General features: G+C 37.7%; 2 protein-coding genes and 1 long non-coding RNA gene across 3 annotated transcripts; 1 reads left to right on the plus strand and 2 right to left on the minus strand.

Annotated features, from left to right (window-relative positions):
• Positions 1-22,108: 22,108 nt before the first annotated feature.
• On the minus strand, positions 22,109-81,262 carry LOC131682633 (uncharacterized). The gene is made up of 3 exons (XR_009304112.1): positions 80,912-81,262; positions 73,054-74,221; positions 22,109-22,396 (listed from the first exon to the last, which is right to left on the minus strand). It is a non-coding gene; the product is annotated as an uncharacterized LOC131682633 (long non-coding RNA).
• A 2,018-nt stretch (positions 81,263-83,280) lies between these two features.
• On the minus strand, positions 83,281-90,541 carry LOC131679978 (putative gustatory receptor 39b). The gene is made up of 4 exons (XM_058960720.1): positions 89,647-90,541; positions 89,510-89,586; positions 83,437-83,592; positions 83,281-83,376 (listed from the first exon to the last, which is right to left on the minus strand). Exons 1-4 carry the CDS (start codon positions 90,539-90,541, stop codon positions 83,281-83,283), a joined length of 1,224 nt encoding a protein of 407 aa, XP_058816703.1.
• Positions 90,542-108,166: 17,625 nt separating this feature from the next.
• Positions 108,167-109,092, plus strand: LOC131679980 (uncharacterized). The gene is made up of 2 exons (XM_058960721.1): positions 108,167-108,794; positions 108,853-109,092. Exons 1-2 carry the CDS (start codon positions 108,167-108,169, stop codon positions 109,026-109,028), a joined length of 804 nt encoding a protein of 267 aa, XP_058816704.1. The 3' UTR covers positions 109,029-109,092.
• Positions 109,093-144,179: the final 35,087 nt, after the last annotated feature.

A 144,179-nucleotide genomic window follows, 5' to 3' on the forward strand; every position in this document is an offset into this window, starting at 1 on the left:
TCGGATGAGGATTATTGATTGAATTGAGTTGCTTCAACTGGCGGTTAGATGCAAGCGTTCGTACCAGGTTATAAATAAATCGATAGAAGTTTTACAGTGGTGTTGTCAAAGAGGGTATTTTGGTTAAAGCTTCAACACCCAAACAACATTTTATTTTTAAGAAACACTTTAACATTGCGATAAAACAAGTAAAATAGATATTAAAATACTTATTATCTTCCATTTACGTAGTTTTTGGGTTTCTAAATTTGAAATAAAATATATCAGTTAAATTTAATGATTTAATTAAATTTAATTAATTTTAATTAAATATAATTAAATAATTATTTAATTATATAATTTATCATACACCAATGCAAAACATGTAATACTTCGGTTCGATCAATTTTTGTTAAAGCGGTTCGCCTCTTTTTTGGATTAGAAAAATCTCTTTAGAAAATTTCTAACCCTATATGCGCGGTAGGGAATCGAACCCAGGTGAGCTGCGTACAAGACAATCGGTTTACCAACTACGCTATGCCCGACCCCAGTTCGATCATATTATGAAATAGAATCGTACATTTTGTACAACATTGTTAACGCATTATGACAACACAGCTTTATTCACGGTAAAATTTTTTAAACCAATATAGTGCAATCTGCACACTTGTGAAAGCAATAGTAGATTATACCTCATCGATGTTTATATTTTGTTATGAATGTTTTTCTGGCAGTTTAACTACAGCAAGATCCTATACAGAAATTCTATCGCTACAAAACACTGATTTGATGGCACCTGAACTTAAACAATACTGATAATTTGAGGAATATTAAACGTCTCCTTTCTGTTAACTTGTTAGTCCATCGTTTCCATGAATGTATTAAATCGCTGCTGTTGATAATGTGCTTATCAGTCTAAGCTCCAGAAAAAAATGCTTCATAGCGATTCTTCTAATTCGATTGCACAAATTAAATAACCTGTTCATGGTTCATGGTTATTTAATACAATGTAATCAGTAAAAGTATTACTTGATTTTACTTTAGGAGACCCAGAAAGGTGTATTTTATGAATTAATAGATCATTGGTGAGAAGGACACCAGTCATCACAGCAACGTTCTTTTTCATCTGCAAATAGCGCAACTCCATTGTACACATTGTACCAGTTCTTGAGAGTGTGTGAAATACACGATTATTTTCACAAATCGAATATTTTGGGCCCAGTGCATTAGTTTAATACTACGGTTTATTTATTGATTAAAACTCGCTCTGGACCACTTGTACTGGTACGTTTTTCAAAGGGCCTAACTCATGCTAAACGCCAGATATTATATAAATAAATGAAAAATGATAAATAATGAAAAGTAGGTAAAAAATATTTTGAATATATTTATATTCTGAAAACGTAGCGGTAAATGGGGTAAAGTGGGAACATAATTGGAGTAATTTATTATTAGCTAAGAGGAACAATTTTACAGCCAACTTAGAACTAGGAATGACTAGACTGAATGAATTTTATGAAGAATAGCGGAGATTAATTGGAGCTCTCATTATGAGAAATATTACAAGGAAGGCAAATATTTTTTGGGATGATATTTCGAGGGGGGGAGTGGCGTCGGTGTGAATTCCTACATTTGGGTATGAGAGCCAGGGGAGAGAGTGGATAAAATGGCAGGAAAGAGAAAAATATTAACATTCAGTTTCAGGCATCGGGAGATCAACGGTATGGATTACAGACTCGGACGACCTTCATCAGGAAGAATCATATACTGGGACGCCGGTTGGGTCATACTCGATTCTGTGGGGCTTCCTCCAGACGATTTCGTAGTATTTCAGCAACACACCGAATTGCGCGTGTGATGTTTGTGTTGGAGGTCCCGTGTTGGTTGACTCATTCGACAGAGATGTTTCGTGTCACTTTGAAGTCGCATCGAACCATCGCTGGTGTACTGTACAGGCGGAAGAAAACATTACTGACAATAATAAGAAACACGAGAGACATATAGAGGAGGTCGCGGCTTGCCAGTACATCTCATACCGAATTGGGATTGGATGATCTTCCTCGGACCCGAATGGAATGAAAAAGTTGAGATCTGACAGAACAATATTCGGCGCATGCCCAGACAATACGTTCGACATCGTGATAACTGTCGCCACAAGGGCAGATACCGCTTTTCGCGAGCTCAATACGTTGGAGATGAGCGTCTAACTTGTAGTGATTGAACATCACACGAATGAAATCCTGACCCATATTCAATCCTCTGAATAAAGGCTTCCTCGATACCTTCGGGATAAAAGAATGAAGCAACAGCCCTTACTCTCCATTGCTCCGAGATGTGTGTCAACATTCTAGCGTTCCCTGACGAGAGATATTGAAAAATTCATAGAAGCAGATTGGTCTTACGTAGATATCACCTTCTAAATTGCTCGTCTTAGCTAATGAGTCCGCTTCTTCATTACCTGGGATGGAGCAAAGCAGGGAACTCAAACTACGATCTTACAGACGTAGCACACAGGAGCTACCCAGAAAATATGGAAGGTGCTTTCCAGGTTTCATCTAACGGAGAGCCTCTATTGAGCTGAGGCTGTCCGAAATAATAAACTAATAATCGGTGGACAAGGTATCAGTATTCACAAGGCTGCGAGTTCTACGACGTAAACTGAAGCAGGATTATTGAGTTAGAATGAAGCGATGAGATTTTTATTGAAAATACCGAAGCGAATGGAGCCGTCGAGAATTGATCCGTTGGTGTAAAACAGCTTGTTACAGTTGATTTATTGAAACTTACCATGAAAGATGCTTGGGATCACTTGCGGACGTATGTGAACCGGGATTCCATGAATCTCATTTTCCATGGATGTGTCGAAGAATACAGTTGAATCAGAAACGTGAGATTGACAAGGTTGGGATAATATGAAGACGAATTGATATTTTGTGCCATGTAATCGAGGTACAAGGACATAAACCGGGTTTGAGAATTGAGCTCGACAGGCCTCACGAGATTTGCAATTACTAACGGGTTTGAGATATCACTTCGGATAAGCAATCGATATAAGAGGTCTCAAAAACGATTTTTCAGCGGAAGTACGCCCGTCAGTACTTCTAGACTCATCGTATAAGTCGAGTGCATGTAACCCAAAGCAATACGAAAACAACAATATTGGGTTCGCTCTAGTTTCATGAAATGTATGTTCGCAGTGGAGCGAACTCTCGTACTCCATCACCACTGCGGGGTGACTTGACCAAGGAGTCGGGAGACTTGACCAAGAGAGTTTTGAAAAATCATAACAAAAAATAATTACATAAAACATTCTGTAATTATTTTTTTTTCATATTGTCGAGATCCTTGGGTAGCAGCAGAAAATATAAAAGGGTAGCATTTGATAAATTTCGATTTTTTTTAATGCATTTCTTTTGAAGTATTAGCTGTACTGCTTGCATTGCATGTTTACACGTCACGAAATCAGTCATACTATTGCTAACTTAGTTTACTAATACTAAAATATAAAGACTTATGTTTGAGGTTGGATTTTTGTATGGCGTGATTAACATTAACAGTAGATACCAAAGTATAATAAATATCAGGAATTTCGTATCTTTCTTCAGCTAATTGCCACTTGGTCAAGTCTCCCCATAAAATCTTGGTCAAGTCTCCCCAACATTAGTTATTGCGTTCAATGTCATGCAAATTCTAGTAATAACTACTCCAATGTTCCAATTTATGTAAAAGCATTTGACTGCTTCACAAGGATTAAGTTGGTATATTAGTAAATTAATAGTAATTAGTAGTCGAGTAGATAGCCCATACAAAGTTTGATAAAAAATTACATCATTTAATGCAAATTTATTAATCACGTAATATTTTCTGTAAGGACAAGATTTTTTATTCCAAACCTTTAAAATTACCTTAAGAGATCGAAACAAGTATAAAAATATTTTTTAAAAAAATTTAAGAATGGAATAGAAGACGCCATTGTTAAAAAATAGAATTTTGCGCTTGATCAAGTCTCCCCATGTTCCCCTATGTATCTGATAATACGCCACCGAAAGGATTTGGTGAAAATCATATTCCTTGGCATGTTTCTGGTAACCCAAAGGTACCCATCTCCAGCCGTTTCTGAGATGCTAAGCGCACCACGATGGCGGTTGTCTATGGAAAAATAATTTTTTAAAGAATTCACCGGTCCATTCTTGACGGTTTATGCATATGTAAGCGTCTGTGAATGGTTTTTTGTTTTTTTGGGGACGAGATTATCGTACGGAAGAAAGATTGCGTCGGACATGTTGAGAAGCATGTGGGAACGAGATCACGAAAACTGAAGAAAGAAAACAAAAGTATCGGTGAGAAAGGAAAGGGAAAGTTGTCGTACAAATCAATCGGCGAGCTAACAAAATTTTATGGGCTGGCGATTCGGAGAAACTCCAATTCCGTAGAACATATGCGAAATGCAATCTGGGCTTCCCCTGAACACTGCTCGCCATGGAACGAAAATCCCCAACACTTAAAGTGTTCACCCGGCGAGGACAGTTGGTGCAAGTGTCGTTAGTGAACATATCATTTAGAATTTTAGAAACTTTCGAACATGTCAGGATCTACGAAAGTCTATCATACAATAATGTATTAGAAAGATGCTTAGGAGCTCACACCCAAATCATCAATGAGTCTCTGAATAGTGAAATCTGTTCCTTAGCGCCAAAACACGTGCACAAATTCTGGCAGGTAGGTGGTCAATGTTGCGACTTATTTGGCAGTCAGTATCTTCAACCAAGGATTCGCATCGATCTTACAAACTATGGAGGTGATGGAAATTATCTTGGGGACTGAAGCGGAAAGATGTGCTACTCGACTCGACAGTGAACGTATAACTCGTTCTGAACGCAAAGTGGGTGTCGCAGCAAATCAGGCCCGAATTCAATAGAGAGAGCAAAATCTGCAAAGCTAAGAACATTTTCGTGATGAGGAAGGTGAGCTCTGCGGGCCTGGTATAGTAGACAATATAGTAAGTTGCTACTATCGTGCTATACACCGTACTTTATCTTTAAACGCGTTTCCCCGAAAGTAGTGTCTTTTAAGCGGTCAAGTAAGACTTTTCATAGAAGTACTGGTCCGAATACAATATTTTTTTACCAATTGTTCAGAAAACATACCGCTACGTTTGGTCGACAGGGATTTGCAAAATGTCAATTTGTTCCATTTTTATGGTCCCTAATTGGCCAAAAAATAACGGAAACATTGGAAATTTTCACAAATCGTTACATAACTTTTACAAATTATAAAATAAGAGAAACCCCTCTCGTCTAAACATAGCTAACGTGACTATGATTATAAAAATATGAGTTTTCTGATTACAGATTACCCAATTGGCCACAACTTTACTTAAGCGGGACTCATGCAGTTTCAACATCAATGTCTTCAATGAAGTTTCAAGCTCGCGAGATTTTTTTTTCGTCTTCGAAAGTAAAATTGAAAAGTCAAAACATGTATCTTCAAAATAAAAAAAAAGTTTCTAAATACATTGAGTAGATGCTTTACAATTTATTCCCAAAAAAGTGCTCAATATTATGCCGCGCGAGTATAAGACCCTCTTAACAGACATAACTAATTATTTTTTCCACAGAAACTAACCGAAAACATTTATTTGTCAAGAAATTACTGAGCTCCGACTAATAATGTTTAAAATTGAAAGTCGTGGAGCTCAAGCGGGAAACCCAGCGTATCTCCGGAACCGCAATCCGGATCGAGGTGAAATTAAATGGCATAGGGATTTAACACCTTTCATTTGAGACTAAAGTTAGACAAATCGATTCAGCCATCTTCTGGCATTAATACGGAACTCGAATACTTCCGCCGGGGCTTCCGGACCCGTCGATAATGGCGATAGCTAGTAAGTGAAATGAAATGGCATGAACTATCTAATTGACAACATTTAGGTGCAAAATGACGCCTCATTAGCGATTTTGGACGTTTCTCATTTCCCCCTTAAAGAAAGTTTGCCATTTTATCTCGACGCCACGCTTTGCAAAAATGTATGCGTCATTTTTCTCAATATATAAATGACACAAAAGTTGTTTGCATTATTGAAATTAAAATTACATATAAAGAATGCTTATTATACTATTTATAAACGGTTAATTTCGAAAAGCAGTAAACATGACAACTGTACTTTGGTACTTTACACGTTTTCCACTTTATTCCACTTCACACCTCAACCCATTTACTGCTCATATTTCGCGAATTTCAGAACACCTCAAAAAGTTAAGATAACAAGCTTATAGCCCTAAGTTCACTTTAAAACTCATCCTATACAGTCTATCCCTAAAAAGGTTGTTGCTAAGAACTAGAAGGTGTCTAAAATTGTCATTTTTTAAGGTGAAATGTAAACAATTTTCAATGCATTCATTACGAATAAATAAAAATATATTCTATTTTCAACCTCTTCCAAAAACCTTTCTGAAAAGTTAGAGAGATTTTACAACATATGGTTCATCGAACCCAGAGACCGTCAATACGACTTCCTGAATAATGGAATCTTTTAAGGTTTTTAAATGTATTTAATAGCCAATTAAATACATTTAAACAGACTTAAAAGATTATTCATAATAAGCAAATAAAAAAAACAATTGAGTGTTTTCTGTGTTTGAAAGATACTAACAACTTATTTGTTCTATCCCCTTGCTATCATTCCCTGTCGGAGTGCAGATTTATTATTGACATTTCACAACAGAAGAGCGCATTTATTTCTGCAGCCGTTCGTTTCGAGGCGCGCCGCCATAATCTGCCAATCGTGAAACAATCTCCAACCGTTGATTCGTTCCCTGTTCATTCTTAGCTGAGCCCAGTTTTACATCAGCACAGAGGAGTAAATGCCAACCCAGAGGAAGCGGATGGAGAAACGAGCGCCGCGTCGTAATGATGCTGGAGAGTGATCTCATCGATCGGCAAAATTGTACCCTCAACTGACTCGGCGAACTGTTTGGACTGCTGCCCTCATTCGTTGGTTGTATTGTTTTGAAGCGAATAGATTGGTTGGTGGGTTTTGTTTCGCATTCATCGTTGACCAGCTACCAACATGCTTCATTAGAAACTCGGCGGCAGTACATTGACCAAATGACGTCATTTTTGGGGGTGGTTTGAACTGCGCAATTCGCAAAGAAAAAGCTTTTGAATGCTCCAATAGCTGTGTGAACGTGCCGGTCTGAAGTCGAACTCACTCAATGCAATCCATAAATAAATGCTTATCAGCTTTTGTTATGAACCAGTAGTTTATCTATTCATTAAAGCAGTGCAATTAATGCCCATCTAATTCATACACCTCTTGCCTTGTGATTCGTACCGCGAAAGTAAACAAATATTTTAAATAAACACCTTCCAATTATTTGATTTCACACGTGAACTTTATTACTCTGCGTAGTCATTGGCCTCTTCCTGCTGCCTAGTGTCGGTAACCAGCGAAGTGTGGTTATAAACGACATATGTACGATAGTAGACGCTGCTACTAATAAAAATACCGCTGCTCCTCAATCTGCGGCAAGCGCTTAAGCTACATGGTAGTAAAAGACATTTTAATTTCCGTAAATATTTGTCACCGATGTGTTTTGACGATAACGGAAGCTGTTCCAGACAAGCTTATGGGCTGTACAGACACGAACCGGCGACTCATCGTAGGATAAATTATTTGGGTGGATGCTTTTGATGGTGTGCTAACATTTGCATAGTTAAATTTTTTCGAACAACAACTCATTGGGAAGAGAAAAGTGAGCTTCTGATTGGGGTATGAATTCAGCCAGTATGCTCACTGCTCACACTTTATGCGCGGAAAAAAATTATTTCGATGGAAGCATTTCTAACCATTTTACGTAGTTTGAATATTCCATTCGACATTACAAACAAGCTGTTTTAGTAACAAATAACTTCCAAAATTAGTTCAATTCGATAAGCATTCGTCACATAAAAGATGCAGTTGACAAAAAAACATAGGATACTAAAGTCTTAGAAAAAATGAAAATTACATTTGACGTAAACAACGCAGCGACGTATTTTTCTGTCCGATAATAGGATTCTACATGCTATGAAAAGTAAAATTGAATATTGTGACTCTTTAGATGTAAAACTCAGGTTGAATGACCTAGAAAAAGTCGAACAACTCACATTTTTACATGTAATAAAATGTAAATTTATGTGAATTGGGACGCTCCTTCTAAGTGCATCTGGCAAGACGTAAAGTTAGATGATTTTTTTTGCTGTGTACCGAAAGGAAAGCTTTCTCTTAAAGGTGTGGTAAGCTTTACAAGAGCCAAACAATTTTTTATTACCTTAACTGGAACTAAAATAATTTTAAAATGTTCCACAAAATTTTAATATTTAAAGAATTCTTGAGGATAGAAATGCCACCGCATGAGCGAGCGTAGTCTTAGGGAACACCACCTACTCCCACAGTCGATTCTTTTCATTTTGCCTTTCTCATATAGAAAGGTTATGCAATCACTCTGAACATGGCCAACGTAATCCCGGCCCTGGGGGCCGTGTGTCACAAGTTATTCGACTCAGTTCGTCGAGATCGGAAAATGTCTGTGTGTATGTATGTGTGTTTTTTACTTGGTGGTATAGATTTTACGCCGACCCAGCACACGTTCAGTAGTTAGACCATACTACCGATTTCGTTCATCGTGTGCCAGATAAGTTAACTCTGAACCCTACTCCTCTAAACTCCACCAAGGAGTCCGACGTTTGCCTGACCCGGATTCCATTTGAAATGACTACTTCGAAGGGAGGCGTGCTAATGCACTTCGCTTGATTTCAGGTCCTAGCTGATCCTACTAGGTCGCTGGTCTCGTAACCGCCAAATCAGTCCTGCACGATATGATATTCGATGCTGCTCGGCGTAGTCCCCGACGGTGGAGCTAGCCTACCTCGGCGGAGAGTTCCCCGACGAAAGAATGTCTCCCGCAACTATTACTTCGATGCAGTCCGGCAGAATGCCGAGGTCAGTCCAGCGTTCTCGGGTGGAGGATTGCGTCCGGTTTACTGGTACCCCGACGATTCAAGCTGGCGATTCGCTACGGGCTACTCGGAATTGTCCCCGACGGTGGATCTTTCCTGCTCCGACGAAAAGTTGATCGGCACTGGAAGATCTTTCGAAACCGATGCTACCTTGGTAGACGCCGAGATAGGTCCTGCGATTGTGGGTGCCGATGCTACTTCCCGACCTACTCGAACTAGTCCCCAGCGGTGGGCCTAGTCTACTCCGACGTAGAATTTTCTCTCGAAACCGTTATCTCAGTGCTGGTCGGTTGGGTGCCGAGATCAGTTCTGCGGTTTCGGGGGGAGGATGACTTCGTGCGCTCAGTCTAGTCTCCGACGGTCGATCTAGGCTACTCCTGTCGCACCCGGTGGTCTACTTTATCTGTCTGCATTATACTGACATGTCAAGTACCATGGTCAGTCCGGCGATTCCAGTTAGAGTGTACCATCCGGTTCATCGCTGCCTCGACTACCCGAGACCGTGTACTGCTACGTTGCTGGTCGTTGCTCCTCTCGCCAGCTTCGTTGCAACGTTGACATGATCTGAACGACAACTCTGTTCACCGCGTCCCATTTTTCTTTGTCCGCGCACATTCTTTGGACAATATTGGTCATGTTAACGTTCTCACCGACAATGGTTCTCATTTCGTTTTGCTCGTGCTCGAATCGCGGGAATTCGATGACCACGTGCACAGGCGTTTCCTCTACATCACCGCACACGATGCAGAAAGGCGAACTCGCGTGGCCGAACCTGTTCAGATACTTTTTGAAATAGTCATGACTAGACAAGAACTGCGTCATGTGGAAGTTCGCCCACACCGATAAGCATGGAATTAGTCGATGAGTCCATCTACGTTTACCCACTGATGCTGCCACTTGATTAAGGTGTCAGCTCGGCCTCGTTTACGAACTCCTTTCGACGAGAGTGTGTGTATGTATGTGTGTATGTGGAAAAAAATGCCACCTCTGTTTCTTAGAGATGGCTGGACTTAGTCTAAAATAAAGGATGCAACCTTTCCATTGGCTGCTATTGTTTTTTTTTTGTTGATTGGACTTCTGGTTCCGGAGTTACGGGTTGAAGAATGTGGTCACGCTAAATTCGCATATAAACTGGTACCACCATATCAAAATAATGCAAAACTTAATAAAATGGGTCTAAAACTACTTTGATTTGCCAGTCTAGATCAATAATGACTAACCAAAGTCGCTTTGACCACATTGCCCACATACGACGGTTCTTGATTCCATATCAGCAGGAACTGAAAAATGCTCAAAGGGGAGAAAAGGAAAATTTCAAAGTCAAATTTTTGATGCCAAATATCTTTAAAATGCATGAAACGTAGGGATTTGATGGTTTTTCATCCCCTACACACTCATGATAAAATAAGTTGGTCAAAAGACAATATTGAGTTAATGCCGATTAAGCTGATTAAATATTATATATTTTTGTTTCAAGCTGGGGCGGATCCAGAATAAAATTTCCTAGTGGATCTGAAATTTCGACTTTGAAATGAATACTTTACGTAATATGCAATAACCGCATTTAGTAAAAACCAGAGAAAGGTATGGTTTGAAATGATTTTGAGTATGAAACTACTTTGAAGTTGAAAGTAGTTGAAAATTTCTTAACAAGTTGAAAATTTTCGGCGGGGTTCGGACCCCACGGACACTCATCCTGGATTCGTCGCTGGTTTCAATTGTTTCAGCGTCGACACATAGCATCTCAAGTTCGTGGCGATCGATCCATTTCATGTATGTGCAAATTGTACTGAATATATAATATACCTTTCCACCATTATATTGAACATACCAGCCTTGGAATCGTAGTTTGGACAGATGTGAGTGGCACAATTGCACCACTAGGAGGATTCAAAAAGGTTTTTCTTCAGGTTTTGCCTTAAACATTCTTTCAAATTGACGTGAAAGATAACAAAGTATGGACATTTAATTAGCAAGGGACTGGACGACATGAGTATTTTTCAATATTAAGAGCCATAGTACTCAAGGAAGGCCAAGGATGTGAAGGAAGATAGTTTAGAAAAGCGTGGAATAGGGTCATATGGGCAAGTTTCACGGCGTCTAAACCTTTTATCGCAGGAGTAGGCAATGCTTACTAAGCATGTTTTGGCATTTTATCGTTTGCGCATCAGTCTGAGGCATGCCCGGACAAGCGTAAAATGACTTAGCATTTTACGCTTGTCAGGGCATGCCGTAGACTCAGGGCACCCGAGTTGTTCGAAATTGGATCAGAAAACACGCATCCAACTTCAACTACAAGTCAGCGATTTCTCAAATACGATTCGAACCATCGAATCAGATCAATAGACACTCCTAATAACATCAACCTTTCCACGAGTATTGCGTGGTGAGCTCTGTCAAAAGTAAGTCAGTATAATATACCATATTCGATATGAGCACCAGCCTCCATATTATCTAAGCAGAATGAAACGAACTGGACGAAATTCGTGGAGGTTAATCTTTTTGGGGTGAATCCATGCTGATCAGGGGAAATGTAGCTTTGGCAGGTTGCGAAGAGCACATCGTTCATTATGACTTCAAAAACTTTGGAGCAATTACAAAACGTTATAATTTCTGTGTAATTTTTTAACATTTCGTCGATCGTTTTTTCTCAACACAATAAAAATAATTGACCTTTTGCAGCTGTAGAGATACAGACACTACCTGAAGGAATTATTGAAAAGAGTTGTCTATTGTCAATTCAACATATTCATGAGCAAGAGTAGAAATCTGGCAATTGGAAGTGTTCGAATGCAGTTAAATAAACCCAAGCAAATTGGTTAGCATCATTTACATCCACTGATTGGATAGATCTTTTTGTGGGTGAATGGTCATCAAGGTTAAAACCCATAATAAACTAAGGGACCATTCATAAATTACGTAACGCTTTTAGGGGGGGGAGGGGGTACAACAAGTTGTGACATGTTGTGACATAGGGGGGAGGGGGAGTTAGCTAGATCGTTACGTAACATGTTTTCACCGAAGAAAAAAAATTTTTTTCTAGGAATTTGTTACGTAACAGGGGAGGGGGGGATGAAGAAATTTGTGACAATTTGTTACATGGGGGGAGGGGGGAGTCAATTTTGGGCAATTTTTGCGTTACGTAATTTATGAATGGTCCCTAATTAGAAATTACAATCTTTCTGTATCGCGTGTGCCTTTCAGCACTAAAATGTATACCAAAAACAGTCACTAACGTCACTTTTTTTATTTTGCTAAACTTTCCCTCCGGCTATATTTTAACTGATAGCTTAAAAAGATTTGAAATGCTCCTGAATAATCATGACGTACTAGAGACAAACGGAAAATGCATTTTCCTTTATTTCTCCCCTGCTATTCATAAAACAATGTGTGGTCCCAGCACAATCAAATTTTTATTGTTTATCGAACAGTGTCAAACCAATGTCCGGCTATTAAACATTCTAGGCAATCAGCCAAAATAACAAACCGTGACATTAACCAAATACCAAAATTAGTTCCGTTTTAGATAGAGTACATGCATGATCGCCCGGAAGACACGTTTGGTAGACAGACAGAGAAGCTACAGTTTCATTGATTGGCATTCACGTGAATCCTACGATTGCTGTCCGTCCAGTGGTCAGTCAAAGTTGATTGCTTCGAACAATAAGCACACCAATCAGATGCGATTTCTAAACTAGCCGAGAAATTGCTGCTGGTTCGAGCGAAACTAAGTAGGTATGTACATTGTTGCATTGTTTTATCGTTATCGTCGTTCGTATCGGTGCGCTCGTTATTCGCTTTACTGCACAAACAAGGGACTGCACGATTCACCAAGCGCCGACAGGTTGGCCAGCTTTCACGCCCTGATTTGGAGTTGGCCATAGGAAGGCGGTAAGAGTTGAATCGCTGCTAAGCTTACACAAGAGCAACATTAACATTATACGCACCGGGAATATATCTTCTACAGCAACGTCATAATTCACGTACCCACGGCAATAATTTTCCGATGGTACTCTGAAAGCAAATATACAAAATAGTCCGGTACTGAGGTAAAAGCAAGAGCAAAAGCAAGTTTTTACTTCACTTACTATGAACGTTGTAATAAGAATTTAAGTGGTAATTTATTTATTATGATGAGTGATAAACGTTTTTTTTACCCAACTGGGGATTCTGACCACCTGAAAAATTCAGGGGAAAGAATAAAATGTAAAACGACGGCGATTTCGCTTACTTGGAATTTATAGCCACACGGAGATCGAACATTCAGCTCAGAAATAAATATCTTAATGGATTTGTTGTGTTTTATTAGTCATCATTTGGGACAACTAAGAGAATTCTAACATTTGTTAATTTTGGCCAAACCGCATTCTCTATCTTCTCAACCATAGTTTTTGTCACATTAATTTATTCTGTAGATTTCAACCACTTAAACATCTGTTTTGAGCGTTTTATAATACGCTAATCATCATACGTTAGTATTAATAATATTATAATACTTATTGTAATTATAATACAATTATTATTAGTTGATATTGAATAATTTAGAACTCGTTTTTGCTTATGTATATTGATCCCGGTTTCAGCAATAATATATACGACAACCCATATCTTAAAGAGGGTTAAATATTTGGCATATTTGGTTACACGATCAATGGCACCAATTGTTATTCTCTGTAAAATAGAAGAGGTTTAATAAACCAAGAGTCATAGTGATTCGCATTTTTATTATTTTCTGGGCTAATATTTATTTGTACCGTTAATGATAACGTTATTAGGTATTTAACCATTTCCAGCCCAATATATTTTCTAGTGCATGTAAGGTTCCAAAACTATGTTTCTTTAAAACTGTTGGGGTTAGTAACAGAAAAAACTCATTTTGGTCAAAATATCTGGACAAATCGTTTTGAAATTTTGCACAGTATTTATCCAGGCTTACTTGCTAATGTAAAAATAATATCAATAATAATAATTTTGAAAATAGCTGTTGTAGTTACTTGGGAAATTAAATGAAACAGGACGATAACGACTGGTGCAATAGATTTTGACTTCTCATGCACATCGCATTATCGAGGTGCGTCCGAAGATATCACTCATCCTTTTTTCAACATTTCGCAATGAAAATTTAGAAAAATATTGTTTAAATGTTGATTTATGGAATTGCAATGGCCAACCAATAACTAATGCGATTTGTGCCTTGATACCATTGTCTACCAACACTGAAGTACAACAACGATTGCGTCTAGTGCATCCAAAATAACGATCATCACCATCAGCAAAGTAGCAAACGACGAAGAAAACACGTAACAAAAAGAAATAGATAAGTGCACCCGATTATGAACAGTTAGATTGCAATAGCGATGACGACATGCATGTGAGCGAAAATGTGAGAGAAACCAGACTGACTGATCCGTAAGTTACAACGGATGTCGTTGAAAATAGTTTACTCCAGATATAAGCGATCCCGGCACACAGCACAGCGGATCCTGATCAAAAGTCAAAAATCTCAATATAAGTCATTATTACTATGTACTGTTTTACTGTGTCGTGTGTCGCATTCTTTTGACAGATTGCTTGCTTCTGAATGTTGTATTTGTCATAATTACAAGAGGTACGACTATACCAATTTTAGCTACTTTTTGCGTTGAATTTCAATATCATATGGTCGGTGTTAAGTCAGACCGGACTAAGTCGCAAAACATCAAAAAATGAGTTAATAATAGCACTGGATGAAGAATTTCTTCATCTACATTCCACTTTTACCAGATTTGAAATATGAAACAATAATCAAGAATTATTGAATTTATTGCAAGAATTATTTTCCAATTATAATGTAAAGGATGCTGCGATTCAAACTTTAAACGCGTTTTTCTCGAAATCAATGCACTGTCACTTAGTTCGGTCTGACCTAACACCGACCATATATGAAGAAACTTAATTTGGTTCAGGATGGTCTGAAACGATTTTTATTCAAAACAGCCATTGAAGTTATAAAATAAATTACCTTAAAATTTACCGTGCATCATAGGAACATCTGCATTTAATATGAAAACTGAAATTTTCCAAGTTCATCTAAAATTAGATAAGTATTTTTTCGGTAATTTCCGGCTGTTTCTTTTTATAATAGTGAAAGACCCTGCGGTGTCTTTCCGATTTCGCATTTTAAACCACTTTGAAAATATTAAGCTATTATTAAGCTTAAGCTATAATCAATTTGAATATTTTTCAGAATAGGTCGAAACTGCAACAAGGAAGCTTCTTGGTGATTTAATGGAATGTTCTGGAAGGTCTGTTAAGAGTAAATTATAAACAGGGACACTTAAGGGTATTGTCCTGTAGACCAGTAAGCGTTATTGAAACAAGAGCTGATGCCAAATCTAAAATAATAACGTGTTAAATCGGTGTACTTTCTTTTATAGATAAAGATGAAATATGTTTGCTGTCAAAGAGCAAAACTGCGCGGTAAAGTTTCCAATTCCAGTTTCGTTCGAGTTTTCAACTACACGAAGCAAACGCAATCATGGTATAATACAGTTGTTTTCAACCGGGGGCGAATTCACCCCCAGATGTGCATAGTAGGGGGTGAAGTATATAAGGTAAGTTTGACTTTGATCCCAACATTCCCGTCGGATATTTGTCTTTATATGTTGTTGCTTACTGACAGTGTTGAGGAACAATTTTTTATTTGGAAAACTATGATTTTCATCCAATTGAAAATATTTTTTTCAGGGTAATGCTGGTGAGCGATTTTCAGAAAGAGGTTCATTATGGGGATCACTATTCGAAAAGGGGTACGTGGAACGAAAAAGGTGGAAAACCACTGGTCTAATAGCACACATAACTGAACAAACAGTTCTTTGAATTATAAGAACTATCTTCGTAAAACCCGCTTTAAATATATTAGAATGTAAAAATCGGAAATACATTTCAAAAGTATAATGATTCTGAGTCATTAGGCCGAAGATCATTCGACCGAAAGACATTAGGTCGAATGGCCAATAGGCCGAAGGACACATCTGGGATGATACCCGCTAGATTGCGGATTATGGACGATACCACTATAATGGGCCGAAAACGACCCAAAAAAAAATAGATTGTGGATTGCACCAGAGAAGAGAAGGGCCACTCGAAATCAAAACTTCTCACAATTCTTTTTAAAATCACTAGCGGCACGTAGTGTCGAAGCCCTGCAAAATACACTGTTAATCAACACATTAGTTAAAAATTATACGAGGTTACTGGTATAAAATGTCTAGCAAATTCATCCCCGATAATCCGACAAGTGGTCAGAATATGTTCTTCCAAATAAAAATTGTCATGCAATAATTAACGCATCTTTCAAACATTGACTGCGTTTTTTGGTTACAAACGGATATTTTACTTTAAATATTAACCTACCCTTTTCCATCGAAAAACGATAGTTTTAATGTAGAAGTATGTAAGCATACATTTACGTTTAAATATCGAAACTTTTGACTGCACAGTTGATTCTTAATGCACTGAACAAGAAAAATTTTCAATGGATATCTTCCCAATGGTTATTGTATGTCCTTTCTTTTGAGAACCACCACGCAAGGATATTAAATTTATACTCAAACAGCATTTTGTTAGCCAATCATTTTCCTTTTCCATATAAGTTTTTTGGTCCTCATAAAAGTGGAGGAAATTAGTTTTAAATTATTTTCAATCTTTAATATTAAAGGCTGCTTTGTATAAATTCTCATGAGTACCTTTTCAAGGATTTAACGTCGCATTTCAATTTTTACGAAATGTCACCAAGGTTTGTAAACCAAAACCTGTCAAAATTCGCCAAAAACCAGTCAAAATTCCGGAGTGTTTGACTGGGTAATGTCAAAATCAGCTCCAGTTCAAATTCTCGTTGTCATTTTGTTTTCAACCTAAGCTGAGCTGCGGCCAGGGCCACATTGGAAGCTGTGTTTCAGTCTACAATTTTTTTAGCCATCTGTTTTGCTTTAAACAGAAGGAAAATCTGTGTAAAATTTCCGAAAAATCATTGAAAAATTGAAATATTTCCAAAATACTGTAAGAATCGGTGAAATTTTCATGAAAATGTTAAAAATCTGTCTTCTGAAAAAAGAAGCTGTGACCAAAAATTTAGCTATCTGTGAGACGTTTGTTTGACAACTCAGTGGTTGGTTTTGTCAACAAGTTTGTTTTGCTTTACTCCTGCGAACAGAAAAACCCTTCAGACAAACATCTTTCATTAGTTCCGATTCATTTGATGTTGGATAGAATCAACGGTTTTGTCAGACGTTGCGCCCAGCAGTGCGGAGTAACGTCAGAAGAAACAATCAAGAAATAATCAGCAACACGTCTCATGGATTGCCTAATTGTTAAATAAATCTGTGACATAAAAGAAAAATTTGTGAATGTGGCAACTCTGGCTGTGGTTTGTACTGACATTTGGATGCGAGATGTGACAAACCTGGACTCAGCAAATCAAATGAAGCCTATAGAGTTCTATGCACATCATCATCACACACACGAATTGGAGGTTTGTTTTCCTCCAACTGTCATATATAAAACTGTCAGTCAATTTAAACATTTGAAGTAGCTCGCCAAAAGTATTTTTAATGGTGTTGTAATGATCTTTGCCGCCGTAAAACTTATTCCGGATACGTACATTACTGATTAGTTAGGATCCATCATGAAAATATTCCGACCGAAAATCTATTTACACTTTGTTTTTCTTCAGTTATGACAGGTGGAGTAAAGACGCTGAATTGCTGAATAAAGACTCGTCATCTTATCCCAACTAAATAAAATCGTTTGGCAACATTATTTTCCGCAAACTAGCACCACTGTCACAGCGTTAACTTCAGTTCACTCGTATACTACAGTTATCGCAGAGTTGCAACGTCGATAATTTCTTCATCATGAAGTGAGTACAAAGTGTGAAGTTTTGTACCAATAAAATTACCGCCGGTTTTGAAAAATATTGGTTTTTTCGCTTCTTGGTGAACTACGACCTTCGTACGAAATGGGTCCGAATGGGTGGTTTACCAGAAAATAACATTACGGATAGCTGCAATGGTTGATGCCACTTTTAGAAGGCACTGTAATGATAAAAGTTGTGTTTTACATTGCCTTAGAGATTCGATACAGAAATTTATTCAAAATATTTTAACTCACTATCACAATACTTTCCAAAATTCATTCATCAGATTGCAACATTTGACAAGTCTTCTGTTCGATTGGAATGACATTGACAGGTCTCGTGTTCGATTGGAATGACACTGGCAGATAAATGGTAAACAAACGATTGACGTGTGAAGTCTTTATCCAGAAGGACTCAGCGTCGTTAAGGTGGAGGAAAACAAATCGTTGAACACACTAATACAGTTGCAGATTGTCAAGTACTCTATGGGTGCTTACAGAGTGGCGGCGAGAAGCTAAGCTGGGGCTAGAGCTGACATTATAATGCGAGAAAACTGCTTGCTGCAAACCAAAGGGATGATGTCAGAGTGAGAGCCGAGCGGATCTGCACCTGTTACCTGTTTTCACTCTGACAGGTTCCATTTGATACGCTGCAAGTAGGTACCCCGCATCTCGCATCCTACTGTCATTACCAGCCCCTACACAGTTTCTCACCGCCACTCTGTAAACGGCCTATCACAATAATCGCAAGCAATCCGCGCAGATCCGCTCGGCTTTCATTAGGTTTGTTTCAATACACGCTTCTTGTTCCTAGCTGCTACGTAGCAAACAGGAACAAAAAACTTGCTATTTTTGAATTCGGTTTGCTACTAGAAGTATAAAATGAGAAGAAGTACTTCCAGTTTCTCCTGGTACTGTAACAGATCTATTTTGACATCAATCGTTTGATTTGCTGCAAGCAAGTTTCCCGAATCCCGCATCCTAATGTCAGTGCTAGCTCCAGCTCAGTTTCTCGCCATCACTTTGTCAGCGGTCTAACTCAACATTTACAACCTGTTTACTGGTATGCATCGCAGTGTTAAATTTTTTTTACATGTCATGTTAAAAAAATCTGTACCAAACTGTACTTTTTTACAAAACTATGTTACCCTTGTCGTACAGAATCTGTACCAAAAATACTCGAAAAATCTGTACCTTTCTAGATAAATCTGTACTTACGCTGCTACACACTTTTCAGATCTGCGTACCGAGAAGCAATTATTAATCAGTTACTCAGCAGCCAAGTTAAAGAATTTTTCTAAAATAAATTTAAAAATAGTTAGACTGTTAGAGAAAACAATTCAAATGCTGTTAAGACCGACGATTGCGAGATTGTATACGTTAATTGGGTCATTAAGCCATATGCTGTTTTCGATTTGTTCTGATGCAGCTGATGTATGATCAAACTTTTATTATTTTTTTGTTCGCAAAATCACTAATATTTTTTTTACAAAATTGAATTATCACGACAAAATCTTCCATTGTATTTCCTAATATGTACTAAAAGCTCTTGTGACTTTAAGTACTCACATTAGCTTTCACTGCATTGGATTGGAATTCAAAAAAAAGTTTATTTCTTCAGCTTAATTATCACAAGTAATATTTTGACGACAAATTATGACAAATGGAAAAATCCACCACCCATGTAGAAGATCACGTTCCACTACTTAGAAAGAGGGCTCTGCAATCATCTGTTGCTTAGTAAAGGTTCCTTACAGGTTACTCTTCAATGTGTAAAATTAATAAAAGCATTTCCGTCGGGCTAGGTAAATAGAGAACACTCCGTTGAAACTGGATGATTCTCTGGACGTCCCGCAAAAATAACAGATAATGTCGTTTTTGAACACGAGCGTTCAATGATTACATACAGCAATAAGCACAATATCAATCAGAAAAGTAAAATCTATGATACGAAATGCAATAATACATTTTCTGTTATTTACCGTACGCTTTAGCGGAGCTCGACCTTACCGCCTGCAACGATTTATACGAGCCAGTCTCAAAAGTTATACTAGTTGAAACGTCATAAGGGTGCACTCTCAAATCAAAGCAAGGAAAACCAGCAACAAATCCGATTCGCTTTTGTGAGAACTTTCGTGATTCTTTTTGTTCGAAGTGGTACTTCTCTTCTCTGATTGCACTCAGGTTACGTATCTACTGACCAAAATTATATAGCACAACTATAGCACTTACACCAACTAGGTTTTTACCTGTGCTGCCATCTGGCACGTTTTAAAAAGTACAGCACATTGAAAAAATCGTGTGGGTCGAAAACGACCCATTATAGAGTTTGAAAGTTAATTCTCTTCAAGTTTTAGCTCTAGATTAGATATATGCATAAAAAAATTTGCATAGTACCGGAAATACCGTTGTTTTCTTGTTTTCATATTTTCCTGTTTTTTTGTTTTCAGTACCAGTATGCTTTTCGCTTTTGATGACCCGTCGCAGAAATTTGTACAGAAAATATCGCGATCTTTATTTTTATAATTAGACTTCCTATTAGACTATTTGTTGTTGGATGAATTAAATGAAAATAAGCAAAAATAAATTATTATCAGTTGAAATAATAACTATTGTCTCTGTTTTCTCTTTAAACTGAACTACAGTGAAGACCCGATTTTATCAGTCCCCGATTTCGTCAGCTCCCGATTCTTTCTCCTTTTTTAACTGACTATTTTAGCCTCATATGACAATTGATAGTTGTTTTTTTATTGGGCTCTAGCAGACGAACCAAGTTGAATTCGAGTAAATTCATTCTTGAGTATACTTTTCTTCTCTTAGAAATCGTAGAAATAATTTTATTTTTGTTTAATTTTTGCGCTGTCAGGCCCCCTCAAGGGAATTTTAAACTTAATAATCAGAAAGGGTTATGTGACTATATCTAGGGACTAAAGAAGAATAGTTTAAGAGCTGCGGTTTAGTTAAAGAAAGAAAAATATTTGTCCCGATTTTGTGAATGTGTCTTTTTTATCAGCCCCCAAATTCACCAAGTGGCTGATAAAAACGGGTCTTCACTGTATTCCAAAACCAGAAACAGAAATCAGCAGCAAATCTGATTTCTTTCTTTCCATTATGCTCAATTCCAAACGATTATCCAGTGCGAAATTGACCTCCCTTTTTTGCAATATTTACCTAGAAAGCTTTCCTCGCACAACTGTTCAAACATTGCAATACAAATGCACCGGATGTTTGCCTACACGAGACTTAATGATAGTACAAAGCCGCTGGTGCAAGGTCTATACGCGTAAATATACTAATTTGCCGTCATTTCAACGAACCACCACAGTTTCTGCCAAGCTTGCACAGAGAACGATGAAACCAAACCACACTCTGGTCGAGGTTTTCATTTTTGCAAATACATATTACCTAGAACGAGTGGGCGTTTTGGTGCATTTGCTCGATAAATACGGCTGCGTAGGCCTTAAAACCACAGACCGGCGATTGGTTTCAGCTTTGTTGTTAATTTAGATTTACAGACACCGAAGGAATCCAAATCCTAGAGTTGAAATAGTAATGCGCATGCATCGCAACTGTTAAAACTGTGTTACGTTCCTGGACTAAAGCTGCCCAGTGAGACCAGCCGAAAAATGAGACGGCTCTGGTTAGTATTCCGATTCCAGCGACACAACCGATTCTAATTAGAATCAGTTGTGTCATTGGAGGTTGGGGTCAGCCAGAAAAGCGGTTCATTTTCCGGCTGGACGTACTGGGTGGAGGCTATGCTTTGTGTTTTTCTTGTTTCGATCTTTGTAATCTGTTTCATTTTATGATATATCAAGATAACTGACAACTCTGGCCAGGGCGGATGCAAGAGGCCCTGGAAATTTTCATCTCGTTGAGAAATTTTAAATTTGTTCCAATTTCCAATCAGTTTCAAACTCAAAATCATCTTTCACTGATTTTCAATGAATAATTCGCCCCTAACTTTGTCCAAAATCTTGAACCGCCCCTGACTTTGTCCAAAATCTGGAGACAGTAACCTAAACCACTTTTCCGGGTGAAGATGGTACATTCTGTATTGATAGATAGAGATTCTTTTACTATAAGCTATACTTCTAGACATAGGCGCTGTATGTAACCCACATCGTGTCTCATTTGAATGTAACATACATATAAGCTAGAGCAAACTATCCTGAAAAACCTATGTAAAAATTTAAATGAAAATGCGTTGAAAATCTCCATCTCATACAGGTTCGCTTGCATGAATTATCATTGTATCCAAGTTTGCACGCAACGCCCGTATAGCGTTTGTTGGCCGATCGTAGCGCTGGCTAGCGGTAAGTTGCTACTTGCTGGTGGCATTTCAAAACGGCAGTTTTATTCCATACACACATTAAAAAAAACTACCTGTGTGTCAGTTCTCAGTGGTAAGTTTTCTTGATATATAGTTTTCGCTTTTATGTTTTTGCGCAATATAATTAACTGACAAGGCTTACCGTTCTAGAAAGTATTGAACTTGATTACGTGTGTAAAGTCAGCTTACCTGTAAATATAAAAAAAGAAAAACTTAGTCTTATTAGTATGATCGGATACAATTTACAGTTTATTTCATCTTGTTAAGCTTTCATTCATTCAATTTAAAGCTAATTGGATGTCAAACTCTCGTGGAACAATACATCGGAGGATAACCTGAAGCGCTCACCGCAATAGACGACCAGAGATCAGTCTGTTGTGGACAGCAGGGGTGGAGATGCACATGAGGTTGGCATTGTATTGCTCAAAAGATGCGACGAACGAGGTCACGTCCTCCGATTACCCATAACATCTGGCGCCAGGTGGTTAGTGTCAGTTGCGTCTCTGTTGCTTGTTGTATACTCTGAAAACATATCGGGTGCCTTCGTACAGCTGAGATATCGGCTGAGCAACCGTCCTAGGGTATATTGAAAATTTTCTCTAGATATGTTCTCGATAAGAAATGACCAACCCAAACATTTTGTTCCACTACATCTTGGGCGGTGGGGTATTTTTCGCCTTTATCCGACTCAATTTGTTGAAGGGTAATGGTACGATGCGAGCAGTTCATTTTGGTTGGGACACCTGAGAATGCGCTGAAGCGGCTGATCCTCGAAGTGGAGCGGGATGTGCCAGTATATTTTTTCGATGTCGGCTACGGTGGCGATCTAGTGCAGGTCTTCCTGGACGACAAGTCCAACGAGCTTATCGTTGGTGCAAAATCCTGACGACATCTTGCACGGGCCTTGTTGTGCTGGATTCTTTGAACACAGGATGATGCGGATGGTAGCAGTGGAGGTTCAAGTTGTCCACCGGATCAAAGAGCTTCTCCAGGTGCATTGATTTGCAGTCCTTGGTAGGTGGATCAGGCTATGGTTGTTTCCCAAAGCTCAAAAAAAATTTCCTTCGGAGTACACGGCCAAACAGTCTCTAGCTTCCAGAACTTCTGCAGCGCTTGCTCTAGGCATCGGTCAATGGTGAAGAAATGGCTGACGCGACGTATGATGTATTGATCGATGAATACCTTTCCGGAAATAGTCCATCTGAACGCTGTTCCTATCATCAACGGTAGTCCTCTCTCTTGAGGATCAGGAACTCAAACTTGGTGGACTACGAAGTCACAGTCGATTTTCGGTGTTGGTGGATTCACCGACACCAGCTACTGCGATATTCACCTTGATACGACGGAAATTAAGAGAATTTGAAAAATTTCTCGGTGATGTGTTGATGTGTTGATAAGCGCACTTGGCAGATTAGCTTCACCGAACTGGAGGGACGAGTAACGGCGGACGATGCTTGCCTCGATGATGCTCGCATGTGTACACGAAGAGGTTTGAGTCATCTGTCGGCACTTTTCCGCATTTGAATAATGATGAAATAGCCGTTGTTAAGTCAGACTGGACTAAGTGACATTTCATCGCTTTTGAGATAAACGAGTTAAAGTTTCTCATTCAAAATAATCAAAAAAATATTTTTCTTTCTTGGCGTTTTTTAAGGGATTAGTGTATACTATATTTCCAAGCAACAAATCTAATGCTTTTCGGTTTTAACTAAATTTATAAAGGATTTATTACAGTCACCACCATTTCTATCGGCTTTATAAAAGTAATAAACATTGCCAGATTATTCAGGTCTTATTAATTTCTTAAAGCTATCCTCAAACCTCCAATAAATTGTGTAATTGAGTACAATAAATAAAATCTTTACGGCCTTTTTATTTGCTTTATGTCAGCTTTAAAGTGCACAAGAAATTATATAGCACTATAAACCCCTGTGACCAGGCTGAATGTTGTTTTATTAAAATTCTCTATAAAATAAGATAGTCTACGCAAAGCGTCTTCAAAACTCTTATAATAGTGTCAAGCTTTCACCGTTGCAGCTATAAATACTCGCAGTTTTACAACGCATTCATAGTGAGCAATTTGATTTATGGCTATACTGTTGAATAATAATGGCATCCAGCGAATTACTGGATGCCATTATTATGAGTGCCACTGAGTCGCCATTTGTAAAAACTTTTTGTCATGAAATACAAATTATTGAAAATTTTCTAAATGAGAGAATATAGAATAAGTATCTACTTCTTTTTTTTATTTCGATTATAGAGGTTTTAACCTTAGGGTCATTCGCCTCTTCGGGTTAGAAAAATCTCTTATGACAAATTTCTAACCCTATGTGCGGGGTCGGGACTCGAACCCAGGTGCGCTGCGTACAAGGCAATCGATTTACCAATACGCTACGCCCACCCCTGTATCTACTTCTTACTGTTATCTAAACACCAGAAATAATTGAAGAACATCAATTGGTATACAAATTGTGATGAATTAGTAATTTTATTTAATTTACTTAGCTTTGCGTACTTTTATGCTAAAACAGCATTATAATGAAAGCGATGCGATTCACAATTTTATGGCTACATTCGCGATAAAAAATTGAAGCGCAAGTTTTTCATGACTGGTAAAGTTCCAATTCGAAAATTTAATATTAGATTTCACTAACCTGATTATTAGAAATAAACTAACCTGTTTATTAAGATTTCACTAACCTGATTATTAAACGCACACTCTGATTATTACTTTTCACGAATAGACCCGATACAAAGACGATGTTTATATTATTTGTTTACATTTAGGATGTCTTCATCAGCGGTTTTAAAAACCTTTTTCAAGAATATGTATGCTGCTTTAGAAGAGTTTTATAACAGGTTTTTGTGCATTCTTAAAAAAGCTTTAAAAACTTAATGTAGCTAACTAGGTGGAATGTGATCTTAAAGCGATGATTAGGAAACCTCAGGGAGTTCAATGTTTTAATGCTATTTTTACAAAAGAAATCTCAAAACCGCGAATAGATTTTAATAAAACTAAAATTGTTTCTTGGGTTGTGTTAAACGGGTTTTTCGATTCGCGCTTCAAAAAAGTTTCCACATGCCATTGTTCGTAGCGGCGTCCTGGCTTTCAAGGGAGTAATCGTGAATTATTAAACAACCACAGAAAAATTTTGGTCAAACTTGTTAAAGTCACATTATAGTCCGCGATATTGAAATAGCCTTTTGTATTTTTTATAGATATTAACTCACTTCGTTGAAATTTTATGATTTTTTCCATAACGAAAACCATTTACGTGTATTATAGATACTTTTGTAATGGATAAAAATGATTAAATCATACATTGTTTGGTTTACATTCATCCAGGGATGATTTTTGGAAATGGGCTGCATCCTTATTACCCTATTGAGTCATTGTGGAAGGAAATGAAAAAGCCGATATTCTTGCTAGACAAGTTTCAAGTAACAAATTCTTTCGGTGAGGTATCTATAGATGTAGTACTAATGGAAATTTATAAAATGGAGGTTAGTTATATCATACTGGTCTACATTGTACCAAGCTCTAGGGAACCCTAGTAACAATTGAGGTTTTATGGTAGTTTTATAGCCACTGATAAAACTTAGACTGCACTTGTAGCGTGCTATAAAACTTCAATTGTTACTAGGGGACCTTTAAATAGATTAAAAACAATGAAGAAATTAAATCTAGTGCTGGTATTTCAATGCTATGCCAACATGTATGCCATGTGGCATCTAGTTCGAAAAATTTCAATTGACTTATTTCAGTTCAGCTCCGTAGACCGTTTTATTGGATTTAATCTCTGGCAGATGCCATTGGTTGAACGTTCGGATAGTTCGATTCAAATTGCAATGTTCGGACAAAAACTTGTGAAATTGGTAAAGCGTCACCACTTTGCAAATAGAGTACACATAGCTACTCGGCAAATTAACACTATTTAAAGTTCATCCATCTGGCTCAATATAATGTAGTAAAAACAAACTTTACACTAAATTGAACAAAAGTTTATCGTGCGGAAAAATTGCTTCACTCGAATGATTCTAGTCGACAGCAAAAACCCGCTCTCGTGCAACCGGATTATGTGGTTGGTACCTGAATAGCAGGCCATTTTGCGATCAACAACTTTGGAAACAATTAAATCTGATAAGTTTGTCAGTTTCCAATGCAATGGCCCCGCACGATCGGATCGGATGCGCTCCATCGCCAATTGAATTAATCATGAACGGATGGCAGCGTCAATCACGGTCGTTGTACCCTGAAATGCGGATATCTCACGAATTTTTCTTCTAACTGAATGAAGCTCGATTCAGAAATTCCAGATTATTTTAATAAAAAGTTACATAAAATGTGCGGTGTGGGGTATATTGATAGTACAGAGATAAACCTAAATCCATAATTGTTTGAAGGATCATTGTGACAGCATTTCCCTGTTTTATCTTCTATTGCAGTTATCTGAAACGTCAAACAACTATTATCAATTTGACGCTAAATTTAATAAAACAATTGAGAATATTCCGTGTAACTTTTGAATCCAATTTCGAAACTTGAAAATCTTACATAACATAGCTTAATACAATTGAATTCAGGAGATGGTAGCAGGAAAAGGCGAACCATTTGAATTCTTGGATAGATGACACACATACATACATTTTTCCCCATCACCAACCTATTCCTAATATGTGCAATTTCGTCTCATTTCATTACATCAGTAATGATGTGAAGCGATTTATAAATTGCACATCAGTAAATGTTATGATGGAAATAAATCCTGGCGTGCTGTCTGCCGTCAGTAGCTATTTACCCCCAGCTCTGGTGTAGATGGATGGTGGTGCCAAAGCGTTCGCTCACTGACTGAGATTAATTTAAAAACTAATACATACCTCAATCAATACCATCATAGGAATCTGATAAAATTCAAAGCTCTTGATAATACGGAGCTCTTGGTTCGACTTTGCTGCTGCTGGAGTAGTTAGTTAGCCCAGAGTGTAGACAATTAGTTTGTTTTATAACCACCCTGGGTTTCGCCACACAGCCACCTCAATCATCCCGATCGGAAAGTAATAATAAAATTATTGCAGAGCATGTTATTTTACATGGTGACTTTTATCAATTTAACAAATTGTTTTTCTTTAAACAAATACCGTAAGGTATGACCAAAAAGCGTTTTCTCCTATGTTTGTTTTTATAAATTCAAAGATTTGTTTGTTCAAACTATTCAAAATAAACTTGCACTAGTAACTTGCATGATAAATCCATATAAAATGGCAAAGGCGTTTAGAGATCACACGCTTTGAATTTTGTGGCGCCATAAGGCGGATTCGTTTTTTTCAGATGTAGATAATACAATTATATTCATATAAAGCTATTTTGAGTATGTCAATAGGTTATTCGTTTACTTCCGCCATTTTTTTACAATGTATTAGCGATTGTTAGGAAAAATTTTCCAAATATGAAAAAATGTTTCGTTGGGCTGTGTTCGGAGAAGAATAAACGTTTCCACGTTGATTGTTTACAGGTTTCCTGGAAATTGAAATTTTGATTTTTGGTAGCTCACATATCATATTTTGCAGAGTATTGCATACCAGTTCACGAAAATATCTAATTTTGACAGCACTCTGCTCCACTTTTCTGATCGGGATGTATCCGAGTCTGTTGATTCAATTTCGCTTGGAGGGTTAAATTTTTGCACGCCGCATTCACATGCTGACAGCGTCTCCGTACTATATGCCTCGGTTGATTTTCCATCCCGCTGCTCGGTTCCCCTATCAACCAACGATGGTGTGTGTATTTGATTTAGAAAATGCTAAAGGAAAAGCTGTGTCAAAAACAAATATACACCATATTTAAAGGTGCAGTTTAGGCGTAACAATTGTGAGCTGAAAATTCCGGGTGATATACAAACTATATGAAGGATTGAAAGAATATTCAGTGCAGATAATACATTCTAAAGGGTGGACGAGAGAGTACGACGATAGTGTTTAAATTAACTCTAGAGTAATCAATTTTTGAATACGTCTTTGTTGAGTATAACGGAGACACACAAGCTAGAGTAACTATATTTCCGACAGAGAGGGATTCATTCAACTAACACGAGTGTGTATTGTATAAACATTGTTGAAATTGCGCAAACGACGCAAAAAACCAAAGCAATAACGTTTAACCTTGGCAATGTGGTTGTGCTTCTCTTCCATGATTTACGTTAAAATGGTTTTCGATCAGCTGTGGAATCTCAAACGATTTGTTTAATTCCTTTATTCGACACGGCTAAATGCGTGATGCAAACGATTAGCTCTCGTGTTTATTTTCCTGATGATAGTAAATTACAAAGTGAAAAACCCGATTCCATGCAAGTATTTCACTTTCAATTGTGCGCTAAAACAAATTTAACGTAGCGCATAGAAATGAACGCAAAAAATCGAAAGCATGTGGATCAGGAAGGAGACAAACTGTTATTTTTACTATTGTTATCGTGCACCTCCAGAGCGGCGTGAAACTTTTAATAGGGTGTACATATATACAAAAAACTACATAAAATTGAATTCTTTTGACTCAATTTTGGGGTATCATCAATAAGATTAATTTTGTATGCTCAACTTTAAGTATACTCAAATTGAAGCAGAATTTACCTATTTTTGAGTAAAGTTCCAACAACTCTTTTTAGGTTATTTTATTTTTCTGTGTGGTGAAGTATTTTTTCCGTGGACTCACTGGTTGGTTGGAATAGTGCACGCCAAGGATTTGGCTAACAATGAGGCAATCAGTTCTTGACGGCCATGTACATATAGTTGTATTCGTACAATTAAGCAGACTTTATAGGTGAGTTGAAAATTAAATCTCGTTCCTAAATTAGGCACAGCTAACTTGCGGCCTTAATTTTAGATTTTTTAATTAGTTTCTATTAGCTAGCGAGCGTGATAGGATGTTGGACCCGTTTACGTCATTTTATATAATTTATATATTTTAACCAGTTAGCAGCGCCGGCTTTTACTATTCAACACTGTGTCCTAAAGAGGAGGATTGTAGGACGAGTAACGCTAATTATGGTTGTAGTATAGGATACTTCCATTAGGGTATCAGAACTTGTTATATGTACATTATAAACTATCCTTGTATAACTTTTGCACGTGGAAATGATGATTAGTAGTAATAGCCAAAATATTTTTGAAAATATTGGTCTTTAGAAGTATGTAAATTTCTTACTATATTACCTTTGGAATTCCACGAAACCGAACTCATTATTACGAAGTTCGAAAGGACCCTAACTATAGTATGCGGGAAAAAGTTAGCTATATTCGGTTGAAATTTTTGCAACTCTTCTGTTGTACATACATATATAGGGTAAGAGGGTATAATACTATTCCTAGGACACCAGCATTATCTGAAACATAAAAATGACCGATAACCGCATCATTTCATGAAATCAACATAGTAAGTAATTTTGGCATTTTTAACCCTCAAAAAGCCAAGGGGTCTCAAAGGCCCGGCTAGTTACAGTTCTCTAGTTTCGATGAACTTGTGATTTGAAATACAAATGAGTGAGTGTTTTCGGGATTTTGATTCTCTCACTGATAAAACGACAAAAAGGAGGCTATTCATTTCATTGGCTCTTGCTTCTTGAAGTCACATTTTTAGCTTGTCTTTTTGAGTGATAATATACTGCAAACCTGATGTCCTGATCGTCTATTGCCAGAACGTTCGTGGAATGAGAACAAAAACGCAAGCTTTTTTACTTGCCCCCATTTCCTGCGACTATGAAATTATTGTACTCATCGAAACCTGGCTACATGATTAATATATTATTATATTAACCCATTCATGCCAATGTTGTCTGCGGATAACAACGTTTTTAAACAGCTATAACTTTCGATTGAGGAAAGATTTGCTTACAAAAACAAGTAAGGCTAATAAATGTGACTATTGCCTTTCATTTGAGTATTAACAGTTGCAAGGATCAGCTCTAGAACTGAAGTTATTGCAATTAGTCTGGTTGGATTCCAATGTAGCAGTGCTGCCAGGGACAGGGACCGTTTCCGTTGATGACGGAAAATGATTTTTTCATATATCTTCATTATGTTTTAATCTTATTGAAAACTGATAAAACTTATCAATTTTGACTGTCTTTGGCTACGTTTCCATGCAATTGGACAATTGTAAACTACAATATCATCATTTTGTAACCTGATATTGCTGCTATCGCATGGTACAACATTGGGCATAGTTATCTATAAAGCATGATTTTACGAATCAGTTCTGATTCATTTTTATATGAAATCTTCTGTGAATATTTGTCATACATATTTTGTCATCAATAGACACTTATGACACGTATGCGAGCGACTTTGGTTTACATTTTTAGCAAAAACTGTGAATATAGTCAACCGATCTTCGCATGAATCGAAAGATTACTACAGAAAAGATAGAAGGATCGCTTGCATTCCCGAAAAGTTCAACGAAACTGCTACAGTTTATGACTTCTATAGCACAAAATCTAGTGATAAGTTAGCAATTTGACATTTTTAATATTGACACTAACAATAGCTTTAAGTGTAATCTGTACGCTATATACCGAAGACGTAATAATAATAATAAAACCAACATTATATACAAAAGCTTCTAAATAGCCATTTCGGTGTATGTTCCCACTATTTTTCTATAAGCATTTCAACCAATTGGAAAGAGTCAGATTTGGTAGAACTATCTCGATCAACTTATTAGACTATATTAGTTCCCAACTTAGTTTTTGAAATGACTTAAAACTAAAACGTGTGCGTGTTGAGTTTTTCATGGTTTCACAACAACTCATCACCGGACGAAACCCCCAACTAGGTTCTGGATGGTATGCCCCATTATTAGCACAACTGCAAATGATCTTTAAAATCAATGATGAGCTTTAAATAACTGTAATATGTACTATTTTTCAGTAAAATGAGGTTTAGCATTATACAAATTTCAATAAATCGGTAAGGGCATATAACCCTATTGTAGTGGGGCATGCTCTCCAATTGTTATGGGGCATTCTCACCGATTGCTGTGAGGCATACCATCTTTTGTTGTGAGGCATATTACACTGTAACTGGCGCACTTTGCCCTGGATGAATGGATGTACCTGAAGTAATGTGAAACGCACTATCCAATGCGTTTTTGTTGCGAAACATTATGTTTTGTAGAAGCTGTGGGCGATATTGTGTTTTTGAGCATACTTTGTAAATTTTCTTAATTTTAAACATTTTGTGTTATTTAAGGTGGTTTTCAATCTATTCCCCGAACGATTATATTTTTCGATAGCGCGTGCAGCATCCGTATAGATATTATAACTATTCATACCCAAAAGTAATTTTTTAAATCCTTTTTTATAAAATTTGCGGTTGGGGTTAGTTGGCGGTAACGCACACGGGGCAAGTTGGCGGTACTATTTATAGTGCAAAAATAGTCATCATAAATGTTTATTTCTGGAATTCACTCCAAAGTAAGAGAAACTTTTTCTTGTGTCTCTCGTCAATGCAGGGGACAATTATTTCAGCCAATCGCCTGAAGAATTTCGAAAATTTGCTTTTGAATATGGAGTACGCGTCGAAGTCAAAATGGCGGGGTATTGAGACTGAAATATAATGAAAAGTGTCGAATACTATACAGTTTTATTGAAAAGACAATCGGCACATTTCATGTGGACCACTTATGTATTTGTATTTCCTTTGGATTGCTTATTTTCTGGCAGTCCGCCAACTAACCCCATACATACCGCCAACTTACCCCGAGGCTATGGCAAGTTGGCTGCTTTTCCGCGTCACATATTTTTGTATCTAGAAATGAAGACAACGTAAACATTTTAATAAAATTCGGAGATGTTGCCAACAATCTACCCTTCCATGCAACGTGTTCTATTTTGCAAGATCTACCAAAATCAAAGCGGTAAAAACTGAAAACACCGCCAACTAGCCCCGGCCTCCCCTAATAATATTTTTATCAGCATGTTTCCAACAAAAAATTAGGTAGGAACCAATTTCTAACTAACACTGCAATAAATTAGAGTGGTTTTTGCGGGAACCATAGTGCGCAACGTTGAAACATAGATATTTTTGCTTAAGGAGGCGTATTAGACCCGTTTACCCTATTACAACATCACGCGCTGTTCTGACATAGATGAATACGCTCCGAGTTATCACACTAATTAACTTTTCATTCTTTTCTTGCTCAAGCGCTGTAACTTTGATTCTACTATTTATCCAATGGTATAAAATTTTAATTCACAAATTTCCTTGGTTTGTAATAGCCAACAAAATAGTTTACTACCGTCTCATTTTTTATTGCCAAACAGTTTACTACCACCTCATTTTTTATAGTCTGTTTATTTGACACGGAACATAACATTTAGTGTGAAAGTGCCGATTTTCTCTATTCTTCATAACATATCATAAACATTATTTCAAGTTTGATTTATTTAAATCATTTGCAGCGGCGTGAAAATAGAAGCATCCGTATTCCATTAGTGACAGCATTCGATTCCGAGCTTACTGAAATTTCCCATCTGGTTCTAATCGCACTTTCCACAGCTCGCCTTATTGCTGCAGTGGGTGGCCCAATTGTTTGAATTAAAAGAAGGGGGGGGGGAGTCTTTTTCCGGATTTGTTTCAGAAATTTGAAGCAAATTGACCAAAACTTTTTATATAATTTCAATAACATTCTGTAATTTTTCCATTCAAAAATTGCGACAAGCGACTCGGTGACGAAGCTTTTTATAGAACATCTCTGGAAAAACACGATTTACGATGTTAACTGCCATTCAAATGCTTCCTAACCGATTTATTTCAATATTTGCATGCATATTCTATGTAAAAAATATCTCCCTTCTACGCTTAATTTTGGAGATAATTTTTCAATTAAGGGTTTTTTACTCATTTCAAATAAAAATTGCTATTTTCACGAAAAATTGCGCCATTTTATGAAGCAAAGGAAGCTTTTTAAATCTAATTGCATCGTAGTAATGAGTAAAAGTTGTTCTAACAATAGCCATAAACGTAATTTTAGAAGTGATACTAATTTGCAGTCATCACTGTAATTTTCTTATATAATATGATTCTAAGTGTCACTTCAATTCAAAATGCCTTTTAATAAAAAAAATCCAAAATGTATTTTTCGACAGATGCAGTTTTGTTTCAACAAAAACAATTAATTCGCCAAACGGTGGGATAACATAGTTCCCACAAGTTTCGTATCTCATGCCTCCACGCGAGTCTAAGTCCATTGATCAAATTTGGTCGTTAGACCGGGTACGACTGAGTGCTATCAGCCTTCTGCCGATAGTAGCAGAATAAGAGGGTGCGAATAGATTTAGTCGAGAAAAAACTACCGTAAAATAAATAGTTGTTCGGAAATCAACCCCAATAAGACCTGATTAGTATCGAGTCAACGTACTGCAAATTAGTCGCGTCTGTTCTTATGAATCTAATTTCAAGTTCTGTTATTGCTAACAAGCTCCTTTATCAGGTTAACGATCTTTTGTATTTTCCTTCAATGGTCGATATTATCGTTCGTATACCTGTATTTCATAAACAATCCGATATGGAAAATAGGAAATACTTTCTTGATTTATAACATCTCAAGCTATCATAACTCGTTGTCTGCATAATGTATTATCACTCGGTAGTTTTCAACCCAATAAATATATCGTAGAGAAGGAATATCGGAATTTGTCTAAAAACAGTCACAATAAATACCGACCGATTTTGCAGATAAGATTAGCTTTTTAGGAAATACTTCCACGGTCGGCTGTGTGGAGTTCGAATTGGTTTTATTTAGACAACAGGATACTCTCAGTAGCCGGCTACCCAGAGTTTAAAAAGAACCAAAAACTAAACAAGATTTTTTCTTTTTCGAGTGATCGTATACTCGAAAATCAACTATTATCAAGTATTTGTATCATCCAGAAGCTATCAGTAAAAAAGTTTCCTTGACAACTATTAGCATATCGTTATAATACATTCTATTTGAAGGCAAAAATACAATTTTCGTATAAAATTTGCGTTAAAATACACCCAACAAAAATTTTCCAAAATTTTGTCCTTTTCGACAGATTCAGTTTTGTTTCAACAAAAACAATTAATTCCTTGAGGTCGCAAAACGGTGGGATAACATAGCTTTTACATTTTGTTTCCAGGTGATGTTGGGAACCATTTAAAAGCTACATGTAGAATTGTTTCCTATTTAAACCTATCTATAAACTTCTGCAAAGCAGCACAGCCTATAGCAACACTGTGTTTTGATTAGATACACTGTGTGGAATACTTCAGGGGATTATTAAATAGTAAACACAACAGCGGCTGCAATGCGCATATTTGTTATCTACTCGTTGTCAGTCTGGGACCGAGGATAGGACTGCTGCGCAATATGCTTGTTAGACCTTACATGGCGCACTACACGTGAGGGATGATTCATAAACCAAATCACATCTAAATCGTTACAAAATTAAATTAACTCTCAACCAGTGCATCACTATTTCCAACAACAAATCCGCCCGGCTCTGCAAATTCGTTACGTTATTCATTGATGATAGGGTAAAGTGCCTATTTTCACCATACTAAGCAAGGTGCCTCACTAATTCATTAATTTCTTATTCTACAATCAATGGAATGCGTAAAAATTGACATCAACAGCTTTGCTTCGTTGTTTAGAACCCATAACACACACTGAAAACAGTGGAATTCTCGTGTTTGAGCGCAACAAAAACTCGAATCGAGTATCCCTATTGTTGCGCTACCATTTGACTCAATGCGTTGAATCAAGATGGCAGACACTGCTCTAATCAACGGCCTCCAATGGGTAAGGTGATAATAGAAACATGGCGAAAATGGGCTCATCACCCTATATCACCCTAGTCATATATCTGTTCAAAACACATAATAGTAGGAATATTTATAATTGATCACGATCCGGCGAAGAATAAATGAGATATCTTTCGAGTTTCAGTAAGTTCATTTGCGTCATATTCAACGTTAGACTTTATTAGATGGACACCCATGGAATCATTCTGGAACCGCAGTTTTGCTTCAACTAAACGCGGCTTTTTCTGGTAAACCGGTGCCGACTTTCAAGCTCACTCAATACTTTAGAAATATAATACCAACTTCAAATCTCCAACAAAAAAAATTCATTCAACGACATCTGAACGCTCAACAATTAGCAAATTACTCCACCCAGTTGATTCAGCCCACATTTGCGCTGGTAGCTTACGCCTCAGTGTTATAAATAGCGTAATGCAAACATGAAGCCGATACACAGTGGTCGGAAATCTGCGAAAGCCTGGGTTTTTTTCGGTTCTCTATGGCGTTCTATATTATGGTGCTGAACTAGTTTGGGCTTTTCGTTCATAGAGAAACATGTCTGCAATGCAGTTACAGTACAACTTAAATATATTATTTTTATATTTTTTTGTTTAGTGAAGTAACGGTAAAAATTCACCTTTACTGGAAACACTGAGAAAAGATATGTTCTCAAGCAGAAATCGACCCTGCGATCTCCCAGTCTCTAGTTGGGTGCGTTAACCACTCCGCAATCGAGGAACTGTGGAACGCAACCAACTAGAGACTGGGAGATCGCAGGTTCGATTTCTGCTTGAGGACATATCTTTTCTCAGTGTTTCCAATAAAGGTGAATTATCACTGTTTCTTCATTCTCACCGTTACGGCCATTCTTTCTCTGTCTGTTTTCCAGTGGATACGTTCATAAAAAATCCTTGAAGAAGGAAAAAACAAAGACTCACGTCCAAACAAGCAGTATTTTCTACTTGTGAAATGTTATCCTCTGTGGTTATTTGTTATAAATTCTACGCGACGGTAAATTTGCCGTTTTTCTTGTTTCATGCAAATGAAATTATATGATAAGCTATCATCATTCGTCATTTCGTGAATTGCATTTAGTTAAATTGCATTTAGTTAAATTGCATTGAGTTTAATAGTTTAATAACTTCAAGAAAAAAATCCTAATATATTAAGTTAAAAAGAGAAATTCCGACAAAAAACTAGCGTAATTTACGATTTAAAATCGCTGTTCTAAATAGCGTGTTGAATAGAAGAACATAAGTACCACTTTTGAAATCGCTACGATGAAATCCAGAAAAGTGATTTATTTCTACCAAGTTCTTCAGATTTCCGCCCATTGTGCGCCGCGCTTTTTTACCTTCCCGCCCGAACACATATGTGCTCTAGAATAAGCGTTTCAACGCCGAGGCGGTTTAAAGTTCAACACGTAGGGTATTTGATCACAAATTCATCTTAGTTTCTCTCTTTTAGTTTACCTCATTTCAAACACACTAATTTGAACAGTGTTAGTTGTTTCTGTTTAACATTTTAGCTTAAATGGTGCGACGGGAAAAAAGACGTTCTATCTAATATTTTCTTGTGTTAAACACGAGTATTTTGCATTCTTAAATCCTGTTTCGTTTTATACACTTTCTTAGGAATGAATATAATATATTGCCGCGATTTATGCGCAATCCATTGACTGCAGGTCGAATAATCAGTGGAACTCTTACTAATGGGATGAATAAATGATCAATTACCCCAAATTTCCATTCCGCCGAAGAAAACTCTTCAAAGGCTTCTTACAACGTTTCCTGAGGAAAAAAAACCGGCAATGTAAAAAGGCAAAACATGATGAATGGCGAAATGTAGCTCCGCACTAAAGTATCAGACACTTCGAAGGGGAGTTTTGTGCAAATCGTAGCTATTAGAGAGATGATGACACTACTTGCGCCCATAGCTGGCTGACGTTTGCTTGCCCCTTGCCGTGACGACGCGACGCGACGAAGAGATGATGCTAGTAATTAATCCGACGCTGCGCCGTGCTCACCATCCCCTGTTGCTGCTGCGCCCACCGCCACCGCGAATGTGCCCGTTTGTTTTTGTTGCATTCAACACCATTCACCCACCGTACCGAGTGCTGGCATGTATATTTGTGTATGTATGTGTGTACCTTCAGAATAAATCATTCATTAAGCTGTAATGACGACGACGGTGGTAATTAAAAGAATGAGCGGCTTTTGAGCTTGCTGCTATTTTTTAAAGTGGCTTTTCTTCAGCGACCAGCGACTTCGTCATTGGGCTCTACAGCACGGAAAGGGTCTTGGACGGAAAGTCAGCGATGTTGCTAGGCTTTATTTCTATAATGATGAAGATTCTGGCTTCCTGTCTGCAACATGTTTATGCTTGGGCACATGACACAATCCAAAATCAAAATTAGGAAGTGATCCTTAGTTCTGTGTATAGGTATAAGTAACTGCAAACTTATACGTATGCATAAAGGATTGGAACTGAATTCCGTTGAGGATATCTTTCATTGCGACAGGTTCGCAGCCGACTTTAAGTGTGTAGAGTGATTACAGAGCTAATATTATGAAAGATTATAGCAAGACATTAATTTTTCATCGAAGGTTGATATAGCTACTGGAAAGTAACGAACTTTCTTAGAGCACTATTTCCAGAAAGCATGCAATATTCTCCGTAACCCGAAACAACCCCAAAGCCAACCGCTAACTTTGAAAACTTTTGTGTCGTTCTCATAAAACAACCCGCAGTTCGATGGTAATAGCAAGAAAAGATATTTAATAAAAATCTAGAAAAGAAACCGGCCAACTTTAGATCACTTCAGAAGTAGACTTCAATTTTGCACATGTGCGAATCGGTTCGTTAAGTGCCAAGCCACAGTAATCATTGGTACGTTCCAATGATTTCAGGAGAATCGCATGATCCGGTAGGTCAATTGACACTTTGAGATCCATATACCCCATAAGCAATGTATGTATGAAAAAGTTATGATTTCAAATATTAATAAACTACAAGCGACCACCCGCCCCCATGTAGTTGACGCGTACTAGCTGTTGAAGTAGAAACATTACACTACAACACGTAATATCTTTTGATCGTAATATTATATCGTAACATTATATTACGATCGTGATAGTAATATTATACCTTATTGATCGTAATATTATACCTTTCAGAAGCCGGATTTCAAAATGACTCCAATCACGAATTTTGAGCTACTACCAATCACCCAAATTCAATTAAATCCCATATTCATACAAACTTGGAAAAACGGAGTCTTGAATCACGGCAGATTTCGAATTAACGCGTTTTTAGACGGGTTTTCCAATCCATGCAATGTTTTACGTCTTAAAAAACGTAAACGATTCGAGTCATTTTGAAATTCAAGATGGTGGCTTCTGGTTACAGTTAACACTAAAATTTACACTAATATGGGATTGAAGTTAAAAGGTGTTGATAATGAGAGGACAAAAACTGACGAGATAATTGGATCCATTAATTCAAGATGGCAACTTCCTCTTATCATAAAACGCAAGAAACGAATTTCAATATGGGGTTCATTTTAAAGGTGATACTCGGTACAAACCTATTAAATACAAGATGGTGGCTTCTGTTTACCATTATATATATATATATATATATATATATATATATATATATATATATATATATATATATATATATATATATATATATATATATATATATATATATATATATATATATATATATATATATATATATATATATATATATATATATATATATATAAATATAAAATATATAGAATATATAAAAAATGATGATGATGATGATGATGTAGTGAACCCACCATCAGTGCAAGGGCTACGCCAGTGAGCGCAGTTTCTTTTAACAGCAAAGCCAAATGTTGTTAGCAAACGACTTTCAATTTATCGCTGTATACAGGGAGCCCCATAGGACATGGGACAATTAAGCGTATAACGGCAGTGAAGGGCCAAAAAGGGTTGGATCCATAAGCGTAAGTTCTTATGCGCACTCCACAGGGACAAAGAATCTCCTTCCAACAAGAAAATCCAGACGTTTGAATAGCAACATTTACGATACTTTTTAAGGCACTACCTGATGGTTTGTGTGAGAAGAGCGCGTCAAACTTGCCATGCCATGACAGATAAGAATATCAACAATAACTACATAATTCCAAAAAATTAGGAAGTCAGTTCAGACATTACTATTTTCTGACTAGAGACAGGCGATCCACGTACCCTAATCCATGACACAGTTCGTATGATGCTCTGGTGCACCCTCCCTGCCCAAATAATGATATAAATACATATCTTAGAAAATACATATAACGAATGTAATGAATATAGTTCAATTAGAAATAATAAAATGTAATGAAATACTTTGAAGAAATAAAATGCAATTTATAAATTTAATATAAAATATGTATATAGTAAATATAATTTTTAATAGAACTAGGACCTTAACGACTGAAATCCACATACGTCAAAGCGAGTACAAGGACCGCTAACTTTGGTCATATTTTGCATGTTTATATTGTACAAGCTGAAATATTTAATAAAATGAATATAGTACATATAGTGACTATAATACATGAAATAAGATGATAACGACATAGTGCACGTGCTGCTGAAATAAAATGTTACTATAATAATACAAGATAGTATATTATGGATCAGGAAAAATACAATGAATGGAATGCACTATGGTTATGTTATGTATATAGCAAATATATTGTTTAATAAAAGAAGGACCCAGTCCGACATTCACGCCTGAAATCTATAATCCATGGATAGTAAATATAGTGGATAGAATGGATGAATGGTGGAATGAATTATAAAGTATCAGCAATACAAAATTTAATAATAGAATTCGTGTCACAATTTATATTTATTTCAAGTCGTCAATCAGATGTAGACCGGTTTCTTACAATAATTATTAAACTAACTTAACACTAGTTAAAATTTTGGTTTACTTTAAACTGCTGCTTAAGTTTTGTTTTCGACATAGTGAAGTCAATGCTTTCGCAATGTTTGTTGTAAATATTCATCATTTGGTTTAAAGGGCCAAACTTGGCATAATTGGTGCGATGGCGAATTGTACAAAAGATGCTGCGGTTACGTAGTTGTCGAGAAGGAGCATAAAAATTTAGTTTCGATAAAAGTTCGATTGAATCAATACGATGTGATACAATGTCGTTTACAAATGATACCATAGAAAATTCACGACGATCTTTCAAGGTTTGAATGTCAATTAGCATGCACCGTGCTTCATAAGATGGCAAATCTAGTCCAGTCCAACCTAGTTTACGAAGAGCGAACATCAAAAACTGCTTTTGTACTGATTCTATCCGGTTTGCATGTGTTGCTGAAAAAGGCGACCAAACTATACTACAATATTCTAGTGTTGAACGCACATAGGCTACATATAATGTTTTTATTGTGTAGGGATCTTGGAAATTATAGCAGAAGCGTTTAATAAAACCTAGTGTGCTGTTTGCTTTGTTAATTATTGTATTATAATGATCTATGAATGTTATTTTGGAATCTATAATAACTCCTAGATCTCTTATTCTGTCACACTTTTCTACTTGTTGATTTCCCAATAAGATTCTATTGTTCTGTATATTATTCTTTCTACTCAATGTTATGGAATTACATTTTTTTACATTCAGTTTCAGCAGGCTTTTATTACACCATGTATAAAATATATTTACTTCGTTTTGAAATGTCTGAAAGTCTTCACCATTTCTTATTTCTAGAAATAGTTTCATATCATCAGCATATATAAGAACTTTTACATTTTTTAGAATGAAGGAAATGTCGTTAACAAATAAAATAAAGAATAGCGGGCCCAAATGAGACCCTTGAGGGACTCCTGATGTAACTTGAATTGGGATTGATTTTATCCCTTTAAATCTAACAGCTTGTTCGCGATTTGTAAGATATGATTGTACCCATGTAAGAAGTCCTGGCTCAAATCCCATTTTTTCTAATTTAAAAAGTAGCATGGGTATGTCGATGCGATCAAATGCTTTGCTAAAATCTGTATAAAGAGCTTCAACGTGGTTTCCGTTATCCATTGCTGTTAATGTGTAGTTAATGAATTCGAGTAGATTTGTACTTGTAGAACGCCCTTTGAAAAAACCATGTTGCACATGGGTAATTCTGTTCTTGATTTGGTGGAATAAATTTTCATTAACAATCGCCTCGAAAATCTTGGGAATGCACGAGATGATAGCTATTCCACGATAGTTACGCACATCGGATTTTTTACCGTTTTTAAAAATTGGAACTAGGAAAGAGCTTTTCCATGTTTTAGGAAAACAACCTGATTCTAGAGACATGTTAAAAAGCCAAAATAAAGGAGCGGTTAGTTCTATTGACAAAGTTTTTAAAAACACCGGTGGAACGCCATCAGGTCCAGGGCTTTTAGAGCTATCCAAATTTTTCAAGGCATCCATGATTGTATGTACTTTTATCTGTTTAATGTTAATATCTCTTGAAAGTTCTGGGAGGAATGAAAAGTATTCACGCTCTCGATCCTTCTCTGAAAATGTAGTGTAAACTTCCTGGAAGAAAGTTGCAAAAAGATTGCAGATTTCCTCTGAGTTATCGCCTACCTTTCCATCAAGATGCATTTCTGTTGGGAAATAATCCGATTTTATTTTAGTTTTTACGTAATTAAAGAAGTTTTTTGGGCAAGTTTTTATATTGCGTTCTGTTCTTGCATTGTACTCTTCAAACGCGATATCAATGGCAAGGTTCAATTGATCGCATAGATTTAAATAGTTTGTTAAGTTATCTTCGCTGTTGTATTTTTTGTAGATTTTGTGTGCTTTCTGCTTACGATTTTTTAAATTTTTGATTTCTCTATTAAACCAGATGGGATGTTTTGAGTTATAGTGACGCCTTCTTCTTTTCAATGGTATATCTTCGTGAATGACTTCAAATAATATTTTGTAGAAGATGTCTACGGCAGTTTCAACATTTTCTTCATTTCTTAAAATCATTTGCCAGTTTATTGCATTAATTTTTTGCCTCAAGCTTTCATAGTTAGCGGACTCGTAATCAAATACCTCCTCAAATTCACTATTACCAGGTCTGTCGTTAACATGCAAGAATATAGAAAACTCAATGGCTGTATGATAAGCTTCATTCTTCCATAAGGGAGTAAGTGATTCCGTTACACAGAAGTCTTCGTCTATATTCGTCATTAATAAATCTAAATAGCAATGTCGCTGATTTCTTATGTGATTTATTTGATTAAGTCCTAAACTGGCAGATTTATCGCAAATGAACTGCAAAGTTTCATTTTCCCCTACAACAGGAAGTAGGATGCTCTCATTATCAGCATCTGGTATGAAATCAATACCGCGTTGATTGAAATCGCCATATATGTGAACTTTTACGTGCGGGGAAAGACTATTAATAATGCATTCAGCAGCATGATAAAACTTTTCGTAAGTCGTTTTTCGAGCAAAATTTGGAGGAAAATACACCGAAGCGAAAACGTGAGTTTCGTCTTTAACATGAACTTTCACCCACACATGCTCGAATTCTTTTGATTTTATAGTTTTGACCTGCGTTAAGCCAAAGCGAACTGAGCGCCATAATTTTTTCCTGGTATTTTTAATGAAAAAAATAATTTTTCGATTATTTACCATTATCATAGAAAGTTTAAGGGTACTTATTTGCTATCGATTACTATTTCAGTTCTCAGAAATAAATTGATGTACGTGTTTATAGTGCTACATTAGCTGCGATAGCGATTTTAATGAAGGTACCTCCAAATGGCGCTTGGTCCTCTTTGGCTTAACACAGGCCAATTATAGTACTAACATGAAACAGCATTAATCGTTCGCTACGCAGAAATTGGGCAACAATCGCTCTCCCGATTCGTAGTCGCAAGACACATGCTGCCTTTATCATCTTGCAGTGATTCTTGAAGTTCTGTGCACGTTATAGAAAGCACCGAGAATTTACAGTCGGTTTGTGTGTAGAATACAAACCCTGTCGATCAAGATATTGCGCTAAAGACTAGGTCGGTCATTGGGTCTACAGTAAAAAGTGAATGACATTTTCGCCCACTTGCTGACGGCCTTGGCAGCAGCCTGTAGCTTTCTATACAATACTACCGATTTGCAACCTCGTACGTTGAGATGAATATCGTCAGCGGCTCCATCGCGACGAGAAATAGCGTTATTGATAAAACGGAACCTTGATCGACTCCATTTTCTGGGTTAGGGATAATTTAATATCTTCTAAAGTTACTAGAATTGTACAAAGAAGGCGTAACATCATTAGTTTGGTGGAGTACGCAATGGGGATGGGGTGCAGTTCTTTATTGCAGCACTGTTTGTGAAGCTAACCATGGAATTGTGCACCAAAAACTTACAGTACCGCATTCGAATAGCTGGAACGAAATCCATAGTAAATATTCTCGTGGAGTGCCTCCTGTTGCCTCGTCTGCAAACAGCTTAAAACCGAACCAGCTGTAATTTGTATCCAACTACAAATACCTACCACATCCGACACCAAATTGTGTTTTGGGTACGGGTCGTAAAACGATGAGATAACATAAGATCAGAAGCCCTTATCTAGTGGGACATCACCCAGGACTAGCGGTTTGCTCGGGAACACAAATCGTGTTTTCGTTTTCGGAGCTAGAGTCAATTCAGCGCTAGCTTAGTCCAGTCACTAAGTTAATGTCGGATTTTGATGGGACAAAGTCGAAACGCAAATTCCCCAACTAATTCAAAAACTAAACAAGATCTTTCCTATTTCGATTGACCTTATACGGAGACTAACTGAATAACTGGAGAACAAACTATGCTTAACATGTTAAATCGTTTGCTCGGAGCGAATCCTAGGTCTTGTACCCTTCTAAATCTGCGATTCTGCGACACCTATGGAAGAGTCTGGTGAATCGGCGTCCTACCGTTAAGTAGGTGAGGCATCAACACTTCTCGTCTTCACTATGCTTTATCATTTATCTTCACAACGATACGAAGCGCAATGAAACTACAAGTGCTTACCATATCCTATTCTGGATAATAGTCGCATAAAGTTGTACTTTCTCATTACGAATCTTCAAATTCGTGTCAATCGGTCTACAACAAAAGACTGAATTAGTTAACCCTCATTTGTGTTAATACAACACCAATGAGGGGTAACTGATTCAGTCTTTGAACCCTAACACCCAGGCAATATTCTTCACAAAAATAACGCAATGCCATGGTGGAGAGGTTGAAGCAGATGTGGCACCTGATGAATGTGCGGACACTTCCAAGAGTACTATCTTCAACCGTTCGAAACACCAAATTATTCAGCGTTCTTTAGAAGAGCTGGGGATTACAACATTGTAAGACGGTTCCTGAACCGTCGCAATTGAGCCAACGGATCCAAGCCTGCTAGGATTAAGCAGACCGATGAAAGAGATTACGCGTAGTAATGTGACTCATTTTTATAATTTCATTATTTTATTTGCACTGTCGTTATATTGTATTATATCACACTCATTTTTAATTCTCACACTAAGTGGTGGGACGACATATACTGCATCATAAAAAATAGGTGGTATCTTATGATTTCGTGAACTATTTCACGAACACGATTTGTATTATGGATCTGAATTGTATGATTGGAGTTCATTTTTACGATCATCACATTCACACATATTAAATAATTAAGAATGTTCGATATATTAATAGTGTTCTAATATCAGTTACTTAATAGCAGCTACGCGACATTATAGCAGCTAGGCGGCTAGATTCTATTTCATGGGAAGCGTTAAAAATTTACGAAAATCATGAGCCAAACCACCCAAATTACTTGAAATTGAAAATTGTTATGGATATCTTACAAATTTGTGAACCATTTACGAACACGCGAAAAATATCATGATTAACATACATCATCATCATCATCGTTGCCGAGCAATCCAAGAGTACTAGATCATTATCGAATATATTTTAGATTTCCAGGTTACTCAAGATCGATCTTGAGTCCCCATTTCCAGTCTTCTTGAAAGCCCGCCACATGTGCATTTTCTTCGATTTCGCATAGCTAGCGAGTGTAATTTGTAAACTGCAAGTATGGCGGGCGTTTGTAGGCTACGGGACTTAGCTGACTACGAAAAGTATAGAAAGTACTTTTCGCAGATGCTATCGCGCTCCATTTTAAAATCTCTCTCGCACCTTCTAACGCTATGTTGAACAATATATTTGAAAGTACATCGCCCTGCTTCAATCCATCAAATGCCACAAACGAATCGAGTGTCTCTTCGATTTGACGCTTGATTTTGACCCATCCATAACTTCATATGAACCAGTATTGTCAAAGAACTCAAGTATTATCTGCCATCTGTTGTTTCACTGAATCATACGACACCTTGAAATTCACAAACAGCTGGTGAGTCCGCAAGTTATACTCCCGAAATTTATTTAGGATTTATCACAGGGTAAAAAATTTGATCTATCGTTGATCGTCTTTTCCGGAACCTGCTTTGTTATTCGCAGACAAATGATCCAGCCACGGGGAACAGAACACGGGGGATAGTTATTACATTCGAGTTTGTGGCTGTTCTTGTATGGATATTGTAGATGGAGCCAATCAACCTAGTCAAAGCCATTTCTTTTTCCACTCAGATCATTGAAAGCATACAGTGGGTTGATTCGGACAGCTAGATTTTAGAAATTCAGCCAAGACCTCGTCCTTACCAAAAACTTTCTCTTTTATCAGCTCTCAAGTAGCCTTTAGCCAATACGTCTGTCGTGTATGAATCCATTGCTAGTTGATCTATATTTCTCATTTTGATTATACTTTATTTACATGTTTGGCTACACAATGGCAGCTCAAATTGCTCCATTCACTTGGCGGTCACTCCTTATCTCAACAGATTCTCATCCCGGTCGTCAGTAATGACCGATGCCGGCACTCTTTTCCTCCTCATACTGTAGATCGTTTTGTGCAACTTCCGTGCGTCGTTTCTGACAAAGCTTCCCTCTACCTTAGCTTGTATATTTTTGTCTCCGAATCTGGCGCTAGCGTCAATCCGACGATAGCTTAGTCCTGGACCTAAGTTATTTGTCGGATTCTGATGAGACGATAACTGATTTAGTATTCTAACAATTTATTTAGTGTAGAACACATTTGAAATGTAAATAATTCGGCAGAAACCTGGATTTAAATTGGTGATCTAAAATACGAAAGTTTCGAGTGATCGAACTTACTCCGGTTTACATTTCCAACAATGGGTTGGTCTTCAACGGTATTTCAGTATCGGTAGTTACAATACTGTAGAACTAATATTGGCTACTAAGAATTATTCTAATAAAACTCGTCAATGTAAGTGCTGTTTTTATCTGCATTATTAAAATTACAACTATAGTGGGTATTGCTGGTAGATAGAATTAATCCACAAAAAATCCTTTTAATCGAAATCTAAAGGTAAAATGTAATAAAATTTTCTTAAAATGAATACCGAAAGTAAACGTCATATTGGCTCCGGCCATGGCCTCGGTCAGGCTAAGATGGTGCATGAAATGTCCTTATTTTTAGACTGTAATCGTTGGCCAAATTGTCCATAACGTCAACACAATAACACACTTTAAAGTAATATCCCAGCGGATTAGCGTCTGTCGACGCTAATGCATGATCCTATCCCCTGTGTTCAACCGGTCCACAACACATAATTTACCTACTTAGGACGCAAATTGCAATTTTCACACTACATTTGAAGTGTGCACCGTGCAAATGGTCCATTAGTTCAAAGTACTAGTTCACCTGTACCCGGCTGAGTGCCGCAACGCGAGATCCACACAAAACGCCCGGAGTGATACGTAACGGTGGTGGTGGTGCTGGTTGTACTAGAGAAACTCGCGTGGAAAACGAGTCCAACACAGACAATTCCAATCAGGCGGAACAACATCGAAAAAAGTATGTCTATTTAATGTCATGCATAACCCGAAGGTATCACCTAGTTTTCCACAGCTGTTGATGGTGAATGCAAAAGTTGCTTATCGCCCTACTAGCGGTGGCCATAAGATGAAACTGAAGTTCGTACGCGCCTCCTCGTATCTGCTATATCTGGCAGGTAGTCTGGTTTAGCTGCAGCGACTTCAATAGCAAAAATGCTCGACTTCCCACGAGCTAAAAAATGAGAATGCGTAACTTTCCGGCACAACCAACCGCGCGAACTATTATACCATAAGAGCACCATTAAAATGCGAGAAGAGCTAGGCCGGCTAAAAGGAAAGAAATTGAAAGCAACAGGGTAAAGTGCTCATTATGATGTGGCAACCGGCGTATCGGGCATCAATGTCTTACTAATATCTTGAGCCAGTATCTTAGTGCTTGCGAATTTGGGACAATATATTAAACCCTCTTCGAGCATAGCCTTAAACTTAAACTAAAGAATATGCTAAATGTATATGGAAATAGTACGAGAATAGGACATTCTCCCTTTGTGGCTGTTATGTCATCGGTTGTGCCATTGTGGAAACAAACAAGCGAAAATTTCTGTGAACACATTAATGCACTCGAAAACATTGTTACGGTAAATACGACATTGTTAAACCCTGTGCATGGTTCTGGGGTAATTTTGGATGAGATCTGTAACAAAAGTAATGGGTTCATATAAGCATGAGTTTACGATGTAAAACAATTTTATGATTTTTGTTACTGAACTCTATTTTTGGCACTTTTAATGAGTATCCTGCCCGGTTTTAAGGTTCTGCTGCATCGTAGCCATGAAACGTTATCATCCACGTTTATCAATGTTTATATGTTTCATTTCGCTGTGCTTTTTTTTCTTTATTCGAGCTACATTGGATCATAAAATAATCAGCAAGAGAAAGATTATCACGCGAGCACGTGATTACTATTTGGACCTATGACCTCGTTGAATGTGTCCTATGCATCGGGTTGAATATATCATATTGTACAAGTTTTGTTTCGAATAAAGCATATTGTAAAAGTTTTGTTTCGAATAATTCGTCATACAGATTTTATGACGTTCCCGATTAGAATAAAATAACAAGACGAAATATCGATATTTGAAAAGTGATTTTTAAAAAAATCAGTTGTGTACTAACATTCCCAACAGTTACAATTCTATAGAATGAAAAAAACCAATTAAATCCACCTAAAAGTGAGGTTGGACATTTCTTCCATATATCACTGTTGGATCATTCATTAGTTTGAGGAACTCATGCAAAGCAGGAATCCAACTAAAGGTGAGTGGAACACAGTTTCGAGTCCTGTACGAATAAAACCTCGATAAACTGAATAAATTACATAAAACCAATAAAAATTATCAAAACTATCAAATTAAGTAATAAATAAATCATCCTTTATATTATTAAAATGTATGAATCAAATTAAAACAGCTAACTCAATACAAATATAGATAATATTGTTACTGTATCGATTTTGTTGGTTATTTTTGGCAAATTAGAGACTAAGAGAAACGAAAGCAATGAAATTGAAAGACGGATGTCCTAGTTTTCCGTTCTAAGCTTATAACAGATTCGCTCTAGAATACCTATCCGTCTTTCAATTTCATTGCTTTCGTTTGTCTTAGTCTCAAATTTGCCGAAAATAACCAACAAAATCGATACAGTAGAACCTTACGGCAATAAAAAAAATAGTAACAGATAATATTTTTAAAAATAAATAAAATGCATGAAATAAAGAGATCAGCAGGAATCCAAAGAATGAAACGAATAAAACAAATAAAATGAAGTGAAATGAACAAAACAAATTAAAAAATACTGAATGAAATAAATAATAAAAATGATGAGGATTTAAACAATTTTTTCAGAAAATTTGAAAAAATGGTATTATTTGAAGAATGGCTAATCAACTTGTTATAAGGCGGTGGCAACTATATTGCCACTTCTTCGTTTCGTTCATAACACAGGAATATGAAATGAGAAGTGTTCCAATCTTATGAAATCTTCTTATTAGGAGCTTGGCAACTCTTCTTATTACTTTTTATTGAGGTACAGTTAAAAGTGTCAGACTGGTGAGGAGTTTTTTTTTTGAATGCGGCGATATCCTTTTGGACATTAAAATTAGCTCGATTTTGAAAAAAAATACTCTAGACCCTATAAGTTGGTGATGCATTTTTGTAAAAACAACTATTTTTAATCCGAAAATTTGATTTATGAGTGGTAAAAATTGCAAAGAAAAAAATAAAATGAATAAATGAACGTCTGTAATCTGTGGTCTCATTTTTCAACTTATCTTTAGAATCCAGGGGTTATTTCCTGTTAATCAGGTAATAACCAGTAACTCCAGTAACCACCATTCTCGTTGAAAATACATCAAACATTACGAAGACTGATGTTTTCTAACGGGCGGTAGCAAGTATATTTTCAAAACAGTTTTTGTTACGAAATAAATGTAAATGTATTCTAAACTAGGTGAAAGAACCGTGTTTCTATTAATATAACATTCATTAATAGTCCCAAGCTCTGGGCCTTATAAAGGCTTAATAGATAAATGCATTTTCGAGTGTTTCCATTCATTTCTTTTTTCGCCTTTTTGTTTTCTAGAAATGATTTGTCTCATATTATTGTGTACAAAGTTTGTCTGAATGGGGTATAATGAACGACTATAACGGACTTTTTAGACATGACTGAATTAATAAGCACTCATGTTTGGGGCTTTTGCACAGAAAAGAATTTTCAGGTCCAGTGATTTAACACGTAATTGGAAATATTAAACTGAAATAAGTTTTAAGGTTCAAAGAACTTTCGGTGAGCGTCTACATGAATTGAACGCTTGAAAAAAATGCGCTGAACTTTGTCACCGGTTTATCCATATAAAGCATTTTTTAAACTCTAGAAAAAATCAGTCGATTTATTAGATTATAAGGATTCAAATCATGCAAAATAGTTGGTGGAAAAACAATTGACCGGGTGGAATGGTGCTTTTGAAAAAGTGGCGGTGATTTTTTGTCACACCACCACACTGTCCCGCAACACAACTGCGTAGTGAAAAAACCACAGCCACTTTTTCAAAAGCGCCATCCCGCCCGGTCAATTGTTTTTACAGCAACTATTTTGCATGATTTGAATCCTTATAATCTAATAAACCGACTGATTTTCTTCTTTTGGAGTTTAATGAATGCTTGAAAGGATAAATCGGTGGCAAAGCTGTACACAAATTTTCCTACGCATACTACCAAGCGTTCAATTCTAACACATGCTCAAAGAAAGTAACTTGAGCCTTAATATTCTTTCAAGCACTTTAAATAGAAAGCGGTAGAGAAGGAATGCGATTCGTGAATGAGATGGGCAGATATTTCAAAGTATTCATTTGCATTGATATAAATAGAAGGGGGTGAGCCTAGATTATATTAGCGATTATGATATCGTTGATAACACAACAGCCGTGCATTCAGTCGATTACAATGCAGTCTACTTCTAATTATCCGTACCAGCTTGCCAATTGTTTCGTTCGGAATGCTCGTTCCAGAGATATGGATTAATTAGTCCTACACAAATCAGTACCATGAAAAAGAAATGGTTCAAACAATCAAAATAATTATTTAAATTATTGGAAAACGTTATCGTTTTTGAATTTATATTTTTCAGTGATTACAATAAAAAGTTCTCCTTCTGTTTACGTTTCAGCTTACTGTTTATATTTCAGCCATCTTCAGAAATTTAACCCCATTCCACAGTGGTCGGAATTCCCACACAATCACGAATTCCCCACAATCTGATAACAATTGAAATTAGGCATGGCTTACTATGATCAAGCTAAAAATATTAACTTTTTATACTGACGAGGTAGCAAGTTGGTGTCTTCGACAAAGTTTTAGAAATGCTCATGGTGAAGAATTTTATTGAAGAACTTGAGCTTGTAGGATTGAAGGTTATCGATTTATAAGGAGTTTTCTATGGCAACTCCCTTAAATCTAGTTTTTTAATATAACTTTTTTCATTATGACTTCTCGTGCAAACTATGTTCAAGACAAATGTGTAGGTATCAAAGCTACAAAATTTTGTCGAAGACTGTGTGTAAAAATACTCATTCGTTTCAAAGTTATTGAGGATTTTTACACTTTTTTACACCAACTTCAACTACATATAAAAAAGAAAGGTGCCAACCAAAATGCACGAACAGGCACTTTTTTAACTTTCTGATCTATGCACAATAAAGCTAAGAAGGTTTGGTGCGTGGCACTCTATAATCCTATGAATAGGGTAAGCTTACTTTATCATGTTTTTTTACTTTTTGCATACATTTTCGACAACAAAACAAGGGACATCGGAACTTCGACGTCGAATTTTCGATTTCGAAATTACGACATCAGATTTCCGACATTAGTTTTTCGACGCTGGAACTCCGACGTCAGTTTTTCGACGTCTGATTTTCGACATTGTGTTCCTCTACGTCGGACGCTGGATTTCCTATGTCGGAATCCCGACATCCGATTTTCGACGTCGGATTTGCGACGTGGGAATTTCGACGTAGGATTTTCGACATCGGAATTCCGACGCCGGATTTCCGATTTTAGGAATCCGATGTCGCAAATCCGACGTCGGCTTTTCGACATCGGGATTCCTATGTCAGATTTCCGACAACGGAATTCTGTCATCGAAAATTTGACATAGGAAATTTACGTTGGGTTTTTGTCGTCGGATTTCGAATATCGAAAATCCAACAGCGAGATACCAATGTCGAACATCTGATGCTCGACTCCGATATCGGAATTCCGTAGACGTTGGAATTTATGACGTCGGAATTTCGGCATCGTAATTTTCAACATCGGAAATCGAAATTTTTGATGTCGAAAATCCGATGTCGGAATACCGACTGAAATGAGACGTAAAAAATCGTCGAAAGTCTGTGGAGCTCCGACGCTCAGACATCGGATTTTCCACATCCGAATTCCAACGTCAGATTTCCGACATTCGAGTTACGACGACGAAAATCCGCGGTCTGAGCTCCGGCGTCAGATTTTCGACATGGGATTTCCGACGTCAGATTTTCGAGAGTGGAATTGCGACGCAGAATTTTTGACATCGGAATTCCTACATCGAAAATCAGATGTCGTATTTCCAACGTCGGATTTCTGCAATCGGCATTCCGGACATCGGAATTTCGGACGTCGAATTGGTCGAATTCTGACATCGGATTTTCGATGTCAGATTTCCAACGACGGATATTCGACATCGGATTTCCGACATCGGAACTCCGACAGCGGATTTTCCACGTCTTATTTCCGATGTCGGCAATCCAATATCGGAGAGCCGATGTAGTTATTCCGATGTCGAAAATTCGACGTCTAAAATCCGATGTTGGAATACCAACGTCGGGAATTCGTCGTCGAAATTCCAGTATTGAAAATCCGTTGTCCGACGTCGAAGATGCAATATCGGAATTCCGACGTCGAAAATTCTACGTCTACGGAATTCAAATATTGGAATTCATACGTCGGATTTTCGATATCGGAATTACGACGTAGGAATTCTGACGTCGGAAATCCGACGACGGAGATCCGCCATCGGAAATTCGTCATCGAATTGAAAGAATTGGATTTCTGACGGCGGACTTCAGGTATCGAAATAGCGAGTCAGATTTTCAACAGAGGGATTCCGAGGTCGGATTTACGACATCGGAATTCTTGAGATCGGAATTTCGACGTTGGATTTACGACATCGGAATTCCGACATCAGATTTTCGGTGTACGTACTTGTATGTCGAAAACATGATTTCGGAATTCAGACGTAGTAAATACGACATCGGAATTCGAAATTGGCAATTCGTCGTCGCATTTCCGACGTCGGGATTCCTACGATGGATTTTCTAAGTCTAATTCCAACTTCTGATTTTCGACATCGGAATCCTGATGCCGGATTTTCTACAATCGTATATTTTCTTCGGAATTCCGACATCGGATTTCCGATTCCGATTATTGAACTCCGATGTCGAAAATTGCTCATCAGAAAACGGACTTAAAGATTCCGATATCAAAAATCCGATATCGAAATTACAATGTCGTAAATTCGACACCGGAATTCCGGCGTAGAAAATCCGATGTCGGATTTTAAATGTCAAAAATCCGACGTCGGAATTTCGATGTCGTTGAATGGTTAACCCATTCATGCCCATGTTGTTTGTGGACAACAACGTTTTTAAACAGCTATAACTTTTGATTAAGGCAAGATTTGCTCACAAAAACAAGTAAGGCTAATAAATGCGACTATTGGCTTTCATTTGAGTATTAACGTTTACAAAAATCAGCTCTAGAACTGAAGTTATTGCAATTAGTCTGATTTAACTCCGATGGAGCAGTGCTGCCAGGGACCGTTTACGTTGACGACGGAAAATGAATTTTTCATATAACTTCGTTATGTTGCAATATTAGTGAAAACTGATAAAACTTATCAATTTAGACTATTTTTGGCTACGTTTTCCATGCAGTTGGACTATTGTAAATATTCTAGGAGAATTGTAGTGAGCATTGGAAGGTAAAAATTGTGCAGCTTCTGGCACTGCAAGGAAAGCACCTACCTTTATGAAAAAAGGTTTTTCGAGTTTCTTGACCCCACCGTTTTAAAGGAAAAATGGTTTTGAAACCCTACATGCACTAGAAAAAAGTTGGGCATGAAAGGGTTAATGCTCCCCAAACGAGATTGGCTGACTACATATGCTCCCAGTGTCACTGATGATAGTAGGAATACGAAGTTATATAGCAGAACTGCTAAAGTTGACGCCACCGATACATCCCTGGATTCGATGCTGGTGTTCGTATACAAAAATTGCTACAAGGATATTGTATGCGTTTTTTAGGAAATGTTGGCACCAGGGTGAGAACGAAACAGAACTGCAACATTCTCGCCTTTGCTGAAAACTTCTCCTCAACTAGGTGTGACACTTCAATTTTACGTTTTCAACTGCCGACTTTCCTTATTCACCGATCAAACAGTACAATATCGTTGGGACGGCCAAAGTTTAGTTGATACGCAGCTCACCTTCGCTCAATTCGAAAACTCGTGCATATGGTTAGAATTTGAGGCGAGGTTAAAACCCCTATAATCAAAATAAAAAATATGGCATCGTTACACCTAGCTGTGTAGAAAAAAAGCATGAGCCGTAGAAGAAGAAAATGATCTTGGATTGGAAAACAAACTCGCGTTAGACTAGCGAATCGTGGTCTTCCATATACAATTTCATCGCCTTTCATTCGAGCCATCTCTTCACCGGTATTTCTAACGTTGTTCGTGTGATGAAAATGCGGCAGGTAAAGTAAATTATTCCTTGCTTGGCTACCCTAGATATACTTACTTGACACTTTTGCTTAACCTGCAAACGGTTACTTAGCCAATGGTTACGATTAATACCGCATTTTTTCAAACAATGGTCAGAAATTAGACATGATTCAAACAATTAGGGTAGACGAGCCTTTATTAATCTCATTAGTCAGGATGTCACACTATTTTGTTGATAACTCGACTTAGAGTGACTGGACTATCAATGGAAAGCATTATTGTTCCATACGTTGCTATGACTGGCGAACGACACCGCAATAGTTCATCGCTGAGCCATAGGAGACTCCGTATTGCACTTCAAGTGAGAACCTGCGAAAATAAGACTGACAAACATTTCTTCCAATAAAAGAACACGCTTTACAAGGCATGTCTAAATTACATCACCGGGAAGTAGCTGTTGGCACAGAGGCAGCATAGTTTACCGTCAATACGACTAGGAAAAAATCAATTGAAAAAAACTGCTGCTTTCTTTTGATGATCGTACAATGAATCCGAGCGGAGCAGCTTGAGAAAAAGTAAAGTGTTTGCAATTAAGTTGATGATGGGAAATTATATTTTGGGGTTGTTATTCTGCTTTTGGAAATCCAAAATTGATTGTTTTCGCTGTAATGTCTGGCTGGAAAATGTGCTACTCATATATGCACTTTGGTGGTCTCGAATGATGAAAATTGTTTTTTAATTCCTTTTAACTGATCCGTTCAATGTCTTATCTTATGCAATGGCATATTACACAATACAATTTATCGCTCGGTTTTCCATCAATTGAAATAGTTGCAAATTTGAGATGATTGTTGACCCGTATCCAAGACAATTTCATTATCATTACAAAAAATTATTGTCGATTTAAATGTAATATATTGAAGAATGAAATGATATTTCGGCTAATCGTTAGAGCTCTTTAAGGTTTTTATTGCGTTTTCTGCCTTCAAATATGTTGTAAAGCAAATGAAGTGAAATTTATGCATAACAAGCCGTAAACAAAGCTCGGTGCAGTAAAATCCGCTTTTATTATTATAAGAAGGCACCATCAACACCGGTCATCGTAGAGTATGTAAATTATTTTTGATGGATGGTCTATAATCGCGAATTCGACCTATTTAAAATACTGCACTACTATGATGGTAGTGTACTATCGGTGCCAGGGGTTCGAACTTGTCGCGTATCAAAAATTTCATTCGGTCATATCTCAAAAATACAGTATTATACATTAGACATTAGACTCAGTCGAAAAAGAATAACATATGGAACTAGAAAAGTGAACCAAAAGAATACACCATTAGGCAAGACATAAATAACATGTAATTGCAGTAAGCATCGTTGAGCAAGTTAAATAGCCATCGCTCTGCCAGGGCCAAAGTAGTGCCAGAACCATTATTTTAAAAAAATATTTCGAGAATCATAAAACAAACAGTTGAACGAAGGATACCAATCAGCAATAATTTGGTGGAAAATTGCGTTGATATTTTTGCACCTTTGTCGACTAAAACGGAGAAAAGTAATTGTCATGGGGCTTATTGCCACACATTGGTTGTTGTGATGCATCTCTTGAATTGCTTTATTAGGCAACGTATCGGCAAAAACCTCTTGCTTCCAAGCTTTTCGATCATTCGATCAAACCATGGAATTGGTAAGGGGCACTGACCTGAAGTGAAATTAGATCCATGGATTTGAAAGAAGGCAAATAATGACAGTAATTATAATTTTAATCAAAATTATTCGCAATCTTCTTTTGATTTTCGCCAGGATCCATTTTATCATTCTTTAAAGTTTACTACTTAGTGGCGTCGCCCAGGGCGGGGGTTTGGGGAGTGAACATTAATTATAGTTTGGGGGTTACAGTTATATTGAAGAAAACTTCGTAGATAGAGCTTTCCTATCTCCAAGAAAGTTTTTTATAAATGACATTCCCAACAACTCTGCTGAATACGCTGACGCTCATACTATTTTGCGAAAAGTTTATTCTCCATGATTTTTTCTAGGAGGATTCACCACTAAAATGATTTTATCCGAAGATGCGCCGTTTTATGTTTGAAAACTTGTTTCTGAACTTTCAAAGTTACTTAGGTACCTTACTTACGAATCAGTCGAAGGCTTTGTTGTCCTTTACTGTGTCAAGAAGCCGGCTCCAGTTTACTCAGTCAAGGGCTGTTTGTCACCATCATCGCAGTGCACGAATGCTCCTCAGGTTTCCGTCAACTTTGTCGATCCACCTGCTTATCGTGCACCTCTTCTCTTTGTTCCAATCGGGTTAGTTCTGAGAACAATTCTTAATGAGTTGTCGTTCACCATTCTGACGACATGCTCACAACAGCAGCCTAGCTTTTGCTGTGCTGGGTGGCTCTCTAAGTAACTGTTGCAATTCGTGGTGCATACACCGTCTCCACATCCCGTCTTTCATTTGCACACCACCCAATGACCGGGGGAGGGGGTACAGCAAGTTGTGACATGTTATGACATAGGGGGGAGGGGGAGTTAGCTAGATCGTTACGTAACATGTTTTCACCGAAGAAAAAAAATTCTAGGAATTCTTACGTAATAGGGGAGCGGAGGGACGGAGAAATTTGTGACAATTTGTTACATGGGGGGAGGTGGGAGCCAATTTTGGGCAATTTTTGCGTTACGTAATTTATGAATGGTCCCATAGAGGGGACATACTACTCCTTCCATTCAATCTTCCGGTAAAATCTCCTCCTCACAGATCTTCAAAATCACTCAGTGGAGTGCTCCAGGCAATACCTCTCTTCCGTGTTGGAGCAGCTCACATGGCAGTTGACTATTGTCAGGGGCTTTATCTTTCTTCAACCATTCGATCTTCTCATGAATCTTAGCTGGTTCCGGTGCTGGGAATCTGTTGTCGGTTCCGCACGTGCCCAGCCTGATTCTTGCGATACTCTCGTCATCTACTGCTTGTTCTATTTAAAGAAATCCAGCTATGTCGGCAGGTTTCATCCTGCTAATCAAGAGCTCATGCTACCAAAACACCGTTTTCCGATCGGGAAAAATTCTGTCGATGTCGAGGTGCGGTGAGCAACAACTTGAAACCTTCTCACCTTGGCAGCTAGTGTTTAGTCCTGCCACGGAAAAGCAGGGCCTACAACGGCTCGCCGTTTTCGGAACGTGAGAAACCGATCCTCGACCACACGAGCGGAATAGCGAGAAAGCGGGAAATTGTAGAGCAAATATTAAGTTGTCGGAGGGAGCCTCACGAAAACCTTGAGCCGTTGCACAGAGGCGCAGGTCGACCAAGGCGGAACCCTCTGGGCTCCCCTCACACAAAAGAAGTTACTCTCAGAGGCAAGCCGCTACAGTGAGATACATCGAGCTAACTTGAAGAAGTCACACATCGACAGACGGAAACGCGCCAGCCGTTTTCGGGCCGGGGAAAATCGACAAGCGATCGCAACTGCTTGTATCCTTCACGATTCGGGTGAAATCGTACCCTGCATACTGGAAGCGGGTGCTGGTACTCACAACCTGCAGCAAATGCAACTAGAGCGAGTCGGGTGTGAAGAAGTAAGGGCAGCTATGAGCAGCGCCAACTGCCTATGCGAAAGCATAAAAACATTAATCTTCTTAAACTGGACGGACGTCTCAGACCAGTGAGCACAAAGCTCACAGGTCTTATTTGGCCGAGGAGGCGTCACCACGACAAATCTTTAAAGCAACGCGAATCAAAGGCACAGACGTTCAGGCGGCTGGTCTAAATGAATTTAACTCTTGAATGGACTCGTAGTAATAGTGGTGATAGAAGAGACTAAATCCTCTGCTACCTCGAATAGTTTTTTGAGTCGGCGGAGTGCGGATATGCCCAACAGGAGCGGTGGAATGCGCACACCAACTTCACAATTCGGACCGGTTTAACGGATACCTACGGCAAACATTGGAGTTTTCATCGTGTTTCCCTCAAAAGTGCAGCTAAGAGAAGGTGGGCAGCAACTAGCGCTACTTGCCTCCAGCAGTTTACTTCTTCTTTCGTAGTGTCGTGCAGTTTGTGCCAGTAAAAGTGTGATGTGTAATCAATATTTGGAAGTGCGTTGTTCGGCTGAGTATAAGATTCGCGACTGGGTTGACTATAAGAAAGTGTACATCGATAATCTAGAACCAGATAGTAGTTACTTGAAAATGGCCGGTGGCGTAGCGCTACCATATAGAAGCTTCCGGAAGAGTCCTGGGAGGAGGAAGTGGCGGATGTGTGTTCTAAGAAAGCATTAGAACCACGTCCCTAGCAAAGGCACGCGAGAAAGTCACGATGCTTGAGCGGTAGGTCTGCACCATATCTTCCTTTATAATTGCATTTTGCTTCGGCATTCATGTTTGGGTCAACTAGTCTTTTTTTTCAATTTTACATGCTACGTGTTATTTAGATGTTCACCATAATACGCATTTCGATCACGTCGTACTCGGTCGTGAGAGGGTCTTCATTAGCGTCTCTAGACATGTTTATGCCTACTTGAGAAAAAAATTTAAGCAAGTTCACTCAAATGGACTTTTTCGGCTCCGGATAAGGGACCATTCATAAATTACGTAACGCAAAATTTGCCCAAAATTGACTCCCCCCTCCCCCCGTGTAGCAAAATGTCACAAATTTCTCTAACCCCCCTCTCTCTTCTTACGTAACAAATTCCGGGAAAACATTTTTTTTCTTCAGTACGTTACGTAACGATCTAGCTAACTCCCCCTCCCTCATATGTCACAATTTATCGTACCCCCCTAAATGCGTTACGTAATTTATGAATGGTCCCTAATCGACACCGTAAGTCAAACTCAGACGAAATGAGTACTTAACGCGATTCGTATGTTGCTCTAGCCATTCTCAAGAGTAGCCGCGCCTAGCTGCTCTTCTATTTCTAACACTGTATCTAGTTGCTGCGCAAAGTCTTCGACATCGTGATCGTCTCATAACTGAGCCTCGACACTTTTGGGCTCATGCAGACTGCTACCAGGTAGTGGTCCGAATCTATTTTCTCACTACGGTGAGTGCGAACTTTTGTTGATGATGCTGTAGTTGAAGAAATTGCTAAGTTTATAATCGTAGTCTTTTTTTCTTCAAGTAAGCCTTGGCTGACTGTTTCGATCCGCATTTACTACCTAATTGTTCATAACATGGTGTTTTATGGGTTGTTTTAGTGGGAGCACCATGCGGGATTACTTTGTTATCCGTCACCCCACATAGCTGACACCAGCTACGGCTCTTTAGTTCGGCCAAGGCTCGCATCTTCTCATTTTGCTACACGGTAAAAAATTGACACGTTTAATCCAAATGATAAAACCGGTATTCCCTGATTATTCTAGAGCGTGAGTATTATACGGTTTTATTGGTGTCAATTTTATTATGCCATTATTTATTTTCAGATAACGGAATATATCGATAAATCGTAAGGGCAATATTCAAGATTCAATACACGATCATTCAACAGTAATGAGCAAAGCATGCCAAATTGAAGTGATGTGCTGTTGGTTTCGTTGTGCTTGGATATGATCTATTGCAATGGATTGGCACATCGTATTGTAATGTTTGGCAAGTAGTAGGAATTCAACAGTAAATTACTTTACATCAATGTGACGATTTTTTTACCGTGTACTACTGCAGACGGCAGTAGTGCCCAGTCGATTACATGTCATTAATAGACACACAGGAAGACATTAGATAGGATCTTGTAAACTCAGAGAATTATTCACCGTTTGACGACTAACTCTCGAAGTTGACGGTTTTGAAATTATGTTATCTCGACGTAAGAAAAGTTTTCGAACATGCAAAAGTGTTTAATTTTTGACTCTATTACATTTTATAAAAGAAAGTTATCTATGAAGGTAAGACAGCTGTTCAGGAGTGGATCCAGAAAAAAATTTCGGAGGGGGTCCGAAATTTCGATTTTGAAATGTTCATTGTACAATACGTAATATGTAATACCCTCACTTAATTAAAATCAGCTTTGGTGAACGAATCTGATTTGGAATGTTTTAGAATTTAGAATGAATTTAAAATAGAAACTACTTTAAAATTTCTCATGAAGTTTAAAATTTTCGGGGGAGGGGGGTCCTGACCCCCAAGACCGCCCCCCCCCTCTCTGGATTCGCCAATGCAGCTGTTCTTTGTTTTTTTCTAGTTTGTAGAACGGAATGCTATCTGCTCGACTGTTCGTTTGTTTCTGAACTGTCAATATTTTATCAAATTTGCATGTTATTTAAGCGTTTTCGAAAAAATCAACGATTTTCGTCAAAACCCCCAAATAATACTGATATATAATAACTTTAATGTTTAATGAAAGTCTGTATGTTTCATTCAATTGATCAGTGGTGCAAATAAAATCATATTTCCCTATTTTAGACCGTGTTTATTACGCAAGGTAAGTTAATGTTCCATATCTAATAAATATGGGAACTTCACTTTCGGTTCAGCTCGTAATATTCATGCTGCGGTAGCATCAGCTAAATATATATCTAGGTATCGCTTTGTTACGCTAATGCACTAATGCTCGAATAAAAACTACAAGTTTCGCTCCAAGTAAACTATCAGCTTCTTTTAGAACCCCATAAAACAATTTGTCATAGCAGAGAACCAGCACACCTAAAACACCTAATTCTAATGATCACGACTTCACTCTTAACACGACGGCCAGCCAGCTACCAAGCCACAAGGGAACAATATTTTCTACTCTTTATCTGCAGTACCATCGGAAGCACGAGAGACTTCATGGCCGGCGTTTGGCTTACACATATGCGGATAGCATCGGAAAAGAGGCCGGTACAGCAGACAAGCGCAGAAACCATGTGTGTGAGTGGCGTTTTTTTTTCTAATTGTCATGATTGTCGCTGGTGGAGCATTTGGCGGTGCGTTTGGTCGCGGTTCCGTCGAAAAATAGACCAGTGTGTCATGTACCTAACAGATTTCCATCGACTCTGATGCTGATCCGTCGCATCTCATCATGCAGCAGTAGCAACTTCGCCTACTTATATATAGTTATTATGATTCCACTCAAATAGCTAGCAACCGAAGGCGAACAGCTGATGAGTGCCACAATCAACGTTTGCTTGCAAGTCATTACGAGCGTGACAAAGATGATGATGATGATGGTAGGCGTAGAAGAGCTCTCAAGATGGGTAGATTTTTCCATCTTAGCTGATTGTCGCTCGTGGGAGCTGTCCGTCGATTGTCTTTGAATGGAGTAATGCATCTCGTGCTGCTTCTTGTGCGAAAGTGTTTGTGATCAAAATCTTTGTCAAATGAAATGTTCGTGCTGGAAAAATGCCCCTTCATATGAATATCTGACATTTTGAAGCACTAAGTGTTAATTTGGTCCATACACTCAAAACAAAATATTTTAAATTTCTCATAAATCACATCTGTCGATTTTGTAGGTGATACGCAGAGTTAAAAATATTCAAATTCATTGAATGAAAATTGATCATATTCAGCCGCATTCATTTTCAATATTCAGTGACGCAGCTGAAAACGTCAAACGAACAAACCGCCCAATCATCAACGCAAATTTTCATTCGGCTCCGATTATTACACGAAGCGACCGTGCAGCAACGAATCAAACGCATCAAAGTAGGCCCTGGCACAATGTAAGCGATGATGATTGTTGTTTTATATGCTTTACCGGCATTTGAAAACATTTTTCTAGATAATTAGTGAAATGAATATATTGTACGATATTCAACTGAATGAATAAGAAGGGAAATTTGAATGAATATTTATTCTATTCGCCGCGAGTCGCGTCAGGTTCATTTTCAGCCGTCAAAAAAGAGCATCGACTATTTTTAACTCTGGTGATACGTGAATAGCACAAAACGTATAAACGCGGTGCATACTATAAATCAAAATCTCTTGGACCAATCGTTTTGAAATTTCACAATGATCTTCTTCAAATCATTGCCCAGGTAACTATGGAAGTGATTTGTAAAATTATTATCATTTTGTAAAATATTATTGCAATAACCTTTTACAATCCTATTTAAGTGAATTTCAAATTGTCAAAAGGTTGGGTAAAGTTAGACAAATTGTGACATATAGAGGAAGAGATTTGATACAAAATTAAAGTGTCAAAGGATCATAGATCTAGATACCCAAAAGATCCAATAGACAATTCGTATATTCAACTCAAGGCGTTAGAACTCGTTTGAAGAAACAGATGAGGGATCATCCATAAATGACGTAGCATTATATGGGGGAGGGGGGAGTTTTGTATTTTGTTATGATGTGTGACGACAGGAGGGTAGGGGGTCATGTCATGCTACGTAGTTTTTTGAAGGGGAATAACTAACATCGTTTTTTATTTATTTTATTTATTTTACGGCGACAGGGGGGGGGGGATTACCGTCAAGCTATGTAGTTACCAGGGGGTGTTTACAGGTTTGTGACGAAATGCTACGATGGGGGAGGGGGGTGTTAAAAATCACTCAAAAAATGCTACGTCATTTATGGATCATCCCTGACAGAAATAGCCAATGTCTCACGGCAATATCCAATCTGTATCGATATTTAAACTCAACGACAGATTCCAAACCTATGAAAACTGAATGTAGGTTGCCGGAAGCTTAAAAATTTATATGAAAAATCCTAAATCTGTGATCAGAAGAAAGGTTACTCGAGAATTTTACAACTACTACCTACAATCAAAACGCAAACACAGATTGTGAGTCTAAACGTTAATCATTCGTACAGGACATAACAGTGACGAATCAGAAATGTCTTCTTTTTCTTTCAAAAATGTGACGCTGTCCCTAAGTTGGTAATCCATGAGCATGCAGGATACCGACTTTATGTTTATGTTTGCCTTCGTTCAAATCAGGAGGATCGACAAATAGCAAACAAGTTTCACAGGAATGACATTCGTCTGACCACACAGCATCCATTTATTCCTTCAGAAGTACCCTTAGCATCGCTTTCACAATCGTCAACATTTCATCACGTGTGTGGCACTGTATCACATCATCGGATTAAGACGCAAACCATGTAGGCAGCGTTAAGGTATTGAAGAAACCCAATACAAAGCGCTTTTCAAAAAGTCCCAGCTAGAGTTTACAACAGCACTGCAATAGTGTTGCTCTCTTCACATTCTAGTACAGCGAAATAGGTTCCGGGTCAAATCGTGTTGATGTGTTCTTTCGATAGAGATTACGAAAAGAGCTTTTCGTTTGTAGACGTATGTTTGATTCTTGTCTTTACATCCAATGGCTTAGTTCCATGCTTTTCAACAGATTGAGCCGATGAAGTTTATCCTGAGTTTTGCTTACTGTGAGCTCGTGGTATATTTATATAGTTTATATAGAACGAAAAGAAAACGAAATGGTCAATCAATAGAAATGCTTTCGTTTGCAAACTATCGTTTTTAACAAGGAACAATTCTCGACAAACACATGATTACGGCTTAAAAGCCAACTGTCAAATTCTTTTCGAAAGGAAATTCCGGACAAACTGTTACTAGTCAAACACAGTTCAAAGCAGTTTATGAAAGAGCGAACCTTTCTGTTTTGTTTACTATCAACATTTGTGATTGACGAGTAACGGTTTGTCCGGTATTTCCTCAAAGTGAATTTTGACAGTTGGCTTTTACACCCTAATCATATGTTTGTCGAGAATTATCAAATACCTTGGATTTATTGGTAAATTTATTCAATGGTCGGAATTTTTCTAAACGAATGCACTTTTGGAATATATGTAATCTGATAGGATTTAATATCTAATAACAAATCAATTTTGTTCGCCTCGAAGAAAGATGGGTATCGGAATCAAAACGAAACATAAAAACCGTTTAAATCACTCTGATTTGTTCAAACATATTCAGCAAGAATGTATGCAGAACAGTTGCCCGGGGCTAGTTGGCGGTTGAGGTAAGTTGGCGGAATCCCCTTTTCCGTTTCTATTAGAAATAAAGCGCGGTCTCTCATTGTGAACCTCAAGTAATGTGAAACGCATTATCCAATGTGTTTTGTTACAAAATATTTTGTTTTGTAGAAGCTGTGAGCGATATTGTGATTTTGAGCATACTTTGAAAATATTCTTATTTTCAAACATTTTGTGTTATTTAAGGTGATTTTCAATCTATTTCCAGAATGATTATATTTTTCAATAGTGCGTGAAAAGAGCTTTCAGTATCCGTATAGATATTACATTATCCATACACAAAAGTAGTTTTTTAAATTCTTTTTTTTTATAAAATATGCGGTTGGGGTAAGTTGGCGGTGACGCACACGGAGTAAGTTGGCGGTACTATTTACAGTGCAAAAATAGTCATCAAATATTTTCATTTCTAAAATTCACTCCAAAGTAAGAGAAACGTTTTCTTGTGCTTCTGGTCAATGCAGAGGACGAATCTTTCGGCCAATCTGATGATTCTTTTTGGAAAATGATTCTAGTAAAAAAATTCAGGAATCAGAATATACTGGCTCGATTGGCATGTCCCCCATGTTATTCGGAGATTTGCGCTCTGCCATGTCAGAGAATGGAAAAAGAAGAAGTTAGGGAAATGGAACACGACAACGCAATGCAACCACAACACAAAACAATAAACAGCTTGATATCGTTCCGAAGGAATATTAAATCCTACTGATAAAATTGATTACTGCTTACCACACTAGTTTAGGAACAATAGCATTCCATGAGTGTCAGCATTACTGCAGGGCAGCTACATGTCAAATGATGAGAAGTTACTTACCTTACCGTTCAGGCTAGAGCCTTGTCTCTTGCTGTATGTAGAAGCTTTCTCCACTCCACTCGGTTCATTGCTGCTTGTCGCCAGCCTCGCAGTCTTCGAAGGGTCCGCAGGTCGTCCTCTATCTGGTCGTTCAACCGTGCTCGCTGTGCGCTCGTCTTCTTGTTCCCCTAGGGTCGTCCTCAAGAACCATCTTCACCGGGTCGTCGTCCGACATTCTTACGACGTATCCAGGCCATCGCAAACGTCCTATTTTTGCAGTAAGCGCGGTTCTTCCAGCAGCTGATGCAACTCAGGGTTCATTCGCCTATGCCACGTTTCGTCTTCCATCTGCACGCCACCATAGATGGTACGCAACACCTTTTGTTCGAAGACTCCAAGGGCGCATTGGTCCTCCATGACCATAGTCCAGGTCTCGTGGCCGTAGAGGACCACCGGTCAAATATGCATTTTGTAAATAATCAACTTCGCGCGGCGGCAAATTTTCGGAGCGTCCTCCGGAGTCCAAAGTAGGCACGATTCGCCAAGATCAGTCTCTGAATTTCTCTGCTGGTATCATTGTCGACGGTTACCAGTGAGCCCAAATACACGAATTCGTCGACCATCTCAATTTCGTCACCGTCAATCCGAACTGGTGATGGGGGTTCACATTGTCGTATCTAGAACCTCTTCCTCTCATGTATTTTGTCTTCGAAACGTTGATGGCAAGTCCAATCCTGCTGGCTTCAGCTTCCAAGTATCCTTAAAAAACGCGAAAAATGTATCCCCGCCTCCTTCTCGTAAACATGTAATAATTTCGCATCTTTTGTGCCATTTTTGTTATTGTGTATCGAAATATGCAGTGCACCCAAAATTGTGAAAAAGTAAACGTCATAAATGGAGATACTAGCGCTACAAACGGATGATTGCCCTACTACTGAATATTAGAAATAGCCGCTTTTTCAAGTACGAGAAAAGCGTTCATGAATGTAATGTCTGTTTGTCTGTGATATGTTCGTGACAACGTACAACATCAATGTCAAAACTAATTTGTGCTAATATTCGTGCAGCAAGCCTATTGAATTGTTATGTAATCAAAAATGCACAATAGGTGGAACTTATAGGTAATATTTTTGTTTTTGTGGATTATGTATCAAAAATCATATTATTTCAGCCTATTCCCGACCAGTAGACATCGGTCGCTCAGTATAAATAATTTGTGGTAATACTTTGTCTAACCGCTAGTGTAATTTGTGGTGAGACGTTGTTGAAGCTGTAGGAGGTGACTCTAATGGCCGTATCTGCCAAAAGCGACAAGATCTGCACAAAGCAAATGTGTGCGATAGCTTCATATCTGATAATTCTAGTTAAAAAGCACTGATGTGTAGTTCGGTAAACAACTAATGGGTGCGCATGTTATTGAACAAATATTGGATACTGGATATTTTCGATTGCGGATCAAACTTGAGCGCCTACCAAATTCGAGCAAAATCAGAATCTATTCAGTTTATAGGGGAAGCGTATTTCAAGCATATGAGACATCGATCCGCTCTATCTTTAAAAAACTTTTTGTTTGGCAATAGGATACTCCATGTTCTGACATGTAGAATCACTAGACTTGAGCGATTCGTAGTAATGCTGCCTAAGCTCGACTTCTACCAGCAGAAGACAAAAGATTAGCCCGTACGATTTTAAGCCTTTTTCTAATGACCCTGATACTTCTAGTTTTATTATCTGTATATTTCACATGCTTCCTCTCACTTGAGTACTATGGGCCAAAATGGCTATAAATTTTTATAACTTTTCCTACTCAGTAATCTCTAGCTAATTGAATGTCGTTTAAAAATAAAAAAGAAAATTTGACTACATATTAGTCGAAAAAAAAAGGAAAAATGTAAAATCAAATACTGTGTCTCTTTAATGAGAAACTTGACTAAATAAACTAGAGATCACACATTTTTACATGTCCGTACATGTAAATTAAAGTGATATAACCCTAGGCGTATCCTAGCGTTTAAGGAATCACTTCAATGGAAAATGTATACCGTCATTGAAAGTATTCCAGGAGCACTGTTGATTACTTTGATGGGTTTTGACAAGATACGAATTGCGAAAAATTGAGCGTTACATTTGGAAAGGTCTTTCAATAGTTAATAACATGCGAATATATTATGTCGATTTTACATGAAGTTGAGCTCAGTTGCATGCCTAGCAATTTTTTCGCTGCTCTCCTGTTGTTTTTGAGTTTGCGGGAACCTTTTTACAGGATTTTGTAGATCATCCCGGATGAGATCCAATTAATTCATTCGAGAAATGGACGAACAGGATGCAGGAATTTGCAGACCATTAAATACACTCGCGTTTTTAAAATACGGACAAACTTTATTTGAATGTTCTGATACGAACAACTGCATGTTTTACATTTTGAAAGCTGGAACCTTCCGCCTTCGGCGGAGTTCAGATACGGTAGAGAGATATATGTGGCTATAAATTTTGCACGCAAATGTTGATGTCATCAATGACGTCTGACATGACATCAAATATTTGGCCTGCGGGAAAGCGATGTGTAGGCAAAACGGTTATAAACGTAGTTGGATTCAATGTTCATCGTATGTCGTCCATAAACGACGCCAGTACAAACATCTCGGCCCACCAAAACAGAATGTTTTTAATAATATCCAAAAAGCCATTTAATTTTTTGGCTGGTGAAGAATGAGATTGTTGTTGTACGTGAATTCCGGTAAAACCATAATGAAGATTTTCGTTCCACGTTGAGTTGTATTGTGCAAAGCGTCAGGAACCTTTGGTGCGATGCAATATTCCAAAGCTGGATTCCTCGACTTGGCACTGATGAAGCGGAAGTTTCGAATTGGAGCACATTTTGTGGCTATAAATTTTGCACGCAAATGTTGATGTCATCAATGACGTCTGACATGACATCAAATATTTGGCCTGCGGGAAAGCGATGTGTAGGCAAAACGGTTATAAACGTAGTTGGATTCAATGTTCATCGTATGTCGTCCATAAACGACGCCAGTACAAACACAGGATATTCCGATCAATTTATCGTTCTGCGAACGATGGGGGTGTCCTTGAAGTAGTTGTCGCAATTCGTGATGCATACGATGTCTTCATGTTTTGTGTTCTATCTGCTACCCACAGTAAATAATTCGTAACACATTCCACTCGAAACACTGACAGCGCTTTGGTCCTTCATGGCAGTTGGTCGATTCTTACTATTTACTTGACTAGTACAACTACTAAAATGTCTGTGTAATATCAAATATTATAAATAAATGCAAATCTCATACGAATCGTAGAAGACACAAAACGTACGCCATCTCGCGATGAAAAAGCATTCAAATCAATCATTTTTAGCTCACCTGCGTTTAGTGTAGTGTGAAATAACCGGTGAAAATGATATCGATTGCAGAGATGCCAGGTGCACAGATTCTCTGTTACACAGGTGTTCAATGTGTTGTACAGTTTTTTTTAAACTTTCCAGAACTCCACAAGACTCGACAAACATATGATTACGACGTAAAGCCAACTGTCAAAATTCTCTTTGAAGGGAAATTCCGCACCAATCGTTAGTGGTCAAACACAGTTCATAGTATTTAATGAAACAAAAAACTTGTCTCTTTTGTTTACTATCAACATCTGTGATTGGCGAGTATCCGTTTGTCCGGAATTTTCATATAAAGTGAATTTTGACAGTTGGCTTATGAGCCCTAATCATATGTTTGTCGACAATTCCCACCAACCTGGACTCCGCACTTTCAAAGTGCGAGAAATCAAACTTCTAATGAAAACTGCAAGCTGTATATAAACCCTTTTCAACTTGCTGCCTAGATATATAAATTGACATCAATGCAAGTTAAGTCATTTGTATCAACAAACATGCGAAGCTATGACTAGCTGGCTAGAAGATATAACTTTATGCAACAAGCGTTCACACTGTGACAAACGATGGATTATGAATGGTCAATTATGCTATCAGGTGTTCATAGTTTTATTTGCAAAAAATGAGATAAACGTTCACCTGTATTACTTTTACCGAAAAAAACTTACCTCCAAAGACTTATTTCTAATTTTCATTTTACTATAAAGCAATACATGTGTCTCGAAAGATTATAAATCCAATTTTGACCACAATCAAACCGTCATCACGTAGTGCTCAAAAACCTTGCGATATGCAATAGTGTTGCCGATAGACATGTAAATAAGTTTTTACAAAAAACTTTCGGACAGGAAATTCCAGCGCTGTTTTCACGAAACCATAAATTAGGAAAGCTTCGTATACGTATCACGAAGGGATATTGAGTATGTTCTATTATTTAGTAACGGAGATAACTGACCCAGAATACTGCGGTGTCAGAGAGACCCATACTGCGGTGATCTGCACTGAGGTTCGGATTTTTGGGACAGGAAATCTTCGTAACGGATGGATATTTTGATTCGATGAATGTTTCTAAATGTTTCTTACAGTATCTAAGCAAAATGGACGCAATTCAAATTCCCGAAATCTATGAAAACATAAGAGAATACATACGTGGTATTATCACAAAGCTCATTGAAGTGGTCTGTTAACAAGAAGTTTAATTGTGAATACATGGATTCTCCAATTAAAATAAAAGTATGACTCAGTGTAACGTTCACGTTTGAGCTGGTGTAATGAAAAATTGGACCGCAAAGTATCGTTAGTATTAGTGAACACTGTTTTATTCTTTATTAGTCTTATACAAGGATGCAGAATTCCTACCTTTTCTGCCTACATTCTCATTTCTCTTTCGACGTTGCTGTCGCTCGCTAGTGCAGGACGCCCAGCGCTGTACGGCAGTCTGTAAGCAAAGCATATGGTTACCAACCGTCCTTATTTTAAATGACATGTCCTTATTTTCGAGGTTTTTGGAAAGCGTCCTTATTTTACTTCAAATGTCCTTAATTTTAGTCTCAAGCCTTGGCATATACAGGGTGGTTCAACATGAAGTTTTTCAACAGGGCATTTTCTAGTAGTTAACGGGTCCTAACTGCTGTCATGCTATTTTAGTTTAGTATTGTTTGCCATTTCATAATGGAACGACTTACACTGGCTCACCATCTTCAAATTATTTAACAATATTTCAAAAATCAGCGATCTGTGGGAAATGTGTTTAGTGAACTCCAACCATAATATGGTCGACATCATCGGCCAATTGACTCAACTATTCGCCATACAACAAAAAAGTAAGCGTTGTAGCTCTTGTTATTGGATGACTAGCGTACAAATCGACCACATCCAGCACGTAGTGAAGAAAACATAGCGGCGGTGACATCCCCAAGCATTGGAAACCAACATTACTCGAGTAATTAGCCAGATACCGCTTGAAATACTCGAATCCGTCATCAAAAATTGGACCAGTCGAATGGACAATTCGCGACTTACTCCATTTTTCATTTTTTTACCAGATTAAAAGAAAAACGTCTTGTCGAATCACCCTGTATTAAATTATTCAGATCAACTTTTTTTCAAGAGAATCAATTTCAATTCCTTCCAGTGATTTTTTGTTAATGTTTTTGTTAATGCATACTCTCTGCGACTCATGGCAACCAAAATTTGTTTTACTCAGAAGTAACCAAAATTTGTTTGATAGCTCAATATGAGGTTTGGCCAAAGTGGTATTTTCGTTTTGTATTGGCACTACATCATTCTAATTTGTCTCGATTGAGATTCAACATTCCAGTTCAACCTCTGGAAAATTAGTCAGAATTCTAACTGTTTTTTTTTCAGAATTCTGGCTCAAGTGACATAACTGGCATAACATTTTGCAGGGATGTCCTTAATTTGCTCTCAGTCCATTTGGTAACCGTAAAAGCAGTAACATGGCAAAAAATACTGCCCCCAGTACAGCCACCAGACGCGAGCGATACAGCTTCTCTTTCCTTATTTTACACTTTTTAATATTTTTAATCTATTCAATATTTTTAATCACAAACGACGACAATGAATGCGGTTCGTTTACGCCACGACCGGCATTAACGCTTTCGTATGCGGGCCTCTCCCTTTGACTATGCAAAGAAAAGTGTGCAAAGCGAGAGAACAAACTTTACTACGCCACACTCTCACCGAGTAGTCGGAGTACAGCAGCAAAACAAAAATGTATTCTACTGCTGTACGGGAAAATGTACTCGGTTTGGCTACCGTTCTGGCAAGAGCTGTAGTGATTCGTCGCTGTAGCGGGCTGTACGGCTTGTGCAAATGTAAATATACCGGAAAAATGTAGTATACCAGTACCATTGGCATCCCTGGTCTTATACACCAACAGGCATTCCAAAGCCACAATGGTGTGGGTCTTAATAATAAACTTATTACTAGCATTCAGGTCATATACAAAAATAGTGGTCATACAATAATTCACAAAAACGGTAAAAAAGTCACATGTGGTTAAAAGATCGATTAAAAAGTCTAGAAAATCGCTGACGCAGAGTTTGTCTAGATACATTGAAATCGAAAGCTAAAACAACCTGGTTGAAAATCCTTTGAAGACCAGTGATGGCTCCATGCATACTATAATTAGTGCGTCTGAACGGTAATCGAAGCATAATATTGTTGCGTAATGTTCGTGGTGCAACGTTTATATTGATTTGTTCTAATATAGCTGGGGCATCTATATAGCCTTGCAAAGTGTCGGCGATTTTAGTTCACTATGTGAATAAGATTAAGTAACAGGTATTACAAGCAAGTAATTTTATTTTAACTAAAAGTTGTAGTTAGCCGACAATTCTGTACAAATATTTTCATACTAATAATCAAAATAAACTGAACCTATTATTGCACATCTTTTTAGTTGAATTCTTATTAACACTATCTCGCATATCTCGGTGAGAAATATGATTACAATGGGCGCTAATACTTAATGTTTTGCAATGTATCGTCATTCGTGATCAAAGACGCCATGAACGGTGAGATTTTCAAAACTTTGCCGCTTTTGCCATTTTTTGGACTGCATGATTAAAAACCGAAGTTTTGGTCTGATTAAGCGTGCAACTATTCCAAACCCGTTGAGGAGTGAGGTGTGGTTAATTCGGTGGATTTTGAGCCGAACGATATTAACCCACCAAACTGTTCTGAACTCAGTCCCACCGAAACCCATTGGGTTTAGATGAAACGCGACGTTTGGAAAATCTAAGGGCAAAAAGTAGAGGGAAGTAAATAAAAATAATAATTATCAATCACATGTCGCGCATTTTACTCCAATTCAACCTAAAGTATTTAGGCTGAAAAAATACATATACTGAACTACTGTACAACTGGTTTCACTCCGATAGCTATAGCCGATTTATCAATCCATGTATGTAAAGTGTCGCAATAATTAACGACTCACACTTTAGGATGCACTTTTTATTTAGATTTGTTTACCTTTTTTCTTGCATCTTTATCATTTCAAGTGTAGTTTTTTCATCCTTTATCTGTTAATGCACTTTTCCAGAAGATGGTCCTATCGAGAGTATTCGGAAAATTGGGTATTTAGACACAGACTAACAGACATAACACTATGAGGGAATTCCCTAAAAATATCTATCCAACAATTTTCCCAGAACACTAGTTCCACCTTTTATTCACAATCCCAAACACTCATTTGCTGGTGGGTTACCCCTCAGGTTTGGGAACAATTTTCAGTAGTGGCATATCCCCCATATGCTTCTTCATATGTCAGTGGCGCCATAATTTCAAATGTGGCCACAGTCCTAACTACATATATATTTAAAATGACCGTTAAAGCGGACGAAGCTTTGTTTTGTGAGTGTTATGTCTGTTAGTCTGTGATTAGACACTAAAAAATCAATAGATATGTATGCATGTCGCCACAAGTACACACGTACTTTTTGTAAGTAAAAAGTGTTCGAACCTAATAAAAAACTGCACATTAATAGTATCTATTGAATTTTGAATTCCATCTTTAAAAATACTTTTGATCTCAAAAGAAAAAAATGTTTGTATATTCATAAAAGCCGTCTGTTTACTAAACTCTTTTGAGAAATCATAGTTTCTCGCAACCAAATCAAAATACAAAGGCTGTCGAACTATTAAGTATAATAAAGAAGGTTTGACTTACTTTTAAAATGGCCTCTCTGTCCAAAATATCAGCACCGTTAAAATCCAACGCGTGGTCCAAAAACCACTCCAATCACCGCGCTTCAGACAATCTATTGCTCCCACGTATTTGATGCTAGCAATAGCTCTGAGATTTCAGTAGTTTAGAAAATCGTCACATACACACGATAATCGGTTTATTTCTTTCCTCTTGCACTATTCTTCTTGCACTGAGTATGGTACGACACGCACAACACCGCAAAAGGTAAAAACACCGGCAAACGACTACCGAACTAACTATAAGCTGTATGGTAAAACACACTCTTACTGCACTTCGCGACACTTGCACAAAAATGATCAGCCGTCTGCAGTCACACCATCAGCACTCTTCCGTAGCAAAAAAAACTCAGATGTCAACCCCACAAGCTGAAGATTAGTCGCTGCTGACACATTTAATTCAATCTTCCTCTTCTGTTTTATTTATTTATTTATTTATCCGAGCCTTTCGTTTCCTTGATTTTTCACACTTCCAGAGCGGTGATAATGATAATGATTTGTTATTTTATTTTTCAACGTCTGCTTCCTCGCCGTGAGTGACACTTTGTAGTAGCTTCCTCGCAAGTCTGTAGCAATTTTTTTGTTTTGATTCCGACCCGAACCGGTTTTCCTCTGTGGCAATGTTGCTAACGTTGAATGTTGCCATGAGATATTGGGTCAATTTTTTACACTCTGCTTTTTTTCTTCTTTTTATTTGTAGTTTCGTTCGCTTTCTGGGAGTATTCACTTTTTCACATCGTGCGAAAATAAAAACTAGTGATTTTCTTTTAATATGATGATTGATAGGATTGTGTACGATAATGATTCACGCGCGCCGTCTTTCGGAAGTGAGAAAAGAAATTTTAATCGCTTCTAGACGTAATGGTTATACGATGAGTTGCGTTTAATTTACTGCTCCAATCCCCACTTTCCGCTGAACGAGACACGCCAAAAAGCTGTGCAATATTATAGCAGCAAATGGTTTTATAATTAGTTTAATAATGTTCACTGTTTTCCCACGTAATGGTGACGACGAGTCCCACTCACTCCAGTTAGTCTCGTTTGCTCGATTTCGGATGTCAGCTGATCAATTTTCACTTGGATAGATTAATTTTGTTTTCTGCCGTACGGCACAGAAGGTCACGCGATGAGGCCTGTAAAAAAAAAGAAACGCAAAAACGTGACAGTTATATTCGAACCGAAATGCCACCCGCTAATAACATGTTTTTTCCTCATTCTGGGCAGTGGCCAACGACACAGTCGCCGTTGGTGGTGGATGGCGTGAAGGTTATCACCTCTCTGTATGGAAGAGAAATTTTCCCCCCGGACGGAAAATGTTGCACAACCGACGTGCGAGACGTGTGGATCATCGGGCAATGATATCTTCAAACCATTATCGATTCACATGATTTTCCCGTGCCCGGTCACGCACATTTGCATCATTACGGTTCTTGTCACTTAGATCTGACAAGCTGTCGCCTAATTAGGATACCCGAAGAGTTGGTAACAGCCCCATGAGAGTAAAAAAACAATTCCCAATCCAGCACCGTTCCTGCCTTTAACACACTGCGTGAACTCTTGCCACCCAAAAACCGACGGGAGACGAAGGACGGACGTTCTATCAGCGATTCGAGGAACGATGTTGGGATACTGCGAGTCGGTCGTTGTTGAAGGTAGCATCCGAAAGCAAGCAGTCAAATGTAGTGGCAATGCTATTCCAACCAACTGCACACATGCGTATTGTAGCTGTAGCTGCTCCTGTTTCTCCGACAGCAACAGTAGGCTGGGAAAATGCGAGTGGATAGGTGACGAAAGCTGGGTACTTTCCGGTACCGCGTATTTTGAGTGACCAGGTATCTGATACGCCGCCATGATTTCTATGCCAACATCTCAAACGTTGCGTTAGGGTCGATCCACAATAAACATAATCAATTTCATTCGACACAATTGTGTCGAGTTCGTTTAATTTGTTGATGCACCATGGTGTAAAGTTTTTGTTATTCACCGACATGTACAAAACAACACATTTCTTCATTTAGCTATCCAATATTTTCGCTTTTTAACAAATGTCTAAAAATTGACTCATGTCGTACGGTATCTGACTAGTGAAACTCGACCTTCGAGCAAAACAAACAGAAGAATTTGAGCTGTCAGTGGGGCCCATAATTTGTGTGTCCGCTGAGATGTTGACTTATGGCAGTTCAATACAAATGGGATAGGGGTGCCATATACGTGCTCTCGACATATATAACATCTTCTATAGGAATTTGGGGACGTTATTTATAATATTTATTCTTTAAGAGAGGCAGTCCTTAGAATTAATTCAGCTGCCTCTTTCTTATAATATAGGAGAGTGGTTGTGGGCTGGGTTTTGTTTTTTTCCATAACATTAATTTCGATCATATATTTGGTAAGTTCTTAAGTGTGTTTCATCACTTTTATTCAATCGCGATGTTTTTCTTTTGAACTGTTTTTTACTTTGTTCAGTTTTTTCTACAATTTTATAGTACCAAAAAGATACGTTTGAACAGCGTCTTCAAACTTTGGAAAGCTCAATCGAAAACGACCTTTCGGTCAAGCAAACTATTCGTAATTAGCATTTCTTACAAGAATTAAAATAAATTGTTAGTAGAGCAAAACGTGACAAAATACGGAGATAGGTCAGTATTTGTGAAGCTAGTGAGAGCATTTAACATTTTGTGCCATCATAAATTTACGATATGTATATAAGGGCGTTGTGGAGCCTGAAGCTTACAAAGAATTTTGTACGTACACGAATGTGAATGACACATGTAAATATAATGCTTATTATATAATACCAATTTTTCGGTGATTTATCATTTTACTGTCTAAAATAATGTTATTACAAAATTTGAATCATTTGGATAAATGAGGTCAAATATATACCCCCGGATCACATCCTCTCAAAATTCTAACAGAGAGTCCCTTATTTTTTTATGGAACAAGCGCTAGAAAAAATGGGGTTGAAACGGTTCAATAACCTTGACCTAGAGAAATATAAAAATTCCCGTTTTCCACGAAAATTTAATACCTTTCGTAATTTTCATCCGATTAAAAAAGTGCTTATTTTTATTGGTTGTTAGCAAGCTTTAAGTTGCCCTAACAATATAATTTTTTGAATTGCTTTATCTTGCCGAAAATATTTACCAAGCGCATATTTTTAATATTAGAAATGAGGAAATATTAAGAAAAAGCTCTGCAACCTCATGAATAACGTTAGAACCATTAGTCGCACTAAAAAAATGTTCAGAAGACCAAGAGTTTCAAATTCTTCTTTTTACTATAACTCGAAAACTGTAACTATAAATTTTTGGACAGCATTTGCGGATTTAGCACGCAATTTTACATCGAAAATTTAGGTCATATATTGAAATTCTTTTTTTATTTGTATCTTGTAGTACTACTAGTAACTACTAGTTGCTGAGAAATGTGTGTCAATTCCCGAGCAGAAGAAAATGACTGCGGAACACTAAATTCAGGTATTCCATAACAATGACTGTATGTCACAATATGGTGTTAAGGGGTACACACCTTATTACTTTTCAGTAATACTTTATCTGAAAGTACAGCTTCTTGACAGTATTTTCCCAAATTTTTATAGAGATCCGAGAAATAGATCGAAAGTTACAGCGCTTCGTCTACCACGAGCAGTGGCAACTTGAAATTTTAAACTCGATTTTCTCGAAATGTCGCTTTTTCAAAAATGGTTTTTCCGTGATTGCCGAAAAACCACTAAACCGATTTTATTAATTTTTTTTAATTGATCGTATTTAATTTATCTAGTACTTTAACGATTCTTTTTTATGCATAAATTTTTGTTTTGAGGATGAGAATTTTTTAATTCAATTTTCAGTGCTTAAAACAGCGATTTTTTAGGAAAAACGTATTATTCAACTAATCGTTAAGGTACGGGGAATATTCATATACTAATAAAAAATTTTAAGTTTTGGGATTTTAGTTGATTTATTGGTCATCAATCGTGATCACCGCAAATCTCTTAAATAAAAAAGGGCGCCAATTGTCAATATATGTTTATAAATTTCCTTGACATTTTTCGCACAAAATGGTATATTACCCCTTAATAAGCTCTACATATGAGGTAAAATGCCAAAATAATAACGCAGACATGTTCTTTGAATAACTATTTGATAATGAAGCCATTTTTCAACAAAATTCACTGTATGCAGGTATTCAAGAAGGTATGGATTTGATATTTGTAAAAATCACGGGAATACATAAATAATACTAAAATAAAGTATTATATCTCGTTGAGGTATAAAGCAGCTGAGCTGAAATAATGTACCACAGTTCCAATTTTATTTCATTATTTCGAGACAGTTTCCCGTCAACGTAAAATAGATCACCGCGCGAGCGACGGCGCAAACCGCCGCGCCGGTTTGCGATCCGGATATTCGGTTCACCCTTAGGTATTACCTAATCAAAGCAGGGCGTTTTTACTGACCTGCCTAAATACCAAGGAACCGAAATGCCGACGGTTCTCACTGTGGATGAGTCGAACGAGCCCAACTCTCCTGCACAGTTAAATACCAACGAGAACAAAGCAGGACGGATATAGGTTTTCCCTGAAAACCTCACTGCGATGACTTCCGGGATTGTTGTGATATTTTTTCAATCAAGTGGGTTTTTACTCATAAAATGGCCGAATTACTATTTTTCCTTAAAAATTCTTAAAAAAAATTATCCCCCCTTAAATGTTCATATAGGTTTTTTCGGAAAAGTTGGTTCTAGCTTATATGTCTAAGTAGAGATATGTCACTTACATCGAGTGTACTATGCATGCCGGTTAAGGGACCAAATTGGCGAAGTCATATAACTCGAGTCGACCTTGAAATTGAAATTGGTATTAATTTTGCCTGATATGGATTAGCTAGTGCATAAAACCATCGTCAAGGATTAAACAAGATGGTTGATCCATCGTTTAACCAGTGGAACAATTTTCCGATCTGCGAAATAGTTTTCTTGGTGTTGAAATTTTTGTCCATTTGCGACCACGATGAGATTGACTGGTCACTGCCTACGATGGAGTATCCAGTTCAATTCGGAGAACTCTGGCTATACTCGATCCTAAAAAATCCAGCCACCGCACATGCTCTTGGAAAGTATGGAATATATGCCAATAGATCAAACAGACTGCTCTAAAACCAGCTTTTTAGTAACAGTTTGCGAGCCTAGTACGCATTCCTTTACTAAAGCGGCAACATCTTTCTTTGGTACATGCAAAACAAGACACGACATCCAAATTCATCACTTTTGTACCGGTTTGGGCAATATATATACGGTAATCAGCAGCGTAGTTTCTCCTAGCAACTATCGTAAGCTCTCGTGTACGCTTGATACTCGATCAAGCGGGTTTCGGTACCGGCGTTGTGTTCAAAGTCACAAAGTTTTTTCTTACAGTCTAAATTCGAATGAACGAATGTGCGCAACGATATCGTACCAGTGACATTTAGCATATTCAATCCAACTATGCCTAAGTTGAGTGTTGTGCTCTGATGCACAAATTGGTTCAATCCATATTTTACCTGAAATTTTTGAATACTACGGTTTTACATTTCTTATTAAAGAAATATATATATATATATATATATATATATATATATATATATATATATATATATATATATATATATATATATATATATATATATATATATATATATATATATATATATATATATATATATATATATATATATATATATATATATATATATATATATATATATATATATATATATATATATATATATATATATATATATATATATATATATATATATATATATATATATATATATATATATATATATATATATATATATATATATATATATATATATATATATATATATATATTTGAGAAAATTGGATTTTTTCAACTAGCTTCGGTTTTAACTCTTAAATGCATACTGTTTCTATTTGACATCATACCGAATTCTGTGATATAAAGGCTCAATAAAGCCTCAACAAGAGGTAAATATTGTATCTATACCGAAAAATAAATTCCAAAGAAAAATGAGTCTCATGGATTTAATGGTTAAGAGGTTTAAGTGGCACAGTAAATTATTCTGTTGGTTATATAGAGGAAAAATGAAATGAAGATATACTATTGGACTGAAGCTAAGTGAGTTGTTGGCAGAGCTTAAAAAAATTGACATCGCTGCATGAACTTGAAAGAAAACGAAATTCAATTCATACCCGCTGCGATGAATGAAATTTTTGATTCGTTTCCATCATCATTCGTTCTCCCGACGCAGCGCTTTCATATACGGACATGTTCAGTTTCAAAAGTAAAGTGAATTTTATTTCTATGCTAGCTCTGAGAGGGATTATTGATCAAAAGTGCACCAGATATAGATTACGCAGTTCACTTATGCTCGAAAATGTAGAAGATGCTAACTTCTGCCTTCAAACTGTTGACATAATAACAAATGAATGCTTTGGTTAGTGAATGAATTTATATTTCCTCTGCACTCAAGCATTCGATTCTGCATAAAATTTCAGTCAGTGGGAAAGTAAATGAATGAGGGAGGCGTTGAATCTGAATGTCGGTTTCGGTAAATACAAGCAGAAATAGGTAACTGATTTTGAAATTTCGTAACACTGGGTAAAAATCAATTATTTTTCACTAAGGCACTTTAGCAAAACTTTTAGGACCTGTTGGTGACAATACGGAAGAGTTGCTCAGAATAGCATTGCCTAACATTTCTTTGAAAATACCATCCTTTGAAGGATTCTTAAACCCCTATCCTAAATATTTCGTTTTTGAATAAACCATCAAACTTACTAGCATCTCACAAAAGTCCTAAGCTCTTAATATATTTACCCACGTTATTAGCCATATGAATTAATTTGGAAATTAGTACTCAGTCATCATTCAATGATTAACAACCTGGGGTCCGCTCCTAAGGGGACGTAATGAAATTCCTGGGGGTCTGTGAAGATGAATGTATATTAGAATTTCAAGTATTGTTTAAACCAGACTGAACATATATCGATAGCATACAAACTCGATATTAAACAGTGGGGGTTCGCAAACATCCTAGTTGATTTCGAAGGATGTAACAATTCAGGTTTTATGGTATTCTTGAAGTCGCTCTTAAAACTTTGAATTCACTTGTACTGTGCTATAAAACTTCAAACGTTACTTGGGATGGTACGAAAAAGGTTGAGAACCGCTGTACTAGACTGTTCCAGGTTTCCATCAGTATGAATCCACATACAAGATACAAGCAGATTATTTTTGAATCTCGCTTGTTCCCATTAGCTCGTCCTAACATCTAACCATTTCTTCAACACAACTGAAACACCGACGCATTTTTCATTAGCAGCCACATACCGACACTCGTCAACAGATATGTTTCCAGATAAATCGAATCACACTCCGGAAATCGTCATAAGCCTCTTGCAAACTCGGGAATGCGGAAATCGTGTTATTTGGGTCTTAACACAGCGTCCTTTCCAAGTGATAAGGACAAAACCATTCTTCACGGGTGGCCTTCAACACGAATGGTACAACTGTGTGGGTGCGTCACGCACCCACAGCATCCACATCGTATGACACATCTGTCAACCACTGCCCACCGGAAAAAGCACGTTATTATCTTTTAAGAGAAATCTTGTCGCAACGAAAATCAGCATTGTATAAATACGACCAGGCGGTCGAGAAGCAACATAAAAGGGAACCCTTCGTGTTTATACGCAAAAGATTATCGTAAATAACTACGAAGATTATGTCAAATATACATTAAAATGGAAAGAATTGAAACGTATGAAAACAAAGTATCAGTTGGTATACGCACACAGAAAACAACTTCTCTCACTAGAACCGTTCGTACTACTTCCTCGGCAATAACAATTTATTCTTCTTCGAGTCTCTTCTCGCGTCGCACTCCGTACACGAAGGTACGGAATGGCCCCCTTTGACCCCGTCCGGTTCGAGAGATGTCTCGCGCGCGCGGATGACAGCACCGCCAGTGGGCGAACGAACAGGGGGCAAAGCTTTCCTTCCTAAATAACCACAGATCAAAAGTGAGAGCTGGCGAGTAGAGAGTAACACAGACACAAACACACACTAAACAAAATCTTCTCACGACACAAAAAACGCAAAACAACCACGTTTTCCCGAAAAGCTGACCGTCGCGACTCACGTTCCAAACTGGACTGGTTGGTCGCGCGCCGCGTGATGGCCATAACGCTCTCCGCGACTCGAGACTAAGAGCGAGTTACCATCTTAACGGCAACCACCGGCGTTATTGCACATGCGCTCTCTAAACTATCAACTTGCCATTCACGGTGAGCTCCACGCTCCAGTTGTTGCATTGGGTTACCTATTCACGACGAGTTCACGCGTAATACATAAACTAGAACTAATAGGTTGTGGCTGTCGTTTAATCGAATAGGGGAATCGTGGGTCTTATAGTGCTATAGACTGCTTTTCACGAATAACGAAAAATTCAAGAAATATAGGATAGGAGCGTTAACATCAACTCAGCTAGAAGAGCACAACAGAAAAAAAAAATTATTGAACTTTTCTCGACAAATGTATGGTTATGGCTTAAATAGTAATTGTCAAAATTCTCTTTGAAAGGAAATTCCATACAAACCGTTACTGGCCAAACACAGTACAGAGCACTTAATGAAGCTTTTCTCTTTTGTTTATTACCAGCATCTGTGATTGACGACAGGTTGTCCGGACATATTTCAGTTAAGTGAACTTATCATTCTTTTAGCAATAAATTTGTTTGAAGTGTGTGGTATTATTAGTATATTCGTTCATTTTCTTGAAAAAGTAAATAATATACATCACCATTATTATCATAAAACTAATGCCTATCAGCAAGTTCAATAATTTCTGCTTTGACTCAATGTCATTATATCGTTTCGTTTCGGCGCAAAACCATTTTAGTCACTTCATTACATATGCAAAACGACGATTTCAAACCCACGACATTTGTAAGGGCGTCATTTGTGTTACTATCAAATAGCCTCGAAATAAAAAGAGATAGGTGTAAAGTGCCAAAAACAATTGGTGGGGTCTGTTGTGGAGCATCGAATGAACAATCTTGAGATTGTTTGTAAATTATTCATTGGAGAAGTTACATAGGTCGTCAAACGGTGAGATAACATAGTTCTTACAAGTCTCCTATCTCATGCATCCACGCGAGTTTAAGTCTATTGATGATATTTGGTCCTTAGTCCAGCGACGACGGGGTGCTATCAGTCTTCTGCCGATAGTTGCATAATGAGAGGGTGCTTTGTGCTAAGGAAGGTGTTAGTTTTATCAGCCCCCAAGAGGTAAAAGGCAACAAGCGATATCAATACCAACTGATTGTCTTTAGAGGCGTGTTTCCAATCATGCAGACATAGGCAAAAATGTTTAAAAGGTTGAAATATTGCAGTGAACCAATTAACAAATTTCTTTGATCACAAATCCAAGCTCATCGCGAGCATGGACTAATTTAACGCGATGAAGATTTGCTTGAGTTAAAAGAGCACTAGCAGCGCATATTTTCACCAAACACATTTCGTTGCAGTTCTTCAATTGAAGATATTGCCATCAGAGTTTTGCTTCCATTGTTCGTTTTTGCTACAGATGCCCATAGTTTGGAGCTGATCAATGTGCGATAGATCACGAATCACCGAGTATTAAGTGCAGCTGGTAAACCAGAGTCTCGAGTGGAAACCCCACTGCAACATAACAAGTTACGCTAAGTTGAGTGTTTTGTCTGGGCTTCGCGTAAATTGCCTTTCAGCTTATAATGTTATGTGCCCTACGAATGTGAAATGCTCTTTCAATTGTGTTAATTAAAGTGCAATTTTACCTCATTAGCAATTATTGAATCTCATGTAATCTTAACAATGACAATCGACTTATCAAGACGTTTGGTTTGGGAGCAGTTGAGGGGTCCTAGGAAAGTTTTAGTACCCACTTGCTGCGTTGAATATGGCTTCCTCTCACTATTGGCCGCCTGCGTTCAATCACAATTAGGTGTTTGGTAGTTATTTTATTCATAGGAATATTTAATTTGCTCTGGGCTTGGGAGACATTTACTTTTCGAGGTTTATTAGTACCTCAAATCTCTTTTTTAAATGCGTTACTAAAAAGGAGTTGTGGAACGTGAACAGTTGTTTTGAATCCTCTTCACTTCTCAAAGATCAAACGATTTTTTCACTTCACTCGAGTCACGTCTTTTCCAACTACGTCCGGAATATTCGAAGAAAACGGAATGAATATTATCATATAGGTGGTAATTCCTGTGATGAGCTGCAATGACAGAAATGATACATATTAGAATGTGTGATTTTAACAATCGAAACATTTTACCATTTTAAGCAATTTGTAGTTAATTTCAGTTAAACTATGCGCTGAGAATCTGATCGGGTGCTGGGCAATATGGCTTGAAAATCGGTATACAATCTTGTACAGTTCTACATTGCTACATTTTGGGATTTCATGCAGTAGAGGTCCCAGTGAGCCAGCCTGTCAATGAAAGCAGTGAACAGTTGAAAAGTTCTTTGTTACGTTATATATGTATTAAAAGACCGATGATAAGTTTGAAATCACACTTATACTATAAAATTTTATATATAATTGTTTTCTACTAGTGTTCATTGGCGTCTTATGCCGTCATACAACTGCAGAGAGGTGTGATACTACAATAATAGAAATTCACGACTTAAAGTACGAATCGTTTTTTTATTACTTGAGCAAAACATATTATCTCGAATCAGGAATCAGAATATATTGGTTCAAATGGCAGGTTCCTCCATCGCGTACTGTCGGTAGCTAGTTGGCAACCCATCGTCCCGGAAGGTCTTATACGCTGCGGCCCTCTCCGCGTACACGTCTGAGCACTCTTTGTCCCACCATGCATTGGGAGGACGCCCGCGAGAGTTTGCGTCTGGTATGAGTTTAGTCTGAGCTTGAATCGCGGTATCGAGAATCAAGCCAACCATGAACCCGTACTTTTCCTCCGGAGGAAGCTCTTGTGTCGATTCTACTTTTCCGGATATCGCGGACGCGTAGCTCTTCCAATCAATGATTCGTGTGAGGTCATACGAAACATTGACTATAACCGGTGGCCCTGAACCGTTAGCAATATTAATTACGATTGTCAGATGGTCGCTGCCGTGGGGATCAGAGACTACCTTCCACATCATGTCATCATGTTGTTTATTACCTTCACCAACAGGCCCCTTGGCCCCAATGGTGGTTGCTTAAACTAATTACATTTTAGTATTGACAACTTTTTCACTTTTATCGCATTCCGCGTCCTGTTGAAGTCAAAGGCCGTCGCCACACTGTTAAAAATTCGTTGGAGTCCGGTAACAGCGCTCTGGCATCCATAGTTGGTTCTCCTGAAAGGAACTCGCAGAAGGGAGTTATTGCGTAGAGCTCGAACGCGGGCTTGAAGATCCAGATGTCCGAGGATTGTAGGGCAATCCACTCTGGCTCCACATGCAATCTAACCGCAGCGATGTCGAGCAGAGGGACAGGTCCAAGGCGCTCGGACGCGTTGGAGGAGCAGAAATCCTTGTCATTTCATCCGTGTTCAAAATTTTCATATTGAAGTTATCGCAAAGCTCATGGTGTGAGGTAGATCCATTATCGTAATGAAGGTCACCTAAAACTAGATTATCGTCATTTAAGTCGCCTAAAACTAGCCCCGGTGCGGGGAGTAGTTCCGCAATATCGCAAAGCCGTCGGTAGCTAACTTAGGCTTTAGGGGGGATGCAGATGGAAGCAATGCATAGGTCTTTGCCTTTAATTTTGGTTTGGCAAGCGATAACTTCAATGCCTGTTGTCGAGGGGAGGTCGATTCGATTGAAAGAATAGTACTTTTTGATCCCCAAAAGTACTCCTCCGTAAGAGTCCTCTCGATCCAAGCAAATAAATCCACATTAAAATCGTGGAACTGTAGGTCTATTTTTGAAGTAAGCCATGTCTCGCATAGTGCAAATGCATCGCATTTCAAGTTATTTAGTAAGATTTTAAAGGAATCGATTCTTGGGATAGTGCTCCTGCAATTCCACTGTAGAACAATGATAAAATCAGTGACCTCGTTCGATGAATTAACCATCGAAGGAAAAAATCGCTGAAAGGAGGGGCCATTTCGCAGTAAACGGTATCAAAAATATGCGGGGAGAAAGTTTATTAAGATGCTTTAGAGAGTGTCAGAAATATTTAGTGCTGCAAAAATACGGTCCACAATGTCAGAGAAATTTGTTAAGCCAGCGTTGGGAACACTTGGGGTTTTTGATGTTCCTGGAAGCGCTGGGAACTCCTTTTCTGAGCTCAGGTTTCTGAGATCGGAAGCGACTTGCTTCGGTTTTGCACCAATACTTCCTTGTGTATTTTAGGGGGGCTTCTGGCCTTTACCGCGAAACTCCTCCTTTTTATATTGCTTCTAGGCACAGCAGAAGTTGTTCCCTCCTGGGATTCATCATAGTCGCCTTCGTCAGTAGACAAGTTGGTATAGATGTTCGTAGAGGCCGGTGGCGTATCTATCTTAAGCATTTCTGCCAAAGATCGCTTAGAGCGTCCCTGAAGGGACCGCTTAAGATTCTCCTCGCGCTGTTTGTACGCGGGACATGCCGGGAGATTATGTGGGTTTCCCCCACAGTAGAGACACTTTTCGACATCTCTTCCACATGAATCATCCTCATGATTCCCACCGCATTTTCCACAACGGGCCTTATTGCTACAATGGGAGGCTGTGTGTCCCAATTGTTGGCAATTAGTACAGTTCATTACCCGCGGCACAAAGAGGCGAACAGGTAGACAAACCATGTCAAAGAGGAGGTAGTTGGGTAGAGCAGAGCCGGCGAAGGTCAGCCGTATATTTTTTCCCCGTCAGCTGCGATTGATGCTGAATGCAAACGTTTGCACTCCAGTATCTTCACTGGCATGGACAACATGGGGTCTTTGAAATAGCCAGTCCCATATTTCAGCAAGTCCTCGCAACTCAGACTCGTATCGGAAAACGACCCCATTGACTTCAATCTTGTTAGCTGGAGTATACACCCTGTACCCCTACGTAAAGGGCCCGTAGCCAGCAATATCATTTGCTCGATTTAAACTGTTAACAACCACCCGTAGTTTATCAGGGCGAATTTTCGATATTTCTGTCACGGCCGAATACCGATCCGCCAGAACTCGAGAAATCTGCAACAGATTCAAACACTTTTTGTCTTTGAAGAAGATCACGAAGGGCCAATTGGCCGAGCTTGGATATATTTTTAGCCGGGTAGCCGATGTTGTTTCGACATTCATCTCACCTTGAGATGAGCCGCCGTCAGGGGAAGATTTTTGCACGGGCCTATTGCGCAGTGCACGTTAGTATGAGAACCAATAAGGGGAAACGTATAAAATAACTGTGTGTATAACGGTATCCAGACGGCTTATTAGAAGAACAATACTTCACTGGTCACTGGCCGGGTAACGGTACTCAGAAACAGAAACACAAAAGAAGAGAAAAAATACTGAAACCTCGACGAGGTGGAGTGCGCAAGATAACCTTTAACGCGGATTAGCACTATTCTTTATCGCTATACACCACTCGAACTGGCAATAAACACTTCTAACTCCACCGTGCGCTCGAAAGCGAATGATCTCTGCCTGTCTCAATGACGAGTAAAGAAACTCTATGACCGCGCGTCGCTTCCAGAATAGACTGCAAGGATACATTGTCAAAAGCATCTAAGAATACTCCTAAGCTGGATTGCTTGAGCGAGAAGGCCTTCTCAATGTTGTAAAAACATAGTGAAGCAAAGCGATCGTGAATTTCGCACACTTATATACGACCGCTATACGCATAATTGTCCCATGTGTATAGGGAATCCCATAGCACATGGGACGGTTATGCATGTTGCATTTTGTGCAGTAGATATTCAACTAAACTACCGTACCTGATGTGATGATCGATTAACCGCTCCAAAGAAATGAGAAGAAAAGAATTTAAGCAGATTGGTCTCTTGGCTTCTTCATGGCCCTTTGCGAATAAATCTAATAGTTATTTATCGCCCTGCTTTCGGGATATACCCGAAGACTGAAAAAAATCTTTTTCAAGACATGTTTGCGAATAGGGATCTGCTTGTAGCAGCACGGGAAAGATTCCATCTTTTCTAGGCGATTTGCACGGAGCAAAGCTGTCACCAGCCCACTTGACCGATTCAGTGGTAACCAATGTGCGTGCTAACGCGCATGAGTCCGAATCACCAGAATGAGATCTGTGAACATTGTTCAGCTCTGAATCGATACAACCTGGAAAATGTGCGTCGAAGAGACGATAAAGAACATCTTTTTCGTCCGTCGCATAAGCATCATCTCTGGTTTTTAAGGAGTTCATCTGAAAATCTTTCGATTTTGAGAGACTAAAGACATTAGTTCATTGGTTTAGTCAGCCAGCCCGCTCTACAGATCTAAGACATTTCTTTTATGCACTACGGGCTGACTTGAATGCCCTTGAGTCATCTCGCTTAGGCAGGTTCCTCATATCCTTCTTCATTCTTTTAAGCTCAGCCCTCCTCCAAGGGGTCATCCTAGTCAATTTAACAGTACGAAGTGGACAAGCTTCTTCTATACCGTCGTGCGGGGTTACTTTGCATATGTGGGGCCAATTTGCGCACTTTAGTTTTTCAATATTTACTAACAGACGCGCGTTAATTAGTTTTATTATACTTTTGACATTTGTAAAGCCATGTATTTTAACCATGTTGCATATGTCTTCTGTCATTTTTCTTAAAACTGTTTACCACAACAAACAAAACACTTCAAGGGTCGATAAAAGCGATTGGAGGCTCGTAAAATGAGACTGCACGACAAAACAAAAAATCTTAAGTGTACTGAAACCACATACTGATTTTCGGAAAGAAGAAAAAATTACGAAAAATGGCGTTTCCGTTTATTTCTAGTACGTCAGGATCGGTTTTTATGAGCATTTGAAGGTTTTTGTGTAATGAAAAACGGAGTTTTCAGTTTGTTTCTAGTATGTTAGGATCGGTTTTTATGAGAATATGAAGATTTTTGTATCTTTAAAATAGTTGTTTTTAATATCATTATCAACAACTTTACCGAAGATACCAAGATTCTGAATAATGTTTTGAGTTTATTCTTAGAAATTATTTCCAAGAGGATTAATTACCAAAATTGTTGTTTCCAAGAAATGCTATGTATTATATTGTATAATTTCTTTGAAGACATTGAACCGTTGCGAAATAATGTGATCTTGGCCGTGAAAAAACTGGTTTCGAAACTTTATTTTAGAATTTTTGACATAAAAAGTGTATAAGTTGAGAACGTGGCCTTGTGTACTAATTGCGCCATCAATTTAGCACTCAAATGTACGTCAAAAACAGCCCCTTATTTCATTTTCTTTATTTTGTGAAATTTTCATTCCCACCGTGTTTGCTCTATTTTTTTTATTTTTATAATTGATAATACAAAAAATCTTTAAATGCTCTTAAAAACCTATTCTGACATACTAGAGGTAAACTGATATTGTCATTTTTCATCATTTTCCTTTTTTTTCTATACGAAAAACAATATGCAGTCTCAACCCACTCAAGTTTTTTTGACAAGTAACGTTGTAAATGTTAAATTAAAATGAATCCCTCATTTTAGAAAATGCGATGAATGGGCGATGTTTTATTATTGAAAGAGGCTTTTCAGTATGAATTAATGATATTTCAATAAAAGTAAATAAAACTGGTTAATTTTTATTTTATATCGGATTCAAGAAGTGTGCAAAGTAGCCCTCAGCTAGTCTACATAAAACATTTTTAAACGCTATATGAACAACTTTTCTATGTTGTGAACCAATTCTGCTCACATTTGGCATACATAATAATAGTGATAAAAAGTGCGCACGACGGTATAGTTTTTGTCTATGTTACCGACGGTCAGTGTATCTGTGACTGCACAGATGTCGCGAGTTGTGAGCTCCGATATGAGACACGCGTCAATAGTCGTTTGCAGTCATGCCTGTTTCGCTACAAGAAACGTAAAATCATAGCTTACTGCACATATGCAACGTATTTGTAAGATGTAATGTAAAATAATACTCAACCACTACTGAAAATTGCTGCTCAAATCATTCTTTAACTGGTTATATTTATTTAGTAATCGTTCAGTACCTATATTCTAATACAACAAATATGAAGCAAATTTTATTCTATTGTAGAGGAACAAAGCTTATGCGAGAATTCGAGCTTATTATTTATAAATAGCTTTAAGGTCCAACAGACATTGAAAAAGTTTCTTTTTCACATATTTAAATTGATTTTGAACATTTCTATACAAAGTAATGAAGTATGAACTGCTAGTGCATTATTTAGTAAAAAAATATATCTTCAATTTTGCAGGAGATGTTATACTTATCGGATTTACTGGGACATACCACTTCCATACAGGCTTCTGCCGAATATAGTAGCAACACTATCAACATAGGAGCTGGACACAGGCTCAAGAAAAGTTCTAAGGGAATAAAATCAAGAACATTTACGAATGTTATAGGGCAATTTCAATGGCCATTACCTCCATACCCATCTTCTGCCTTATCATGCATGGTTAAATACAGCCAGTATAAATCGCATGATACTTGTACGAAACTGCTCACTAAATTGAAGCAGATACTCCAGCCAAGTGTATTGTTGACATTTATAGTTATCAGCCAAATTTCACCGTAACAATTTTTCAAAAATAGCAATGACACTGAGACACTTTCAACAATCTGTCTATGTTCATTGCAATTGGGAGGAAAGGCCTTTGCCCATTGCATTAGTGCGACAATTTCCACCAAGCGCGTTTCAATGGAAGTCAGCTGAACTTTTATAAGGTCCATGTAGAAAATGTAGAACAAACTTCGTAGTCGACCGAAGGCGAGCAGCAGAATAGAGAAACTCCAACTTTTAACCCACTGACTGCTATACGCCATGACACCTGTTACTAACTTCAGTTCCATGGCAAGAGTAATTCCAATATACATGAAAAATTTGGTTGAATACTGTTTGTGGGATTCCTTGTAGAGTTTCACCGTAGGAATCCCCGCTCTCTTCAAATCCTGCTTCAATTTGAACAAGTGATCAAAGACTTGTAACTGCACATTCCTTTGAGTAACAATTTCCACTAGAGCAACGTAAATTGCACACATTTCACTTGAATACTTAAGCATATCGTTGATCCAACCAATTGCAAAATCATTGAAAAACATGGAATCGTGGAAGATGCACCCAACTATGGCTTCCAACGCATAGAACACTGCTATTCCGATGACCCATCTGAAGGTAAACGGACTTCTATGTAGCTTGTGGCGAACTCTCAAACTGACACAATCGATTTCGAATGGAATGAATCCGAAAAATTTGAATGTGTGCAAAACAAGACATGTAGTCTGATCCAACGTTGGACAGAGCGCTTGTCTAAGGTTCATTCTGCATAGAAGCGATTAATATTCAACACTGACTCACGAACCTGCAATAGCATTACAATTTATCTAGCTGTTGAATCATACGTTTAATTTTTTATGATTTCATTTAGCAAGTCGGTCTTGTCTGTGAATAAAGGCGACACATTCAAATTTCCAATCATTGGAATGGAATTCAGTTCACGCGTCTGCGCTATCCCCTACCATCCAGTTTAGCACTAAATACTTGGTACAGTATTCATTTTTTATCTTTCTCTTATTTAGCACTGCCCAATACGTTAGCTAAACGGAACCATGGGTCTTTTAGTTATTTCCACGATAAAAACAATAAAACGCGTATTAATGGTTGTCCGTTAGATTTCATGTGCACGATATGCCAATGCGCGCGGAGATCTTTTTCCGCGCCGAGGAAACATTTATTTTTTTCGACTTCACAATAGATTTTGAGGTACTTGACACAGCTTTTGAAATTCTCATTATTTCCAGAACAGCAGCCATGAATTTAGAATTTGGCGTGTGGAACATGTAATGGTATCGGAGACTGTGTGTATTTTCGTATACGAGCTGTCCTCAAAAACTTTTGGGAAGAGTAATCCGTAATGTAGCGTCTGTTCACAGAACTGCGAATTTGCTCTTGTTCGGTGCAAAAAGATTTCCATGTAATGCTACTATTGTATTGTATCACAGGTGGGAAGGTAGGATTGTTTTTGCCTGGATCTATTCATCTATTTTAGCACTAAATGTCTGAAATAGACGAACTAGATAAATGCGACATCCGAAAACCTAAGCTCTATTTTCACCTTCTGCAACTGTTTCACATAACGAATGCTCGATCTTTAGTGAAAAGAACGACAGTTAATGGTCACAATAATTGGTTGAAGTGCCACTTCTCGACTATGCGACCCTCTTATCTTAATATATCACCACGGCAAGAATGAAGTAACGGTTTCCTATACTCTTTTGCTGAGAAGCATCTAAACAATAGCGAAGAGGTGATCGATACTGCGCTGCGGTCACGATAGATGTGAAGAATACATTCAACAGCACCAGCACCATCGCTACAGCGCTCCACAAAATGAGGGCTCCTGACTATCTATACAGATCCTGAAGAGCTACTTCCAGAGCAGAGTTCTGCTGTACGAGACAAGCGAAGAGCAGAAGTCAATGCGAGTCGTAGCGGGCGTTCCTCAGGGCTCCATTCTCGGTCCAACTCGTTGGAACGGGATGTACGATGGGGTCTTAACACTGCGGCTGCCCAGGAAAATGGAAATCGTGGATTTTGCAGACGATGTGTCACTAACGGTGATGGGTGAGACAGTGAAGAAGTGGAGGTGTCGGCGACGCAGACAATAGACGCGATCAAAAGCTGAATGAACCGGTTAAGCTGCAAATAGCTCACCAAAAGACGGAGCTGTTGTTGATCAGCAACCGCAAAGCGGTTCAGCGGATGCAGATCGACGTCGGAGAGCACGTGATTGCATCGAAGTGTGCACTGAAGCAATTAGGAGTGATAATCGGCAACCGGTTGAGCGTCAACAACCTCGTTGATTACACCTGCGAAAAGTCGACAAAGACAACGAACGCAATAGTGAGAATCATGCTAAAAGTCGGCATTCCGAGAAGCAGCACGAGATGTCTGCTATCTACTGTTTCGTCATCGAAACTGCGATAAGGGGTTCCTGACTGGGGTGTTGCGCTGAAAACCAAGCGGAACCGCGAAAAGCTGAACAGGACATTCCGACTAATGACCATACGAGTCGCGAGTGCGTACAGAACAATATCGTCGGAGGCAGTGATGAATGGTGATCTAAGGGGGTTTAAAGGGTGGAGGTTATAACCCAACTTTGTACACCTCTAACTACGCCCCTGTCGAAATTCTGACCTTATGACAGTAGAAAAAATTAGGCCGGGGTTAGGCCGCTTTTCAGAGTGATTGCATAACATTTCATTATGGAAAAGGCAAGATGTGTCGACTTTCGTTAAAAAAATTTTAAGGTTGCATCAAATCTCGACGTTTTATGCATTTTAAAAACATTTGGCATCAAAAATACAAATTCAATTTTGAAACTTTCCTCTCCACTTTGAACAATTTCAGTTCCTGCCTCTATGGACTCAAGAACTGTCGTAGGTGGCCAATGTGATCAAAGCGACTTGGTTAGTCATTAGTGATCAAGAATGGCAAATCCAAGTAATTTTGCACCCATTTTAATAAGTTTTGCGTCATTTTGATGTCATAGTGGTACCAGTTTATATGGAAAATTGCTGCGTTGACGCACTCTTAAACCCCGTAACTCGGGAACCGGAATTCCGATCGCCAAAAAATTCAATAGCAGCTGATGGGAAGGTTGTACATTTCATTCCAAAATTTATTTGTGCAAATTAGTCCAGCAATCTCTAAGAAAACTGAGTGATTTTTTTAACACATACATACACACGTGGTAACGACAAACGTGAAGAACGCAATCAATAGTACCAGCTGGGGGCGATCGCCGTTGCGCTGCACAGAATGTGGGCTCTGGACTATCTGGGTAAGGTTCTGAAAAGTTACTTCCAGAACCGAGTAGTGATCTACGGCAGAGACAATTGCCATAGTGGAAACCTGGATGGTTGACGTCAAGTGGCAGCTGCCTCACCACAAAACGGAAGTAGTGCTGGTCAGCAACCGTGAAAAATCTAGTGTGTCGTGATCGGCGTTGGGGGACAATCCATCCCATCGATGCGTGCCTGAAGCAGCTGGGTGTGATGGTCGACGATCGGTTAAATACAACAGCAGTGTCGACTATGTATATGAGAAGGCTGCGAGGAAAACTAACGCATTGGCAAGGATCATGCCGCATGCCGAATCACACAGGAGCAGCACGTGACGTATCCTGGCGTGTGTCTCATCCTTAATACTGAGATATGGCGTACCAACCTGGGATGCTACGCCGAACTCAAAGCGGAACCGGACGAAATTGACAAGCATGTTTCGCTTAATGGCTGTTCGTGTCGTGAGTGCTTACAGAACAATATCGTCGGAGGCGGTATACGTAATTGCCGGGATTATCCCCATCTGCATCATTCTAGATGAGGACGTGGAATGCTACCAGCAGAGAAATGCACGAAATGTAAGGAGACTGGTCCGAGTGGACTCGTTGTCTAAGTGGCAGCAAGAGTGGGACAACCTGGAGAAAGGAAGAAGGATTCATCCCAAATATGTCGTCACAGAAACATGTGGTCTTCGAATGCACTATGTTCGTAGAAGTTCAAAGGAGTATCCTTAGGATGAAAGTTGACAATATCGCGAAAGAGATGTGCCACGATGGGCAGTCTAGGGAGCTGTCAACAGAATGGTTACGAGTAAACTCTCCGAGCTGCTGAGAAAGTGGCGAAGGGACCAACAAACCTCCGACGTCACCGGAAGCACCGGACCGACTTCGACACCCTACCGAGTAGCTCTTGAGTAGACTAGATCCACCGCCAGGAATTAGAGCGAGTAGACCTGTATATTAGCTAGCAGTGGGTCGTTGGGGCGCCAGTGAACCGAATGCTACGCTCCACCCGGAATCGCTGGACAGACCTCAGTTCCAACTGGCTGGCCCGTTGAGTAGCCTAGGTCCACCGCCATGGACTAGACCGAGTAGATCGGGACAAAGCGGAGAGCTAAATGGCTCACGAAAATGAACATCGATATTGGTAGAAATCTACCGCCGGAGCATTCACAGTAGGGTAGATTCACCGCCATGGACTATCCGACAAAATGGGAGCTAATTGGTTCACGAAACAAACATCGATTCAATGGACTTTTTTACAAAAGAATTAGTATTTTTGATCAGCTGCATTCAGCCTCTTCCTGAAAGGTAGAGCCAGGTTTAACTTCATATTTGGGTTATGACTAACTGGAGTAAAACGGGTACACTTTTAGTGCGGTCATTCTAATTATCTTCAGCTGATACTCTGCACGTTTTTAGAAAAGAAATGCTGACATTTGGCAGTCGCATTAAGCTGTCTTCCATGTTATATATTCAATCGTGAATATAAATTCAAACGAAAAGGGGATTTCGGGTAAAACGCACTACTTGATAAATTTTATCCAGCCTTTTTCCAGCGTTTTTGTTATTTTTCCTACTGTGCACTGTGCCAAGATGGCATGACGCATGTCTATTACACAATCCAGTCAGCTCGTATTGAATCCTAAAGTGTTTTACTATCATCTTCTATTACCTTGCTAAAGGTTGTTTAAAATTACGTACTGATTATAAAATCCATCATCGGCGTTCTTCTGTAAGATTAAAAAACACTACAGAACATTGTGATTTAACTCAACATTTTTATGATTTCAAACTTATCACCAGAAATTTAGCCTACCATATCCAAACAAGCTTCAGCAGAATACAGTAACATGACTGCCATGATTGGCGATGGGCACAAGCACAAGAACAGTTCTGAAGGCAAATGAAGAGAATAGAGAAGAAAAAAGCTTAAATGTATGGATTATTGCTGATACATTCGCCTCTTCTTTCGGGAAATAGAAAAATATTAAACCCGATATGTGATGAATAAGAACTGAACCTGGGTGAGCTGCGTACTAGGTAATCGATTTACCAACTACGCTATATGCGCCGTCAGACCATATTTGGCTTATATCCGACTGGTTTGGAATGGTACAAAGCCAATGATGTCAATCAAAGAAAGTATAGATTAAATAGGTTAAATGTGGAAAGTGCCAAAAAAAGTGCGGAAGAAAGGAAATTATTTAATATATTATGCAAAATAAGTATGCAAAGGTATTTCCATATATTTTGATGATATATGTGGATCATTATTACATTTCTTTTTGGAAAGTCGAATAATATGAGATACATACAATCACATTGTATGAATATTTCAACTACAACTAATTTATAAGTGTTTCTGCCCAGAAAAAAAGTTTTTTGAAATAAAAAATTAAACAACTTGTATGTGCAAAAAAAAATAAAAATTGTGTGTACCTCATCCCACAAGTATATTTGATCCCTTAGTTTTTTAGCCCTAGAAGGTCTTCATTTTGACAAGATTTTCAAAAATGTTCATATTACTGGCAGGATATGATATATGGATTTTCAAATTATCCACAGCAATTACACTTCGAGTTGATTGAAAAATGGTGAATATCACGATCAATTTTTTTCATTGGAATGTTATGAGAAAAAAAAACAATGGGATAAAGTGTACCCTACTGTGCCGAATATAAGTTTAAGAAGCGAGTGGGGACTCCTATCGTACTGGTAAGGAGCTCCACTAGCACGCAGCCAATTTGAGATCGATACCCAACTTTAGCATGAACTATTCTAAGCCGAATAAAGTGATAAGTACACCTAACACTGTATAAAAAAAAAACAAAAAAAAGGAAATAAAATATAATATAAATTATGAATACTATGCAAGAGAACTTCGACTATTTTTAGATTAATAGATATTTCCCTTTTTTTAAATTTTTGTAGTTTTACATTGGAATGCATCAGCATTATGACAGTAAAATTATTTTTAAGAAGTATAACTAATCAGTAGAGGAAAACGACCTTTGTACCTTCATATCCATCCATTACTTTGTCATGAACGGTAAGATAAAACCAATATAGATCACACGAAACCTGCACAAAACTACTTAACAAAATAAAGCACACACTCCAACCGAGAATACTGTTCACATTCACAGTTATGAGCCATATTTCACTGTAACATTTTCTCAAAAATAAGAGTGACTTCGAAACTCGTTGAACGATTTGAGCATGTTCATCGCCGTTTTGCGGAAAGGCCTTGGCCCATTTCATGAGTGCAACAAGTTCCTCCAGGTGAGTTCGAATAGATAACAGCTGAGCTCGTATAAGATCTATAAAGAAGATGAAAAACAAACTGCGGAGTCTTCCGAAGGCAAGCACAAAAATTGATAAACTCCAAATGTTCACCCATTGGCTGCTGTAAGTCATGGCACCGATTACTAATTTCAGTTCCATAAGTAGAGTCACTCCAATATACACGAAAAATTTGGTTGAATACTGTCTGCAAAATATCGTGTACTGCTGCATGTTAAGATTTCCAACACAAGATCTGTCTGTTCCACATTCAGCAAGCCGTTCGAAGATCTGCAGCTGTACATTCCTTTGAGCAACCACTTCCACTAGAGTAACGTAAATTGCAAACACTTCGCTGCTATACTTGACAATGTCGTTAATCCAACCAACTGCGTAACCAGTAAAAAACACACTGTCGTTGAAAATGATGGCAACCACGGTTTCTACGGTAAAGAAAATGCTAATACTGATGATCCATTTGTATGCAAATATACTTTTAGTGCAATTTCTGTTACGAATACTTAAATTCACAAAATTGATCTCGAACGGAATGAATCCAAATAATGTAAATATTAAAAGAATAAGACATGTTGTTTGATACAGTGTGGGGCAGAGAGCTTTTCTCAGATTCATGCTAAGCGATTCCGATCGCAAACTCTTTTGTGCAAGTCTTCATCGCTAGGTTTGTATAGTTGGAAATGTTTTGGAAAAAGTAGTAGAAATTAGTATCAATAACCGTTTACATTATTTCATATATTATGCATGACCACGTTTAGCGAGGTAATTGTATGTAATAGTCCCAGACCGAACATGAAAACTCATTACTATAGACACTGTGTAAAGTGTGGTCCAGTTAGAATCGGGACACCTTCTTTTCTTTAGCTGTTATGTGTCCAACAAAAAAACACCTTTAACCTTTTTTCAATTTGTGGGTACCCGGGTACCCACAAATTGAAATGCTCATAACTATGGCTTACTTTAACCGATTTGGACACTTTTAGATGTTTTGGATTCAGGAACTCGTCCACTGTTTGATAGAGGGGATGAATGGGTCTGGTTCTTGGTAATCCGGAATTTACGGAGTAATATTCCAATACTAGGGTACACCCAAAACGAATCGTTGAGAGCGGAATTGATTCTGTTTTTTTCGCTCTCAAACTGTGAGCGAAAAGCTCCCAAACGATGCATTAGTGTTAAACCAACCTCATACTTGTGGAATACAATATCGTACCCCATAGCTACACACTGTTGGCTCATGTAGTGCAGGGATAACTTGAATAACACATACCATCGTCTCCATACTGTCCCATTTGTGATCACTGCTGCAATGATGCGATGTTTATATAGCCCATTCGAACGACTGCTCATTATGTGTCGTTATGGCATAAGGTGTAAAGCAGGCGTTTTAGCGAGTGGATGTTTGTCGGTTCCAGTCTTGATGCTACCCGTTAATCTTTTTTCTAGTAAGGCTTAGTTCCCAACACATACATACAAACAAAATATTAATAACAGCGGGGAAATGGTACAAAGCAAAATGCGTCAATGACGATGCTGAAATACCGACGCGGCGGCGGGATGCAAACGATATTATCTCACTCATCATAAGTGTGAAGCTTTATATACGCCATTATACTACTCCACCAGTGTGTCGTCATGGTACGGGCCATAAAGAGATGTTTTTACCGATTAGAAGTTTGTCGGTTCTAATCTTGAATCTGATATAAGATTTTTTTTACTAGAAGTTTCAGGTCACGAGCTATTTATAGCAGCGAAGAAAAGAATGAAACAAAACAAAATGCAATGCAGCAGCAATGGTGATGACATTGCTTGTGGTGGTTGGGTGGGGGGAATGTAAGGTGTAGAAGAAAGATACGAAACTAAATACTAACAAAGTTTCCTTGTGTGTGAGTGTGTGTCATCGTTTTTTTTGCCTGAGCGTTGCGCTCATCCCGAATTGTGCGCGAACAGCTCAATGTTCAAAAAGGATTGCTTTTGGGAGTGAGATTGTGAGCCCAAAAACAGAAAATCTGAGCTCACCGTTTTGGGTGTATAATTTGTAAATTTTAATAATGTCCTAGCAAAATGAGTATCAAAACTCTTCAAGTTGTCTCGGAACTCTGTTATTTATAGTTACTCCGGAGTGCCCGTTCTGGGGTCAAATCACCAAATGGTTCCAAAGCCACGAGATGCAGCCTACTGATTCAATTTCGAGAATTTTGATACCCATATTGCCAGTATTCCATTGAAATTCACAAATAATATCCCAGCACTGGAACATGCTTCCGGAAATCTGGATTCTCCGGAACCGAAATATGTAACCCGATTCATTTTTACCAAATCTAAAAGTGGATAAGTTCCTGAATCCAAAACACCTAAAAGTATCAAAATCGGTTGGAATTTACCTGAGTGATTGGCATTTCAGTTTTGTGGGTACCCGGGTATTACGGGCCTATTACGTAGTAAAACAAATCAGGAGCCTCTCCTCCCTTCCACCCCCCCCCCCCCTTACTATATCAACAATATTATTAACCCAAAAGCTTGACTTAGTGAAGTTCTAAGATGGCACAAAGTTTCCATTTCCAGCTATGGATAAAACATGGGAATTTCATTAATTGAAACCTAAAAGGGTACCCAAGTACCGCGTCGGACACAAAACGGTTAACCACTATCAGTCCGTCAATAGCTCCATCATTATCGATTTTTTATTTCAAATTGTTGTTTTCATTACTCAGCTTGTTTATTTGACACGCCACGTTGCGTTCTTTTTACTGTGCAGATGCATTGTCCAGCAGACGACCAGACAACATGTTCGAGGTAGCCATAGGTTTTAGTATAAGTCACGACAAAGCGTTGGGAACTTTTTTGTTTGATCTTTTGTGCAAGTCTTCATCGCTAGGTTTGTATAGTTGGAAATGTTTTGGAAAAAGTAGTAGAAATTAGTATCAATAACCGTTTACATTATTTCATATATTATGCATGACCACGTTTAGCGAGGTAATTGTATGTAATAGTCCCAGACCGAACATGAAAACTCATTACTATAGACACTGTGTAAAGTGTGGTCCAGTTAGAATCGGGACACCTTCTTTTCTTTAGCTGTTATGTGTCCAACAAAAAAACACCTTTAACCTTTTTTCAATTTGTGGGTACCCGGGTACCCACAAATTGAAATGCTCATAACTATGGCTTACTTTAACCGATTTGGACACTTTTAGATGTTTTGGATTCAGGAACTCGTCCACTGTTTGATAGAGGGGATGAATGGGTCTGGTTCTTGGTAATCCGGAATTTACGGAGTAATATTCCAATACTAGGGTACACCCAAAACGAATCGTTGAGAGCGGAATTGATTCTGTTTTTTTCGCTCTCAAACTGTGAGCGAAAAGCTCCCAAACGATGCATTAGTGTTAAACCAACCTCATACTTGTGGAATACAATATCGTACCCCATAGCTACACACTGTTGGCTCATGTAGTGCAGGGATAACTTGAATAACACATACCATCGTCTCCATACTGTCCCATTTGTGATCACTGCTGCAATGATGCGATGTTTATATAGCCCATTCGAACGACTGCTCATTATGTGTCGTTATGGCATAAGGTGTAAAGCAGGCGTTTTAGCGAGTGGATGTTTGTCGGTTCCAGTCTTGATGCTACCCGTTAATCTTTTTTCTAGTAAGGCTTAGTTCCCAACACATACATACAAACAAAATATTAATAACAGCGGGGAAATGGTACAAAGCAAAATGCGTCAATGACGATGCTGAAATACCGACGCGGCGGCGGGATGCAAACGATATTATCTCACTCATCATAAGTGTGAAGCTTTATATACGCCATTATACTACTCCACCAGTGTGTCGTCATGGTACGGGCCATAAAGAGATGTTTTTACCGATTAGAAGTTTGTCGGTTCTAATCTTGAATCTGATATAAGATTTTTTTTACTAGAAGTTTCAGGTCACGAGCTATTTATAGCAGCGAAGAAAAGAATGAAACAAAACAAAATGCAATGCAGCAGCAATGGTGATGACATTGCTTGTGGTGGTTGGGTGGGGGGAATGTAAGGTGTAGAAGAAAGATACGAAACTAAATACTAACAAAGTTTCCTTGTGTGTGAGTGTGTGTCATCGTTTTTTTTGCCTGAGCGTTGCGCTCATCCCGAATTGTGCGCGAACAGCTCAATGTTCAAAAAGGATTGCTTTTGGGAGTGAGATTGTGAGCCCAAAAACAGAAAATCTGAGCTCACCGTTTTGGGTGTATAATTTGTAAATTTTAATAATGTCCTAGCAAAATGAGTATCAAAACTCTTCAAGTTGTCTCGGAACTCTGTTATTTATAGTTACTCCGGAGTGCCCGTTCTGGGTCAAATCACCAAATGGTTCCAAAGCCACGAGATGCAGCCTACTGATTCAATTTCGAGAATTTTGATACCCATATTGCCAGTATTCCATTGAAATTCACAAATAATATCCCAGCACTGGAACATGCTTCCGGAAATCTGGATTCTCCGGAACCGAAATATGTAACCCGATTCATTTTTACCAAATCTAAAAGTGGATAAGTTCCTGAATCCAAAACACCTAAAAGTATCAAAATCGGTTGGAATTTACCTGAGTGATTGGCATTTCAGTTTTGTGGGTACCCGGGTATTACGGGCCTATTACGTAGTAAAACAAATCAGGAGCCTCTCCTCCCTTCCACCCCCCCCCCCCCTTACTATATCAACAATATTATTAACCCAAAAGCTTGACTTAGTGAAGTTCTAAGATGGCACAAAGTTTCCATTTCCAGCTATGGATAAAACATGGGAATTTCATTAATTGAAACCTAAAAGGGTACCCAAGTACCGCGTCGGACACAAAACGGTTAACCACTATCAGTCCGTCAATAGCTCCATCATTATCGATTTTTTATTTCAAATTGTTGTTTTCATTACTCAGCTTGTTTATTTGACACGCCACGTTGCGTTCTTTTTACTGTGCAGATGCATTGTCCAGCAGACGACCAGACAACATGTTCGAGGTAGCCATAGGTTTTAGTATAAGTCACGACAAAGCGTTGGGAACTTTTTTGTTTGATATCTTTTTTTTGAGATCAGAAGCTACTTGCTTCGGTTTCATCAGCACCTTCTTTAGTAGTTATATTCTGGATACCGTTGGATCTTTACGAGGTAGCTTAAGTGAAGTAATGCATTCTCTAGCACTGTTAGACAAAGTGGAAGTCTTTCGTAGGGATCGTCAGAATCACACACTTCAGAGAAAGAAAGAAACCCGATTGTCATATTCAATGGCAGCTCTAATATTTCTACAAAAACGTTTGCATCGACCCTTAAAAAACACTAGTTTTTCTTCGCGTATTTTATACACGGAATAAGGTCGCATAACATGCGGAGTTCCTCTACAGTAGGGATAATTTTCAATATTCCTAATCATCTTCTAAAAGTGTATTTTCCATACAAGGATTTGGACAATTTTTCGCAATCCAGAATTTTCACTTACTGGTGTTCCGGATGTTCAAAGATACCATCTCCATACAAGTTTTAAAAGAATGTAATGTCAAAGAACAAGATATGGGTTTCCTGGCACCGTAATATTTCGCCATTTTTTTGTTCTGCTCTCAAATATTTTTTTTGTTTCGAAGTGTAATAGAAACAATATACATATGTTTTTGCAACACTTAGTTAGAAAGCTGAAGAGATCGCAAAATCGAAATTTTTAACAATTAAAAATTGTATAATTTTTAAAAACTAACTTTGTTTTACGTTTAATAAAAAACCGGTTCCATACGTCCAGATTCATACTGAGCCATACTTTGACTAATTGACTGAGCACGACAAATACGAAAACTCTGCATGACAAGCATCTATGGTTGACACGTTTACAACACGCTTAAATAAATTAATTTTACATTTGACGTAAACAATTACTCAGATTATGTGTGACGTTCATTAAACAAAATCTTCAACTCTCTGACGAAATTTCACATGGAATTTCGCATAGAATTTCGTACGGAATTTCGCACGGAATTTCGTAAGCAATTTTCGCGTAGAATTTCGCACGGCATTTCGCACGCAATTTTTCACGGATTTTCGCACGGAATCTCGAACGTGATATCGTACGAAATTTTTGCGCGGAATCTCGCACGGGATATCGCACAGAAGTTTCCACGGAATTTCGCGTGGTATTTTGCACGGAATTTCGCACGAAATTTCGTACCAAATCTCGCACTGAATTTCGCACGGAATTGCGCACGCGATTTCGCAAGGCATTTCGCACGAAATTTTACACGGAATTTCGCACGAAATTTCTCTTGGAATTTCGCACGGAATTTCACACGGAATTTGGCACGGAATTTCGCACGCGATTTCGCAAGGAGTTTCGCACAAAATTTCACACGGAATTTCGCACGAAATTTCTCTTGGAATTTTGCACGGAATTTTGCGGAATTTTTGCGAAACTTTCGTACGGAATTTCGCACGGAATTCCGCATGGAATTCCGCATGGAATTTCGCACGGAATTAGGAAAGTAATTTTGCACGGAATTTTCGCGCAGAATTTCGCACGAGATTTTTCACGACATTTCATGCGGAATTTCGCATGAAATTTCACACGGAATTTCACACGAAATTTCACATGAAATTTCACACGGAATTTCGCACTAAATTTCTTGCAGAATTTTGCACCGAAGCTCGCACGGATTTCGCACGGAATTGTGCGCGGAATTTCGCACGGAATTTCTCGTGGAATTTCGTACGAAATTTTCGCAAGGAATTTCTCGCGAAATTTTGCGCGGAATTTCGCACGAAATTTCGCACGGAAGTTTGTATGGAATTTTGCGCGGAATTTCGCAAGGAAGTTTGCACGGAATTTCGCGCGGAATTTTGCTCGGAAGTTCGCACGGAACTTCGCACGAAATGTCGCACGAAGTTTCTCACGGAAGTTCGCCCGAAATTTCACACGGAATATGGCACGGAATTTCGCACGCGATTTCACACGGAATTTCGCACGAAATTTCTCGTGGAATTTCGCGGAATTTTTGCACGGAATTTCGCACGGAATTTCGTGCAAAATTTCGCACGGAAGTTTGTATGGAATTCCGCGCAGAACTTCGCACGGAAGTTTGTATGGAACTTCGCGCGGATTTTCGCGTGGAATTTCGCACGTAATTTCGCTCGGAACTTCGCACGAAATTTCACACGGAATTGTTCATGGACTTTTGCACGAAATTTCACATGGCACTTTGCACGAAATTTTGGATGAATTTCGCACGGAATTTCGCACGGAATTAGGAAAGGAATTTTACACGGAATTTTTACGCAGAATTTCGCACAAGATTTCTCACGAAATTTCTAGCAGAATTTCGCACGGAATTTCCCACGGCAATTCATGTGGCTTTTCGCATGAAATTTCTCATGAAATTTTACATGAAATTTCGCACGGAATTTCGCACAGTATTTCACGCGGAATTTCGCACGGAATTTCCCACGAAATTTCTCGTGCGATATCATACGAAATTTTCACAAGTAATTTCTCGCGGAATTTCGCACGGAATTTCGCACTGAATTTCGTACTGAATTTCGAACGGAATTTTCCACGAAATTTCTCGTGCGATTTCATACGAAATTTTCGCAAGGAATTTCTCGCGGAATTTCGCACGAAATTTCGCACGGAATTTCGCTCTAAATTTCGCACAGAATTTCTCGGGGAATTTCGCGCGGAACTTCGCACAAAATTTCAAACGGAATTTAGAATGGAATTTTGAACGGAATTTCGAACGAAATTCCGCGAGGATTTCGCAAGGAATTTCGCACGGATTTTCGCATGGAATTTCGCAAGAAATTTCGCACAAAATTTCACACGGAATGTTGCTCGGAAATTCCGTGTGAAATTTCGCACGGGATTTCTAACGGAATTTCATACGAAATTTCGCACGGAATTTGCACGAATTTTCGCACGGAATTTCACACGTAATTTCGCACGGAATTTCACACGGAGTTTGGTACGGAATTTCGCACGGGTTTTGCAAGGATTTTCGCACGGAATTTCACGGAATTTTTGCGCGGAATTTCCCACGGAATTTCTAACGATATTTCGCACGGAAGTTTGTATGGAATTTCGCGCGGAATTTCACACGGAATTTCGCACGGAACTTCGCACGAAATTTCACACGGAATTTCGCACGGAATTTTGCACGGAATTTGGGACGGAATTTCGCACGGGATTTCGCAAGGAATTTCGTACGAAATTTCACACAGAGAAATCGCAAAATTTCTCTCGGAATTTCGCGGAATTTTTGCACGGAATTTCACACGGAATTTCTCCCGGAATTTTGCACGGGATTTCGAAAGGAATTTCGCACGAAAATTCGCATGGAATTTGGAGCGAAATTTCGCACGAAATTTTGCACGAAATTACGCACAGAATTTTGCTTCTAAATATGAAGCTCTACATATATGTACACCTTAAAGAAGTAAGAAGCAGTATCATGTGCATACAAACTGAAGTCTTCTGGTCTTTGGAACAGTAATCAGGTTGATCTTGCTACTAGTCGTACATTACTGTAATCAGAAAGAGTTACATGGGGTGAGGAAATTCTTGCTCCCATCGATATTATTTTCATAAGTAGCTCTCCTTAAAGACCATCTCATGTGAAGATTTCTTCTGTTGTATGGCTATCGATTTCACACGGAATTTCGCACGAAATTTCTCGTGGAATTTCGCGGAATTTTTGCACGGAATTTCGCACGGAATTTCGTGCAAAATTTCGCACGGAAGTTTGTATGGAATTCCGCGCAGAACTTCGCACGGAAGTTTGTATGGAACTTCGCGCGGATTTTCGCGTGGAATTTCGCACGTAATTTCGCTCGGAACTTCGCACGAAATTTCACACGGAATTGTTCATGGACTTTTGCACGAAATTTCACATGGCACTTTGCACGAAATTTTGGATGAATTTCGCACGGAATTTCGCACGGAATTAGGAAAGGAATTTTACACGGAATTTTTACGCAGAATTTCGCACAAGATTTCTCACGAAATTTCTAGCAGAATTTCGCACGGAATTTCCCACGGCAATTCATGTGGCTTTTCGCATGAAATTTCTCATGAAATTTTACATGAAATTTCGCACGGAATTTCGCACAGTATTTCACGCGGAATTTCGCACGGAATTTCCCACGAAATTTCTCGTGCGATATCATACGAAATTTTCACAAGTAATTTCTCGCGGAATTTCGCACGGAATTTCGCACTGAATTTCGTACTGAATTTCGAACGGAATTTTCCACGAAATTTCTCGTGCGATTTCATACGAAATTTTCGCAAGGAATTTCTCGCGGAATTTCGCACGAAATTTCGCACGGAATTTCGCTCTAAATTTCGCACAGAATTTCTCGGGGAATTTCGCGCGGAACTTCGCACAAAATTTCAAACGGAATTTAGAATGGAATTTTGAACGGAATTTCGAACGAAATTCCGCGAGGATTTCGCAAGGAATTTCGCACGGATTTTCGCATGGAATTTCGCAAGAAATTTCGCACAAAATTTCACACGGAATGTTGCTCGGAAATTCCGTGTGAAATTTCGCACGGGATTTCTAACGGAATTTCATACGAAATTTCGCACGGAATTTGCACGAATTTTCGCACGGAATTTCACACGTAATTTCGCACGGAATTTCACACGGAGTTTGGTACGGAATTTCGCACGGGTTTTGCAAGGATTTTCGCACGGAATTTCACGGAATTTTTGCGCGGAATTTCCCACGGAATTTCTAACGATATTTCGCACGGAAGTTTGTATGGAATTTCGCGCGGAATTTCACACGGAATTTCGCACGGAACTTCGCACGAAATTTCACACGGAATTTCGCACGGAATTTTGCACGGAATTTGGGACGGAATTTCGCACGGGATTTCGCAAGGAATTTCGTACGAAATTTCACACAGAGAAATCGCAAAATTTCTCTCGGAATTTCGCGGAATTTTTGCACGGAATTTCACACGGAATTTCTCCCGGAATTTTGCACGGGATTTCGAAAGGAATTTCGCACGAAAATTCGCATGGAATTTGGAGCGAAATTTCGCACGAAATTTTGCACGAAATTACGCACAGAATTTTGCTTCTAAATATGAAGCTCTACATATATGTACACCTTAAAGAAGTAAGAAGCAGTATCATGTGCATACAAACTGAAGTCTTCTGGTCTTTGGAACAGTAATCAGGTTGATCTTGCTACTAGTCGTACATTACTGTAATCAGAAAGAGTTACATGGGGTGAGGAAATTCTTGCTCCCATCGATATTATTTTCATAAGTAGCTCTCCTTAAAGACCATCTCATGTGAAGATTTCTTCTGTTGTATGGCTATCTGAGGAGACAGCAACCAGCGCAAGTGGCCTGTTACACCGACAGCTCTCTGATGGAGGAACGTTCTTGTGCTGGTGTATACTGTCATGTAATGCGATTGTAGCAACCTTATTCGCTAGGTAGACACTGACTATATTTTAAGCAAAAATTTTCGCGATTATGTGCGGGACACAATTGGCCCTTCAACAGAACTTTCTTGATCCTGAATCTGCTTTGCCCATTTCAACAAGTTGGATAAAGCAAAAGATCCAAATGCGCAACAGTAACTCAATTACGATTTCGAGTTCTCGGTTGTCCTTGCATAAACGAATCTGTGTTTGGGAAAATGAAACTTAGTAATACACTAAAGCGTTTAATCCAGTGCGATAAAGAGTTTTACGCTTTCTTGCGAGCGATTTGAATTGTTTGCGAGTTTAACTTACCTGCTGTTTGTTTTTGTGCTATTTCCCCATTTACATACAAGGGATGTACCATTTGATCCTATATATTCCGAGGATATTAAATTTGAGGATTCGATTTGTGTTTTCATTGCGCTCAAACGTATTTCACCATTTAGGTTTAATTTTTGTTATTTTTTTAGGAAATGAAGAAAAGGTATATATTCCATCTGTCGTAGACCGTAAAATGATCGGAATTACACTGTTATTCATCGTAATAGTATCCATATTTTTTCAACTATACAATTTTATTTTCAGGTAAATATCGGAATCCACTGAAAAATCTAGGCTCTCTCTCCCATTTCATTTTGAAGACGCTGCGGCCGGGGTGGAATTGTGATGATAGAACAGAAAAGAAGTACAACATTTGGATAATAGCTTTACTTTCCTCTATCGTTCATGATCATTTTGTTAGGTTTACACCAACTGATCAATTTCGGTAGCATCTCATAATATTCAGCGACTTCCACATCATCAGCTATAATTCATATTGCGGTATGTGCAGCAACATCAATTCGGTAACACAGGATCTAAGAAGTAATCTTTTCACTTATGGATGTAGAATACTAATTGGAATAAAGTTTGACCTTCCGTTAATTCGCTGTCAATTTCGAAATGGTCGTGTAAAACGTTCGTCATGCGCCAGAAACTGCATTAACATATTGTTATTTATGCTGGGGCAAACTGACTAGTTCCTCCCAGCATAAATAATTAAATTGTCAATTTACTGATTATTTGCAGCCAACGAATCGATATAGTTACCGTTTGAGTTTGATACATCGACGGAAATGGAAGCATTATGCACATTTCGGTCGTTCCTAAACTTCTTCAGCTGGATCAATTACCAACCAAATTCGTTTCCGTTCTTAATCGGTCAACTAGAAGACATATCTAAACACCGAATTTGGATAGCCCGATCCATAGTTCACTTGTTGGTAGTTTTAATTGGAACATTCGCCACATATTACAATCGATGGCATCTCATATATGACGTTAACTGCAATGGACAAATGTTAAATTTGGCAACTCTGGCGATCGTATTTTCAACCTACGGAATCGGTATCCTTGAAGCGCTTGTAACCTGTAGAGAAAATGTAGAAATTTGGGTTATTTTTCGAGATATTGAACAATTGCTGAATTCTGGGGGTAAACAGCAGTTGGCGCAAGCATTCGCCAAATGCTACCTGGAGTATTTCATTCGATTCTTTTCATCGCTTCTTGTGTACATTGCAATGCTTCTTGTTGAAGTTTTCGTAGTAAACCACGATCAGATCAAAATGCAAATATTTGTTTTCACCTTCAACATTACGCTGCTCATTACGTGTTTTCGGATCTGTCATATTGAACTATACTTGAGCATAGTTAACACGTATTTGAGTGAAATTGATCGTCAACTATCAGAGCTGGTTCAAGCCATTGATTATGGATTACAGTTGAAAAACACAAAATACAGCTTACACAATCTTCGTAGGCTCAAGCGACTAGAAAACTGTTTCAAAAAATGTGCCTGTGGTTTCGAAACGCTCAATCGCCAGTTTGCGGTCAGCACCGGTTTGAACTGTCTGAAGATTAGATTCCTACTCATTGAAGATATCTATTGTTTAATTGATAAGCTTGTGCAAGGATCATTCCAGCTTGGTAGAATAATTTTTTTTGTTTATATCAAATCAATTTACCTTTTGCTTACTTCACACAGAAATGGGTTTTTTTCGGCATCCCAACAAGCTTTTCTCCATGAATTGGATCTGGACCTGTGAAAACCTGTATTCAAAACGACATTCTATAATCAGCACATTGAATCTAATCGAAGTTGCTGGAAGAAACAGTATTTTTAATATTCTTGTCAATAATTTAATATTTCAAAAGTGGTAAACAAATCGTAACGTGCATTAATTTTCAGATAACACATTTTCGAATTGCATTGAATCAGCATGAGTTTAGGTTGAGCTCATTCGATGTTTTTTACGTTTCGTATGGGCATTTTTTGGAGGTAAACGGATTAACTAACGAGATCTATTGATTCACTCTATAATTACATCTCGTTTTTAGGTTATCATCTGTGTCTGCACCAACGTCAGCTTTATGGTCCAGCTGACATCGAGATGAGCGAACCAGCGTATTTGGATTGGTCAATCAAACTAAAATTACAGCACTAGCTGGCAGCAGACCCAGAACAGAAACCTTCCACCTTGGCTGTTCCAATAAAAGAATATTTCTTTCAACCTGCTCGATTCAGAATAGCACGTATTTCAATTAACTTTGCAAACAGTGTATGGATTTGCTCGTTTGTTTAGTTTTCCTCGTATGCGACTTGATTAAAATCACGTTAGATGTCGACATACATATCTAATCAGGATCTATTAAAATTAATCAAGCTAGGGAATTAAGCGGACTATGGTTGCGATGAGTACAAAACTACTAGAACATACAAAATTTGCCCTTTCTATTTGGCAAAAAAGGAAGAAAGCTGTGGATAATTATCCAAACTCATATTCGTCTAGCGCTATACGGAATGCTTACGGTACAAATGTTTATTATTCCAATCGAAATGTAAATATAATCCAAAAGAAACTCTACAAATAGTATATACCGTGACCTGCTCTTATTCCGCGCAGTGCCTAATTCCGCGTTTTTTTTTCTAACACCTATTATTGTGGCACCATCATGTCTCATTCACTTCGCATTATTATTTTAAAAGTTTCAATACGTTAGCGGAAAAGGGTATAATACGCCCCACCGGGGCAAAATGCCCCTCTTCAATTCCCAGGATTCCTGAATTATCTATAAAGTAAAAATGACAGTAGGGGAGAGTGAGGACGCTTGATCCTTGGGATATTTGATTCTCTGGCCATATCTCCTAATCTATACGCCTAAAGTTATCATAATATGAAAAGAAAATGAAGTATTTGGTCGTTTATGATGTTTAAAAAACAAATCTGATGTATTACATTTGGTTTGGAAAAGTTTTGTAATATTTTAGAAAATATGTGTTTAAATCCATCTCGAAGATCTTTTCACAAATTTTTTGAACGGTTGTATGAGATCGTTGAACTAATTATTTATCAAAATTTTCAAATACGATTACTTTCTAAGGGCTTTTGCCTAGAAAAAAAACATGTTTTTCGAATAAAAAGTTTCGCTACACATTCAAAAAAATTTAAATTTTGTTTACCTCATTCAACTGGTATCTTTGATTCCTGTAACACTAGGATTTCTTGATCCCAGTTCTCTCATACACTTTCGAAATGTATAGAAACCGAAAAGCGTCATTTTCATAATGTACCTGGCACTACTAATTGATCTAAAATGTTTTTTTCCGTGAACAAATGATGGTATAAGTTATTGAAGGTTGAAAAAGCCAGTTGAATAGCATTGATTTACCGCACATACTTATCTCGACTTTCTACTGTGGACGAATTCAGAGTTGGCAGCACCCTCTCAAATTTTAATGAAACTTTCTGTACATAAAAACTTTGTCACTTTGCATACTTTGTTTTTCCAAAAATGATCTAGACTGTCTTTTGAAAAGGGTCAAACTTTTTTAACCAATTATTTTTACCTATTAATGTGGAACACAGTGAATAATACATATACGTTTTTATCCGTATCATGGTGTATTTTAGGATGACAAAATAAGGACATTGGCTAAATCGGGCAATTTTCTTTTTCTTTATAATAAACTGATGCTGTTAAAATATTCTTCCCGTCCCTTGATGTAGTCTGATAACTTTTTCTGATTATTTGATATAAATTTATTTTAAAGGGGTTTTCTAGCGCAAAATTTAAAAAGGATGAACTATTTATTTTTGCATATTTCCATCTTCATGATAAGGAAAACATACTCAAGAAAGAATTTACTCGAATTCAGTCTTGTTCGTCTGCTAGAGCCCATCAAACATATGTTCATATTTGGCTGATAAAATCGGGTTTTCAATGTATTATTAAAGATATACAGTATTCGAAGAAGTTTCTTACGAACGACTGTAGAACGACTTTGCTTCTACTTACTTGAAGTAAGCGGCGTAGCCAGAAATTCGGTTTGTGGGGGTTTGGTGAAAATCGAACTTACTATCCAAGCGGCATAATTTCGAAACCGCAATTTTTGAAGTTTTAAAATTACGCAAAACTTATTTTTCAGAAAATAGTAACAGAGTTCGTGTCTTTAGCGAATTTTTTTAGACTTTATTGTAGACATGAACAATGATATTAACCTGAGTAAATTCGCCATAAATACTTCTTGGACGATATAACGTCAAAATTATTTTATCAAATGATGTGCTGTTTAACGTTTGTAAAACTCATCCAAGATTCTAAAGCTCCGAAGTTGGCGGTTTTAAAATGATGCTATCTTGACCTTAAACTACTGTTTTTGAACATTTGACCTATACATATAATTGGTCATTTCTTTCTCTCTACATTCGGAAAGTGTTATCCTCATTATTAATCATATTACGTTTTCGTCTCAACTCGACGCATTCCCAAAATAAAAACCTGTTTTAATCCACCTAGTGGTGCAATTGTGCCTTTCTCATTTGTTCAGACTACGATTCCTTGGCTGGTTATGTTCAATACAATGGTGGAAATGTATATTACATATTCAGTACGATTTGCACATACATACAATGGATCGACAGCCACGATCTTGAGATACTATGTATAGATACTGAAACATCGCTTAAAACCAGCGGCGGGTTATGTAGAATGATCCGGGAAGTCCGGGCCCTGCCGAAAACTTTCAACTTGTTAAGAAATTTTAAACTTGTTTTAATTTTAAAGTAGCAACCATTCACTGCATACTCCCTCGGGGCCGGGATGATTGACAATTTTTAGAGTGATTGCATAACCTTTCTATATGAGAAAGGCAACAATGTGCCAAAGTCCAAAAAAGTCCATTTTTGTCAAAAATTTTTTTTTCGAGTTTACCTCAAATCTCAATGCATTTTATAGTGATTTGGCATCAAAAATGCAAATCTGATTTTTTCTCGTACACCCCCCCACCCTTTGAGAATTTTTCATTTCAGTTTATATGGGAATTTGCTGTGTGATCGCGCTCTTCAACCGGAAGTCCAATCAATAAAAAATTCAATAGCAGCAGATGGAAAGGTTTGAGACTAAGTTTGATCAAAGCGATCCAGCCATCTCTGAGAAACAGAGGTGACATTTTGTTTTTGGTTTGGCTAAGATCGGTTCAGCCATTGCTGAGAAACACGAACGAGAGTTTGTCCGTTACATACACACACAGACATTGTCCCAAATCGTCGAGCTGAGTCGATTGGTATATAAGACTCGGCCCTCCGGGCCTCGGAAAAAATCTTGAAAGTTTGAGCGAATTCTATACATTTCTTTTATAAGAAATGTAAAAATGGAACGAATACTAATTTCTAACTAATATAACAATAAATTAGTTGGTGCGGAGATCATAGTGTCGAATGTGGAAATATAGCTATTTTTACTTAAAGGGGGGCGTATTAGACCTGTTCACTCTATACATAATGTCGGGGTATAACTATATTGACGATTTGGTGCACATTGCGAAATGAAAAAAACATAAACAAAAACGCATGGTTCGAACGAAATTCGCCGCCGCGCGAAGTTGATTGTCTACAACACGCTGATTAGACCGGTGGTCCTCTACGGCCACTAGACCTGGACTATGCTCGTGGAGGACCAACGCGCCCTTGGAGTTTTCGAACGAAAGGTGTTGCGTACCATCTATTAAGGCGTGCAGATAGAAGACGGAACGTGGCGCAGACGAATGAACAATGAGTTGCATCAGCTGCTGGAAGACCCATCCATCGCACATACCGCAAAAATAGGACGTTTGCGGTGGGCTGGACACGTCGTAAGAATGTCGGACGACAACCCGGTGAAGATGGTTCTTGAGGGCAAGGCTCTAGCCTGAACGGTAAGGTACGTATGTTTCGAGCTATTAAAAGTGCGTGAAAATTTCAAACTGCTTTTCCTTCCATTTTTCAGTAAATTCCCGTTTATTTGACATAAACGGTAACCCAACGGAGCCGTGGATCTTTGATATGATTACAATACACATCAAAAAGTTTAAATTATATTGCTGACGTAATTTCAAACATGACACATTTGCGAAATGACGAAATATAATCGTGTTTCGTGTTACTATACTTAAAAAATGTACTTTGCAGTAACATAACATTGTTGAAAATCACTGGTGTATTGCATACATTGTTCGTGCGAAGTTTAAACTTTTACAGGGAAGTTTTATTTGGAAATAATGGATGGTTCTAGATTTATGTTGATTTCGTTTTTATTAGGGTTAGTCCAGGTTCGCTCAAAACTATCACTTTTGTATGAATATTGTAAACATTAGAGCGAACCTAGATTCTAAAACCGAAAACAGCATTAGTTTACGTAATACGAATGTCACCGAATGAACATTGCACTATGTTCCCAAACCTGGATTTAGGAAGACTAAACTGTTTGCGCCTAAACCGTTGGTTTTAGATATATAGTATCATTGGCAAACTTTCTTAGAACTTTCTTGCCGATTTTTTTTATATTAGTTGAATTAGGGTGGCCCTTGTGGTTACGGTGTTCGAAGTATCAACTTCTTAGATATGAAAAATTCAGCTACATAATATTCTACAAAGCCATAAATCAATCAAATTGAAGCAATTTTTCCGAATAAACTATGTGGCTATCTCTAATGGTTCATGTGTTATGATTCTCTTGTTTTCTATTAATATCTTTTTATGTGTGAATTTCTCGCTAATACTTTGCTCTAGAGGTTTTCAGAACTTTTGTAAATACACATTTTTGCCGTAGCAATGAACTTTATATCTCTTTTGTTTGCATAGTGAGAGGCGATTTTCAAAACAAAAATGTTTTTTTCAAAGCTACATATATATCTTCCAAGATTGCAAATGGATTTTCAATCTTTTAATTTCATTTGAAAGATCGGAGTTTTTCTAGTTTTTGGTGAAAAAACTGCGAGAGCGTTATTTCTGTAAAAAAATAATTTTTGAAAATGGTGTATTTTTCAACAAAAATCGTTCATAACTTTTCAAATAGACGAGATAAAAACTTTGTTACTTCAGCGAAAATATGCGCCATACAAAGTTCTAAAAGTGCTTCAAACAAAGTATTTACGAAAAATCAATGTATGAAGTGACAAATGAGTAATAGTGATTTTAGGGGTTCACGTTTTCATCGCTTAATGGTAAAATCAACTGAGAAATAGTCAATGTGTGTGATAATGCCAAAAGTCACAGAAAATCTATTGAATATGTGACACTTCTTGAAAAAAACAGTCTACCGTACAACTACATGTTAGCGTCAATTTAGAATAGTGTTAATACTTACTATAGTAAACTCTAAATAAAAGTTATCTGTTACATGGCCAATAAAGTAAAGATTTGGAATTAGACCCACGGCTCCGTTAAGTTACCACTATGAGCCGTGTCAAATAAACGAAATACAAAAAAAAAGATTTGGAATTAACGATAATTTGTAACTAACACTACTGTAAATCCACGCAACCATTTAGATGTACGGTAGACTATTCTTTTCAAAACGTTTACAAATCCAATAGAATTTCCATGACCTTTGGCATTATCACACACATTGACTATTTCTCAGTTGATTTTACCATAGGAGATTGAGCGATGAAAACGTGACCCCTTAAAATCACTATTTTTCATTTGTCATTTCATGCATTGATTTATCGTAAATAATTTGTTTGAAGCCCTTTTAGAACTTTGTATGGTGCATATTATTGCTGAAGTAACAATGTTATTATCTCATCTATTTGAAAAGTTATGAACGATTTTTTGTTGAAAAATACACCATTTTTTATTTTTTGTGCAGAAATAACGCTCCCGCAGTTTTTTCATCAAAAACTAGAAAAGGTCCGATTTTTTAAATGAAATTAGTTTCTATCTCTTTTGTTTGCATAGTTACAGGTGATTTTAAAAACAAAAATTGTTTTTTCAAAGCTAAATATCTTCCAAGATTGCAAATTAATTTTCAATCTTTTAATTTCATTTACAGATTGAAAGTTCAGAACTTTTGTAAATACACATTTTTGCCGTAGCAATGAACTTTAAATCTCTTTTGTTTGCATAGTGAGAGGCGATTTTCAAAACAAAAATGTTTTTTTTCAAAGCTACATATATATCTTCCAAGATTGCAAATGGATTTTCAATCTTTTAATTTCATTTGAAAGATCGGAGTTTTTCTAGTTTTTGGTGAAAAAACTGCGAGAGCGTTATTTCTGTAAAAAAATAATTTTTGAAAATGGTGTATTTTTCAACAAAAATCGTTCATAACTTTTCAAATAGACGAGATAAAAACTTTGTTACTTCAGCGAAAATATGCGCCATACAAAGTTCTAAAAGTGCTTCAAACAAAGTATTTACGATAAATCAATGTATGAAGTGACAAATGAGTAATAGTGATTTTAGGGGTTCACGTTTTCATCGCTTAATGGTAAAATCAACTGAGAAATAGTCAATGTGTGTGATAATGCCAAAAGTCACAGAAAATCTATTGAATATGTGACACTTCTTGAAAAAAACAGTCTACCGTACAACTACATGTTAGCGTCAATTTAGAATAGTGTTAATACTTACTATAGTAAACTCTAAATAAAAGTTGTCTGTTACATGGCCAATAAAGTAAAGATTTGGAATTAGACCCACGGCTCCGCTAAGTTACCACTATGAGCCGTGTCAAATAAACGAAATACAAAAAAAAGATTTGGAATTAACGATAATTTGTAACTAACACTACTGTAAATCCACGCAACCATTTAGATGTACGGTAGACTATTCTTTTCAAAACGTTTACAAATCCAATAGAATTTCCATGACCTTTGGCATTATCACACACATTGACTATTTCTCAGTTGATTTTACCATAGGAGATTGAGCGATGAAAACGTGACCCCTTAAAATCACTATTTTTCATTTGTCATTTCATGCATTGATTTATCGTAAATAATTTGTTTGAAGCCCTTTTAGAACTTTGTATGGTGCATATTATTGCTGAAGTAACAATGTTATTATCTCATCTATTTGAAAAGTTATGAACGATTTTTTGTTGAAAAATACACCATTTTTTATTTTTTGTGCAGAAATAACGCTCCCGCAGTTTTTTCATCAAAAACTAGAAAAGGTCCGATTTTTTAAATGAAATTAGTTTCTATCTCTTTTGTTTGCATAGTTACAGGTGATTTTAAAAACAAAAATTGTTTTTTCAAAGCTAAATATCTTCCAAGATTGCAAATTAATTTTCAATCTTTTAATTTCATTTACAGATTGAAAGTTCATTTGGAATCTTGGAAGATACATAGCTTCGAAAAAAAAACAATTTTTGTTTTGAAAGTCACCTTTAACTATGCAAACAAAAGAGATAGAAAGTTCATTGCTACGGCAAAAATGTGTATTTACAAAAGTTCTAAAAACCTCTAGAACAAAGTATTAGTGAGAAATTCACACATAAAAAGATATTAATAGAAAACCAATTTTTCAAGAGCTATCTTAAAGATTACAAAAATCATAACACATGAACCAATAGAGATAGTCACATAGTTTCTTCAGCAAAGTTGCTTAAATTTGATTGATTTATAACTTTATAGAACATTATGTAGCTGAATTTTACATATCTACGAAGTTGATACTTTGAACCCCCTAACCACAAAGACCACCCTAATTTAACTAATATAAAAAAATCGGCAAAAATGTTCTTAGAAAATTTGCCGAAGATACTGTATATCTAAAACCAACGGTTTAGGCGCAAACAGTTTTGTCTTCCCAAATACAGCTTTGGGACCATAGTGCATTGAGCCCAATGAACATTATCACAAAGGCCAAGAAGCCGAATGTTTAACGAAGCTTATCCAGTGGAGCTCTCGGAATTTCTCGGCTTGAGTTAAATTTTCGTATCTCGATTAGACGAATCTTTTATTGTTTTCTTGCCTGGATAACCTTTCGTCGCTCGCACTAGTGCACTGAGTGCACACTCTCGCACGCTACACGCTCTGAAAATATAGCGAAATCGTCTTAGAGTATTTTCCAATTTATTGACAATTAATTTATTTTCCTTCAAACTGCTTTCGTCTACGCTATGCCAATAACCGAAAGTTCCAAACTAGTACAAATTTGACGCAAATACTTTTAGATCCGATCGTAACCACTTGTGCTGCATCGTACAAAAACCACGGATTTTATTCGGCTTCCTTCAACCGTTTCTCACCACAAGAGCAAGGCTTGAATTGTTCAATTATTACTGATATATGATTGCACAGAACACGGCCAGTTGACAGCGCTGTGGCAATGGAAGTATAATGTCATATGCATATACCAAGTCAAAGCGAAAAGCATTCTTACATGTAAGTGTAGATTGCTCAATCGATAAAGCTAATGATTGATGCCGCCTCCATTCATCAAAAGTACACTATGCTATGAATTTTTATCTCTTTAAAGTCTGAAGCACGTTATATATTTAAAACGCATATTGACAGTAGAGATGGTGGTTCGACTATGCAATTTTATACTATGAACCCGTTTGCAATTATGGTGAAAATTTTACAAATTTTCGGTTTGATACCATTTAAACAGAATTTAAGCTCCCACTCAGTTGTAACTTTCAAAATTTCTCGATGGACTCACGTTTGTTGGATGGTTCACTTAATGATCGCATTGCTGTTGATGATCACCGCTCGATACTTCCATCGTACCATATTCCATGGCCAAACTAGCGTTGGTCATGTCAACGACATTCTGAAATTCAGCAGCGGCATTATTACAGTTGTGGTGACCCTAGCGGAGAAGTTGGCGAAACAAAAATTCCAGGCGGAAGCCTGGCGCCAGCTTGGGCAAATGGCACAAGATCGTCACTGTCGTTTCGGACTGCTGGATCAATCCCCGTTCAACAGAGTGCTTCGCCGATTTTGTGTAAAATTTTGGTTTTACTTGATCTTATCATCTGCGATTGAAATTCGTGTTATGAGTGGAATCGGATTTCATATTCAATGGTTCAAATTTTGGTCCTACAATATCTATCCTTCCACATTTTGCCGGATGCTACACCTGTCCCACATGCTGCAGATTGATTTTCTCGCGGAAAATCTGGATGTTCTAGCACAAAATCTTTCCAATCTCAAAGATGCTATGAGCGATACGCCAACACACTCGAATGAGAATAGTAGTGCTCATCAGAGTGCAATGCTAAAAGAAGGTATACATCGTTTGTTGGATTCAAAGAAAGTTTATGGTATTCTATGGAACGCTTCTATAGTGATTAATGAATGTTTCACCTGGAGTCAAGTTTTCAACATTGCGAATAATTTCATTCAACTTGCCTGTGACTTGTTTTGGGTGGTAATTGATTACATTAGAAATGCACAGTTTAAAGAAACCACTTCAGAACTCATTATGTGTCTCGTGCCTTCACCGGTTATAGTAATGATGCTTCTACAGTCGGCAGATCGTTGTAAACTCCTAAGCTCAAACGTTGGATCTCTGTTACATGAAATTCCGAAGCACGGCAGCCCTGAGCTGTATGAAGTAGTTTTCTGCTATTCGATGCAAATTGATCAACAACGAATTCAACTAGCGGCGCACAGTTTGATGCATATCGATTACACACTTTTTATTAGAGTAAGTGAATTATTTTATGTCCGGATTTCAATTACTGACTTAGTTTTATTTCACAGATTGCAATTGGAATTGCTACATATATGGTCATATTCATTCAGGTTACTATTTAAATTATCAAGGACTAAGCATCGGATAATCATGTACGACTATTGAGCTTACATTTCACATTGATGATTTTTAGATAAAGTCTGCTTTCAGTCCACAATTACAGTTTTTCTCTTAGATAAATTCTATAAATAGATCAACTATTTCAAAAGCCATCAAAAATATCTTATGATCCAGTACCTTTAACTGTGCAAATAATAGTGTAATGAGAGAAAAACCTGCTGGGATCATAACTATGATTGCCAAAAGATCACTCAAATTGCCTAGGGCAGTGATTCTCAACCTGAGGTCCGCTGACCCCTAGGGGTCGTGAAGTCCTTACTTGGGGTCGGCAAAGAAAAACATATTTTCCGAGCGCATATTGAAATTTCAAGTCTTGTTTCCTAACAAACTAAAAATAACATATTTATAGAATACATTTTTAGATTGATTTCTAAGGGGTCCGTGGTACGAAAAAGGTTGAGACCGCTGGCCTAGGGCAAGTCAAAAATGCGGTGAAGGTCTCATCTTTAACTCGACATGTCAGAATTGAAACTGGCCTGTCAGATTTTCACACCATCTTTAATTAAATGGTCTATCAACACCTACGAACCCTACACATCCCCCGGCTCTGATAATACTCTTCCAATATTTCTTCAAAAATCGGTAGATAATTCTTCTGAATCTACTAAACATCCTTATTCTCGGGCCTGTAAACCTATTGTGTTGCGTTGCGTTGTGACGATGATTTTGGCGGATTGCAGACTGACTTCCTCATGTATGACTGCTGGTTATCTAATAAGAGTTGCTTAGGAAGTGGTTAGTAGGAATTCATACCAATCCGACCCATATTAAAACCTCAACACATGATAGCCATCATTGCCGGCCGCCCCTATCTCCATCGTTCACGGGAAAGGATAAAGGATGAAGGTAGACGGGAAGTGTTGATGCTCCACATACTTAACGGAAAGACGACGATTCTTCAGACTCTTCCATAGGTGTTGTGGAGTTGTTGGTTTGGAAGGGTATCAGGTCTAATATACGCTCCAAGGAAGCGATGCGACATGTAAAGAATATTTTATTATGTAGTTGTTTAGTTAGTCTTCGAGTATACGATCACTCGAAAAAGAAAAGATCTTGTTTAGTTTTTGGTTCTTTTTAAACTCTGGGCAGCCGGCTACCGAGAGTATCCTATGTTTCCTAAACAAAAGCAATTTGAACGCCACACAGCCGACCGTGAGAGTATTGCCTTGAAAAGCTAATCTTATCTGCGTAATGGACCGGATCACTATCTATTGTAACAGTATTTAGACAGAATTCGCTACTTCTTCTCTACGGTATATTTATTTGGTTGAAAACTACCGGGGTATAACACGTTATTCAGACGAAGAGTTATACTACGTTCACACTACAGAGTTAAAACATGTTATAATAATTAGCAACAAGCAAAATGCCATCAAGATAGCGTTAAAACACGTTTTAACTCGCAGTGTGGACGTAGTATTATACTATGTTCACACTACAGAGTTAAAACATGTTATAATAATTAGCAACAAGAAAAATGTCATCAAGATAGCGTTAAAACACGTTTTAACTCGTAGTGTGAACGTAGTATTATGATAGCGCGAGATGTTATAAATAAAGGTATGTATTTCCTGTTTTACGTATCGGATGATTTGTAAAATACACGTATATAAGCGATAATACCGACCACTGAAGAGAAATACAAAGAATTGTTAACCCGATACACGGGGTGGCTAGCAATAACGGAATTAGATTCATAAAAACAGACACGGCAAATTTTCAATACGTATTGGCCCGCGATCATCGATATTAGTCAGATTAAAGTCTTGTTGTGGCTGATTTCCGATCAGATATTCATTTTTACGGTATTGTTTCCTTGATTAGATCTGTTCGCACCCTCTCATTCTGCTACTATCCGCAGAAGGCGGATAGCACCCTGTCGTCGCCGGTCTAAAAACCAAATGTCATCAATAGACTTAGGCTCGTGTGGAGGCATGAGATAGGAGACTTGTGAGAACTAAAGAGATAAAAAACAAAGAAACGACATGCTCCGTCCTGAATCCGAACTCAGCTATAAGCTTCTACAGCTGAATTGAAACTTCAAACGGAACATGGCGTCTCCTTGCCATTCTAATCCCTTTAGTGAAGACTATGTTATCTCACCGTTTGACGACCTATTCTTGGGCCTGTTAACCTATTAGTTGGAAAAAGTTAGACTAATATTTATTTCAAAAGCAGGTAAAAAAGATTTGACACTACCCATGGACTGTAGACCTATCAGCTTGACATTAACACTTTTAAAACTGATGGAAACACTACTGGACCACTATATTGGAACGGAGTACTTATCGAAAGTTCTGCTAAACAAGTACCAGCTTGTATTATCAAAAGCGCAAATCTACGGAAACAGCATACATACATACCTTAGTGACACTTATTGAGGAAACCCTCGATTTCAAGGAAATAACAATGTGTGCTTTTATTGACGTTGTAGGTGTTTCTGTTAATACGTCCTACATATCAATTCACAAGACCCAAGCAACATGGGGACTGAATTCTTACAATGTTCAAGAGTTGAGAGATCACAGCCACACAAGGAGACACAAAAGCAACTATACCAGCCAATAGAGGCCTCCACCCAGTACAATCGGATGCTGGACGCACTAACCGACTCGTTAGTCGGACGAACGCTGGTTGTTATAGGAGGAGGTTTTAACGCTTGGGGCGTGTACTGGGGTAGCAGGCTTATCAATGCAAGAAGGTACAGTCTCTTGGAAGCCTTGGCGAAGCTGAATGTAAGGCTGCCCCACGAAAGTCTCGTAAGCATTTTCGGTAAAGACGGTCTGGAATCCATCATCGACATAATATTCTGCAGTTCTTCGCTGATGCATAACATGAATTGGCAAGTTAGTGAGCAGTAGACACATAGCGGTCGAATTGCATTGTAACGCTGAGAGTGATGACTGGCGAGCGGAAGTGGAAAGTAGAGGAGTTCGATAAGAACCATTTTGTGGTAGCACTTAGTGCTTAGAAAGACTCGCTCTGATTTCGAATGCCGATGAGCTGACGGAAAAATTGACGAGGGAATGTGGCGTAACAATGCCGAGAAAAATGGAACCGAGAAATGCCAGCGTCTGGTGTATTAGGGGAACAAAAGGCTCAGCATCCTCCATCCTGCCTGCCTAAAAACCAGAAGACAAGTCCAGACAGCAAATCTGAGGCTGTCAGAGAAGAGGATAATTTGACACTCCGGGCGGTTAGGGTCGCGAGAGATTGCTTAGTAACTCAACCTGTTACATAAAGTTACATGGCGATTCCGGGCGTGTTCTAGATATTTCTACAGAAACGCCTGGACAAAGATTACTACCCGGATAGACGGAAGATCCAGAAGCTGGTCTTGCTACCAAAACCAGGCAAGCCACCAGGAGATCCAGCGGATTGGCCTATATGCCTGCTGGATACTCTTGGTAAACTTCTGGAACAGCTCATCCTCAAAAGGCTGACGAACTAGGCGGGAAGTGACAACGGACTATCGCAGAGGCAGTTCGGATTCCTGGAAGGGATCTAGACGGTGAACGCCATGCGCACAGTCAACGCGAGAGGGGGTAATCGCTACTGCACCGTGGTTTGACGACGCAGCGCTGAACATAATGCTGGTCCCGAACTATTTGTGAAAGTTTCTGAGACTTCCAGAACCGAGTACTGGTCTATGAGGTGGACATAGAGCAGAGGTCGAACAGAGTCACGGCAGGAGTACCTCATGGCTCCATACTCGGCCCAACGCTCTGGAATATAATGCACAACGGAGTGTTAACACTGCAACTGTCCAGGGGAGTCAAGATCGTCTGTTGTTGATTACGTTGTCCTGAAGATAACCGGCGAGCTCGAGGATGTGGAGATGCTGACGGCAGAGACAATAGGCATAGTGGCAATCTGGATAGATGATATCAAGTTTTAGCTGGAACACCACAAGACAGAGGTAATGCTGGTCAGCGACCTAAAACAATTCCAGCGGGTAGTAATCAGCGTCGGCGAACACTACGTTCCATCGAGGCGTACGCTGAGGCACCTGGGTATTATAGTCGACGTTCGGTTAAATTATAACAGCCATGTCGACTATGTATGCGAGAAGGCTGCGAAGACAACTAACGTATTGGCAAGGATCATGCCCACCATCGGAGGAGCAAGATGCAACCAAGACGTCTCTTGGCGGGTATATCGTCCTCAATACTGAGGTAGGCCTACCGGCCTGGGGTGTTACACTAAACTCAAAGCGGAATCGAACGAAGATAACCAGCAATGGCTATTCGTGTCGCGAGCGCGTGTAGAACAATATCGTCTGAGACGGTAGGCGTCGTTGACGTCGATGAGTCCCATCTGCATTACTCTGGCTGAAAACGTGTAATGCTACCAACGGAGGAATACACCAAATGCAAGGAGAATAAAGAAGCGTGGAGCCACTGATTCATCCCAAATGTGTCGGTGTGGGTGCATAGGAAGCATGGAGCGGTGAACTTCCATTTGTCGAAGTTTTTGTCGCAGCACGGATGCTTCCGGAAGCCCATCCATCGGTTTGGACATGTTTCGTCACCCTATGCCCGGAGTTTGCGAACATACAGAGACACCGTTACACGTGGTTTTCGATGCCCTAGGTTCGAAGAAGTTCGAAGGGACATGCTTGGTGTAACAGTTGACAATATCGTCAAAGAGATGTGCCACGACGAGCATACCTGGGATGCTGTCAACAGAGTGGTTACGAATATACTCTCCTAGAGGCAGAGAAAGTGGCGAAGGGACCAACAAAATAGCGCTATTAACTAGGAAGTCGCTGTGAAACCACAAATCGGTTTTGGGGGGAAATACAGTGGCTTGGGAACTCTCCGGCGGTCTAGACCACCGGGGTCCAGTTGAGTAGCACTGAGTTCGGGTTGCCGGGGCTCCAGTGAACAGGATATCAGTCTTAACCGAAATTGCCGGACCGACTTCAACACCCACCGGGTAGCTCGTGAGTAGGCTAGATCCACCGCCAGGGAGCAGAGCGAGTAGATCGCATCGCATGGCTAGGTGTGGGTGGTTGGGGCGCCGGTGAACCGGAAGCTAAACTCCACCCGGAATCGCTCGACAGACCTCGGCACCTACTGGCTGGGTAGGCAAGGTCCACCACCAGAGACTAGATCGGAGCTATATGGGAGATAATTGGCTCATGAAATATATATCGTAAACGAGAGAAGGTAGTTCACCGCCGGATAATATCTGAGTAGCCGATTTGGTGAGTAAAAAGATCATTCTCGACACGTCGTTATGAAAAATCCTATTGTATGGACAATTTATGTGCCTAGTGTATCATAATGCGCCACTAGTTTTCCAAGATATATGAATCGTTTAACAATGTTCAACTAAAGCTGTTCTCAATATTTTTCGTTTTATGGACTCCACCCCCCCCCCCTTTCAATACACAACCGAAAACATATTCTTCCTTACGGATCCCCAGCAAATACTTTACGGCCCTCTAGGGGTCCGCGGACCTTAGGTTGAGAATCGCTGTCCTACTATATCCTATCCATTTTCACATTGAACCAATCCGTTTGGCATGCCTTGTAAGCAGTCAGTCAACATGTATTTTATCTTGCGAATTTTCAGTTCTATTCTCAGGACTTTCTTATAAAAGAAAAAATCACTTCCATAGTTATTTGAGGGCCGCCGTAGATGTTGATGATCTCCGTAATAGCAAAAGGGTGTGAAGTCGCGTGATGATGGTTTCGTTCTTCTACAACCTTGCAGAATGAGAAAAAAAACATTGGTCATTGTAGATATTTTACGATTTTAATTTTGTTAAAATTTAGTTATTATTATATTATATTATTAAGTTTATACGGTAAAGGCTTTTTTCGGAACATTCGCTGCAAAAAGTATACTCAAATTTACTTCATATTTATCCGTAGCTAACCTCCCATAGACCTTGAAAACTTAAATACTAATCTGAATGAATATGACCATGTATGTAGCAATGCCAATTGCAATCTGTGAAATAAAACTAAGTCAGTAATTGAAATCCGGACATAAAATAATTCACTTACTCTAATAAAAAGTGTGTAATCGATATGCATCAAACTATGCGCCGCCAGTTGGATTGGTTGTTGATCAACTTGCATCGAATAGCAGAAAACTATTTCATACAGCTCAGGGCTGCCGTGCTTCGGAATTTCATGTAACAGAGATCCAACTTTCGAGCCTAGGAGTTTACAACGATCTGCCGATTGTAGAAGCATAATTAATATAACAGGCGCAGGCACGAGACACATAACAAGTTCTAAAACGCCTTCACCAAACTGTGCATTTTCAATTAAATCAATTACCACCCAATACAACTCGCAGGAAAGTTGTATGAAATTATTCGCAATGTTGAAAGATTGACTCCAAGTAAAGCAATCATTTATCATCATGGAGATGTTCCACAGTACACCGTAAATTCTCTTCGAATCCAACAATCGATTAATGCCATCTCTCAGTAATCCATCTTGATCATTCAAATGGTTTGAAGTTCCCATCGAACCTTTGAGATCAACTAGATTTTTAACAAGAACGTTCACGTTTTCTGCGATAAAATCAATCTGCAGTATATGAGACAGGTGCAGTAGTCGGCAGAAGGTTGAAGGGTAAACATTGTAGGCCCAAAAGTTCATCCACTGAATATTATACCCGATTCCACTCATAACACGAATTTCAATCGCTGTTGAGAAAATAAAGTAGAACCAAAACTTCACGCAAAATTGGCGAAGCACTCTGTTGAACGTTGACTGATCCAATAGTCCAAAACGACGACCCCGATCTTTTGCCATTAGCTCGAACTGGTGCCAAATATCAACTTGATATCTTTGTTTTGTCATTTTTTCAACTAAGGTTACCACTACTGTAACAATGCTGCTGCTGAATTTCAATATGTCGTTAACATGACCTATCCTAGATTGGATATTGAATATAATTTGATGGAAGCTTCGGGCCGTGATCATTAACAGCAACGCGATGATGAGGTGAACCATCCAACAAACGCAAGTGTATCGTGAGATTTTCAAGGTGACAACTGAGCGGAAGATCTGATTCCGTCTAAAAGGTACTAAACTAAATATTTGTAATATTTTCACAATAATTGCAAACTGGTTCATAATAGAAAGTTCAGTCTAACCATCGCTACTACCGACAGCTTGTGTTGTAAAGAGGTGTTGTAATAGTTCAGGGCAAAGCATCGCCTTAATGAATGTATGTAAGCGGCGTCAATCATTATTCTTATCTATTATTCTATCTACATTTTAGGTAAGAATGCCATCGGTTTCTAATTGGCACATACAAACAGTAATATATCTTCATTGGCATAATGTAATTCTCTGATCATGTTTTGTGCATCGTTTTGTAAGTTAAAGTTTAAAAACAAGCATTAGGAAGTTATGCGTCCGATAATATACTTTAAGCTTCACAGTTTGCTGTACGGCAGTGATAGTGGTAATAAGATCGTGGTAGTAAGTCAAATCAGACTATCAAAGCGTGAGAGAAGGTTACTGGTCAGCATTGCCTGCTAGCATAAATAAAGGACAATGGAGCCGTTCGTATCACGAACCTGGAGGATTCATAAGATTCGTAGAGCCATAGGGTCTCTTTGCTGTCTACTTTGGCTTTCTTTTTCAGTTCGACTTTCCAACAATTTTGGGAATGACACTCCAATCCTGACTTATTTTAAGACCACACACTAAATAAATCTGAATATTAATGATAACTCAATTGAGAAATCTGACGCAATTGCACATGACGCAACTTTAAATGTGATCTATTTTTATGTCACAATCTACGCACTCATAATACTCTTTTAAATAAATTCAATATTTCGTCATTATAAACAAAAACGATTGTCACACGCACTACTTTTAAGTGCAGGAAATAAAATTTAAACCCAATGACAAAGTTTTCAGTGTAAGATGCCATAAAATTACACGTCCCGAATCAAAAACGCATCAAACGAAGTGAAGCGCGTATTTATTTCAAAAAGTATTCAAAGTCCGTCGGCAGTGCAAGGTGATTTTGCGTGTTAAGATAATAATGCAATCATATTGCAAGTTCTGCGGTTTATCCCCTGAAAAGGTCGAGTTCATGTTCAGTTACACAAAAAAGAAAAGAAATTCGAGTGCCCTTCGACCACTGTCAGGTCATTTTTAAATCGGTCAACTCATTTTTGTAGCATATCCTTGACTCATAATTCCACGAAGTTTCGACCCAGTAAATGGAGGACCTATTCTGAATTCTGGTGAAAATTCGCCTAAATGAATTTTATTTGTAGATCCCTATTTCACGAAAATAGATAATAAGTCGATGATTTGTTGGTAAGAAGCTGCGTGACGAACTGCAATAAGGTTATTTTTATTTTAGGATAGTAAATTTAATTTTAATAGACAAATGTAATTTCACAGCGTTCTTGTAAATTTGCAAAATGCCCCCCCCCCCCTCCTTGCAGCGATCGTATCCTTCGATGGCTAAGTTATCGAACGAAGTCACCGATTCGATCATTGACAGACACCGCTACCAGCTGGCTCGTGCTAGAATCGGATTCCATATCAGAATGCTACAACAAAATTATAACAGACTGAAATTTAGGTAATAAGCTGTGTTATAAACAGTGATGCAAATTTTCATTTTCAAGCATTTTTTTTCGATTTCGATGCTTTCATTTCAAATTGATGCTTTTCCAAAGGTGTGCCGAAATGTGAACCGATGCGACCAGCTTGACTTACACTTCTTTCAAGCCACCCACGCAAGGTTTCTTTCTTAATTTTTGATATTTTTTCAGTGGCTTGTTTTTAGAGTGACCGAACTGAAATGACATTTTATGTTTTAAATGATTTGCTGTATTTTTTTTCTGGATCAAGCAGTTAAGAAATTTGTAAATGTAATTCTAAACCCAAAACCCTCCCCTTGCCCACGGGCCTGCTTTCAATCAATTGAATTCTCCTTTGACAACAGGCATTGCAGTTGTCGCTTGTCGAATCATGATCAAAGGCAAAGATCTTTGCATTGCTTCCTTCTACATTCTTCCTAGAGCTTTGGTAGTGCTAAAAACACTTTATAGTATCACGGAATCCTAGCACAGCGTCTGGTTCTGGAAGACTTTAATCGCACCATCCATTTGGGGTATGGGGTTGTCTTCACGATGATAGCCGATCAACATTCATTTAAGATTTTTGCGACAATTTTAACACGACCATCTTAAACACGGGAAAAATTACATGGATTCCTACACCACCAGCTCGTGCAAGCCAGTTGGATTTATTACTATATTCAACATCGCTACAGTTAGATTGTACGTAGAAGATAGTTCATGATCCCCACGGTAGCGACCGTTTGCCTATCGTGATTCAGTTGCTAACGGTTCGAGACCATTAGAAATAATCAATGGCTTGTATGACCTCACACGGAATTTTGATTGAAAGATATCCGACAATATTGAATGAACGAAAGAAGAGTTTGATGAAAGCAAAAAAAACGTAGTTATTGGTGCCGGTTCGTCGACAGGTTAACGAGAGAAACATCGATGAGAACTCAACGTATGTGTAACCATTACCAACAAAAACACGGAATATATAAACCGTTGGATATTCGCTTTCGCCAAGAAGATTTGTCCGTCCTGGTACAAAAAATGTACAGCGCCGCATCGCCTCACTATACCACGAACAAAATATCGTTTTCGATAGTGAAGTTCTCACTTGCTCTCTTATCATGTAACAATAACGCCCATGGGTTCGACAGAATCAAGTTCAACTGGCCAGACTCTGCCAAGAGACGCTTGTTGAATTTATTTAACGAGTGTCTCGAAGGTGCCATTACCCCTCATGATTGGAGGCAAGTGGAGGGCATCACCATCTCTAAACCAAGAAAACCTGCCTCCAACGGTTCCAACGGAGTCCAACCACAGCTCATACAAATCAGTTGCGATGCTTCCTGGATGTTATTCGAAAAACTAATCTTGTTCCGCCTTGACAAATGAGTCGAAGAACATGGCTGACTGTCAGATACACAATTTGATTACCGCAAAGGCAAAGAAAACAGAATTTCAAAATTCTGAAAACGCCACGCCCAAGTAACAATTGAAATGCTTCGGAGATTTATCATTGTTTTATCCTGGTTTTATAAAGGAATCCTTTAAGGGGTGATTTTTTTATGGTTCTATGCAGCTGTCATTTCATTTGTTCCAGAATTTCACTATAAAACTATGTTACGACTTCCACGATAAAGCTTTTGGTTACAAGTTTATATAGTGGTTGTGAAACGGAAACCAATGTTAGTTTCTGGAACAAAACTAACATACAACAAGAAATTAAGTTATAAGACAGTTTTATCGTAGATTATTGCACGTATTCAGGTTTTGTAATGTCTATATTTACACCTCTTTAAAATAATTACTCTTATGAAAGGCATGAGCTATACTAAGGAGTTATAAAATTGTCATCAGAAGCTCGAATCTTTGTTTACTTGCATGTAATATCGAACTTTTTTTAACTGTAACTGTAGTGCAAATAAGTTACTTCGAAAATACTATTCGGAAATGGAATTCTCCCTCAATTTCTTTTAACCCAAAGCAGAAGACGAATCAAGACAGGATCATTTCGTCTTTGCAGGTTAATAACTCTTAAGAATTTCTGAACAACCGCTGACAGGAGGATTGGTTTGTTTTTCTTGTTTCTCCAGGATAATTATCAAGATGGTAAATAAAGGTGAGAGCTTTTTTATGCGTGCTGATGCAGTTGTCAATTACGAGAAGCTCATTAATCATCAATTGTTTTATTTTTAAAACGATTTACGATTGCGTGACTTATGTTGATGCTAGAAAACACATTTAACAAAATAACATTCGTTTGAAAAATAAGTAAATATCGAAATTAGATCATTTGTGAAAATTTTGTCAATATTGATAATTACATAAAAGCTAGTAGTTGATTCAAAGGGCATGGTAATTTTTAATATTGAAAGCAGCAATGTAATGAAATGTACTTTCATTATTTCTAGGTGTGATTGTCACTTACAGTGGCTAAATTACCTGTTAGGGTTGCAATGATTTGTTTTTGACTGTTTACAAAAATTGACTTTACCGACAAAAACAGCCGTTGCAACAACTTTAAGAACCACTTCTCGCATTATATTAAAAAAAGGAAGTCCATCTGCGTTTTAGTACTATAAACAATTAGCTCATACAAATTCATTTCGGTCTAGGGTCAGATCACTCTAGAAATGCATAACAAATTTAAAAAACCGCATTTCATTTCCATTTTTGCATCAACTTTCACTCTTTTGCCGAAACATTTGATCAACAAGCGTCTAACGCTGATCTACAGTGACACAATCTCATATTCGTACACCTCTAGTGTATGTGTTTAAAATTGTTTCATAAATGTTTACGCTACTTAATATAGGTATTGTTTTGTAAATGTGGTAGTAGAATCATCACCTGTCATTTTCATATCATTTGTAATCTAAAGTGTGCAAGTTTCCGTACACTACACATAAAAAATCATTACTTGGTGTGAAAATGGCACAATTTCATATTCGTACACTTTTGAAAAGTCATTGAATTTGTAATTTAAGACCTGTTATTTCATTATTTTTTTTTGTTTTACTTTGAAAAATAGATTTTACGATTACAGAAAAGTGTTCATTGGCACAGTTTCCTCAACACTAGTTTAAGAAATTCCCTCAAATTAACATAATGGTTAAAAAGTAAACTAACTGCCATTATGGGACGGAAACTAATTATTGCTCACCAAAATGAAGCTAAATCACTTCATAAAATCTTTGAAATTGTTCAAAGGTTACATCCAATTATTTAACATCTTGTTAAAAACTTTGATGTGGCGAAATGCAGAACAGATATTGCGAAAAACTTGAACTGTAAAAAAAATACGATGATGGATAAACGATTTTTAATTAGAAAAATTTGGGAAAATCGAGTAATTAATGTTATATACATGGTAAATAAATGGAATCATAGCATTTAAGTATAAGTCTGCTCTGGTACGGCTCTTAATGTACGGAGAACGGACAATTACAATGCCTGTGTTCTGAGCAAGAAGCTGTTCATCAATGAGAAGAACAAAGAATTGATTTTTATACACTAAACAATTTTATTGGAATATTGGAAAGATGTTAAACTTTGTCTACGAGTCCAAATTCAACATCTTTGACTCAAATGGCTGTTGTTTTGAGTGGAGAAATTCGAACTCAGACCTGGACGTAATAGTCTTATAAGGGATGATCCATAAATGACGTAGCATTTTTTGAGTGATTTTTAACACCCCCCTCCCCCATCGTAGCATTTCGTCACAAAATTCTATATACCCCCCTGATAATTACGTAGCTTGACGGTAACCCTCACCCCCCTCGTTGTCCCCGCAAAAATTAAAAAAAAATCAAAAACTATGTTAGTTAGATGAAACGGGTAAGATTGTCGTGACATCAGGTCAACCCCTATTCCCCTTTAAAAAAGCTACGTAGCATGACATGACCACCTACCCCCCCTGTCGTCTCACATCATCACAAAATACAAAACTCCCCTCCCCCATATAATGCTACGTCATTTATGGATGGTCCCTAACAGCAGCTAAGCGCAGGGACAGTGGTGTTATTGTATGGGGTATTATATGTCCACTAAAAGTGCTATAAATTTGGTCTTCATTGATGGAATGATGTGTATTTTAATGTGAATATCTTAAAATAAATTTTAAAGCAAAGCTTCCGTAAAATGGTACTTTTACTAAAAAAATGGTGGATATTGGAAATTCGAAGGAGAAGAACCTAAAGCATAAGGCGTGCAAAAAACGTTTAGAGTTAATTTTTTAATTGTTTACATGTTATGGATTCTCCACTGCGGATCCCGTTTATTAACTGATTAGAAAAAAATGAGAGTATTTAGATGAAAAGTGCGAAACTATCCGGATTATAATGAGAATGAGCTTAGAAACTACTATTTAGAAGAATGGGATAAAATTTAAGTTGAATGCACACAAAAACTAGTGGTCAGCATTCCAATATGATTGAAAACTGTAATTACAAACAAAAGGTACCATATTGAATATTTATTATAGAAATTTCAATTGATTTTTGAAAAAAATATGTGTGCTGTACGAATATGAGATTGCGTGTATATTTGACTATCTTTAGAATCATGATTTTTTTTAAATGGGCATTTGTAGTACAAAGATAATTATTGTATCTTCCGTATGCTGTCTAGTAAACTATTTCTACATAAATAAAATGTCTCGTAAACTAATTTTTTACTTGTAAAATGCATATAAGCATTCCGAATAGCGGTGTACGAAAATGAGATTGTGTCACTGTACTTCGTTCGAAACTTTATTGGAGTAGAGTTAGTTTGTGGCAGGGCTTTGACGTCTTACACGCAACGTAAAATGCATTTCAAATTTCTATTTTGATGGAAAATAAATATTTAGCTTCGTTGATTTTTAAAAATGCATCTCAAGAGATCTGTCCCTAGATTTCGGTACACAATTTGAAGAAAATCTTTGCGAATCTTCATCGAACGAGGACTATTGACAAATCTCGTGCTCGATTGGAATGACACTGACAGTAAATGGTAAACACACTATAGAGATGGCGAGTATTCAGTGTGTTTATTTTAATCTATTGCGCTACTCAAATTTGACAACCGCACCGTTACATAGTAAAAACCCCCACCTTTCATTTATCATCCTGGACAAAGTCACTGTCAAAATAATCAAAACCAGCAAGCTGTGATTTAGTCCAGCATAAAACTTGTCGCTCTCAATATAGATGCAGAAGTGCCATGATAACACGCTTGCTATATGAATTGCTCAGTTATGACCGTTTTAGGAGGAATTGTCTTATGAAAGAATTATTCAAGTATACCACGTTTTATTAACAAAAATGTCGCCTTGAAGCAAAAATAGCAAATTGCAAAGTAAAATTTCTCAAATATACGCCTTCTTGTTCGTATGAAGGGTGGAATCAAACATTTTGAGACATTTTTTGAAAGAATCTGCACTTTTTAACAAAACATTAACATTTTTTTCCAAAACTTGGTTAAGTGTTGTTTTAATATTTGCAGAAAAATATTACCGAATGCTCTTTTTAGTAGAATTCATGGGGCGCATTTATTTTGCGTTGCTCTTTCAGGATGTTTTACCATAAATCCTTAACGGCATGCCTTCAAACACGCATGGATGTGTTATGAACAATAATAAAGTTCTTTTATTCACTATTCTGAAAAAATGTGTAGCTTACAATATGGCATTTTGTTCGATGATTGGCATCATGCGATGTCAAGGAATAAAACAACGATAAAATTTTATTGAATACAACTAATCAGTGAAAAAAATTAGGTTAAAACTGAAAGTTCTAACATGGATAGCATAAGAAGTTTTATGGACTTCTTCAGGAAGACTTTACACAGTTTCATGATGGTTTAATAGCGCTCATATAGTGGTTTTCCACACTGCTAGGCAAGGAGAAGTTTTTATGCTGTTGGTTTAATATCACACCTAAAGAGTAGAATAGAACTGTAATAAAACTATTACTCCTACGATAGTTTGCATAACAAGTTCTACTGATTACAATAAAACTGGGCCAATTTGTCATAACATGGGTTTATAGCAGCCTGTAGGAAGTATATCGTCGCTGTTGTGCTATCTTATGACAAGCGCCATTTTGCATATTTCGAGAAAAACGATTTTTAAAGTTTGAGATTGAATATCTTGAAACTTATTAATGGTATAAACTAGTCAAAGAAGACAATTGATGCTTCTATCTATTCTGTATTATTCTCTCAAATATTACGAAGATCAGTTGACTATGTTGCGAGTTTTTACTATAAATGTAAACGAAAGTCACGCTCACACGTGTCATAGGTGTGTATTGATGACAAAATTTGTATGGCGTGTCATAATCGTGCATGGAAAATTTTCCATAGAAAAAAATCATCAATTATTAACTTTTATTCATATATTTGGCTTCATTTGATCTATAAACAATCGGTGAAATGCATTTTGAAGGAAATGAGTCAGGGAATCTAGAAAAAATAGTTATTTTTTGTTACAGTGTTACCAAATATGCTATATTTCCAGTTTAAAACTTAAATTGCATTTTTCTCACAATTCGTGCATTTTTGTTTTGAAAATAATTATGTCATTGTGTTTTTAAATAGTTTTACATATAAAAACATCTTATACATTAAGATAATTTGAGCCAATTCCCAGATACAGTCATTTGAAGCAAAAAATAAAGAAACTTTCAGCACGTTTCTCGCTATATCTCAGTGACCAAGTAAAATGTCATAATTCTGTAAACGCCACTTTGTAGAGATTTTTTAGACAAGTAATGTGGCATATCTAACTCAGTTTACCCCAAAATGGCGTTTGTCATAAGATAGCACAACAGCGACGATATAAGATCATAAGGTTAGCATGGGAGGTTTTAAATATTAGGTTTATTAAACGCTATAAAACTTCAATATAACGAAAATTGTTACTTGGGCGTTGTAGAGATATTTAAATTCAGTAACATGCCATATCTAACTCAGTTCACCCCAAAATGGCGTTTGTCATAAGATAGCACAACAGTGACAAAATGCCCTGAAAACGGTGAAATGCTCGCACCGAAAACTCGAATTGAGTGAATCAATGCGTTGAACAAAGATGGCAGACGATATTCTAAACAACGGCTTTCAGTGGATAGGGTGATAATAGTATGATGGCGAAAATGAGCTCATTACCCTAACTTACATGTTTTTAGCCAATTTGTCTTAAATATGTTGTTCTTTTTTAGTGAAAGTAGTTAAGCTCTATATCGAATCTTTAAAAAGTTCTAGCTGCCAATGAAAAGAGGATCTTACAAAGCACAACAGGCTAAGTATTATAAGTTAAAACTCCTATGAAAATTACATTCTGGACCCCTGTGCATTGACATTTTATTGTTTATTTATTTATTCGTGAATCAATCGTAGACTTCATTACACAAACATTTATTACTTATATACTATTCAGTATACTATTCTTATATACTTTGACTTCGCAATGAGTTGAAATACTGTTTCAAACTTGTTCTGGGCATGGTATAGTCAATACTTTCATCATTGCTCGTTATACACAGCCATCATATGGTTTAGTGGTCCGAACTTGGCGTAATCTGTACGGTGATAACCTGCAAATTTCTATTGCGTAATTGATGAGTACGAGCATATAAATTCAATTTTGACAATAGGTAAGATGAGTCAGTACGCTGAATGACTATATCGTTTAGAAACGAGATCATAGCATAATCCCGATGTTTTTTTTTTCAATATTTGCATGTCTATCAAGATACAGCGTGCTTCATAAGATGGAAGAGGGAATGCTGTCCATCTTAACTTGCGTAGTGCGTATAATGCTTTTGAATTGACTCAATTTTCACTTTGTGTATGGTAATCAAACAATATTTAGAGTTTTATTGTGTAAGGATCCTGAAGCCAGCACTATGAACAATTGTGTTGTAATGTTCCACAAATTTTAAATTTTCGTCTAAGATACCTGCTAGATTTTTTGTTTAATCGGATTTCTGGGCGATTTGCTTACCTAATGAAATTGACAGGGAACTCGTGATTTGTTTTCTGCTAAAAGTTATGAGGTTACATTTTTTTAGCATTTAATTCCAGTAAACATTTAGAACATCATATATGAAAGATTTGTGTTTAATTGTGAAAAACATGAATATCATTATTTCTAATTTCTAGAAGGAGCTTCATATCATCCGCATTAATGAGAATTTTAATGTTTATTATAAATAAGAGAGATATCTTTGATATATAAAATGAAAAGAAGAGGTATTAAGTGTGAACCTTCCGAAACCCCCGATTAATTATATCAGATTTCATCTCATAGAATTTTACTATTTGCTGGCTATATTTTCTAGTCTTTTGAACATCTACAGCTACATGGGATACATACAATATCAGCGTCGTTCCAAATGTCGCTCTTTATGACAGCATGGTTCGTCATCAATCTTATCTCCACTATGCTACTGCTGGCGGCACTAGCTCAAAATGATGATAGCAAAACTAGCAGTGTTAATTTAATCGTCCTTATCAAATCATCAGTTATACAGCTCGTGTTGTGATTCTGTTGGAAACACTGATTGGCCGTCGGACATTTCACCGGATGAGTCGGAATATTCATTAGATCGTCAAGTCACTGAGGGAGGTGAGCTTTAAAGCTGAGCTGGAGTTACGTACCGACCATTCAAATCGCCAACGGAAGCTGCTACTCTATCTCTTCATCGCCGTAACATCCGAACGTGGTGTATTTTGGATAGGCGGCTTCTCGCAGTCACACAATGGTCAAAAATCCCGAAAAGTTGGCCAAAAGTAAAAAAAAAATAATGTTCTTCCTTTACAGCTTTTGAATTTCTTTTATATCATTTACCTTCCCATTGCACCCTACAATGTTATCAGTTCACCACTGATGGCTCTGTGACCTGCTATACTGTGACAGTATAGTTGTCGGAAAGGTCAAATCCAAAGTAAGTGTGTGTCAGGAAAACATGTTTTTTCAAAAATTCTATATTCACCAATAATAATTAAGAAAAATAAACTCTCACGTTGAAGGTATGTTCTTTAATATTGGGTCATTCTGCTTATTTCCAAGTGACATATACAAAAAACTTACAATTATTTATTGTTTGAAAATTATTAAAAGTTATACAAAAAAATACTAATTGAAAAATGGCAAAGGTTACTCGATCTAGTTGGTTTTTCTATTGCAAAATGTTTGTTACGCCTTTTGTAACAACTTTGTAAATATTAGCTGCAGTCACCTCAAGATTTAAGCTATATATAATCAGAAGTTAGAGTGAAATAATCCACGATAAAAAGACACAAATCCTTAGAATAAAGAGATAGCGAGTTGGAATGCCCCACAAACAATGTGGCTTTTTGAAGCATCTACAGTAGGATTCCGTTTTTGGCAACAATATACTTTTTTCAGTTGCCAAAACAGGAACCGTGCCAAAAATGGAACCGTACTTTAAAAGCTTTTATTTTCAATTTGTTACATCATAAATGTTACAGCAACAGTAATTATATAAGAATATGTGGTATGAAATGAAATGATAGAAGAAAATCAGCAAATATAATTTTATTTGCTATGCATGCCCCCATAAAATGTAGTAAAAATGACTCCCATGTCTGGAAAAAAAGTCAAAAGTGATATCAATTATTAAAACTAAATGTGTATGAGCATTTTGTAAAAGATTTACTATGTACAACAACAATGTTGCCAAAAACGGAACATTTTTGTTGCCAAAAATGGAGCATGCCAGAAACGGAACGTGCCAAAAACAGAATCTTACTGTACTTCCAAAACGTTACATAAACGTCAAAAATCAAATAAAATAGATACAGCAAAAAACTCGTTTAATGGAGTTATCTCGATATGTGCTTCTGTTTCATTTCATATTCTTTAAGCGATGAAAATTTTCCATCTTCGACTTAGTTTTTCAAAATAAGTTCCTCTACAAACTTCTCGGAGATGCCTAACCATTTAAACAATAAATTAGAAAGTAATTTTTTATCTGAATTATCTGAGTTTTTTATCTGAGTGAACAAGCCTTTCCGTAGACATCGAAGTGGCATACCCAATAGTTTCATCGCAAATATCAATATCCGCCTTTTTTGATTTCGTCCCACTGTGAACGTTGTGCATCGGAATTGTGTCGCTAACCGTCGTCAGGATAAAACACCTCCAACACATGTTCTACGTCGAGATGCGCCGGGGAGCTTGGGACACGGGTTGAAGTGTTGAAAAAACAGTTCCAACAGATTGCTGCTTCCGATGATAGCGAATTGGTTCGTTATTCTGGAACGAAATTCGCTCGCATGCAAAACAGCATCACGGGCGGAGAATACTCGACCTGGTTTCAATGGAAGTTAGGAAAGTTTGCATCATCAAAAGCACATACCTGGCGCACTGTGGGAAATGATAGACCTACTGAAGAGTGCATTCTCATTTTCGCAGCTAGAAAATTTGCTTCAAAACTTTGTCCAGTGGACTTGCGCCCTGTACACGGTCTATTCGCAACTCTATTGGGACTGGTCTCAGACCACTTATGTAAGATACAATGACAGCGAGAGTGATTTATTGGTCCGAAGACCGAAGATCCTTTTTTACCTCTCTGGTGTCATAAATAATTACTCCCTCGTGCCATTTTGTAGATGGAACACAAACCAGGTACACGTGGTTAGGTACTTATCGGATTGAGGCAGAGGTGTCAATTCAATTTGATTATTTCGTTTGTTCGGTGGATATCATTCATAACCTGATTCTTACCCCTATGGCACTAGGCATAGTTCTGTACTGCTGTGAACGATGCAGAATTGAGATGGATTTAATAAGGTTGAGTTCGGGCAGATTTCTTAGATTTCATTTTTGGACGTACATGGGCAGATTATTCAATTGAATAACGAGGTAAAATTAAACTCCTTGATGTAAACAATTGTTATCTTTGTTGACGTTTTTTACTTTTTTCTGATTTCATTACATCCAGCAGATGCGCATCTCTGACGTATTGGGCTTGTGGAAGGTGGTATCTGTGCTTGTGACGACGGCTAGCATGATCTCGAACATATAGTCTGGGAGTGTGCCGGAAATTATTCCGCCAGGCCTCAGTACTCTTTTCGAACCCGAGAGAGACAGCCTAGCGGTTGTATAGTCGATCGATTGTGTTGACACAAGCCGATTTATGTTGATTTCGTTTTTAGAATCGACTCGCTCTAGGTTCGCTCTGAGCTGTCACTTTTGTATGAATTTTGTAAATATTAGAGCGAACCTAGGGCGACTCTGATCTAAAACCGAAAGCAGCATTAGTTGGTGGGAGAGTTTACACATACTCATGGAACGATGTTTTTGCCGATAGCATAGCCTGCTTAATATTATAGATAGCAGCTCATGCCAATCATCGAATCGTTGTGGTGATGTTTATATCTAGCCTTATACTGCATTGCGATGGATTGTGTAACTGGCCAGCCCAACGAGACCACCCACCTGGTTTAGAGCTGTCCGGTCTCGATAGAGGGTTCTGGCTTTCTTCAATGTAAGAAGGAAGCAAGCTAGCTGATCACAACCGTCCGAGCCGCGCGTAGAATGAACCCGAAAAATATCCGAAATGATCAATACGAACCAGTTCCAAAGCAAACATTCCATTCGCGGGTTTTTTCATCACTGGTAGAGTCCATTCTGTCCAATAGACCACCCACAGTTAAATTCGAGAGTGATTCCAGTTGGTATCAGGGTGAACCTCCCCAGTAAAAGACAAAAAAGATGAGAAAGGAATACCGACCGAAATCAACGACCCCAAAAGACTGCACCAAATCGACAATTGCTACATCTACCGTACAGGAAACCTCATTTAACACAGAACAGAACTTTTCAAAACATCAAACATTTATTCCTATTCACAATTTTCATTCTCCGGTTTTTCTTATTCGTGGCAAGCTAGTCGCTTTTCCCCCTCTCGGTTTCTCTACACTGCAAATAATCCGCACATTGAACTCAAGTGTTCTACACTTAATTTTGCCGCATCTGTCCTCACACTTAGATCTCATGTGTTAGACACTTATAAACATACTTCTTTGAAACGCGTTATTTCCAATAGACGCCACACTTTAGTTTCATATGCATGGCGTATTAAAATCAAGTGCATGACAAATGGTTATTGATTGTAATTCATATAGAGTTCAAGTTGGAATCAACTTGAATATTATATTATTTCCTATAAAACGCATGTGAAAAAAGTTAATTTTAAAAAGGAGAGAGAATTTTGTCAAAATGACTGATATATTTAAGATTTTTCAGTTCGTTTTTATTTCAATATAAAAATAGAACTTAGCTTATGCAAATACAAATTTACTTACAACCTAATTAAAAATCTTCTTCATAAAGTTAGTCCGTTTAGGAATCGGGAAGTTGATGTCCAGTTGGAGTTCCCGTAGCACTCCCTCGCTCTTTCTTCATTCTGTAAAAAAGATATACTGTAATGAATTAAATATTTTACCGGAAACATACACTGCAAATAATCTGCACATTGAATTCAAGCATTTAACACTTAATTTTGCCGCAACTGGTTTGGCACTTCGATCTTATGTGTCAGACACTTAACAACACACTTCTTTGAAAAACGTTAAGGTTGCACAGAGAAAGGGTAAAATTCGCAAACGAAAAAAGCAGTTTTTTTCCACACCGTATGTCAGATCTTCATAAAAATCAATCAGCAGTACTGTAACAACATTCTACATACGCTGATTGATTTTTATGAAGATCTGACATACGGTGTGGAAAAAAACTGCTTTTTTCGTTTGCGAATTTTACCCTTTCTCTGTGCAACCTTAATTCCAACAAATGCCACACTTAAGTTTCAAATAAAAGGCATATTCAAAACAATTGTTTGGCAATTGGTTATTGAACGTAATTCGCATAGTAATCAAGTTTGCATCAACATGAATATTATATAATTTCTTATAAAACACAAGTGATTAAATGTTAATTTTCAAATGGAAGGACATTACTATTTATGATTGATACAAGGACTGATGCATTAGAGATGTTGGTTTGATTAAATATTTTTTATTTATTTTATATACAACCTTAGCTTATTGACTACAAATAATCTTCTTAAAAAAATCTTCTGCAATAATACAAATGGTTGCTATTGGATGCACAACTATACGTGGGCTGTCAAAATCTGTCTAGAATGTCGTGACGCATTTCCCTTCGGGCGTAAGACGTTCGTTTGGACTATTACGCCAATCGAGGAAGATACCAGAAGATTCTACGCCGAGCCTATTCCTCTGCTGCTGAAAATAGTTCCATGCAGAATTTCGTCCTAGAAGCCAAAGTGGCGCTAATTCAAAAAGAAAGAATCAAGCATGATTTTTGAAAACACCGTAACTAACAAATGTAAACAAACTGAGATTATCACTCCCCCGCATTCTACGCATCTTAATGTACATGCTGACAAACTTTCGTTTCATTATTCGGTAATGCAGCTGAAAAATGCGCAATCGAAATAATGACGAACAAACAACTGACACATCAACAGTGCATAAGTACAGTTTCGTCATGTTAGTTACGTTCGGTTTGATACTGCTGTAACACTTACGTTATTTTAATTTAATCGATTTTTGTAATTAAATCATTAAAATATACTACAATCTTTCTACTAAAATGCTCAATGTGTCTATAAGGGGAACAAGAGCACGCAGTTCCCTAATTCTAGCCAATATATTAGAGAAAAAGAATGCAAGTTATGTTATTCTAAGCACCACTAATGCACTTTCAGCACATTTTTATTTTCGATTCTCTAAATCTATCCTACAGTAGATCAAATCTAAATACTTGTGACAATGCGAACAAAAATGAGATACTAAAATCGCCTAATTGAAAAATGTCGTAAGTGTAAGAGTGATGCTCAGAATAACGTAACCTTTATTTGTCTTCAACACACTGCTCAAAGTGACAAACTACAAATGTTGGTTGTCCTCATTGGCATACTGCCTCGGCGGAACAGTTCAATCACAGAATTGATTAAAAAATTATAAGATTAGTCACCACAATTGACAAAACTGAAATAACGTAAGTGCAACAAAGATACCAAAACTAACGAAAGTAAAACGACGAAACTGTGAGCGTGATACTAATAACATCGTAACTTTAATTTTTCTTCAATCCGGTCTTTTAAATGTCTTGATCGCGAATGTTCGCTCCATTCAATGAAAAGGCATCTTTGGTGAGCATTTTGGCTAAATAATTGGTGTAAAAATCGGTATGGTTTTTAAATAACATTTAAAACAAAACTTCGAAATTGTCATCGCCGTTTTCTCTGTTTGGCTCAAATGCGAGTTTCGCTGTTTTCAAAAATCATGCTTGGAATGGGTTATTAAGTTAATTATATGTTATGCTTATACATATAATACTGCAATAAATAATAACTTTTTACCGAAAACATGTTAGAAATTTTATCGTTCTCTTCTTCTATTAATTACTTATGCAAAGCAACATGATACAGTGATTTACTTACCACTTAAAACCTTCAAAACATGTGGTGAAAATCCTATATTGGTCGGTTCAGCATGTTGCGCATCCATTTTGGTTCAAATTGATGTGAAAGAAACTTTTCTTTAAGTGTTTTTACACTTAATGTTGCCGTATTTGTGAGAAAACATAGGTTTCATGGGCAAAGCTTTTATTGTTCAATATTCTGTCACTTAAAATTGAAATGCGACAAGTCAATCAGGTCATAGGGTCCCACACTTAATTCTCAAGTGTAATGTTTTTAAATGAAATATGAAAAGCACTTGAATTTTCAGTGTGGCTTGAAACTTAAATTTCATGTGTCGAATTTCTTCGAATAAAAGTGTACATTATTTACAGTGTATCTGTTATTCGATAATTTTACAAATTCCATCAATTTACTTACCATTCAAAACCTTTATAACCAGCCATGTTGCCTCAAATTGATGTAGGGAAAAGTGAACTTTTATTTAAGTGTTTGTACACTTAATGTTGCCGCAATTGTCAGCAAACATAGATTTCATGGGGAAAACATTTATGATTCAAGACTTTGACACTTAAAATTTAAATGTTTATGACAGCAGATCATGTCATAGTGTTGCACACTTAATTTTCAAGTGTAATTTTATTGAAGGGCAAATGGAAAATTCTTGAAGTTTCACTAAGGCTCGAAACTTAAATTTTATGTGTCAGATCTGTTCGAAAAAAGTATACATTATTTATTATTCAATATGATGCAGCCCCGTGAAAACTGTTTGTTGCCTGAAGCTGCCACCAAGTGCCAGTAGCGCTAGCTACGCTTCAAATGTTCAAGGTCTGTTCACATGAACTGTACGACACTGTTTAAAAGTTGGATTCAAAACAAGTAATTAGGTAATACTTTCATGGAAATATTTAAGAGATGGCACTGCTTCAGTGGTGGCTATGGTGAATTTAAATGTATGGGAAAGATATTAAAACTTGGGATTTTGGAGAAACTATAATATTGTGGTTGTAAAATGAATACACATTTGATGCAGAAAAAATTAAAGGGTTGTGTACAGGACACGACCACGGTGACATTAAAAATGTAGCTTTTTTCAAGAGCGTGCAAATGAATTTTATCTATCACACATATCGACTCACGTTCTTGTTCACTCGCCTGTTTTCATATGTTACAATTTGCTATATACCCTCCCCATTAAAATTGATTTAATTTATTGAAGGTCTTTTAACGGTAATCTATTAATTAATCAAGTATCTCACTAGGTGATTGGCATTATTTGGGTGATCCATCTAGTAAAAATAGGCTGGTCTGTCCAGAAAATATATTCAAAAGAAAAGTTCCATATTGAGAGCTGTGATGAGGAAACCCACGCCCGCCTACGGAAATATACAGATTCTCCATAAAATATGAAATTTCATTTTCCATTTAAATTTTCAATAATGTACTAATGAACTTAAGTAAACAATCTTAAGTGTAAGTATTTCTTGATCGATTAGTGGTGGAAAAATGAAATTATTTGATAAATTACATTGTTATGCAACGTTCGCACTACCAGTTAAAACGGGTTGTTATGCTATCTTGGTGACATTTTTCTTGTGATGTGATGTGATGTGATGTGATTTGAAGCCACCATCAGCTCAAGGTTTTTCCAGTGAATGCGGGTAGACTTACAGTAGCCCCGAAATAGTTTATCGTGAAACCTTCACATTATTGCTGTTACTAAAGGGAAATCAAGAAGGGTTGGACGGGCCCGTAAGCAGAGACACTTACGCACACCCCGCAGGGGAAAAAGGAGGAAAAGAGTCCCTTCCAACAATAATATTCCAGTCAAAAGGTAAACAATTTCGCTATACATGCTTTACCCACCTGATGGTTTGTTTTGAGAAGGGTGCGTCAAACTCATATAAGACCTTCTGAAGAAAACAAGTTTCCTTCAAGTGACTTGGGCTGGCTATCCACGTTCCCTCGTCCAGTCCTCAATTCGTATGATACCCTGTTGCTCTCATCCCTTCCCAGTATTAAATTTTTATATAGTGAATGTTATCAGGATAATGTATGTAATGGAATTTATGGTTCACAATGAATATCATATAACAACATGCAATTAATATAACGTATACCATGAATTTAATTATGTTAATGAGCAATATAAAACAATATAGTGCGTATAATGAGTAATGAAATCAAAGGG

The sequence above is a fragment of the Topomyia yanbarensis genome, chromosome 2 (assembly GCF_030247195.1).
Source record: "Topomyia yanbarensis strain Yona2022 chromosome 2, ASM3024719v1, whole genome shotgun sequence".
NCBI classification, from domain to species: Eukaryota; Metazoa; Arthropoda; class Insecta; order Diptera; family Culicidae; genus Topomyia; species Topomyia yanbarensis.

Bases quoted from the DNA above. Each gene is read 5' to 3' on its own strand.
- LOC131679978 (XM_058960720.1), bottom strand. From the start codon at position 90,541: ATGAACCTTAGACAAGCGCTCTGTCCAACGTTGGATCAGACTACATGT. The intron at 83,593-89,509 runs GTATGTCCCAGT...TTTCATTGACAG, and splicing joins CAGAAGCCTGTATGGAAGTG to GCTGGCTCACTGGGACCTCT. The intron at 83,377-83,436 runs GTAAAATGTTTC...CTGTCATTGCAG, and splicing joins ACTACAAATTGCTTAAAATG to CTCATCACAGGAATTACCAC.
- LOC131679980 (XM_058960721.1), top strand. From the start codon at position 108,167: ATGTTAAATTTGGCAACTCTGGCGATCGTATTTTCAACCTACGGAATC. The intron at 108,795-108,852 runs GTAGAATAATTT...TACTTCACACAG, and splicing joins GCAAGGATCATTCCAGCTTG to AAATGGGTTTTTTTCGGCAT.